The sequence below is a fragment of the Eschrichtius robustus genome, chromosome 5 (assembly GCF_028021215.1).
Source record: "Eschrichtius robustus isolate mEscRob2 chromosome 5, mEscRob2.pri, whole genome shotgun sequence".
Classification (NCBI taxonomy): Eukaryota; Metazoa; Chordata; class Mammalia; order Artiodactyla; family Eschrichtiidae; genus Eschrichtius; species Eschrichtius robustus.
Window position 1 is genome coordinate 60757878 of NC_090828.1, and position 144179 is coordinate 60902056.

General features: G+C 42.5%; 1 protein-coding gene and 1 non-coding gene across 3 annotated transcripts; both read right to left on the minus strand.

Moving 5' to 3' along the window:
* Nucleotides 1–11090: 11090 nt before the first annotated feature.
* On the minus strand, nt 11091–88040 carry ITGA6 (integrin subunit alpha 6). 2 transcript variants are annotated; one of them, XM_068544913.1, is made up of 26 exons: nt 87683–88040; nt 50896–51020; nt 49401–49480; nt 47736–47991; nt 45945–46076; nt 42249–42459; nt 41352–41545; nt 41119–41207; nt 40287–40405; nt 35100–35198; nt 34788–34849; nt 30219–30379; nt 29908–30051; nt 28283–28398; nt 27977–28166; nt 27805–27888; nt 27629–27708; nt 27400–27477; nt 27210–27312; nt 25639–25812; nt 25361–25459; nt 25150–25260; nt 24954–25052; nt 18261–18386; nt 14979–15108; nt 12674–12798 (listed from the first exon to the last, which is right to left on the minus strand). In XM_068544913.1, the coding sequence occupies exons 1-25, from the start codon at nt 87862–87864 to the stop codon at nt 15001–15003; spliced, it is 3222 nt and encodes a 1073-aa protein (XP_068401014.1). In that variant the 5' UTR covers nt 87865–88040; the 3' UTR covers nt 12674–12798; nt 14979–15000. The 2 variants fall into 2 exon arrangements, with proteins under 2 accessions (XP_068401013.1, XP_068401014.1); XM_068544912.1 differs by lacking the exon at nt 14979–15108 and having other exon boundaries at nt 11091–12798.
* A 17227-nt stretch (nt 88041–105267) lies between these two features.
* On the minus strand, nt 105268–105339 carry TRNAE-UUC (transfer RNA glutamic acid (anticodon UUC)). The gene has a single exon. It is a non-coding gene; the product is annotated as a tRNA-Glu (tRNA).
* Between the last annotated feature and the right edge of the window lie 38840 nt (nt 105340–144179).

Consider the following 144179-nt stretch of genomic DNA (forward strand, 5'->3'; position numbering starts at 1 on the left):
GCACAAAGGCCGGGCAGAAAGCTTGAGATTTATCATATCAAGGTTCTTTCACCCAGAAACCAAACCCAACTTTTCTTTTCTCCAATGTATATTCACCAAGCTTCCACCCAATATACAGAGAATGAGTATATAAATATAGATTTAAAATTACATCAACTTTTCACTTCTTGTTCAGAGGCTTAGGGTCCAGAAACTGGAGAGAACATTCGATTTTTTTCAGGTCTCTGTTAACATGACGGTTGTTAAGACTGTAGTAAAAATATTTTAGAGGGAGCAATATGAGCATAAGACTGTAAGATATGGGGTCAAAGGTAGAAAGTGATCAAAGGGTGGTATCTCTTTTATGAACTTTTACCAAAGGGCTATATTATTTAACTATGTACATATAAAGTATAATTGTAATGTAAGGCTCTGTAAAAATCTTTATAGCAGACTTGGGCGGGATTCTCTAAATTCACTGAGATTTTATGATTCTTGTTGGACTGATTTGACTGAAAATCATGGAAACAAGCTGGACTATGTCCACCATGTCTCCTTTACCCTCTGGCTTCATGGGGCTCAGAGGACAAGAGGAAAGTTAAAACTATTTATTCTCCTGCCCCTTCCTGCTGGGCCATTATCTGTGTCCCTCTTAAGTGTGGCCACAGCTCCCTCCCCATGTCCCGTGAGCCCTAGAGGTGGTACCAGTTTCCTTCTCCTGTTAATTGGGGTGCTTCACGAGCCCTGTCTCTTTACTCTGCCCACACCTCTAGAAAGAGTCCCTTCACACACTCTTCAGTTTCCCCTTTGAGTACGCTACCATTTCCTGTCCCAGAACCCTGACTGATACTTTACAAAGGTAACCTTCAAACACAAGATAAAAATCATGACTTTCATGCAACTACAAAGTGAACACATCATCACATTGTGTACTTTTAACATCTTATGATTTTATCAATTATACTTCAATAAAGCTGAAAAAGTAAAATGAACACACCAAAATTTTAATTAACACATTCAGTAAATGAGGGAATCAGAAAAGGTATTGCAACCAGTTCAAAGGAGAAGCCAAAAAATAGGATTACAGAAACGAATTTGTAAAGGGCTGTAAAACTGGCTTTTCCCCTTAGGAGTCCGGAACCCTCCACCTCCACCTCCACCAGACAGAACGTATTTGCATGGATATAGGCAAGAATTATTTGCATTATCAGTTACCTACAATTTACAGAGTTATAAATAGCTCAAAGACAGTGAGTCAGAATCAGACACCCTAAGAAGTTGTGCTCTGAACAATGCATTGTATTTCACTGAGGCATGATTTTCCCCTACCTACATTTGCCTTCTTTCTTTAAGGAGGACCGTCATTCAAGTGGTTACCTGGGCAGTGATGCGGAGGCCATCCTGTTCAGCAGGACTTGTTTTAGGGAAATCCCCGTACTTATCTGGCGTAGGTGTTTGCTATGCTGCTGGAGTAGAGAGGGAGCTCCCCGGGGAACGAGTAACAGAACAGCCCTGCAGGAAGCTAGGAGAGGAATCCACTCCGCAGAGCTCAGGAGGAGGGGAGGTGGCATTTGCAAAGGCTGTTTCACAATGAGCGCGCTCCCTGAACCCTCAGTAAAGTTCACTAGAAAAAGAAAAAAGATGGTTGAGACTGGGTCTTTTGTGCCTTTGTGCAAATTGGTGAAAGGGGTGAATTTTGCATGAGAATTGGGGGCAGCATTTGCACTAGAGGAGCCTAAGCAGTGGTCGGGTTGAAGGGGACTCAGAGGTCGAAAACCCCTGAGAGTTTACAGACCTGACAGAACTCCAGACCTGGACAAACTGGAATTAGCCATTTGAGCTAATTCTGGGGGCAAGAAGTCTGCTGATGTCTGAATTATATATGCCATCAGCACAGTTCAAGTTGTTCTCTTAAAAATTTTGTTGGGGGAGAGGGCGTCCAAATTTCTAGTTTCACCACCAATTTCCCTTTATGTCTTTCATTTCTTTCCTTCTTAGGTTTCTAGCTGCCTACTTCTGGGGTTCACTCATTCTTTAAATGTTTCTTTAGACATGCTGTGTCCTGGGCAGGCACTAGTTTAAGTTCTGGGGATACAGCAGCGAACAAGACATCAGGTCCCTGCTGTCATGGGGCTTCCATGATAAGGGGAAGAGACAGAGAATAAACATATAAGATTATCTCAGAGAGTGCTACAGGCTATAACAATAATAAAGAGTAGTGTGTGTGTGTGTGTGTGTGTGTGTGTCTGTGTGTGTGTGTGTGTGTTGTATGGAGGCTGAGATTAGGACCTTCAGAGGCCCTAAAAAAAAAAAACAAGATGTTAATATGACTCCTCCCACCATGAGCCTCAAAAAACCCAATCATCCCTACTGCAAGAAACAAAACAAAAAATCCCTAAGCTTGTTGGCCTTCATTCATTCATAATTCAGCGAAAAAGTCATTAGGTGAGACTTTGGATTATGATTGCTATGATTCCCTCAAAACACATAGCTGGCTACGGTCATCACCTCAGCTTGCAAATAACCGCGGGCAAGGCACAGAGTTAAGGCTGAGGCGCTAGTCTTTTGCTTCCTGGGCACTGTCCTGTCCGGCCCCCTCCTCCACTCTCAGGAGATCAACTGAAAGGCTTTTTCGAAAGGTCCTTTTCCATTTGTTCTGCCTGTGGAGGTGCCCCCAACTGTCTGTCAGGAAACTATAACTTAAGATTCTGTAAAAAGCTTGGAGCTACAGCCATGTCCTCTTCAGAACAGTGTGAGTTGCCATATTTCACTGATACTTAGAATTTTTTTCTTTCACATTTTAACACTTCACAAATCAATAAGGTGTTACAATTCCTATCAGAACAGGTGTTGACATCGCCTATGTTTTTGATCATCAAAGTTTGCAGACTGGGTATCAGCTGTCTGGAAGAAAATCCTGAAGAGTGAAGCGCTCTCTTAAGAAATGCTGCATCACAATACTATTTTTTGGAAAAGACATTTATTATTCTGAGTTAAAGTTTAATTTGAAAGATTCAAACTGTAACTATAAAGAAGTAAAGTTCTTGGAGAATCTTAACCAATTTATTTCACTTACGTTTTCCTATTGTTATATGCACAAGGAATAAGATGATTAAAATCTGTCTAAATGTATCTAGAGCTCTTAGTAAGATAAAATTTTAAGGGGTAAGAGAGCATTGTCATTGGCGACCTTTTAAAATTCTTACTAGAGGGAATATCGGGAGACAATTCACTGTCTCTAATGCAACTGGTAATTGGAATTGAGATCACCTGGGGAGGGTACAGGAAACCAGAGACAATCCCTCACAGCAAAAATATTTAAGGGATGACAATAGTGGAAGCCAAAGAAAAAGCGCTTTCAAAAATGAGGGAGCATTCGATATTGTTAAATATTCTCCAGCAGTCAAGTAAAATGAGAACTGAGAAGTGTGCTTCAGACTTAATAACCAAAAAGTTGGTGGTGGCTTTGGAACAAGTGGCTTCATGAGAACAGTGATGAGGAAGTAGAGATGATAACTGCAAATAAATACAGTCATTGGGAAGGACCACTGTGGAGTTGGTTTATTTATATATTTTACAATGGGAAAGTCTTGAGTATGTCTAACTGCTGGAGGTGAGGAACTTATGAAGCAAGCTGGATATAAAGAAGAGGGAGAGGTTAAGTGCCTGAATAGGGTCCTGGAAGACTGGAAGCGTTGCCTTAGATGGGAGGAGGGACACATCTTTGATTGGGATGCGTTATCAGTATGTTTAAGAAATGTGTGGAATTGATATGGGCAGACCTGGGCTGGAATCAAGGCTCCACCACTTTCTAAATGTGTAACCTTGGCTAAGTTGCTCACTCTTACTAACGATTACGGCCATTTCTCTTTCTGTGGCATAGGCACTAACCAGTGAAGCAGTTATTTTAACAGAGAATGCTGAGGCTGTATAGCCTAGTGGAGAGAACATTGTGTGTTAAATCAGACCAGGGCTCAAATCTAGTCAGGAAATTGAGAAAATCCTTACACAATAATTTGCATTTTGTGTGTGTGTGAAGCAGGAGGTATAGTGTGCTTGAAGCTAAAGGGAAAGGTGGGAGAAGCTCACTGGATAAACCATCTAAGGAAAGGAAATTCAGAATAACCACGTCTTCTTTTGATAATCCTTCTAGAGATGCGTTGGGGTTGATGGATTTTACTTTATATTAAGCAGGACTCTTGCAGACTCAAGTACAGAAAACCTAGTTCAAACTTCCTTAAATAAAAGACCATTTTTTTCTCAAGTCACTGAAATATTCTTCGAGTGGTACATCCAAAGCATCAGAGTGTGTCCTTCCCTCCTCTTCCTCTTTCTTCCTCCCACATTTCAGCTCTGCTATTCTTGGTGTTGGGGTTTCTTGTGAAGCTTCACAAGCTTCACAAGGCTGACTCCCTGCATTATTTTAGAGATGGACAGAGTAGCAGCAGGCTTTAGTCCCTGATGGGCAAAAGCTCAGTAGTGAGCACCCCTCATTGCTCTAGAAAAACACTAGGATTGACTCTGGCCAGGCTGGGGCCATGTTTCCAGCCCTGGAAACTGGGAGTAGGTGTGGAGAGGTGGTACACACACCCCTATACCTATCCAACATCAGGGACTGAATTAGAAGAAAGGGAAACAGCAGATTCTTTCATCTGAAGGGATGCTGGGCAGGTAAAGAAACAACACATTATTTCCATGTTCTGCAGACTGGTAATGTTTTTTCTTATTAAACACTGGGATTTAATGGAGACATGCAATCCATGAAATGTGACATTCTCTCACAGAATAATGATTTTTTTTCTCTATTTTTATTCTCTTCATTTCCAGATTATTTAGGTCAGATAATGTACATACACATTTCTACCCTCTTTTAGAGGAGATTTAGAAAAAAGAAACAAGATTCACCTTGATGTGACATATATCTTGGAGAATCAGGTTGATCTTAAAAGCAATAAAAGTATTCTGAATCCAGCATTAGCTAGAAGAAGGCAGTTACATCCTCTCTATGTATTTTCTTTTAATTTCCTAGATCTTTTACCATTTTCTTTGGGTGAGCGACCATATCAGTCGGAATTCAGGGCATAAAATAGAAATCACTCTAGATATTGCTGGCATGAAGGGATTTAATTCAGGAAATTAAATGTATACAAAATAGACTAAAGTAGGCTCTAGCCTGGGCCTCTGAGGATAATTTCTAGAACAATGACCCATCTGGGGATTTCTAGAAATTGAGGAGAAGACAAATACTTGTAGCTGCAATCCACGGTCGAAAACAGGAGAAAAGAGACCACCACCAGTCAATCCTTTCTGATACTTAAAGCTAGAAGACACTCAACACTGAACCTCCACAACCGTGTTTGCTTGTAGAAACACCCACTGAGTCCACCTTGCAGATCTCAAATGAAGGAATGTAATTCATAGACTCTAATTCACGTGCAAAATCCCTAGCTGTAAGGGAGTCTGGAAAAGTATTTTTAGCTTTCCAGCCCTTCTAACTAGAAGAAGGGTGGAATAGAGGTTGGGCAAGCCAATCCATAGTTATCTACCACAGTGGTCTTAGGCATCTTATTCATTTGTTTTCTGGCAGGAGTAGTTGGGTTGTTTGTGGTGGCAACAGGCAAAGGGAAACTGAGGAATTGTTGCTGCTTGAGAAAGGAAATGTCAAATTCAAAAACTTAACTCTTAGAGTTAGCCTGACCCTTACTTCAGTCTTTTTGTTTTGTTACTGATTTAGAGACGTCACTATAACCAGACCAACACATCACTGCTTCTGTGGGTCAGCCACCAGAACTGGCAGACTGTTCCCCACTCAGTCGTAATGGGATTCACTGTAATGGGATTTTGCTTCTAGCAGGGCAGGTGTCTTGAAGGCATGCCCCATAAGAGTAGCCTAGGGGCTTCCCTGGTGGCGCAGTGGTTGAGAATCTGCCTGCTAACGCGGGGGACACGGGTTCGAGCCCTGGTCTGGGAAGATCCCACATGCCGTGGAGCAACTAGGCCCGTGAGCCACAATTGCTGAGCCTGCGCGTCTGGAGCCTGTGCTCCGCAACACGAGAGGCCGCGATAGTGAGAGGCCCGCGCACCGCGATGAAGAGTGGCCCCCGCTTGCCACAACTAGACAAAGCCCTCGCACAGAAACGAAGACCCAACACGGCCAAAAATAAATAAATAAACAAATGTGGGGTTAAAAAAAAAAAAAGAGTAGCCTAAAACGAATGTTATCTATCCTGTCAAGACAGTGAAATCTATAGACTCACATATAACAAATACTAAAATGTGTCCTGATTGCTCTTTATCCACAAGTCTGAGGATGTTAGGGGGCTGGAAATTGTATAAAGTGAGTAGATTGGTGTCTATTTCCTAGAGGCCTAGGTTATAATTCTGCTTACTCCATATACCGTTTTATAGATGAGGAAATTAAACCACTAGGGGTAAGTAAACTCGCCCAAGGTCACACAAGTAGGAAGTGGCAGAGAAGTAACCTGCACCTTGAACGAAGATCGACTCCATAGCCCCTTGCTGCCCAACGTGTAATCCGTGGACCAGCAGCATTGCAGCACCTGCAGCTCCTTAGAAATGTTGACTCTCAGGCTCTTTTCCAGGCTGTGTGAAGCAGCACCTGCATCTTAAGATCCCTACGTGATTCTCAGGCATGTTAAAGTGTGATGAGGATGGCTCTTAACCACTTAGTTGATTTAAGACTTCCTAACCAGGGTGGCTTTCTCAGTTTGGTAAGCGCCCTAGAACTTGTTCCATCAGCAATTTGATGCACCATGGAATCAGACCCCCAGTTTTCCTAGGGAAAAGTGCCTTCTTTTTTTTTTTTTTGGACTTTAAGAGGTCTTTCAGTCAATGCATCGTGACATGTGCAAGGGAGAAATGGGAGTTGTTCCAACTGTCCTTCCAATGACAAACTTGGTCTAATGTAAGTGACGTAACTCAAGCACGAGATGGGCTCTGTGAGCACATCCTCTTCTGCACAGCAGTAAAGGTGTAAGCAACAAAGCTACAACATGCCTTCCCATTACAGGAAACCAAAGAATCAATAGTGTGGGTGAAGAACTGAGGAAGGGTTCAAAAAAAATAATCCTTTCTTTTTACACTCTTCCATTTCAGAAAAAAAAAAAAAAATCAAGAAGAATCAGTATATAGCAATTTCAAGATGCCTACAGACTGACTTTGTGCACATGCTCCCACCCCAACCCGCATTCTGGTCATTGTATTAAGGGCTTGAAACAATTGAACACAGAAGTAAGGTCACTCTTGTTGTACAAAATGACCTGTGTTGATAAGCAGTTTAAGAGTTAGGCTCCCAGTATTTTTTAGTTAGTTACGGGTACTTGGACTTGCAGATTGTAGCTGTAACACGTAAGTCCCAGGGTATGATAGACCTTGAAGAGTGAGGAAACGAAAGGTCAGTGACAGTTAAACTATGTTTCCCCATCTGTAAAATGAGGAAGTAGAACTAGATTTCCATGCTTCCTTCCTATTTTAACATTTTATGATTCTACGTAACAAGTGTGATTATAAAAATAGCTAACATTTAGTGAGCACTTTCTGATCTTCTCATTTATTCCTTATAAAAATCCACAAGATAGGTACTAATATCAATCTTACTTTACAGACGGAGAAACTGGGGCACAGACACGTCAGTCACTCACCGGGGTTATATTTCTAAGAGGGGAAGCTAATTCACACCCTGGCAGTCTGACTGCAACCTCACTCTTGTTCAATCGCCTCCTACTTTATGACAAATATGCCTCTAGCTTCCAAGCTCTCATTACTTGGAAGCACCACACACAGAGATAAGGCATTTCCACATAGAGGGCGGACCCCTTGCCATAAATATTCAGGCCGTCCAATGACCTCTATAGCATAGCAGCTCTCAACCTGAGCTACACTTTGAGTCACCTGGGGAGCCTTAAATAGCACTAATGCCTGGGGTCCCACCCTCAGAGATTCTGATAAACTCAATCTGACCTGAGGTCTGGGCACTGGGACTTTTAAAAAATGTTTCTTAGGAATTCAAACAGGCAGCCCAGATTGAGAATGACTACTTCCAATTTTCCAGGAACGGGGTTTGTTCTGGAGGCAAGTTCTACCCACGCAGGACCAGGTACTGACCTTATGTGTCAACCGCTGATACCTTGATGCAAGATTTTTAATCTGCTACTTATGTAAATTTACCTGTGTTCGTCAGTACCACCTGTTATTTTAGATAAGCTTCCAAATAAAAGGTCAGAGCCCATGTCTTATTTGTATGTGTATCCCCAGAGCCTAGTAACATCCTAGAAATTTTATTTCCAATTGGGAAAAAAATGATGAAACCACACCTAACCATCTCCATATTACAATCACAGGATCTGTTACAGTGACAATAACAGAATCTTAAATCTCACTTAAATCTACCTACTGGTTATTGTTGAACTGAATACTTATCTGCTAGGCTTTGAGATAGTAAAAGAAGCACACTCTGTCCCTGTAGTTTGAGATTTCTTGGGGACGTTCTCGAAGGATGAATAGTGTGTGAGAAATTTTATCTAACCTCTGCTAACACGATACGTCTCTGCTTATTTCCATGACCCCGGCACAGGCAGCCTGACAGAGAGATGCTCCAGTGTCAAGGCAAAGAGACTGAGGCACTTAAGCTTTGCTGACTGCTACAAAAATCACACTTGTTTTCCTTCATTCCAGTATAGCCATCGACCGTTACCCGGTTAGCTTTTCCCTTTGTGGTGCCTGGTCTACCTTGCACTGTGCTAGACAAGTTTTCTCACTCTGACTTGTGTTTTACAGTTCACTTACCCATAGAGGATTTAACCAGGAATCCCTTTATAACACTTCCCTCCTAGATGGGTCTGTTGGTAACACCTCTGCAGACCTGGCTTCAGCCACTAGCATACAGCACTCTCACAATCTAACAGCTGGGTCAGAGTCAGCAAAACCTGTTTTTTAAGGTACAAGAGAAGGAAAACTGTTACTCGCCATTCGACCATAATCAGGAACTAGTGGAGGAACAGATGCCCACTAGCTTCTTTGCAATAGCCACTCTTCTGAAATCATTCTTCAGTTCATTTTCTCCATCTCTTTGAAGCTCAATGCACGTGGTTGGACCACGAAAGTCCAACCAAAGGATGGACCACCCATCCTTTGGTCTCGAGGAACTGCCTTTAATCATTTACTTCACGCTACCCAAGCTGATCAAACAACCCTTCTACATTCCTGTTTTCTCAGCTCTGGGGATGTACTTATGTGGAAGCCAGCCACCTACAGCATTTCACTCTTTCCTCCTTTAAAACAAAACAGTCCGTCAGTCCCAAACTGTCTTCCCACACTGTCCTTCTGTGGGTTAGGGTACTAGAGATGAGCTTCTTATTAAGATGTTTTCATTTAGGGTAGAAGGCTAGAACTTATCCTTACTTCCCTGGTCTGGACAACTTAAAGCATTCCCCACCTACATCTACCCCACATTCTAGAATATTCTGAACCACAAGGGCATAACATAAGCCATGACTGTGCATGACGCACTGCGAGGTTGTGGCAATGACACGTCAGTGTTTGCAGACGGGTCCAAGGATCCCCTGTAATAATACCACTATCACTCCTAGGCGTCCCTGTATTTTATGAGAGGGAGAGAAGCGAGTAGAATCACAGGAGTCATATAAAGCACTGCCATGACCTCCAGCCAAGAGCATTTATGCCATAGCCCTAGCCAAACCACAGTTACTGACACTCTTAACAGTTATGTTGATTATACATTATTGCAGTGATTTAAACTGGGTATACCCATAGGACTGTAGCTAATAAAGGGTCACAGCCACTGGCCTATCATTAAAAAGTGCCAATCACTCATTTCTCTGGGTGATAACATCTGTCTGATCTTCCAAGAACTAAGAAAGCTAAGACTTAAAACGTTACACCAAGTACAATGGAAAACTATTACCTAAGAGCCTGGGCATATAATACATTTTAGATTGGAAATTTATTCAGGCCACGCCATGCTATATTGTCTGGGCGCTATATACATACCTTATATTTATTAAATTGTGATAATCCAGCTAGAGAAGTTTCATAAAATTGCTTAAATTTAAACAAAATCCATTGGTGAAGAAAATATTTTCTGACCTGTCAATTCTGCCAAATCAGTCTTTGGTGACCAGTATAACGAGTCATGTCACAGCTGGCCTGCTCTCACATCCAAAGTGTGTTCTAAGAAGAAAGCAACTTAGCCATAAGAACTTTTCTCTTCATGCCATGGTATCATTGCTAAATGACGCCCTATCCTTCACAGGCATCATAAGCCTTTGAAGCAAATGAATCAACACATACAGACATCTCCCAATTTGTAGGTATCTTGAACAAACCACCTTTAAGATCATTCTCTTTTGAAAATATTCTCAACTGAACAGTAGAGCCAAAAGGGGGAAAAAAAAACCCATCAATCACATTTACATTGCATTTTGGGGGGGGGGCACTAATATCTTTGGCTGATGTGAGATTCTTAGTGTCCCATATAAATAAAAACACGAAAAACTTTACAGTTTAGTTTGATGAAATAAAAAGAAAGGCAATTCACATTATTTATAATTTCACATATACAATGCTGTGTTACTAAGCAGTGAACACTTTCATAAAAAAATTTATTTCACACTTTTATACAAATATCCACAGGTATTTTTCTAATCATGAAATAATTTTACAATGCTAGTTAGCATAAAAATGTATCAAATGCAAACAGACCAGTGACTTGACTTGAGATGACATTTTTAACAACTACAAATTTAAACACCACTACATTCTTGCTTCTTTTGTTGTTGAACCACCCTTGTACCCCCCCACCTTTTTAGGACATTCATTTTTATAACAAAGGTCTATAAACACTTTCAAAATATCAGCTTCTGAGCAACCTATAAGCCAGTGCACTAGGTTGCAAGTTACCTAAGCAAGAAACTGAGATTTTAAACACTGTTATGACCTGTTTTAGAGAAATCTTTGTAAACAAAATATCACTTATAAAACTATTTTTGTTTTGAAAATTCCAAAGTACAACTAGTATCTTAAGGGCGTAACATTTCTGAAAAGAAAAAAAAAAAAAATTAAAACTCCAAAGCAACAATGGCACACGTAGCTGTATTTTGTTCTTTTAAAAGATTCTGAGATGCCGCTTACACTACAGCCAAACAAATTAGCACCTGTTTGCTGTTGCGCCCCATATACCTCAACATTTTGAAGTACAGTGATTTTTTAAAATTTAGTTTTCATATCTATTCAATCTCTATTGAATGTATTATATAATAGTATCTTCCTCCTCCCTCCCCTTCATCTTTAAAATTAAACAATTTAAAGTTCTTTTTTAGAGTAGTCAAAGTCTTTTGGGGGATGCAGACAGGAGAGGAAACAAAGCAAAAAACAGAACATCAACTCACTGATTAAATGCTTCCAATAACATTTAAAAACGTCAAAGCCACGATGTTCTGACTTTTGGTATCAGGTATTCAGTAGTCTTAACGCTGGATCGGTTTGGGTCCACCCCAGGCACTCACCGTTTCTTTCAAGTCCTGAATATACAGTATTTTCAGCAGTGACTAAACTGCACTAAAGTCCAACAAACAATCCCATCATTTCCAAGAGTTCCTGAAAGTTATAGCATGAAATTCAGAAATATCACACAGGGCTCTAAACTAAAAAATTATCTGCTGTCTTTAAGAATTAAACATCTTACAGTTAAATCCTATTTCTTAAATGTTTTGGGTCTGGAGGGAGGGGGTGAGGGCTGTCATGAAGGGAGATGTTTTAATAACTTAAACTTATCTGTGAAGTATAACAACTCTGATACATTTATAAAGAATTACTGTTTTCTTTAGGCAGTCAATAATTTAGGTCCAACCAACGACCTCTCATGTTCTAATTCTGATTGCTTAATCCAACCTGAAGGGTAAACTGGAGAATCTTTGGCCTGTTAGTCAATAACAAAATGGTTTGTAAAAAAGAAAAATAAATACCATATACAAATAAGTATAACTAGCATTCAAATCTGTTATGCCTGTGTGTTTTAGTCAAAGGGGAATTAAATCTCTGTGTATTTGGTGTGAGCAGGTATTCACACATCTAGGAAATGGAAAAAGATGGCAGGATGGCAGCATCACTTTCTATTGCACACTTAATTTATGGGAGCACTTTAAATTGAACACAGCTACCCTGACGGCATAGTCTTGTGACGCAGGACAGTTGACTTGCAGGTTCTCTGGTCCTGCGAGAAGAACATTTGCAGAGGTGGTGCCGAGGTCAGGACGGTCACTCTGTTGGCGCAGTGGTTGTGGTGGCTTCTTCCAGCTATACCATCACGAGGATGTGGCAGGTCCTTCCCCAGCACAGGTAAGTCAGTCACACCAAAAACAAAGGCAACCCGGAACATTAAATTAAGGCAGTTAAAGAAAAATCCATTCCAACAGCCTTCAAATTGGCCGTGCAAAACAGGAGCCTCAGGCTACGTAACAATGTCCACAGTTAAAACTGTAGGCTTGTACTGTGTGTAGTCTGTCTGAAATCTATATTCAGGTATTGAACAGGCTTTTCAATCCATTGAAATTTCTGGGTTGGGGAAAAAAAAAAAAAAAAAAAAAGCAGTTTGGGTACTGTGAAGCTTTTTTGGCCCCCCTAGGAGTAGCTTTCATTTTCATTCCACCTTGTGATCCACTGTTTTTTTTCAAGGTTATCATTATATTTTTCATCTGGGATCTCTCGCTCCTCTTTCCGGATCCTTACAGCATGGTATCGGGGAACACTATCGTCGTACCTAGAGCGTTTAAAGAATCCACACTGGAGGCGGGGGAGAAAGACAGAAACAAATTAAATAATTCCAACGAGAGCAAAAGTCCACTAGATGGCAATGTCTAAGCTTTCTGTTCAGCTATGCCTAACTTTGGACTTGGACAAAGAATAAAAGACATGGTTTTCTTTTAAGAAGGAACCAATAGGTCAAAAAGAAATGATAACAGCCGGTGGGGATAAACGGAAGAGAACAGCTGTAAAACTGGAAGAAAAGTCCCTTTTTCCATCTTGTCTTTCAATCTTATAACAATGTTAGTTGCCTCTAACAGTTGAAGAGCTTATGAAACAGTGCTTCCATTTTTTATAATCACAATACTGTACATAAAAGATCTAATTTTCAGATTATTAGAACATCATGTTAGTTTCAAGAACAAATTTTTTTCAAGGCCATACACCAAAGATTATTTCATGCCCTCTTCCACTAACAAAATGGAAATGAGGTCACAAATATTTTATAAATTACTACTTGAAGTGGGTCAATTTAAGAAATCTCTCCTCCAAGGCTCCAGTACTCATCTCTCAATAGCTAGAAGGTAATTTATACTGCCTGGATTTCCAAACAAAGCTTCCAAACTAAGCTGTTTCATTAATAAATCATGTAGTAACTGTGTCCTGCAATAAAATCATTTATGTACTGCAAGGAATTTGAGGAAACTATTACTTGACTGAATTTCAGAGCATCCCCTAATTTCTTTTCTTTTTGGCGAAAAGACAACATTTACATTTAAATTATTAATGAATATATATTTTATTGATCTTTAAAAAGATATTCAATCTGATCCAAAGTAGATTTTTATTGAGAACATATCTGGAAATTTAAAAATCAGATTGAATTTTTTAAGAGAATAAAATATATATGTATTTTTTAAAAAGATGTGTTTTTAATTTAAAAATGCAGATAAAAGGTGGATGAGGAAGATACTTAGAATGGCTGATTAATGTGTTTACTATTGGACATCAACAGGAACAGAACATTTGTTTTGAATGATGTTAAGTTATAAAAATGGCATGGGGCAAAATAAAATTATGTACGAAGTTATCACTGAGTCAATGGGAAAAATGGACCAAGAAGTTTTGTTCTAAGGCCTTTTCTATTTTCTGCAAAAAAGCCAGAACACCTATCTGTTACAATATGTGGCTCTCGCCCCATTTAAACAAAGGAGAAATCAAGGGTGATACATAAAGCTGAAATGGAATTGGGATTCATCGTGACAGTGCCATGGAAAGGGATTATAGGGGTAATTCTACCCTCTCACGCCCACAGAAATGGAAAAAGGAATCTCTGCCATTCCCATTTCCGTGGACTTACAAATAAGAGAAGCCAAATACAAACTTAAAATCAACTGAGACCCAAAGTTGAAAAAAATCTCTAGGAACAAGGAACAAGGTCAAACTCCATTACAACGTTCTGAAATAAACTGTCCAGAGCAGTTTTATGTTAGAATTTTGTATATTGAAGGCCAGGTTGGCAAAGAAGCATCTTCTGAAGTTGACCATAATGTCCATCACGCCAATAGTTAAGAGTTTGTTGCAATGGTCTTTGACCCATAGTAGATATGCAGGGAAAGGAAGTTGCATGCTTAGCTAGCATAAAACAATTTCTGAGCAACAATAAAAGCATTCCAAGCCTTCCCCCATCACTTCATAGCAAGGAGATCAAAAAGATGACAGTGAGAAAGGCTTCTCTTCAAGAGAAACACAATGTTTCCAACATGCAATAGGTTAATGAGGCAGTCAACACAAGCTTCTATCTGTGGGAAACTCCAAAATGGACAAGAAATCTGGGATGATTTCTTATGCATCTTTGAAATTCCAGGTGCTACATACTGGATTAACAACACATGGCAAACTGGGCTACTGTGGAGGTCTAAAGCCTCCTTTTGTGTGTACATAGATTGCCGTTTTCTTCATTGCTGTGGGTAATGTTTAATAACAACAACAACAACACAAAAATTACTCACCTGCAACGAAAGATTCTTCGTGCATTTTTTAAAAAACGGTAAGCTTTCAAGTGAAATAAATGAAATAAATCCAAGCAAGGGAAGCCAGTGTGGACATTTGGAAACATCTGTTAATGGGACACACACAGCAAGCTGTTGCTTTTAAAGTTAGCCACCACAACCACAGCGGGTCCCACAGCTAGCAATTGAAAAACATTGATCAATTACCAATGACAGAAGTAGATCAATACTATGCATCAGAAGTAAGCCTCTCTTTATCAGACGGCTGAGCATGGATCTCAGCCTTGTGATATGTGGCATCATAATGATCTTTCTTATTTCTCTTGAAGAAACCACACTACAAGGAAGCAAGGTATTTAGTCAGTGTTACAGTTTTATGTATAAAAGCTAAACAAAAGAAAATCTCAGATTTTAACCTGTTTTCTACTTACAGCTTGTTTTACAAAGAGACCACTGTGGATCAACCAAAAGGGACCAGCCCCTGCGCTATACTACATGGTGACAGCAATTAACCCAACTCTACTATCATGGGTCTCTGGTCAAATATTTATATGGATGACATTAGCTGATTGATTTTTCTATTTGTAACAAATCCTAAGGACCAAAATCATCCTAAAAGGGAAAATATATACACATCTGATTACAGCTTTGGGTGGTTTCTTCTTGCAGGGAATACGGAGTCTAAAGATAGGCAAAAGATTGACATCTACAGTTTACTGATTCAAAGTTTAAAGAATAAATTCTCTAAGGCTTAGCACAAATCCAAATAAAATAGATTCTGTGAATATTTTTCTGCCCTTCACAGTGAATTTTATGGAATAAATGCCATTTGCTTGGGGCCTTGGTGGGGGTAAATCACAATATAAATTCAAATACACTGTCATGAAACAACGACAGCTGTCATTTCCCCAAATTCTTAACCACCATGTAACACTTAAGTGGTAGGAACCTGTGCTCCTCAGGTTAGGTCACTCTAAATGAGTATAAAGGTATAATTCCACTTCCTACTATAATTTCCTCATTCAACCGTGGAGAACTTTTTCTACTTACTTTTATCTAGTTCATAAGGCCATGGAACTGCCCTTTGATATATAACTTGATTGAAGAATTTCTGCCCTCCTGGAAAATTCTGCAGCCTAGCCTGGCAACTCATGAAGTACAAATCTTGATCTGCTTTGTACAACATGGTAGCTACTAACCACGTGAGGCTATTCAAATTTAAATTAAATTTAAAAGTCAATACCTCCATTGCACTAGCCATATTCCAAGTGCTCAACAGCCACATGTGACTAGCGATTACCATAATGGACAGTGCAGCTTCAGAACATCTCCATTATTACAGAAAGTTTTACTGCACAGCGTTGATCCAGGCTGTTGATCTAGGCTATTTATCTGGATATTTATTTCTGACATTTAATTTATTACACAGTGAGCACACCCAGCCAACTTTCAGTAACACACGCTAGTAAATATGGTGGGAAAAGGAATGAACCACGAACCAAGAGTCCTTGTTATGCCTCTAACTTGGCAACATTCTTAATATCCATGGGCGTGAGCATCTTTGTTTACAAAATGAAGGTGACTGGACCAGGCTGGAGGACTTTTCTCTTATACCCTCAAACAAAACCCTATACAGAATCCCTATGTTCAAAGCAGATAAAGTCACCACGGCTCCGGTTGAAGTGGGGATACTGCCCCTAGCCCCACCTGTGTAGCTTTGTCTTGGCACCTACGTGGATGTGCAAAACCCAATTTAAAGGCCACTGAACCAGAGTCCTCTCTGGTCCTCAAAGTCTATTATTTTAGCACATAAAAGCAAACAGTTCAGTTTCAGAAAGAAAAGCATAAAGTAATAAAAATTATTTTCATGGGGGGGTTGTAGAAGTTGTCTGGTTACTTTAGAGTTCACTTGTGAGTCCGGATACTTTAGAACATAAAAAAAAAAAAAAAAGAGAGAGATCATCTAGTCCAACCCACTTACTAAGCAGCTAAGGCAAACCAGTGCCCCAGGGAGGTGAAATGATTTGTCCAAGGTTATATAGCTTGGGTTTCTTAACTCTCAACTTACCCTCATTAGAGACTGCCAATAAGATCTGTTCTGAAAAAGACTGTTCTTGTGACCTCTTCTGGAGAGCAGCAGAAGGCCATCCTCAAATATCAAACCTTGCATTCAGTTTTTGATATCAAAATAATTTCCAGAGCATCTCCTATATTGGCTGGCTGTGCTCATCAGACAAACCTACTACCTGAAGTAAACATCAGAGGTAGGACTGGCTAACATCCCATGGGAGGATGGCTCTTGGCATAAGCAGATACCAAGCTTCAATCACACAACTGGAGGACACAGGCAAATTATCTCAGAAAATTATCTTGGCAAGAGGAAGTTACTTGGAAAAATAAAGTGAAAAAGAGATGCCCAATATTTGAAAGTGAGACTATCCTGAGCCCTTGGCCATTATACTCTTGGATCCAAGGAAAAGATAAGGATAGTTTGATCCTAGACATTGTCGGTCAGGTTTCATAATCCGTTAACCTCTAGACCAGACAAGTTTGGAAACCCAGAATTTTTGGCATTTTAGAAAAGTAATACACTGCATACATAATGTCACAGTAATCAAAACATTAGTATTTCTGCAGTGAGACTAATGAGTAAAGGATAAAGACCATAAAGAGCCTCTCTTCACATCATGTCAAGTTGTGCTGCCGAATAAGTCATTAAAAACTGAGTTTTTTACAAGTTGTGATTGTTGACAAAGGTTGATAAAGGTCTGTGAACCTCCATTACTCACTGAGAATAATCCAAAATCTATAGGTCACAATCTCTGGCAACAAAAGTATGCAACATCTCATACATTTTTTTGTAATGCAGACTATTTACTGGTAGAAAGCAGGCAGAAGATACTACATTATATTTGCAGGACCAAATTCTAATGAAGAACATCATATTAAACACAGATCTTCCTTATGTTTGATATAGGCTATGATAACTACTTTGGGATTCATTAATTTCATGCTTTCCTATTCCTAATCTAGCTGCAACTGTAACAAGCTCCAACTGCTGCCATGAATGTTTCTTTACAAAAGTTGAAATTAACCGGGATACAGATTCTGATTAATGTGATACCCAACAATTTGGCTTAGATTCAGAATTTGATCTTAGATGAAGAAAAGGTCATAGTGGTAAAATTTTTTAAATTGTTATTTGCCAAACGTGCTAAATTATATGTGAAAAACACCAAAATTTACACACTTAAGAAACTCCTTATAATGTACAAATACTATATACCTTTAAATACAAAATGTTAGACAGATATTCAGATGTTCATTGTATAATTCTCAAGTTTGCTGTATGTTGGAAAAAGTTTCATAGTAAAATGTTGGGAAAAGGAAGCAATGAAAAAAATGTATATACTATCAGTGTTAATTTACTTTTTAAAAAACCTGAAATAAAGTTTGTATCACAAAACTCAAGTGCCAGATATGACTTACCTTCCATAGTAAAAATACTAATAGAGCAAGCATCAAAATCCCAGCAAGAATAGCCACTAGGATGATCCACCAAGGTACTCCTGAATATTGAGCTACAGTCTTTGAGGGAAACACAGTCACACGAACCTATGGGGCATAAAAGAAAGCAATATTATAAACTGAGGTGAGAATTAAACCATGAGTTTATATTACTAATTCTGCTTCCAGACACATTTTGGTCAAATGTAGCCTATGGACGGATGAGATGTCTTTTTGATGTGAGATCCTTTCCTTTAGTAACGGAATACTGCTTTAAGAGACATTTCTTGGAGATCTTTTCCCAGAACCTGGAAAATGCTGGATTGTGGGGTTTTTTTTTTTTTTAAATAAATTTATTTATTCATTTATTTTTATTTTTGGCTGCATTGGGTCTTCGTTGCTGCGTGTGGACTTTCTCTAGTTGCATCCAGCAGGGGCTCCTCTTCGTTTCGGTGCACGGGCTTCTCATTGTGGTGGCTTCTCTTGTTGTGGAGCACAGGCTCTAGGCATGTGGGCTTCAGTAGTTGTGGCTCACGGCCTCAGTAATTGTGGCTCGTGGCTCTAGAGCGCAGGCTCAGTAGTTGTGGTGCACGGGCTTAGCTGCTCTGTGGCATGTGGGATCTTCCCGGACCAGGGCTCGAACCCGTGTCCCCTGCATTTGCAGGCGGATTCTTAACCACTGCGCCACCAGGGAAGTCCTGGATTGTGTTTTGACAAAGTAATTATTTCTTTGCTAACTTATGTTTTAAAAATTTTTGTAATCAACAAAAGTAGAGAAAATTGTATAATGAACCATCATTTATTCATCACCAAGTTTCAACAATTATCAATAGGGACACAACCCCAATCTTGTTACATCTATATAACCTGGTATCATTTTGAGAATGGTCACCTCTCTTAATTAAGCATCCAACAATGGCAACAAAAGGGTCTGTTTATGCACAATAAGCCTACATTCCTCCCTCAGATTTTAAAGACGTTATGAAATATAAAAATAGCGATGGAGCTATTAGATGGTATTAGAGGCATTAGATGGATACCATTCTAATTCTTCCTTAGGGTTGAAACCGAGCAGGACCCTACAGGGCGCCCCCAGCTGACAGCTACTTGGAACCATAGGACTGAGGCGGTCATCTCTGAACATAGAAGATTACCTCCTCTCCAGCACGTAGCCCCTCCTCTTTTCCCTACATAATCTCTGAGCAAAACCTGGGGAGTTGGTTCTTTGGGAAACGAGACCACCTTCTCCCCAGGATTGCCACCTTCCTCAACAAAGCTATCTTTTCTTTTACCTAACACTTCTCTCTCACAACTGGATTCTTGAGCGACAAGAAGCCAAACCTGATTTCAGTAACAGGATAGCAAACTAAAGATCCTCATAAAGAATAAAATTTCCTGAAATGGCTTGGTGTCATCTTCTACAACAATGTGTATAGACGAACTAGACTCTGGATTCATTCAGAGGCAGCTTAGAGCTTTAAGTGGCAGCTGATGAGAAGCTTAAGTTCTAAACATTTGATAGCTGGCAAATACCAATTAAATAGAAATAGTGCTTATTTAGAAATCTAAAAAGTTGCTTATGGCAATTTGCTACAGCTTGGTTACATGGGTTTAGAATTCAAGTGGATTTTTGTAACGCCAGGAGACTTTTTTTTCCCCAGGAGATGATTTTTCAAAGCACATAAAAGACCTGGTGAAAGCTACAAATATGATTTTGTAAACTATACTGATAAAAGATCTACCAGTTTGAAGTTTCTGATATTTCTGAATTTAGAGAATATAAAGTGAAGGGTAAAGAAAACTTAGAGGGAACAATTTAATTTCTGAGAAATGTTTCTATTCATGTATTCTAAATTAATATTGAATTCTGGATGCTGCCTAAAAATGCTTCTATGTCTACACTGTGATTCAATACTACTATACTAGAACTCTTTCTTTAAAAATCTCTTAAAGTACTTCCCTTCCTACTTATCCTAGAAAACAGCTTCTCAACCTCCTTTGGCTTATAGAATATACTTAAAAGCAAGAACTGCTTTCCTTTAAACATTTAATAGGAAAGAATGCACTTTTAGAGTTTTTAGCATAAACACCTTTCTCAGCTACTATGTTTCCTGTTATGCTCTCAATGAGGTTTCACTCAAGCTCCCAGCCCCAGGGAGGGCCTCATGGCTCACTTCTGTTGCCTCCCTTCCCACAACAGGTGTCCTAGCTTTAAGCTAAAACAACCCTTTCTTGAGATTACTGGTTCAAGCAGAGGAGTACCCACGAAGTAGGGAAGAAAGAATGGTGAGACCGGTGAAGAAGTAATATAGTTGATGTGACTGCTAAGCCAGACTATTCTAAAATAAAAAGATTATTTCAATTAGCCTATGCTTTATCTCATTTAAATTTGCTTCCCTAGTATGTAGCATAGGGAAGCCACACAGTGTGTCCCTGGGGCAAGGTGATGACTTGGAAGGGCCATCCTCATGTTTAAGAATAAGCTCTGATGAAAGCGTGAAGTGGAGAGTGGAAACTGGTCCATGGCAAGGGCAAGCAGTCTTATAGTCACACTGCATACCAGAGCCTCTTAAATGGCTGATCATAGGGGGAAACCATGCCCATAAAAGGCTGCAATCCAACAGCATAAGGGCTGAACGAGGTAGTTTGTTTTGCGGGTTGGGGCTGGGGTGGTGTGTAGGGGGAACCCAGCTGAGAGCTCTAAGCCTCAGGTCTGGCTACCATTCAAACCAGATCTTGGAGGCTTTTAAAAACTAAAACAACTCACTGTGCATCAAAGACTGAGGACTGATGCTAGGGGCTGGGCCACACATTTAAAGGCCAGATGTGCTCTGCAAACCCAGTGTGTGCAAGGCCACAGTGCGGTCCAGGAAGGCGAGAGAGGCCAGTCAGCAAGATTTTATTGTTTGTTTCCTTAAATTGTCGTGTGTGTGTGTGTGTGTGTGTGTGTGTGTGTGTGTGTGTGTGTGTGTGTGTGTGTGACAGTCATTCTCCAGCTGGGACTGAGAATGGGGGTTGTTGTGGAGCTGGCCTTAGAATCGGGTGAGGGGAGACCAACTGTGAGCTGCAACTCCCAGAGCTCGGGAAGCCTTGTCTCATCTTGTCACAGCAACTGTTACTGATGGACAATGACAGGTTCAGGCCAGCAGAAATTACTCCAACTCCAAAAACAAAAAAATTTTTTTTGGTTTCATTAAAATCTAGGCATTTCCATAGGGATGACCTGTGCATGTGAACCTCATCCATCATGTGCCCGTAAGGGGAAAAAGGGCTTAACTCTGCTGATGCATTAAATTCCATCACCAGTGAGCAGTGCTGAGACCACATTAGCTTGCCCCCAGCCAAACTGTTTCCCTAAATCACTCTGTAATGTAATATCCTATGCTCTTATTGAACATCAGTGTAAGAAACCACCCGATGAAGGGATTTTCCTATCTTTTACAAAACTCCCTATTAAAGACACCATCCCCTTAGTGAGTGTTCTTCTTATCAGAAATCCATCTTATAAAAGGATCCATATCTCAAGTTCTTCTCTGAATTTAGAACCAAAAAAAGAAAAGCTCCTCCCCCTGAAAAATGATGTGCCTACTTTCACCTATCACATTCTTTCTCATCTTTGGCAGCCAGGAAGCTTAGACACTCTCTTCCTACTTCCTTAGGAATGAAATGGGGGTATATAAGTACAACCCATAAGTAATCTCCTTCTTCCTTGGCTTACTTCAACAATTCTCTCCTGGTTCGCGATCTCCTAGACCCTGAAATTCTTCACAATTGATACTATCTTGTTCAACTTTGCTTCTCTAGCATTTTTGCAGGGAAGGCACACAGGGTGTCCATGGCTAACTGGATTGTTAATTGGATCAATTTAACTGATACTAAAATTTTAGTAACCATCTTAGCTGTTTCAGTTAGGTGACCAGCTCTCTCTGACTTTGTTGTAACAATATCTTGAAAGTGTTTTATTAAGAAATGAACACAAAACTCTTGAAATTAGTTGGGTTATAAGGAAACAAAGGTTTTTTTTTTTCATCTTTTTAAAGCCAGGATTAGAGTAAAAGCAATGGGAAGATGTTTCAATATTAACACCAAAAGACAAGACTGAATTACTCAACCTCCTTTGCTTCTATCTCCAAAGAAAAATGATCTAGACACTGGAAAAGAGAGAGGAACCAAGATATAAATGAAATTGAAACCCTCAGTAAGTGAGGGAATAAAAAATGAAGGCAACCTGACACTTGAATTAAGCTTGAATCTTTAGGCCTCCCAAAACTGCACCTTAAAAATCTAAAGAAACGTGTAGATATGATATCTGAGCTACTATTGTATCTCAGAAATCAGTAAATAGAAGAGGTAACAGAAGACTAGAGATGAAAAAAAAGACTCGGTTTTCAAAAGAAATGGGTTCTAGACATGAGACTAATAACCCGTTTTCAAATCTACCAATTATTAAACAAATCAAGTAGGATTACAGCAAAGATTCCAATTCCCGTTGGTAGGCATGGGCTCTCAAGCCCGAAGAACATGAAATGCCCAGGAGAACCTCATCTGCATTTGTGACCCAGCCATTAGACTGGACACGAGGGGACTTAGTTCCATTATCTTCGAGAAAACAAGAGCACCTGATGAGGACCTTTGAGCCCGAGGTCTGGTCTTAACTCCACATGCTGGTCCTGTGACCCTGAGGGAGAGACAGCCTTCCTTGGACTCAAGTTTTCTCATCTAAACTTGAGATTTGGGGACTTAATGGGGAGCAAATATCACAGAGTCAAAGAACAGGAGCCCTGAAGTCAGACAGCTACAGATTTCAATCCAGGACCCCAAATGACATCCCCTCTCTGTGCCTGCTTCCTTTTTTGTAAAGTGGGTACAATGTCTACCTTGGTATTCTTCTGCAGTCTAAATGACAGCATATCGGTAAAGCATCTAGTAGATGGTAGACATTTAATTAACGTTTTATTAATGTTAGTCCCTTCCCCCTAAAGCGTTCTTTCTCTTTGCAGCTCTAAAAACTCAGTGATTCTCAGGGTTGCTGACTAAAAGTCACAGAAAGTTATAGCAACTGCCTTCAGTCGGAGAGGGAGTTAAAGGATTCTCAGGGAGGGTGTAGTTTAGCCGACAGTCCTTATGATGCCTTATTAATAAGAAATAGAAAGGTGGGCTGGAGTAACCTGCAAAGATAATGTAAGGCCAGGGTGAGGGTACATCCTGGGGAGCCTGGGACAGTCCTGGCTTGCACCAGGTGCCCCAGCATCCTGCCCAGATAAACGTGTCCTGGTTTGGATGGTAAATTTTAACAACTAAGGGCCACTATATCCCAGAAACCAAGGTGATCAGGGAGACTCACTGGATTTTCAGCTGGTGAAAGGACTGAAGCCAGGACACTGTCATAAGTACATCAGTAGATCAGCTTCAGGACAGTAATTCACAATCTTTCCTTCTCCATTCATTCTCTTTTGCAAAACATTCCCAACTGTAACCTGCAGGCATTTACTTTGAGAGCTTGATACAAAGCCCCTGTGGGTGCCAGACCCCCACAAGGAACCTCTGACTAGTGGTACACAAGCTCCTAGTCTTGTTCAATAGTTTTCTTAATTACCTGGAGGAGGACACAGTAGGCATGCTTCTTGGTTTTAAAAAAGGATAAAGCTTGCAGGGTTAGAAAGTTAACAGAGAGCAAATGACTGAGAGACTCAAAATTATGTTGTAAACCCAAACAACGGACCAAAAGTAAATCACATAAAATGCGAGGATACACTTAAAGGCATGCATTTAGATTTTTTAAATTTGCTCAAGGGTGGGATATGGGAAATACAGCTTGACAGCACATTCTGATGAAAACACCTGGAAGTTTCAGCAGAACACGAACGTAAAAACGGTAGCTGCTAGAAATGCAAACAATCCTCAGCAACCATTTAAAAACCAAATTTTCGGCTGAACTAACAGAAGCTTGGGTCTGAGACACTGGGAGGCAGGTTAGGGTAAGCTGAAGGAGGCAGACCACACATCCGCTCAGCCCTGCCTGGGGCCGGCCCAGGAAGGGCAGAGGCCTGGAACCAGTTCAGCTGCCGCCAGGCAGGACGGAAAACTGAAGAGCTGGGTGCTTAGCTCTGAAGAGACCTGTCCGAGGAGGCATGACAGTTTCCTTCAATTATTTCAAAGGCTGCTACGTGGCTGAGAGAGAGGACTTATTCTGGGGTTGTTCCAGGGGGCCATAACCAGAGACTGATTTTATAAGATTCAACTCTGGATTCCTATATAGAGATCGTTTCTAGTAACTGCTGCTGGCCACACACGCCACGAGCTACCCCATGATGCAGTGAGGCTACCGTCACTGGGGGCACGCCGACAACGGTGACAAGCACCAGGGGCGGTACAAGACGTGGGGTCTTTATAGACTTGGGAGGTGCACCCATTCTCTCCTTGAGCCAAGAGCTCTCAAATCTACCCCATGCACCACAGATCGAGATGACCCGGGAATCACTTCTTTCTGCAATGATTCTATTGAAACACTGCTTGGGGTGGGCGGCACCTTAAAGACACCATCTGCTTTCTCCTTAAAGGGGGTAACAGTGCCGCGAGGGAAGTGAGTTCCAGAGCAGCACATCCTCAGGCCACGGGCATGGGGTGGAGGAGAGAGATCTGCTCTGAGCTGAATGAAGCCCGGGGACCCCTCACCTGAGTGCCTGCATTGGGCAGCTTAATATTCTCGGTGGCAGCAGTTACATCAATGGAAGCCCGCACGAGAATGTCCAGGTAGTTCATCTTGGAGTACTCCTGTCGGAGACAAAGTGAGTGAAAGCATTAGTGAAGAGGGAAATGTCCTGGGAGGTGGCAGACAACTAGAGGGGCACAGCCCAGCAGCGGAGCCCACCTCCAGAAACGTGCTGTTCCAGAGCCTCGAGCGCAGAACCACGGAGGCCTTGCTATCCAGCCCTCGGAGCGGGCACCCGATGTTCACACAGTTCACGTTCACGCTGCAGTTCTGGGGGGAAAAGGAAGAGCAGGTGTTACAGCGCAGTGGTCTGGGGAAGGCCTTCCTGCCACCTCCTGTCAAACGCTCACAGCTCTTGAAAAATACTTACGAGGGTCTGGTATTTTCTTTCGGCAAATAAAGAAAATTTTCTACCATCGTCTGTCTGTCTTTCAGCAATTTCTCGTTTCTTTCTTGAGTTGTGAGCCTCCTGAAAAGAATTATATCCAAAATAGTTCCACCTAAGGTAATTTTTTGGCACTACTGTACAAACCTCTTGAGCACTCCCTCCCAAATAATGCCAAATCCACATGATTGACAATTAATCTTCACCCATCTCCCATCGCCAAAGGCGCGGAAATAATTTAAGTGTAAAATCCATCAACCTACCTTTAGTTTCAGGAAGTTTATTTCTTTTTGTGGCTGACAAGCTATCTTTTCCAATCCTTTGGATTCTACTTTCACCAAATAAAGCAACCATTTGCCATTGCTAATTTCTTTTGGCCACTGGATATTCAAGGTTGCTGTGCCGAGGTTTTTAAGAGGTTTGCCCAAGTTAATCACCTGTTAGAAAATAATACGTATTATCTCAGTGTAATTCCCTCAACATAAAATTAAGTAAGCAGTTCCTATTGCCAAGAGAAAAAAGCCAAAATACCTGGCATAATACTACAATAAAAGCACAGTTTCCAAAAATGGAGTATGGATAGGGCATTCAAAATAGAGATTTGTGCTTAAAGATTCCTGTCAATAAAAACAGAAAGAAAAAAAGAGATCAAAGAGAAATAATTGTCCATTCAATCCAGGAATAACTTTTGTTGTAACAGAATCTGCAGTGTAGATATGCCAGGCTCTCAACAGACCCAGGAAAAAGTCACATGTGTGTTTGTGTATCACTCTGTAACCACACTGCCTGGCAGATGACAAAGCCTGTGTGGTGGCAGTGCGCCCACAACCTGCTTCTGGGAAGCCCCACCTGCTGCAAAAATGAAGCTGCCCCCGTCCTTACTATGCAGGGGAGGCTTGGGATGACAACTGAGAGACCCGGAGTAGGACCCTTCTGGCAGCCAGGAACCCATGAGTCCAAGCTGGGGGCGGGCAGGGAGCAACTCCCTGCAGCAGAAATCGAAAGAGTTTGTGTGGAGGACTGCTCCGGAACCCACAGACTTCTCTTCAGCCACATCTGCCTAGGTGCCATGACCACCACCCACTACCTGTCCCATGCATGTCTGCAGAGCTAAGAGATGCTTTCAGAGGAGAATTCTGCCTCTTCACCCTGTTGCAGTCACCGGTGGGCCCATTCTTGCTATTTCAGACTTTCACCTCCACAACGGTCACTGTGTTTTCAGGAACATGATTGGAGCCACACAGACCTAAACCTGCCTATGACTTAGGAACCACCTCCGTACCATGAGATTATGTTCATTCAACTGGACTAAGAGCCACTGTGATTGCCTACTTTGAAATGGGTCAGAGCAACCACTAGTCTTCCTTACTGGCATACGCCAAACCCACATTCACCATCACAAAACTGGGCTCGGGAAAGGTCGTGAACGTTAACCACAAGCAATAAGAGAGATGACCTTATAATAGCGAAAGAAATAAATCATAACACATTCTAAAGCCAGATAGAAATTATCTTTGAGATTTTTGTTTTATAGACAGACTCTGGAGGGGAAAAAAATCGATTCTTCCTTTCTCTCTACACCACATGTACATTAAAACTCTCTAGGACCAAACTGAACTGGATTCTGAACAGAATCTTATGTTGAATGACAGTTGTGGTTCTCCATTCTGGAAAACATGACTTTTACACTAAGCCAGTATGGTGTTTAAAAGTTGGCAAACTCACTTTATCATGTTTATTTATTATTATTTATTAAAATTACATACTCAAGACCATATACAGCACATGTTAGCTTTCAGTACATAGAACAGAAGGGCCAACGGCAGCCACTTACCCTGAACTCATACTCAATTAAACTTCCCACTTCCTCTTCAGATTTCATAGCTTGCTCACCAATGACTGAACCTCCAAAATACACCTGGGAAGGTTTAGCAACTCTGTTAAATTAAAAAACACCAGTTTTAGTGAGGATTGTAAATGGTTCTTTCAAACACTGATTTGTTGTGCTCAACACAAACACTTACCCGGAGACCGATAAAAGCAGTTCAATAACCACTCTTGCCGTAGCTGTAATTGAAGCCAAATTATCTTGATTGCTTGTTCTGAAAATGAAAAGGAAACAATAGGGTTTTATTCTAACAGTCAGTTTTCTCATTAAATTACACTTCTTTTATGATTTAGATAAAGGCCAATTCATTGACTGGCTGTGTTTTCATGAAATAACTCTGACTGGAAGGTTGAAAGAACTCTTACGTTTCCAACTTCAGATTAACATCCAGATCTGTGGTGTCAAAGGTGATCTCAGTTGTACTTAAAATTAAATAAAAGGTAACCTAAAAAACAGAAATAGCTGTTAACACAGACTGAGCGTATCGACACTGTAATGTTATTTAAAACATTAAAATACAGTACGTAAAGGCATCACCTACACTGGAATTTCTTTTAAAAGGATTCCCAAGCTCGCAGTCTGCTTGTGAGCCGTTCTGGTTTGCGACACAACTCAACTGTTTCTCCTGTAACAGAAGAACATACCAGATCACAACACATTCACTTGCCACACAATGTTTTTTTCCGTCCAACATGGTCTCCAGAAATACTTACAGGGAAAGCCCTCAGTTCTCTATATGCAGAATAAGTCAAGGTGTCCGGAAAAGTAGCGATGAGTTTAGCTTCATAAGCGTCATCACCATCTTTGGTGGGATTCTTTGGGTTGGAAGGGCTGTTCGTCACCGTTATTTCTAAAGCAATGTCCTTCTGATCTTTTAGAACTAGTTCTGGTACACCTTTTTGACTATTGAAAAAAAAAAAGGAAAATGACAAAGTTCTCAATACATTTTCAATAACCCTTCACAAAAAGTCACTGCAAAGCCAGAGTCATTTTTGCTATTGCTGTGGAGCAATTCTTACATTGGTAAATAAGAAAATTTGTCTTGATTTCCTTCTCGGGTACAAAATTTATATTCTAGCTTAAGGTTGCTGTTACATACGTTGTCGTCTCCACATCCCTCTTTTAAGAAGTGCACCTGTAGGAAAACAAAATCGTTGTAACTGACATCACTTAGGACTCTAAATAGGTGACTGTTTCCATACAGTTCATTTCCCTGTGTGACAATTACCACAGCAGAATCCAAGCTACAAACATACTTTGCATCAAACGCCCACTCTGTCCTTTAATGAAACTGTGTTTTCAGAACACTCTGGCCAGGGCACTGAGGTACTGTAGGGTAGTAAAGAGTAAACCTGGCTCTGCTGCTCACTCAGTTGCATGGCTTTGGGCAAGTCACTTAACCTTTCAGAGTCTAAGTTTCATCACAGGTGACATGGGATACCACCTTCCTACTATACAGGGTTACTGTAAGAATTACTAATAATAATGACAGTGCTACCTAACACATGATTACATTTTTTTTTTAACATCTTTATTGGTGTATAATTGCTTTACAATGGTGTATTAGTTTCTGCTTTATAACAAAGTGAATCAGCTATACATATACATATGTTCCCTGATTACATATTTTAACTCATGTAATCCTCACAAGGGACCTATGAGACATATACTATTCAGAGTCCCACTGCACAGATGGGGAAACAGAGTTCAAGGTCAGGAAAGCAAAGGGCAGAGTCTCTTGCACTGTGCTAAGGGGTTCTCAATAATCACACTGATAAATAATTAGGAAAACGGTCTCCTTGCTTGTCATGTTTAATGTGACTATGGAGCTGGGAATATACACACGAAATATTAATGTGACTATGACATTGAGAGTATATTGAAAAGTATACAAGGAACTATGCTTGATGACAATAAACACTACAATGTGCAGATTTAGGCATCAGCCCCCAAGCCTAACTCACTCGTGAAAACCTTCGTCAGTGAGCCATTAGAACCAGGTGCCTCAGAGTGGACACTCCAGTATGAACTAGATTTTGACAAGTACAAAACGCCAAATCAAGATGTCACCACTCCCCAGCCTAAGCAGGCATCTCAGCCATCCTAAACCCTAGCAAACAGACCACACCTCATAAGAGGTATACAGCAAGCCATCCAATATAAATTTTTCTTCCTAAGATTACATAGGCTACATTAGGCACTAAATGACTATTTCACTGTTAATACATTTTTGCCTTGCTGAATTTTGATACTCCTTGATTTTAACGTTCAGACTAACAACAGTTTGTTTTCTACATTTTAATGTTCTCAGTGGTAAAATGCAATGCATTTTTCTTCCTACAAAAAGCTACAGGAGAAACTTGATGTGAGAATAATAAGTTCTGTCAATTATAGTCTCAATAAGTTGCCGTGGGCAAAAATTATTAAGAAAAATACTATCTGGCTCCAAACTGTATCCTGTATGTTCACTGCTAATTTGGGAAACATTTTCTGCAACAAACTTTGCATATATTAAAAAGCTTATTTACTACAAAGCAATGGCCTTTAGAGCAAATCAATCACTAGTTCTATTGCCTTCAGAGATGTTTGATTTAGCATAATAACATGGCAAACAATTGGCAAAATGAAAGTCAGAAAGACTTACATCTGTATGAACAGACTTGGGTTCGTTTGAGTTCAGAATTGGAAGAACTTCTGGAAGCGAATTCACTCGCCTCCGAGTGCTTGGCTCTTGGATCTCTACGGAAGCTGTTATGGGGATGGGACGCAGTTTATCTCTGATATTTTCCTGGAAAGTATGCAGAGATACAGTTAAGCATGATATACATGCTACTGGGGAACTCCGAAACAATGCTTTCCTTTGTACTGGAAAATGGGTTGCTAGTATAAATGTCAGAAATCTCCACATGTCACCACGGACCCCCTTTAAAGAACTGATCTGTCTGCAGCCCTCACCTGGAGCCAGAGGGTTTCCTCCATGCACACCTTCTGCTTCTGCCTGCTCAGAGTGAGCTCTTGTGTATACTTGGGCTCAGAACCTTGGTTTCGAAACTGAACTCTTGATGACAGCCCAGATTTTCTTCTTTCCTTTTCAGCCTCCAGTGTGCCCGCAATAGCTAGGTGAAATCAACAAAATCATGGCAACTTAAAAGTGCATTCATACACAAGGCAGCTATAAGTACGGTGAGTTCCTTTTTGATATACTTTAATCCCTCCTAGAACACTTTTTCCCACTGCCATTGTTTTCCTTCATATTTCCTGGTAATGTACATTCTGACTGAATTATGATGTTTCAAATCAAGCTGTTCTTTCCTACCCATTGCTGTGAACAATGTTTTAAAGCTACGTTTCCATTGCGCCACCTGGGGGAGCTCGAGAATAAGTCAAAACCTCAGAGCAGCAACTAAGAATCAGTTTCTGACTGTGTTTCTAGAACTCAGAGTACCTCAGACAACAGGACGGCAGCCAACACTCCCTAAGCGCCTAAACTGACTCCCCCTTCAACAGTCCGATGCTTAAATTCAAAAAAGTTCTCTAGATCAGCAGCAGCAGCAGGGGCTTCTCCTGGGTTGTGTCAGGAATGCAGAACCTTGGGCCCCAGCCAGACCTACTTAACCCGAATCTGCATTTTAACAAGATCGTCAGGTGGTTCTTATACACATTAAAGTTTAAGAAGCTTTGATAAAGGATAGTCGTCTAAAAGAGAAACAATATATATATTAGAGATGGAGATGTCTTTTGACAACAGGATGAGACTTTTCACTTAAAAAAGAAAAAGAATTAAAAGGTAAAATATACTTCCTTTCAGGGGCTAGAGGGCCCGTTTGTCAGCTAATAAAACTCCGACAACCAAAGTTTCCAGTTCCAAAGCCCCAGAAGGCACATCCTGCTTGTGATTACCTACACTAACAGAGCTTGGAGACGAGCTAGGATTTGGATGATCAAAATCTCATTTCTCGACTTCAGAATGCATTCTTTGCCAGTTCGCTATATGTAACTGCTAACTCTAACTATGTTTCTTTATTATGGGCCAATACTTAAATGACTTACATTTATTAATCACTCACTAACCATCAGAAGAGGAAGTGAACCAGTATGTACAGGGCCAGAGCAGGTAGCCTCAAGGAAAAAAATCTGCTCCAGAAAATACAGAAAATGAATAACCCATGTTCTAATATTCACATTAGAGTTTGGAAGAGACCTTTTTAAGAGCATCTATTTTAATTCCCTCTTCTTACAGATGAAGAACTGGAGGCCCACAGAGCTAGGTGGCTGGCCCAGGGTCCTACAGTGAGGGATGGAGGCAACTCCTAAAGTCTCTGTCACAAACACAAAAGACGACTGCCTTACAAAGCCTCTTAGACATGCAGGTTCCCACTTCCCCTAGGCCTCTGCACAAGTCACTCTCCCCTTCTGCCGGCTGGACCACCCCCCACTTTCTGACTCCCCGTCACTGGCTGACTAACCCTACTCCTCCTCCAGATCTCAGCGTGGACATCACTTCCTCTAGGAAGCGTCTCCTCGCCCCTCCTGGGGGTCCAACCGTATTCCTCTCATAACCACACTTAGCCTGCTGGGCTGTGGGCCTGACCATCTTCCCAGGCAAAGCCGTGCCAGGGACCTCCTTGGTCGGTTCACCACTGTACTCCCCAGCAACAGCACAACACCTGACATAAATATAACTGGCAGAACAGATGAACAGAAGCATACACGCCAACATACACCCAATGCACATTTGCGCACACACAATGTGACATTATCCTTATGCTGACACAATAGCTGCTCCAATATGGAAGACCAAAATTTAGAAATGACAGTTTCAATAGTAATTTCTGTGTCCATCTAAAGAATTCTTAAATGTCACGGCTGCCAAATGGAATGTGCCTCCATTTTAGGCCCTCTGTGAACCCTGACATCATCCATTTATCAGTGACCTGCTAACTTCACAATGAACCAGACGAAGGCGCACATGTTGAGTGCCCCTCACAGCAAAAGCAGGGGAGGGTGTGGGTGCATTAAAACCGTTTATCTACCAAACCCACTCTAACCTTTTCTGACCCTCCAGACAGTTCACATCATCTTAAAATCCTTGCCGGCCACCTTTGCTGACCTTTTGAGGGGCAAGCCAAGTAGAATAGTCATTAAGGCTCAATTATAAATATCTGTACGTATGGAACACCACATCTGAGGACTGCTGAGTTAAAACAGCCTAGTCAGACAATAAGCTCACACTCTGACACTGGGAACAGATTTTAGATGTATTAACTTCTGCAGCTTTGTGCAAGTTCTGCTTTATTTGATTCAGAATTTCCCAATACCGTGGAAGCAAAGGCAATGAAAACAGGATTTCTCTCAATGTCTTCAGAAAAAAAAGTTCTATCTATAGTAGGCCATCCATAAACACTTGGTTAATGGAGTAGTTATATAATATAAAATTAATTTACATGGCATCAAGCACAGCATTAAAGCTAGAAGAGGGCTTCCCTGGTGGCGCAGTGGTTGAGAATCTGCCTGCCAATGCAGGTCACACGGGTTCGAGCCCTGGTCTGGGAAGATCCCACATGCCGCGGAGCAGCTGGGCCCGTGAGCCACAACTACTGAGCCTGCGCGTCTGGAGCCTGTGCTCCGCAACGAGAGGCCGCGATAGTGAGAGGCCCGCGCACCGTGATGAAGAGCGGCCCCCGCTCGCCGCAACTAGAGAAAGCCCTCGTACAGAAACAAAGACCCAACACAGCCAAAATTAAATAAATAAAAATAAAAAATAAAAAAAGCTAGAAAAAAGTTTGTAATTTATTTTGTATAAATGATTGATCTGGGGGAAGACAAGGAGTGTTCTGGTGAAATTTCACATCTATAGGCAAACAGAGTGGTTTGAGAACATGACCAGTAGAATAAAAACGCGTCTCCGTTTCCTCTCCTTGCCCAGTCAAAGAATCACTGTTTCTCCTGGTCTCTCTAGGCTACTTCCAAACACAATGGTAAAAGGCCTGTCACCCAAGCCGGCAAGTGTAAGGCACTGTATTTGGGTAAAAACAACACAAACTACACTGAGAGGATGACAGATTGTGAGAAATCATAAAATATGTCTGTCACTGAAAGCCACACAAAAAACTATTTTCTGTACTCAGTAAAATACCGGCTACATCAAAAGTAAAGTGAAAGGCCACAGCTCCTCTGGTGTAGGAAGTCCTAATACACGCATACTGTGCACACTGCATGCAAGGTCCACAGATCCTGTGGGGAGACCGTACAGCAGGAGGTGGCCCAGAAGAAGGGGCCTAAAACGGTCAAGGAGATGAAGAAACCACCTGAGGACAGTTTAAAATCTGGTAAGATGAAGGCCAAGTGGCCTATGACAGCATGGGTTGGGTGAAGGCAGACTTAGTTGTCAAATTCTGGGGTGTTATAAAGGGACATTTTTTAATAAAGAAAAGAAAGTAATACTTTAGATAACATGGACAAACCCTGAGAGAACTCAATCCATCTCAAGGTGGAGTAAAAACTGAAAGCCATGAAAATAGACTACCCTGTCCTTCCAGAAAGCTTCTCTTGGGGGCATTGCTGCACTAGGATACCAAGCTGCTGGGACCACGGCCGACCCAGGAAGGAAATCACCCTCACTCTGTACTTCCTCTTCGGGGAAAAGATCTTCTTTAAATTCATAGGCCCCCAACTTCACTCTGGCTTACTCCTGAAGAGGTACAGCTGCTACTAAAACATACCAGACAAGGCCTTGGTGATCATCACTACCGTGAGAGTATCATTAAAAATTTGTCAAACTTTGTGGCAAAACTCCTATTCGGGTTATAAAGAAAGGAAGCGGACTAGACCTTATAAATGACAACCTGCTTTCCCCACCTTATCTCATTTGCTCTCCACCACAATCCTATGTAGCAATTCCTATCAGAAGCATTTTTTTTTTTTAACTGATAGGAAAATAAAAACTCAAACGTTAAGGGACTTACTCTGTGTTGAAGGGTCAGTCAGCATCGGTGTGGGAACCAGGAGCAGAGCCCAAGTCTCTGAGTTCTCAAGGCCAGCCTTCAGGTCCCCCAGGGCCCACCCTCGGGGACACAGCTTGGGTGTTCTGGGCCACGGAGGCCTCTGGGAGGGGACCGGGCAGCCAAGAGACTATAAACTGGCAATTATTAGAGAAGGACGCGGGCTCCTGCGGTCACTCTTCTACAGCTACCACCCGCCACCTCACAAGCACAAAACCAATTTTCCACACTGCTTTTCAAAGACAGAAATGGAGGAAACGGTAGTGGAAGCAAGTGAGTACTTTTCCAAGGCATTCATTCTGTCCTACACCATCTGCTCTGGAAACTTCAAATGGGGACCAAATGCAGTTTTCCCCTTGTGTTTCACCCTCCTGATTAAAGAGGAGACAACAGATAGACTTAGTTCTTTAAACCAGAATTTATGGACCCATTCCGGCCATTACAGTTTTATTCTTCTATTATTTATGCAACTTTCAACCTGGCAGACAGAAAAGATATAATTTTAAAAGTACCAGATACTTACTTATTGAAGGATTGTAACCAGTGGGTTTGGCAGTATATTCAAAACAGGCCTTAACCTTCAGGCTGTATAAAATCAAACACATATTTCTTAAGAGATGCATTATTGCCCTAGAAAAAAATCCCAACACGTTCCCCAACCCTGAAATCCCCCCAGTGAGGACTGATGAGTAAAATGTTATATATTCACTTGACAGATTCCTCTTCCCTTTGCCCATTTCTCTTAAATCTTCCCTGTGGCTCCTCAGGGCAGCAGGGCCATCACCAAGCAGAGACGTGACACTGGGGGAAGAGTGGACACAGCGCAAACGCTCACCATATCCCGCTAGGCGCCCCACAGGGCATTTTCTGATGGAGATCAATTCTGTTAGGTGTAACTGTGATGGTTTGCTGAATATTAATCACAGGGCGGGATCTGAAGACAAAGGAGGGAAAAAACAAGCTCAGCCTTTTGCTACTTGGAGGTGAGATGAACTCATGTACTAGATAGGCATCCTCAGATGTGGCATCTTAAAAACCACAGGAAAAAAAATGTTCCCCAATGTGATTTCTGCTCCCACACTGCTAAAGAAAACAACTGTTAACAGAGATAATTTAAAATGTGTTTACACGGTATTTATAAAAATGTTTAAATATGATTTATTTAAATTACAGATTGTTTTAATGATTTTAATATTAGAGTTTTTTAAACTGAAATAATAATATGGGCAACATGTAAAAGTTCCAGAGTTTTCAGGCAAGTATGTCTCGTCCCCACCTAAACCCCTAAGGAGACTTGCATGTCCTTCCAGACATATCAGTCTGTTTCAGTTAAAAATATTATCTAAAATTAAATATAATAACATGCATCTATTTTTTAAGTGGGAGCTTTTCATGCTTATCGCTCTGCATGTTACTTTTTCTCATGCACTAACATTTCAGAGGTCTTCTCATATCTATACACACAAACCTAGTTGTTTTTCACAGCTGGTGGTGTTGCATGTGTCAACATAACATCATTTATTTAACCAGCCCTTAATCAGTAGACATTGATAATTTTTTTTAGGCTTTCTGCTCTGACAAGCATCCTTGCATATACATCCATGCACATGTATGCGTCCTAAATACATACATCTATTTATCTGTAGGATAAACTCCCAGGCAGAATTTCTGAGTCAGAGAACACATGCATTTTTAATTCTGAGTAATCTTGCCAAAAAAGGATTACACCAACATACACCTAACACCTGGGGTGCTCACTGCCAGGATTTCTACACACATGTGAATTTTAGTAATCCAGGCGAATCCTGAACTTACGGGTCCCCATCTTACAAACATCTGCCCTTCCTATCCTCCCTCGGAATCTCCCACCCCCAACCTTAAGCCTCTGTCCACCTGCTGCCAGTACTGACTACAACTTTTCTACCCGCACAATATCTCTATAAGCAAAACCTTGAATCCTTTATCCTTTCCCCTCTCTGCTCTGCCTAACCCAACCTCACAAGCACACAAGAAGCTGAGTCCCACAACTTTAGCCCTTCTCACCATGTAAAAACATCATCTTTCTCCCTTACATATTCTTCCCTACTTCCCACAGCCAAGGGGTCACCAAGGGCCTATGGCTTAGCCCCTGCCCCAGAGGCAGGGAAGTACAAGTGTATGGTGGCTGGGGAGACAGCGCACCTCTCTGCTCCGTCGCCCTCCAGCACGGACTCAGAGCAGGTTCTATGGTTCCACTACCACAGGGATTCAGTCACCCTGACTTTAGTGGGTTTGTGGTAAGCCCAGCCATTCTGGAGAATAGTGTTTCGACAAGAAAATGAATCCAAATTCCAAACAGCTACCTTGAACTTCTGGAATCCATCTATCAGTAGGCCACAGAGGTTTTGAGTACCCTCCTGGGGAAGCCAGGAGCCAATTAAAGGGCAAATGCTGCCTACATTTTGTTTCATTTCCCTTTATCTTAACTGTTTACCTTTCTATTGTTATTTTACATTTAGACAGCTACTAGTTTCTAAGATCCTAACTACAAGCATACTTCGGAGATACTACAGGTTTGGTTCCAGACCATGGCAACAAAGCAAGGATTGCAATAAAGGAGACACTTGAATTTTTTGGTTTCCAAGTGCATATAAAAGTTATGTTTACACTATACTGTAGTCTATTAATGGCATGATGTCTTAAAAAAAATGTACATGCCTTAATTAAAAAATACTTTATTAGCAGAGCAGCTCCCTCGCTGCGATCTATTGAAAGTCACCCCTCGACACAAGGGTGTGTAGAAAAAGAAAGAAAAAGAGAAAAAAAAAACCCAAAAAACTTTATTGCTAAAAAAAAAAAAATGCTAACCAGCATCTGGGTCTTCAGGAAGTCGTAGCAATAATATCAAAGATCAACCATAATGAAAATAATAATAATAATAATGAAAAAGTTTAAAATGTTCCAAGAATTACCAAAATGTGACACAGAGACATGAAGTGAACAAATGATATTAGAAAAATGGCACCTCACCACAAACCTTCAATTTGTTAAAAAAAAAAAAAAAAACGAGAACACAGTATCTGTGAAGCGCAATAAAGTAAAGTACGATAAAACGAAGTACACCTGTAGATATGTTCTTAAAGTTTTGAGAGCATATTTAAAAGGCAAAAATTCACAAATATTTTAAAACCAGTTGCTACAGATGCTAGAGTGTTTTACATATAATAGTATTAAGGCTTTAGTGTGGCATAAATTTCAAAAGGAAATATTTTAACATACACTTCTGCCCAAATCCTATTTTTATTTCTGTTTTTAAACACACAACATACACACACAATTTTGAGTGCACATTATATATGAATCATAAAAAATGTCTTAACACATAAAGCAAATCTTATGGCTCAGCTGTCTCATGTTTAATTAGCATTTATTTATTAAGTACCCTGAAGTACTAGTATAATTTAGTGGGGAGAAATGCCCAGGGACAGAAGTTGGGAAGATTTAGGTACCACACCCTGTTCTCACAGGATCCAGCCTTAAAAGCTCAAGCAAGTCCTGGGCCTCCATTTTCCTTGTCTGTAAAATAAGGGAGTTATCTTATTTTCTTATTATCTTATTATCAAAGGCTTTTGAAATTTACTTTCATACTATCTATGAGGAATGAAGGAACACATTTACAGGGTTCATAGTCAACCTACTTAAGAGGACAGGAAAGTAAGGATATTAAAATATCAATTACATACAGAGGCAAATATTTAATTGGCTAAAGTCAGGTTACCTGCTGGGAAAGACGTCGTAACCAAATTTTGTTACAGGAATTCAAGTCTTCTTGACACCTGAGGTCTATACCTCAAACTAGAACTAAAAGTTCAAATTGCTTTTTGATGGAAACTTGCTAAAATACTTGAATGTTATGCTATACTCTTCCACCTTTTAAAAATGTTGACTATTTTAAGGTTAATACCTAACACTTATATGTACAGAGAGAAACAGGCATATAAAGGTAGTAACACATATTCATTCAGTTAACTAAATTTTTTTTTTTTTTTTTACTTCTTCCTTTGGCCTAATATCCCAGATAAATTTTTCTCCACTTATTTTCACATCTCCTACTTTTGCCATCTGTAACATCTCTTGTGGTTCTTAGTTTTCATATAAAATGGCTTTCATAGATCTTGCCATTTAACTAGAAAACTATTTTTCTAGAGTATTCTATACTACATTATATAAATGTACAGTATATTCTAGTTTTTTTAAATAGTATTCTCTTCAGAAGTGTCCTGGTGTTGTTTTCTTATCCCCAGCGGTCTTGCTTAGGATTCTATTTAGACATAGAGTCCACATCTACACTTGGCACCCTTCTGGAAGAACAAAGGGCAATGATGGCACCAAGTGTACATATGGCACAGATTTTTTTCTTTTAGGGTTTCATTGTACATCACTGCCCATTTCTTTAAAGAGATTCTTCAGATTAAAATGACTATAAAGCCAAATAGTTTAAAAAAACAAACCCAAATGGTTCACGCTCACCAATGAGCAAAGAAATGCAAATTCAATCAAAAGATGAGATCACATATCACATTGGCAAAAATCAAATAGATTCATCCTGTTCAATGTTGGTAAGGGTGTGAGAAAGTGGGCCCTCTAGTAGGTTGTTATCGTGAGCATAAATTGCTACAACTTTTCTGTGGGTATATGTATTAATACAAAAATGTGCTAACCTTTATCCCAGCAATTCTATTTCTAGGAATTTTTCTTTAAAAAAATCCATTACACAGAGATACATACAATATACTATATAGCACACTGTTTATAATAGCTAAAAGTCAAAGACTGTCCAAAAATTCCATCAACTGAGGATTCATTAAATGCATATTATGGAATAACATTAAGTTGTTAGAAAGAGTAAGATTTATGTATCTGCATTAACAAGGAGAGATAACTGAAGAGATTAATTTTTAAAAACCAGAATAGAGAACAGCAGTTATAGTATGGGCTTTTGATGATACCCTAGAACTGGAGACTCAAAACTATTAAAAGCTGTTTCGTGGAAGAAGAGAATATTGGGGAACTTGCACTTAACTGCAATTCTGTATTAACCTTTTTTTTTTTTTTTTTAAAGAACGTGCTACTTTTTAAATAATAAAAAAATTTTTTTTAACAATTTTTCCTGGTGATTTCCAGCAGTGATGGAATTGCTGGGATAAGGGGACTCAGACACAGCTGATGGGCACATTGTTGCAGCCTGTCTGGAGGTCATTTTGGTGAACCTGAATCACAAGTCCTAAAACACACATGGCCCTTCAACTTAGCAACTCACTTTTAGGAATTTATCATAAGGAAATAATCCAGGACACAAAGAAAATTAAGGATGTTTACCACAGCTTTGTGCATCATAATAGAAGCAAACAACCAAACCTGGAAAGCAACATAAATGTCCAATGACAGTATGGCAGTAAACTATGATCCGGCCATGGGATATCTCAGACAACCATTAACTTCATTTCAGAAAAGTACTCAATGACAGGGAGATAGCCCACTATGCATTATAAACTCACTCATGGAAAAAGGCCACTATACATTACAAACCAACAAAAGTAGGTTACAAAACAATATGTACATTATGATCTCAATTTTGTTAAACATATGTGTATATTCACAGAAAATTAAAAACTAGAAGGATATAAACCAAAATTTTGGAGTTTCATAATGGATGGTGAAATATAGGACATTTATTTCCTTCTTTATACTGTCAAATTTTCTGTTTCAGTTTTTATGAAAATAAAGGTTTTTGAAATATGTTCAAAAGTAAAAATTTTCCACCAATTCCAACCTTTTTAAAAAAATTAGTTCAAAATTACAGCAAGACTTTACAAAATAGGTTTTTATTACATCATTACACTACTCTGAAGAGAAAAAGAATATTAAAAATTCATACAAGCCTTTGCCTTTGAAGTATAGTCGTTACAAATTTCAATTCAAAAGGTAAAAAATTCTAGTGTAAGCGGATTACCAAACATGCTTTAGGTCAGAGATTACACACCTGAAAATAGTTACTGAATCTGAGAGGGAACCAACAGCAACATCGGGGTAGGAATTTCTATCAAGGTCCATGTTTCCGGCAATTGAATATCCAAAAAAAGGTGATTTACCCTCGAGAATCTGAAAGGAACAGGGCATCAGAATGGACACTGGGCCACCAAAATGAGCCTCTTATCCATGCTTTGAAAAAGGCACATAGTCTCTTTTGAACTGAAGATTAAGAGGTTACTTATAAATTACATTAAATCAAAACTAAATCATAAATAAGCACACATATGATCTAACACTTCATACATTTTATTTCATAAAAGTTATCTGATTTATGTTGTACCTCAAAAGACAAAAGAGACAATTTTTGATGAGCTTGTGTACTATATTAAGTCGATCAGTGCATTTCAAACCAAACCTCTCTACCTGCCCTCCAAATGTCTTGTTTTTCTCGAAAGCAATTTTTAGTTTTTGGTATCTGAATTCTATGCAATTACAATCATCTCTTATGTTCGTCCAGTTTCATCTCTATTTAGTATGCTACTAAAAGGAATATATCACATTTCCATCTATTTATGCTGTCAGGGTAGAATAGTCTTTTCCTTTGGCTTACTTTGATTCCTAATTCACCAAAGAAATTTTACAATTTAAAACAACCAGGTCATTGCATTTATGTCTATTTACAAGCTATCTTCTAATAATACATTTTTTATAAAAACAAAATTCATACTATTGTAGACTTGTAAATAAAACATGATTAGTGTGAAAATTCACATAAACCTAAACATTCCATTAGAAAGCAAACTGTTGAGGCCTTATTGTAGAAATCCAGGTTATCTGGTTACCTGTGTTGGTTTGGTATTTATTCCGTTCGCAGATCCATGATAGATAAAAACCTTCCCCTTACCATCGTAAGGTGCTCCAACTGCAATATCTGTTGACAACGCCACATTTTAACAAACATTAAATTTTAAAAGCATTCCAATACAATGTTTTAAAATAAGATGCCATGAGCACTCACTATTTTAGACAATCAAATAATCTATAAATCATGACCAATTCACAATCTATTGTCTACCTGGGTAGCCATCTTGATTAATATCGCCGATATTTTTGACCGCAATGCCAAACATAGAATCTTTGGTTCCATTAAGACGAATTGGCTTGACATTATTCCATCTGCCTTGCTGGTTAATGTAGACATACGCTGCACCTCCAACTTCTCCACTTCTATCAAAATACTGTGGGGCTCCAATAACTATATCTTGCCACCTGAAAACATAATGAGGGGAAGAACTGTGAACCATTGGCTAAAATACCAGCGAGCTTAGGGAGAATCCCACATGCCCAGGTATTAAGGACACAAAGAGATATGATAAAAGGACCTCAAATCTGGAATTTATAGATCATCAATTAAAGTATTTTTTTAAAACCAAGGTAGCCTCTAATAAACACCCAAAGAAAAATATCAAGGGTAAGAACTTGAAGCCAGTTCCCAAGTTACATCTATAGTGCGGAGAGACTCCCAGTAAAGATTCCACTCCCCTCCACCTTCAACTCTCTACGAGACCCAAACTGGCACCACCAGCCATAGAGACCTTTGTATTGACTTTGTCACCAATCCCTACTTTCAACAGGACATTCTGGACGCTCCAACAGCTCCTTAAGAAACCACAGAACAGAACCTCGTAGGTGTCACTTTTTTTTTTTTTTAGTTAAAGTTTAATTCTCACAGACCCATGATCCCAGGACATAGTAAAACTGAAAACTGAAAATGTAATCCTACTCGCTGGGGAGGGTAATGGATGTCTACTGTCAAAATATAAGTGATAAAGAGTGATGGAATGGTAAAAATCTGGCAGCAGAAGTATTTTTTCCATCAACTAATCTGAAAGGATATTTCTTCTCAAGACCTACAGAAGCCAGAGCAGCAATGAATTCTTTGCAAATATAAAATAACCTAAGAGGCTCTTACCCATCTTTGTTAAGGTCCACCACAGCCACGTCATAGCCAAATGAAGAAGCCAGCCCTTCCCCATCAAATATGTGCTCAGGGAGAAGGTGTGCAGACTTCAAGTCTCTTTTAAGCAAAACCACAGCTCCACTGTGATTGGCTCTAGGAGCACCAGATACAAAAGTGATCTCATCTTTGGAAACAATACCCTTCCCTGAGTCCAAAGAAAACCCTAGAAAAACAAAACAGTACATATCAACTCTGTTTTTCAGGAGGTATATAACACTGGTTACTCCCACCACTCTCCTTCTGACCCTCCCCACCAGCTATCACATCTACGATAAGAAAGAGTTACAGAGCCAAGAGATTGGACACAAGTACAAAGTAGTAGGCTACTTCATTGCTTTCTATGGGAATGTATTAAGACTTTTAAAGAAAAGCAGCTATGCTATTTGGCATCTGTGTAACTTGAATCATGAAGCATTCATGCATCTTAAGAATCAGTTCGAACCCCATTTTAATACTGAAACTGCTGTAAAAGGAGATCAAGTTAGATACTAAATTATCATGGGAAAGTTACATACTATATACTGAGATACAACCTGACATAGTGTAATTGAGTGCATGTTATAGGGTTTTGCTATAATGTAGTAGTTAGTAACTTCTGTATTCAATCTCCTTGGTTGTCAGGCAAGAATAAGAATGCTAACAACATTAATATACCACAGACAGCGTTTCACTATTTGGGGTCAACTCAGTTCTCAGACACAAACATGCAAACAAAACCATGATTGATGAGCTAGAGTGTTTGAGAACCTGGTATAAACGATAGAGGTGAGCAAGTTGTCATCTGTATCAATTACATACTTGTTCAGAGGGCAGAAAAACAGTAGAACACCTACCTCACCATAAAGCATCAGGTAGGATGTCAGATTACCAATATTGAGGTTAAATGGCAAGCAAACACAAACGCCCATACCAAAATCATTCAAATTAAGCCAATCGTCCTATGTAAAGGTGAGGCAGATGCAGAATACTATAAGCTCACCCTTTTTATTGGGTTTTATTTACAAAAAGCTTCACCACTACTGTTGCAGTTCTCAAATTATGAAGTGAGTCAAAAAATAGGATGAGCTACAAGTTTAGAAGAGGGCGATACAATTGAATCCAGCTCTGGAAGCCATCTGTCTGCAGCGCCTCAACCACGGCATGCTTTTTAAGTGTGTTTCACTTGAAATGAAATAGAAAATAAAAAGATTTATGCTCTGTATGGATCAAAAAAAAATTCTTAAATGACCATGACCAAGACAATTTATTTGTCATCTCAGAGGTCACAAACCTAGGTAGCTATTCATCATCACATCAGGGGATGTGTCGGGCTGCTCCCTGGGAGGCTGTGTTTTATAAACAAACTGATCGGGATCTGTATAGGAAATGCTGGTCAAAAACAGCAGGCCTGTACACATGCATGGGACGGAAGAGATTGAAGAAAAAGCAATTATGCTCGGTAAGAGGCACGCCAGCTACTGCCGTGCTCGCTGGATGATGAGGCCACCACTGCATCTGGCAAGCCACCCTCTCTGCCAGCTTCCAAACCTCATGCAGATCATTTTATTCCGAAAACCTACTGATTTTTTTTGAAATGACAGATGCACAGACAGCATGGACAACCAAAATGTTAACAGTACAAACTTGACACTTTTTCCCCCCAGGCAACCGATTTTGAGGAAATCCATTCCAAAAGTGGCAAATGCGTTCAATAAAAAATGTTTAATATTTTCAAATGTTCCAATAGAAACTAAGTTTATAAAATTCATGGGCATCTATCTTACAGACCAAAGTGTTGGTTTCTTGACCAGAGCCATTAAATTGAAATACCATAAACTAACTCCTAAATAACCCATTTGAAGAGAGGTTGTCTGTTAAAATTTATTCAAATAAAATATTGGTTTGTTGATAATATTTACCTTGGAAAGGATTTTACCCTGAAAAAGCCTGTTTAATAATTGAGGCTGCAAACCACTCGGCCTTGTGTTCCCTTCCTGTCCTGCAAAGCCACTAACAACATTCACACACCCCGCTGCTTCCCACCCTGCCCCAGTCATTTTCATAAGAATTTCTTCCCTTGGCTAGGGGATTATTAATTGTGTGACCTTGGACTAGGAAATTAATGTCCCTAAGGCACAAGTTTTTTTTTGCCCATCAGCAACAGAGGGACAATAATACTTATTTTATATTGTTGGGAAGATCAAATAAGACCTATAAAGTAGTAAGTATAGTGTGTGATTTATAGCACATGGTAGGTGCTTAACAAGTGATAAGTATAACTTTTCTCCCTTCTATGCCTTCATACCAAGTTTTTTTTTGAAATTTTGTACCAAATTTACTAATTTGAAGCTACTTTCTTTTTTTTAAAATTAATTAATTTATTTATTTATTTTTGGTTGTGTTGGGTCTTCGTTTCTGTGCGAGGGCCTTCTCTAGTTGTGGCAAGCGGGGGCCACTCTTCATCACGGTGCGCGGGCCTCTCATTATCGCGGCCTCTCCTGTTGCGGAGCACAGGCTCCAGACGTGCAGGCTCAGTAGTTGTGGCTCACGGGCCTAGTCACTCCGCGGCATGTGGGATCCTCCCAGACCAGGGCTCGAACCCGTGTCCCTGCATCGGCAGGCAGACTCTCAACCACTGCGCCACCAGGGAAGCCCTCATACCAAGTTTTTAATCTGGGGGTGGGGAAGTTTCTGAAGAGTGTTTTTTTTAATTAACAGTATTGTTCATACATATCTACATAATTACAACAATTTTTGAAGAATACATTTACTAATACCTTGTTTAGAATTATTTTTAGACCTACACCTACTTTTTCTCTTTTTTTAACCTTCCATTGTTCTAGTAATATCTCTAGCATATGGGTACGTCTCTATTTTTTAAAAAGAATAGGTTACTATTTAGGTTTAGGAGATTTTTTACATTTTTTCCAAGAATTGCACAGTAATTATTCTTTATGTCAACTCATACCAAGAATTAAAGCTTTTAAAAGCCTTTGTGTAATTACCATAATGCACATGAATAATTTAGAACACCCATTAGTAATGCAAACAAGCCTTAGGAGTTAAGGAATTGGCACTTAGACACAATCCGGGTGTCCTCAAGAGCTGCCTTAGCAGTCCTGCTTAGGCTCAGCTGTAAAGCCCCCGTGCCACCCGCCAGGGGCTTTGTGACAAGAGGGCCCCAATCCAGGAGCAAGGCCAACCCGTGGAGAACAGCAATCACAGAGGACGGACCTGGAGGTCTTGACCTGCCACTTAAGAGTAACTTCATAAATGCAGCTCTTAAAGAGTCTCTCTCCAAAAGGAGGCACTGAAGGGAGAGGGAAGGCAGCTCAGCCTCCTGCTAACATACATGCATGAACAGCCTGCCTCAGGTTACAGAGGCCGCCACTAGCTCAGGAAACAGACCTCCACACAGGAGGACAGAAGATTTTAGGAGATAGTAGTAGGTTTCCTCCCGCTTTGAGCAAGCTCAAAGTCAGATGGGAAGGATCCCAAGCATCAGTCAGGTTACCTTGGGATCACCAAGGCTTAAATTCCAGTAAATGCAGCCACAGTCCCCTGGCTCCAACCTGGCCTCTTCTCAGCCTAGCAGTCCAGGGTCCTGTGACAGCCGTGTCACACAGAGGCATCTGAAGAGGCAGGCATGCTGTCTACTCTCGTTCCTACCTAAATAACTGTTAGCAGGAACAGGAACTAGACTTTCATCACGGTCAGTCTCTCCACCAACTTCATAAGGCCCATCTTCAAAGATGTTCATGTCAAAAAAAGTGTTATTCTTTTGCTCTACGCGAACAATCCCTAAAAGAATGAAATGGTTAAAAAAAATGAAGATGAAACAAAATAAAATAGATGGTTCCTAATAAACATTCCTCGTGTTATCATTAAGCACAGAAAGAAAAGTTTGGAGGAAGAAAAGGAGAAGAAAGATGACTTTCGAGGTTATTAAAGTCAAAAAATCATGTTCGTGTAGATTTTTACATCAAACAAATTTGTTCTAGTAATAAAAAAAAAATGCCCATGCATTTTCATGAATTATCTTTATAATGCCATGAAACTAGATGGAAAATGGAATGTTTACTTAGTTAACTAAACCTACAGAAAACTTTTAAATTATATGAACCTGATATATTTTACATTTTCTATAATCCTAAATCAATTTATCTTTTTACTATACTGTGAAAGTAAGATTAGTATTTTGATCTTTTCTTCCAATCACTTTAACCAAAGATTTAAAAGCTTTAAAAAATTTTCACAGCTAATAATTGAAAAGAGAAGATCTCACATAGCCCACTATATGATTTTTTTAAAAACAGTAACATTTTAAGTCAGAATTTATAAAGCAGACAAAACATGTTTCCCATAAATTAAACCATACATAATTGATGGGTGTTTTTATTGTTTTGTTTTACTATGTATGGCCTCTCTTCTTGCTAAAACAATTTCTAAATTCATGTGTTATTTCAATTAGGTCAAGATAACCTGACAAATGCTGTTATATGGAAGATCTGGTTGGGGCCGAGGAGGCCAAAGGAAATTACTCCCAAAGGTTGCTATCGAGCAAGGTGTTCTCAAGGATCATTTCTAACAGGAATGAAAACTAGGAAATTTCTGAATGGAATAAGGGAAATTTTCCTAAGTTTTTCCTGACTAGTGAAAATGTTATAGTACAGGATTTATTTTAATAATTTCTCAAAAAAAAGTCTTATTTCCAAATCAGATGCATTTCTCTTCACTACGGATTACAGTCAGGTTAATTGTCCTTTATAACACAGTGGTTTTTCTACACCTGCTTAATTTCTTCAGAGAAGTTGAACTTTTACTACAGGAGCACTGACCATGTTCATCTAGGCAAAAAATACAAGCCATTCTTCTCCCTCCCTCCCTCCCTCCCGGTGTCTCCTTTTACCTATATCACGAAATTATTTAAACAATACCATTAAACAATCTTTCCAGAAGTTATCCAAAATCATCTCAAAATTCCCTAATTTGACATCTACGCTTCTAACTATACTGCTTTATTAGCAAAACACGGCCTTTTAAGATAATACATAATGAAAAAATGTCTGTATTAATACAATGTTATTTGTACGTGACACCACTCAATTATTTTCAGTTTTCAGATCCCTACCTTAAAATTAAAACTTTCAGCTTCATGAAACAGGCAAATACAAAACAGCAAAAACTAATGTTAATTATATTCTTACAGAAGAACATTAATTACTTATATTAATGTAAACTGCTGGCAGAGGGAAAAAAATCTCTTAAAACATACATCTTGAACATTATTTGTTTTTAAAAATCAGAATTTAGATATTTTGCTATCCTACCCTACTTCCACAACATAAAAGTGTCTTATAACACACTTTGTTTTCATTTAAAATGTACTAAATCATGGTGCATATAATAGCAATTATGTAATAATTCTAATCTCTATTTCTATAAATATACACGTCATACCTTTCCAGTTGTAAGTGCCTGGGGCTCCAAACGCAATGTAATGAAAGTCTTTAGTAAAAGTAGCTGCTACACCTTGCTGGCAAGAACCAAATTTTTCATGACCTCTTAATCGGCCATCACAAAAACTCCAGTCTCCTCCATCCATATCATCTTCAATCCTGAGATTCTGACTTAGGACGTAACACCTTCCAAAAATGTCTCGGGATTCCTGTTTTGTATTAACATGCTGCCTTTTTTCGTATCGATGAGCACATGTCTGCAAACAGATGGAATAAAGTAGCCCATACAGGTCGGCAAACCTTACGTTTTTCATTACAAATTGATGAAATTGTCAATAATCAAGAGGTTAATTCTAAGTGGGATGTTAAATGTGGCCTCCTCCTGAGATTGGATCTGAAAACCAGCAAATCTTCCTCCCCAAAGTTGCAAGAAGGAGACCATTATCTAGCACAGGACTTCTGTCTTGCCCTCAGCCTGAGAATAATGCTCCAATCCAAATACTGAATGCCAATCTGTAATCCACAGGCAAATTTATTTATAAATTTACCTGTCACATAAACAGTGGGAAACACCTTATTTCATCTTCTCAGTTTAATTGGTTTTTAGTGGCTATATAAACCTTCACATCAGTAATGTTTGTGAAAATAAGTACTCATATTCCGGAGGAGAGAAATCATGGACATATTTTCACAGGGATCGGGCTAAAACTACTAAAACAAAAACATTTTCCTTTTACCTATACTATTTCCTTATAATCAATCCTAACTAACTTATCCTCTAAACTCTGAGATTAAGTTTATTTTAAAAGGCAGAGACAATTACACTGCTGGGAGAGATGAAATAATCTCTAATTTTACAGGGTATTCATGGCCACCCTCCATATAACAGGCTGAAAACACTTTACAATGTCCAGGTCAATTTCCCATAATACATCCCCTTAGATATAAAAATTCAGTGTTTGGTAAAATTCTCACTTTTCTCAAAATTCTACATAAATTTGTTACAGCAACCAGATTTTGAAAGAGACAGAAAGATCATCATAATCCAGCTTGGCACCTCCAAGGCCACCTTGCACAATCCATCTAACAAACCCTTTTTTCTTTGCTACCACTTCTATGTGAAGAAGCTCAGAATATATAATAAAAGAGTTTAAAATTATCTGATCCTTACTGTCCATGACCATTCCCATATTTTTTTTATAACTAATCTATAATAGCTACATAGTTCCTGAGACAAAAAGCATGCCTAGTTTTTTTTTGTTTGTTTGTTTTTAACATCTTTATTGGAGTATAATTGCTTTGCAATGTTGTGTTAGTTTCTGCTGTACGACAAAGTGAAGCATGTCTAGTTTTGCTTTGCTTCTTGTTTTAAGACCACCTAGAGTTTTAGGGACATTGGTAAAGGTTTTTAAATAAGTTCTTTGAATCTGAAAGTTCTAAAGAAAAGCAGATTGTAGAGCTGTTTCAAAGTAGATCAGGAATCACAGGAAAAATAATGCTTTCGTTTCTTCTTGACATCAATTCCTGCTTTCAAGCAGTCAGTTTTCTAGAATGTACACTCTATGCAGGCAGAAGCTCTGCCTGTTTTGTTCAATACTGTAAGCCCAGCAGTGGCACACAACAGGCACTCAGACATTGTGGAATGGACACACTTCTCTACGCTTACCACAACTTTGCCCCCTGGACCTTGGCTCTGGACAGTGACCCCCATCCACTGATCTTCCTTGCTTTCCGATGAAGGGTCAGCTGTGGAGAAAGCAGCACAGGTTACACACACACAGTTAGGACTTCAAAGCCATTGCAACAGGAAATGAACCAATAAATGAACAAAAATATAAGAAACAGCTTCTAAATTGCCTTGACTCCAAGTCTAACCACTTAGTAAATTTAGTTACTCAATCCAGAAAAATTACTTCTCATCGTAAGAAAACGGGTGAGTGATTATTGGTATGAATGTTTCATAAAATTCTTTACATAAAATACATACCTCTACCTGGTAGCCCTTCACTTTCTCTGACAACCAGGGTCCGGAGTACAGAAACTACCATCCAAACTAACAAAAAGTGGCTACTTCTCCACATACTCCCAAATTTGTTACATAATAGCATGAACTCTTCTTTACTGCAGATGGGAAGACAAGGTCTCAGACTCACTTTATATCTTCCTATCAATGCAGAAAAGGAAAGTGATATATTTATTTTTACCTCCTTCCTCCAAAAAGGAGAGAGAGAGGGAAACCACAAATCTCACCATGTGCTCATTTCAGTATCAATCTGAGCCTACTGTTTGACCCTACATCCAAATTTTTGCCTTCCTCAATGAGAAGGCAGGCATGATTTCCAATCCTGAATCATTACAAAACTATGAAACCTACCAACTTTAGGTAGACAGAAGGAAAAAATGCCAAAATGTTAAGTAAAGAGCAATTATGCCTACATTATCAGTGGGTCTGGGTTTTTTCCTTACATTTCAAAGTCATTTACAAGTTTCCCACAATTAACATGTATTATTTTCTAATCAGTAAAAAAAAAAAAACCCAAAAAACAAATACTGTTGCTAAAAAGATGATAAAGCAAGAGAAGAACATAAACATGAATCTGCAAATATGCTTAGACCAAGAACGTCAAACTAGGTTTGGTTGCAGCTTCTCAGGACACTAATTGCTCTGCCTACCACACAGAGTCTGTGCAAAACAAGCCTCTAACTGAGATAGTACGGCAAAATTTATCCATGTTGCCCAGCTTTCATTTTAGAGAGATCTGATGTTTAAACAGTCTTTCTCCCAAATATTTTAGCAGCAAATGAAAACTTTTGGCTGCTGAGTACAAAATACACATTCAATTTTCTTCGCGGCTGTGAATACAGTTTCTCTCCCGTAGAACCTCAACACATCACTAGGTGGCGACATCGATACACCATATCAGTTTAGAAAGCAGAGTTGGTGGGGGGGGGTGGGGGGGGAGCAACTACACTGCAGCCCAGTGACTTAAAACGTACATGTTCTCAGGGCAAGCAAGAAACAGACGAGGCTGATGCAATTAAGAGAGGCCCTCTCTCCAAGAATAAATGCTTGTCCCCCCCTTTCCTTCCGCCTGGAAAGGGCAAGTGGGATACAAGGCAAGTTGGTCAAGGGAACCCTGAGCGAGTGCAGAAGAACTCACCGTCGTTATCAAATTCAATCCGTGGGCACGGCCCCCGGGAGGTGATGTCGCAGCTGTACAAGCCTCCTGTTCTGTTGGCCTTCTGCAGCGGAAGGGCCACTGCCCGTGGGGCCCCCACGAGCAACCTGTTGACAAAACAGAGAATATGCAGATTTGAGTTGAATATGCATTTAACGTTTCAGTCAGAACCAGGAGATATCGGGGTTATTCTTTATCAAGGAGTCCCCTAATTCTCTGCCAGTTTAGGTGGTGAGGGAGAACAAAAGCAGAGCCCTGTGACACACACACACACACACAAAACGATACAAGTCAAGCGCAAGAAGGGTTGTTGAAACAAGGTGAAGGATACGCGCGCCTCTCATAGTATCAGCAGCTCTCTGCAGAGCACGATTCTGGTGTTTTAGAAGCCACGCTTTGCACAGAGCTTGCCCCCTACACCTAAGCCAAGGACATTATAAGGAACCCAGACACAACAAACACTCCCACACTGGAGAACAAAAATGGTCACAGTAAACTTAACAAGTGATGATTCGTCCATTTCCAACATTGTGCCTTCCTGGGGGTGGTTTTCAAAGGTAATTTTGAATGTCCCCCAGATTTTCAGTTTTTATACTGTTATTAATTAAACCAGGAGGCCATTAGACTGAGGTGGTTCTAACGCTGTGGCAGCCTACGGAAGCAAACCAAAATCTCGGCCTGTAAACGCCTCAAGGTTACAAAACCAAACCCTAAGGGCAACCCATCACAAACAGCCACCTGGGCTGTAAGCTATAGCCCATCAAATCATTTCCTTGCTTTGCTTCCTTCCTTTCTCTGCGTCTTTCCCCGCTCCTGCTGGTGGAGCACCGCTAACCACTTAAGGCTTGACGCTGCCAGGTTCGCATTGATTTCTGCTCAAACTCGTCAAGTTTTTAATATGTCTCAGTTTACCTTTTAACAACACAGATTTGGAACCAAACCTTTGCCCAAGACACAACTCGACTGAATTACTCTTTTGCAGCCTCTTTCTGCATCAATTCTTACTTCCCGATATTTGGTCATCTCGACAAGCTCCTCCTTTATCATCCAATTAATCCCCACCAAGGAGTCAGGGATACCACTTATGTACTAGGCATCATAATATTCCCTCTCCCCTCCCACCTCAGGGTTCTTGCCACCTCCAGTAAGAGGGACTCCTAAGCCAAACCCACAATCCTTAAAATCTGTTTCCCAGCCAGAGGGATCTTTAGAGACCCACTACCTTTCTGCTGTGTTCCTCTTACTTAATGCCCTTTACTCACCATCAGTTTTACAATCTTTGGGGTCTGGCTGACTGACAATGAGGAGAAGAAACAAAGAGAAAGAACATACACCTGACTGGACAGAGAAACAGAGCTGAAAGAGAAACCAGGCTGGAGTTGGGGAAAAGGGCTGGGAACACAAATGTGAACCAACTTCCAAAACAGAAAAGCCACTCCTGGCCTTCAAGAAACTCACAAATCTCAGATGCCAAAAACAAAAAACAAAACAAAAGAACAAACAAATAAACAACCCACCCCCACACAACAGTCCTTACCACTTTTGTCTTTGCTGTGATCCCAATAAAGGATTTAACTTTTTTTTTTTTTAAACCAACACAACGCAGTGGGTACAATGGAAGGGAAATGCACTCAGAAAACAGAGACAGGAGCCAGACTCTGCCCAGGGAGAGCCAGTGAGGCGGGTCTTACAGAACAATGGCTGGCTCATGTGGGAACATGCATACCTAGCACCATCCTTCCTCCCAGACCCTTGGGTGGCAGCACCGTCAGCCTCCACCTCCAATCCGTCCAACATTTAAGGGATGAAATAGCACACACCAAGGTACGGAACTGCAACAGAGACTCATCAGGACCAAGGTGGGGTCCTCGGTGCCTGGAACTTCTGGGCAGAGGCAAGGCCAAGGGCTGTCCCACACCTGTTCCGCTAATGTCATTCTTGATCCCAGGAGCTCTGACAAAGAGCTGAGAGGTGAACTAGCCTACGCTGTGAGTGAACAAGCTCAATTATCCAGCAGGTGTGGAGATGGAACCCTGTCTAGGTACTTCGAGGGATAAGCAAAGTGCTGGGGTCAGAAGCACAAAATCACAGGATGTGGGCATTGGAAGCACCGGAAAATGCATCCAGCCCTCTAACTTCACAGATGAGGAAACAGAGGCTTTGGGGAGGAGGTAAGTACCCTGTCCCTAAGACCTCACAGCTAGTTGGGAGCCAGGAAAAAAAACTACTTTGGAGCAATGTTTTCTCCATTCCTCTAAATTGCTTCCTAGGAAAATAAAACCCAGGATTTTAAGGTGTTTATAATTTAAATGAAAGGGCAAAACCTACACAAATGAAACATTGAAACAAGAACTGTTCCATTTACTGACTAAGACTAATTCACAAAGGGTGAGGGAAGGCGGAGGCAAAGCATTACTGCAGCTGGGTGGGGTGAAGGTCACGAGGAGATTTCCTGTAAAGGTAACGACTCCAACAGGGAAGGCTATAAAGAGCAGAGCAGGCCAGGAGTTCCAAGGTTGTTACAGTGTATCTTCTCTGACCACTTCCTCTCCTCATACCCGCCCAAGGAGCCTGGCAAGCTACCCTACCATAGGCAGGTACTGGGCTTGTTATTTCCCGTTGACCATCCTCGCTCATTTGTTCACTTATTCATTCCACAAACATTCAAGAGCCTCCTAGGATGAGTAAGAATTGTCCCCCTCCCTGCCAATCCCTGGGTCTTTAAACCACAGGGAGATAGAAGCAATGGGAGGGCGGGGCAGAGTGCTGCGCCCAGTCCAGAGGGCGCTAAACCTGCCCTGGAGCGAGTGTCACGTAGAGATGACAGGAGCTGGAGGTGGCCTAGTGAGGGGCACAGCATGTGCAGAGGCTGAGAGGGAAGGAGCCGGAGGAAATGGAGGAGTAGGAGTCGGCGATGCAACAAGACGGGATTGGGGATGGGCAGCGTGGTCCGCGGAGCTCCGCGTTCCGGTGCAAAAGGCCACAGATGCGCACCTGCGCAGCGCCTCAGAGCCCCTGACCGTTTGTCCCCAGCAGGGGACAGGTGCTTCCGGGTTTCCTGTTGTTGAAAAAGCTGCGGAGATTGTTCCATTTACATGGACAGTCCTTCAGAGCAAGCCGCTCCCTCCAGCCCCTTTTCCCCTGGCTGCGTGGGAGGGTTTCTCCCTCTTCGGTACCTGCAGATTCCACTGCTTCCCAGGCCCTCAAAGGGCGGGCCTCTACCACGCAGGAGCCCTTTCACTCCAGTTGGCTGGCTAGTTATAGGGCTGTAGCGACAAAACTTCCCGGATGCTACGAATGCCAAGCTCTTGCAGAAGTTCCCCCGCATTCTTTGTGGTGGCTACTGCATCTGAAAGCTGACCACAGAGAAGGATGGAAGCAGCTGGAAGATTTGGGCGTGGGAGGGGCGGGGGGGGGGTGGAGAGGGGACAACACATAGGAAAAGGGAACTTGACAAAATAAGAGAAATGTACCTCTGGAGAATAATGTTAGCTGTCACACTGCCTTGTGTTCCCAGCACTATCCTTCCTCCCAGGTCCCTGGGCAGTTGGCACAGTGAGCCCCGCTTCAGAATCTGTCCCAGCTCAGACGGAAGGGGGCAGGGTGCTCTGGGGCCTCAGGCCACACGCAGCCAGAGGGGGAAGAGCAGACACCCATCAGTGGGGGGGTGCCCCTGCTCTAGCCACACCCCGTTCCCTGGGACCACACTTACAGGAAGACAATGATGGGGAGGGCAGGTAGAGCTAAGTCAGATAAAATCAGTCATAGAAAAGGCAAGGAAGCACCTTGATGCAAGAACACAGTACCCCCAACCAAAGTCAACAACTGGCAGGTGTCTTAATCCTCAAGGTAAAGTCACCGTCTCTTGTTCAGGAAATAAGCAAACTCTGATTTCTGCTTAGAACCAGCCTTAATCACAGGAGGTCACAGCCCATTAGCTGAGGCTATGTCTGGCAAGGACAAAGAATTGAAAATAGAGCTGTATCCAGTCAATGACACCATCCCCGGTGCAACCCATCTCCTTCCTCATTAAGTCCTTTAGGACCTGGGCACTGGCCTAAGCCATTCGGAACCCAGCCAGCTCCTGGGATAGCACAGCGAGCGCAGCTCTAGGAGGGACAGTCTGCATCTGGGGGGAAGACTCAGGCCACACCAAAATCCAGTTTCTGCTCAAATCGCACTTTTTTCCCTTTGAGGCTGGGTTTAGTGTGAGCACCAGGCACTCTGGGCACTGCAGGGGTGGATGCCCACAGCAGCTCCTAGGGCCCGGGCAGCAGCTGCCAGGCTGTTCATTTTCGTTTAAGAAGCAGCAGCAGCAGCTGCTTTTTCCTGACCCGCCCAGTACCACTGGAGGAGTTCAGAACCACAGTAACAACTCACGTTCAGAGTGACAGGGACCAAGGAACATGAAGTTATGGCTCTTGAAGGGAAGTGGTGGAAATGAACAGAACAGGGTCTTAGAAACCTATTCCCATATCAGGTCAAAAGAAAAACTGTAATCAAGGAAGGGCAAGCATCTGGATTTGAACTAAGATTGTTTTAGACACCAAAAGGAACAGGAAAAATTACTTCCCAAATTGCTTTCCACAGGGCCATTGGACAATCACCTCCACTGTTTCAAGCTGTACTGACATAAAAACTGCCCTGGGATTCCAACATATTGGAAACTTACCTTTAAAATACAAAACTCAAAATGTGTAAAACCACATCATCTTTAAAGATGAGAAATGAAACTTGAAACAGTAAAATACAATGTAAAAGGCAAATTGCACAAGTGTGGCAGTGACTGAGGACATGATATAAATTCAGGTCTTTGGAGTCTAGATCAAAATTCTTGGCACGAAGATGCAGGACCCTTATCATGCTATTAACCACAAGGTTATTTCACACTTCAAGCAAGCCATACTCCTATTTCCTATAGTCAAGTTCTCCCCCAAGCAGAGCCAGTATACTTTTGCATAACTACATCAACCAAAAGTTCTAAACACTGGGGTACTTTTAAAACTCTACAGACAATAGCAGCTTTGCTTCATTGTTTTTGGCAATAATTCATTTCCTCAAGGATTAAAGATTCTGCCTCTAGCTATGCAACTTTGTCCCAGGAAATGTGAAATATTGCTTCATTAGAACAAGGACACTATTATTGCTTAATTTAAAACACAGCCTTCTTAGTTTGTCCAAATTAAACCTTCATTAGAAGATGGCATTAATAATTCAACTGTGTCACCCCTACATTTAACCCATCTTTGAGCTCAGTCTTTAACAGTAATAAATACGGATGGCAAGAAATCAAAAACAACTTACAGTGGAAAGCCACAGATTCTACACTCATCCCAAGTCCCACTCTCTGGGCAGAACTCCTTTTAAATTCTGGATTTACTTCTCTAGAATGCTAGATATTGATATTATGCTAATACATTTATTTCTTGACTTACCAGCTTTAGGCAATTAACTGTTGACACCACAATATGAAAAGGGGAGAGCTTAAACTACTTGCTACTTTCCCTCCTATGTTTAATAACTATATTACTTTAGTTCTGCTATTTGCTACGCTTTAAGTTTTAAGTAATATATTTTAATTTCTATTTTCTCTTCATCAATTTCTGACAAAATCTCTCCATTCCCCAGCTGGGGAGATGATGCTATCAGCACTCTGTCTCCCCAACTTTCCTCTTGGTGCCTCCAAGTCCTACCATCCATTGGCTATACTTTTACACTATTACCAGAGCTATTACCATTTACAGTTTGTCTTGTAACCACATTTTGGTCACCTGTTCTTTTATACAACCAGGTAAACATTATTCAGTGCTGAACCAAACAGCACTGAAATTATCCTCTATCTGGGACCAGTATCAGAAGCTCTTGCCCTCCAAGGATACTGTTCCTAGCATCAAGGTCAAACAGACTTGCTTTCCTTCCATTCTATCAATTGTTTGGTGTACTTCACATTTGGACCACGACTTTTGCTTTTCTTGGCGTTTCTCATTACCATTTTTTCTCCCTTACATTGTTTGCTTTTATTCCAGCCTCAATTGTTTCTAAGCTCCCAATCGTACCTAGTATGAAATCAGGATCTCTTCTTTGCTCGGATGTCCTCCTCAGAGCCCTTGGACCTCCTGGTACCACACAGACTGACTGTTCTTCTAGGTCTGCTGTACAGAGTCAGGGTCATCTGGGTCCGCTGTACGTGGTCCTCCTAGCACTTCCCTTTACTGCCCCCTCCTGGATTGGTCTCCTTTGACCTAGGATCTCATGTTTTCCTCTTATTTGGTTTTCTTAAACGTCATCCTAAAGAACAGTACATGATAGGTAAACTGAGTCCCTGCATATACAAAAATGGCATTCTGCTCTCACTCTTGACTGATAGTTTGGGTGTAGGATCTAGGTTGGAAAACACTTTCTTCAGAACTGCTCTAATTTATTCTAGTATCCAGTGCTGCCAATGAAACTTCTGACGTTAAGTCCTATTTTCGTTTCTTTAAAGGCGACTTTTAGGCTCTGCACGTTAACCCAGGCGTTCTGAACAGCACGACAGTACCTGTGCGTGAGCCTTTTCTCACTCACTGTGCACTGTGTGGCCTCTTTCAATCTGGAGACTTAGGACATCAACTTCCAGGAGACTCTTACGGTGCATCGGTCATTTTACTCATTCCATTTTCTGTTCTTTCTGGAATCTCTGTTAGCTAGTCAAGTGTGGGACCTCCTGGATTAATCTTCTCACTTTTTCCTTCCCTCTCTATGGTTCTGAGACTTGACTTGATTTTCTAGTATTTCTAATGAAATTTAAGTTTCAGCAATTATATTTGTAATCTCCAAAAGCTCTTTGTTTGGATTGTGCCTTTCACATAACAATGCACCCTATTCTTATTTTGTGGATTAACATATTCTCAAATGCTCATATTCTAAGCATTTTACCTAGAAGTTCTTTTGGTTTTGTTTTTCCTTTGTTCTCCTTCTGTTCCTGGATTTTCTGTTTCTTCCAATTTTTCTTCTGGTTTACTTCAGCCATTCCCTTTCATGCTGCTAGCTCTCATCATGTGCCTGATAATCCTTGGTTCTCTTGTTTCGCTGTTGCCTAAAAAGGTCCATTTTTGGCTCGGTCTCACCCCGATCAGGAATTCTGAAAGGGAGTCCTGGGTGGGGCCTGCTGACAGAGGAGTCACTTTAGGCTGAGTGAGTAGGGAGCTGCTGTCAAGACTGAAAACCAGTCTTCAAATGCTAGAGGAGGAAGGCTTAATTCTTGGGCCGCCGGCGTTCACACTAGAAGCCCCAGCTTTCCCTAGCTGTTTTTTAAATACTATAACTGCCTTGCTTACCTCTACAAGAATCCATTCTTGAGTTGTGATCATTTAAGCTTTGTAAAACATGCACCTGTCAACATCCCCACCCCTTTCCCCCCCAAAAGAAAGTACTATATTTTTTTTTTGTATTTGCCAGAGTGTTAAATTCCAGCGTCCTATACTCTGTACAGAGAGATGGGGAATGAAGGAGTCATCTGGCATCTGTGGTCCAGCATATAGGCCTTTACTTCCAGATCCACACCTGATTCCCAGAGCCTGCCTCACCTGACGATTCTCAGGGTGGGCACAAGGCAGACCACCTGCCCCCTTTTTCCCAGTCCCTGCATGATATACTCCTGAGTATGGCTCCCTCCCTCGTTAAGGCCATAAGCCAGATCCCATCTGCTTTCTGCCTTTTAGTAATAATCTCTCAGCCATCACAGAGCCCTGAGGAGCCTGCAGGGAAACCTGTATATCTAGTCAGCCATCTGGAACCATAAGTCAAAATCCAGTCATTTCTTGAAGGAATCAGATTTTCACCCCAGCCTGGATTCCTTGCAGTTTGAAGGTGAATGACCTTTTCCCAGCTGTTACAACATCTCTATCATTACAATCACCCCATATATACCAGGGATTCCTCATAAGACTCCGCGCATGGGGAAAAAAAAATCCAAGAAAGGGTTTTTTGGCCAATTTGTATATGTAAGCCTTTATGAATGTAGATGAACGAGTCCACTGACATTTGATTATTTATGCAAACATTTTGAATAACATCTTATTAAAAATTTATCTAATAGTTTTATGCTTATTTCACAAAGCAATTGTATTCAAACTCCATATGCTGCTTTGACATTACTTTCTGAAAAGCAATGTCTAACCCAGTTTTCCAGGGCATTTCTAGGACATTTTAAAGTTTATAACCACACCTAAGACTTGCAATTATCGTGTCAAATGCTGAAAAATTATTACTAAATGTGAGCTAAATTTCTTTGCTTTCTTTTTGAAATCATTTTAAAATATTTTAAAACAAATTTAACCTCTGTCAGCACCCACAGTTATAACTGATTGAGGTCCCTTTAGGCTAATGTGTTTATAGCGAACAAAACTTTGTTGCTCAAGTAAAGTAATCACGAGGGCAGCTCTCCGAGGAGAATGACTTTATAAGGGCTCAAATATAAGGTGGGATAATTTGGGGATAAAAAATAGATCTTGTCTTATATTTAAAGGTGTGTGGAAAACAGCTCTAAAGCCTCCAAGTTGGAAAGCTCTCTGTGCTGTGAACAGGAATCTTAAGAAAGGCCCCTGGGTCACGCCTTCTCCTCCTCTGGAAGGTCTAGGCCCTTCCACACAAAGGCCACGTTGTACTGAGTCATTTTTGGTCAGACTGTCCACAAAGTGGTTAAAGCTTCCAACACTTCGCTGGGCTGACCATAGGTCCAGGTTTCCCCAGGACACTCCTGATTCACACCTATTGTCCCGGGCCCCCTTTCATCCTCAAAAATGTCCCAGTTCGGTAGATAAACTATACAGTCATCCCAGCCTCAGGTATAAAGCTAGCAATGTAACCTGACTGAGGCAACAACTTGAATTTAATAACGCTATCCTTGACAGTCCAACTGTGTGCTTGGATATGGCACTGTTTCCCAGGTACCGGGGAGTTATTCGGGCCCGGGAGGCCCTGCAGTCAATTTCCACATGACCAGGCTCGCCGAGGGCAGCTTGTCTGGTCGTCGAAGCTCCACTGGCCCTCTGAGAGCCCCTCTCCACCGCAGCCAGGCTGACTCTCCAGGTGTCCACCGGCAGAAGCACTGTCCCTCCTCTGGCTGGAGGGGGAGGTGCCTGCTTTCCAAGGACCAGTGGTCAACAGGGAATGTCCACACCCCACCTACCACCCCCCAGCCACCATCAGCAAACCTGGTAACCTGCCAGATTGCTAAGGAGTTTTGTCCTTTCCTCCCCTTCCTTCTTTACCTGGTGAAGAGAAGAACAGGCATTACAGCTTGCTTGTGCTTTAACCTAAACCCCGCATCTCTGCCTCTGAGTCAAATGGCTTCATAGGAAGAGCCTGCTTCTCTCTCCTTTGGAACCAGAAAATCGGTCAATCATCAGACTAACTCCCACGTTAGACCTTCCAAACAAAGTACATACATTATTAAAGTTATAAAACTGAAAAAGACTATTCTTATTTTGATGACTGGTTATTTGAAGATCTAAAAATATACGAGGGAACTCTGCACTCAAGGACTGATATCCAGGGGCTTCCCTGGTGGCGCAGTGGTTAAGAATCCACCTGCCAGTGCAGGGGACACGGGTTTGAGCCCTGGTCCAGGAAGATCCCACATGCCACGGAGCAACTAAGCCCGTGCGCCACAACTACTGAGCCTGCGCTCTAGAGCCCGTGAGCCACAACTACTGAAACCCGCGCGCCTAGAGCCCGTGCTCTGCAACAAAAGAAGCCACCGCAATGAGAAGCCTGCGCACCGCAACGAAGAGTAGCCCCCGCTCGCTGCAACTAGAGAAAGCCTGTGCGCAGCAACGAAGACCCAATGCAGCCAAAAAATAAATAAAATAAATTTATTTAAAAAAAAATGATATCCAGCAGCAGTGAGCTGTGCATTAACAAATATTATCGTATTTAATGTGTGCTGTTAGTCCTGAAGAATCATTTCCAAACAACCCAAAAACTAAGTATAGATATGTTGGATAAAACTCTAGTTTTCCTATAAGTAGTCAAGATAGGAAACAGACTTGTCTTTTTCAGGGAAAGTCACTGCTATTCACAACCACATAGCAGTGCCCGGGTGCCTGGCTGAGTGTCTGGACATGAACTCGCTGCCCTCGCCGGCCCTCTGCATAGGTCAGGGCTATGAGGCATCTAGAATGTAGCTCCACGAAGGCACACATCTTGCTGTTTTTAACCCACGAACCTATCCCAAGCTCCTGCAGCTGGTGCCAGCACATGGTGATGCCCAAGTATTCACTGAAGAATGACCACAGCCCAACCACCTCGAGGTAGGATGTGTAAGAGCCATTCTCCACTGCCCTGAACAGCAAAGAAAGTATCAGAGGTCGTTACTACCAAGTGACTTGGTGGCAACAGCCATCTACGCAATGAGACCTTGAGTTGGGCAGGTGTGTTAGTTTTCTGTGGCTGCTATAACAAGTTACCACCAACTTAGTGGCTTGAAACACAGATTTCTTATCTTACAGTCCTGTGGTTCAGGAGTCTCGAATGGGTCTCACTAGACTAGAAAACCAAGGGGTCGGCAGCTCCTTTCTGAAGGTTAGAGGAGAGTGCTTCCTTGCCCCTGCCAGCTTCTAAAGCTGCCTGCATTCCTTGACACGCAGCCCCTTCTTCCATCTGAAACATCAGCAGCAAAGCATGTTCAGATCTCTCTTTTGCCTCCCTCTTCCACATGTATAAGGATCCCTGTGACCACACGGGGCCCACCCGGATAATCCAGGACAATCTCGCTAATCTTAAAGTCAGCTGATGAGCAACCTTAATCCATCTGCAACTTTAATTCCCCTTTGCCGCTTAACCTAATACATTCACAGGTTTGGGGGGTTAGGACATAGACCCTTTGTAAGCATTATTCTGCCTATTACAGCAGGAAATCTAAACAGTCTCTTTCTTATCAAATTGTATGCAGACACCAAGAACTTGAATTTGGAATGATAACCTAAAATACTTTTGCCGAAGCTAAGTATATGTCAAGAGCACATTCTGGGTTGACCTTCTCCCTCACTTTCGAGGCTTTAGACTGGGCTGCTTTGAAACTCCCTGACTACCATGCTCTCTCCTGGCTCAGAGCCTCTGCACAAGCTCTTTTCTCCCCCCGGAATCCTCCTACTCTCCCTCTTCAGGCCTCTGCTTAAAACCCTTCGGGTACCTTCCAAGCTAGGCCGGGCCCCACCTCTTATAAGTCCTCATCTACCTTCCCTTCCTAGCACGACCAAGGTCAGTAATCATGATATGTGCGAGGAACTGCGTACTGGCCACCTCCCTCAGCAGAAGGTCAGCTCCATGGGGGCAGGGCCATGTCTGTCCTGTTCACTGCTGTGTCCCCCAGTGTCCAGCTCAGGGTGAGCACTGAACTCAACAGGCATTTTTAATGAACCAAATTCATCATAGTAATTTACACAGCTAAAAGGTGAAGTTCACTTTTAATGATTTCAACACAGCAGATTTAAACTAAACTGAGAAACCTTCTACTATTTCTACAAGTGGCCCTGTAAAGACAGAGGAAAACGGGGGACAGCACTGCCTGCTGCCCCCCCCCATCCCTTGGCCTATTTCCAACAAGTCAGACATTCCTTTGAGGGCTCCAGTTGGTCTTCAAAATATGTCGGTATTCTGTTTTGTACGGTGATTTTTAAACTGTATGTAAAAGCTAGATTATAATGCATAATGTAGCCTTGTTTCAGAACAGTTATGCCAACAAATCTGAGTAAATGATGGTGAAATGCTGGCAGCCAGTCTGAGAGCACAACCTTTCAATCATCCCCCTGTTCACTCCTTCATTCCTTCAGCAAATATCTCCCAAGCTTCCTGCTGCAGGAAGCGCTCTGCCCACGCTGTGACCGGGCTGCCTCCCCGCCTCAGCTGGACCTGTTGGAGCAGTCAGTGGTTCCGATTTCCAGGATTCCTACCAATTAATGCCTTCCCAAGAGACACAAAGGAAACTGGTCTTAGCAACACCTTACACAGACAGCAGTTTGCCTTCGCGGCCCACACTGCATCTGGGAACCACACAGGAGGGGCTGGGAGGTTTCAAAGGTAGCTTTAACATCAGTGCTCTTACCCATGACCCAGCTGCAACAACACACACCAAAATGAGCCCATAGGATGGGTTTTGGGAGAAAGCTTTAAAACATCAACTTGTCAAATGAAGCTTGAACTTTGTTTCTGGTTTTAAGCATGCAGAACCCATAAGCCCTAATGCTTTTGAATGTCTTTACTCAACCCACTTGGATTCTCCACAGGGCTACTTACAGATGAGAAAATACAGGAGAACTGCCCTGTTCCTGTATGTGGGGTCACCATGTGGCTCTGGTCCTATGACACTGCTACCTTGTTACCACCATCACTTCCCCTCCCCGCCCCACCGAGACTCCAACCGACCGACCATCTGAATTCATCCTTTCCACCAGGCTCTTCGTTCATGCTTCCACACTGCGCAGATGCTGTCCACTCCCCGCAGAATGTCTGCTGCATCCCCAACTCTTCCCTAGACCTCCACTCAACTCCAGCATCACCTCCACCAGTGAAGCCCAGCCCTCTCTGCCTCCTCAGGTGTTGGTTGCCATGTGGACCGTAGCTGAGCCCTGGTATCCCTGTGGGCAGACCCAATGCCCACCAACCCCCACCAGGCCCTGGTTTCCTGGAGGAGCTCATGGAGCCCAGCTTGATCTCATCTGAGCCCCTGATTTTAGGGAGACAAGAATAAAGGTTCAAAGAGGACCTGCCCAGGTCCTGTGGTCAATTACGCAGCCTGCATTTAAGACCTTAATAGTCAAAACAGTTAACCACCCGGAAAGAAGAGCTAGAAAATGGAGAGAAACTGGACAAGGAAACTTACTACATTCCACCTCTTTCTGAATCAAATTCTAAAACCATATTTCATTCACTGTTTGAGAGGAATCCCCAGAATATCAAATTCCTCCACAATCTCAGCAGTAAGATTAAGCACCAGGGGCTCCTCTTCACTGTTAGAACTTGCCATGATAATTCTAGGAGGGCACCATGCAGAGCGCTTTGAACCGTGGGCTCACGTCCCTTATTTAAGAGGAGAAGGACCCAAGAGTCTCTGTGGCTTCCCAAGTCTAGTTTCATGTTGATCTTCTAGTCCCGTCCAATTAGGGACTAGACTGGGCAGCTGGAGGAAAAGGCAGCAAGGCCTATGATACGAGCCCATCAATACTTGCCGGATTTATCCTCCCCCTTGCTGGCGGCTCCCCTTCCAATAGATCTTGGAGGCTCTCCTTGTCTCTGGCTATACTCTTGTCCTGGGGCTGGAAACACCTTCATTTAACAGGTGACTCTCAGAACATCTTTTCAGCCCAGACCTCTCCGCTAAGCTCCACGCTCCGACACCCAGCTGTCTACTAGATGTCAGCACTTAGCATCTCACATTTAATGTGTTCAACACAGAACTCAGCTTTCCCCCAGCCACGCTCACCACAAGCCTTCCCTCTCTCGGTAAATGTACACTATCCACCCATGTGTCTGTTCAGGCTAGAGACCTAGGAGTCATCCTTGATTCCTCGCTTTCCCTCACCTTCCACATCCGAGGCATCAGTACATTCTCTTGGCTCTGCCTCCACATTTCACTCTGACCCACTTCTCGGTGGCTCCTTTGCTGTAAGGATGGTCCAAGCCTCCATCTGGTCACACCTGGACAACTGTAATATCCTTCTGACCGGTCCACCTGCTTCCACTCTCGTCCCGCCCCAGCCCATCTCCTCAGAGCAACCACTGCTCTTTCTACGTCTTAAGTCACATCACATCACCCCCCTCTGCTTACAGCCCTCACTGGGTTCCCATGGCCACTGGCATGAAATGCAACCTCCCGCCATGCTGCACAAGGCCCTACGTGAACTGCCCTTTACCTGCCGCTCTAGCCTCACTCACCTCGGGTGTGCACTCCTGCCACACTGGCCTGGCTTCTGGCATTTGAACACACCAACCTGGTTTCCATTTCAGGGTCTCTGTAGTCACTTCCTTTGGCTGAGACCATTCCTGCCTCAGATCTTTGTGGGATGCACCCTTCACATCCCTCAGGGCTCAACTCAAAAGTCACCTCCTCAGAGAGGCCCTCCTTACTCATCCTACCTAGAGCTCTCCCTAAGTCACTGTCTACAGATTCTCCCTATGTAATGATCTTCACAGCCCTCATCAGTACCTGAAATGATGATGTTTGGCACTTTGTGTCAACTGCCCATCTTCCCTGCACTAGAATGCTACTGGCTCCAAGGGTGCGGGGGCTCTTCTTTTGCACCCTGAACACACACCTAGAGCAGTACCTGGCAGATAGATACTGCTCATGCATCCCAAGCTCTGCCTTAGCAAAGGAGATTGCTCCCTACTCTGGTGTGCTAACTACTCACATTTGTACGGCACTCTATAATTACAAAGTCCTTAACATACGCTTTTATTCAGCTATGTCTCAGCAATTGGGAGGTAGGTATCTGCGTCTCAGAGATGAAGAAACCGAGGCTCAGACACCACCTGGCATGGGTAGGGCTTCCCACGTGCCATACTCTTCCCACTGCAATGGCAGCCACCCCCTGCTGTCTGTCCCCACACTAGCCATCCATCCTAGCTGCCCCTATGCCCCTCACCTGCCAAGCACACAAAGGTCTTGGTGCCTTGGCTCACGCCACCCTGCCCCCAGCTCCACCAAATCCTCCTCAACAACAACTTCCAAACTCCACCTCTAGGCTTTATATATCAAGACCCTGTCTCAAGTTTCACCTCTCCAAAGTAAACTTCCCTGGACCAGGATTTCTCCCAACTTCACTTAATTAGACTACAAACTCCTTGAGGGCAGGAATCTGGTCCCTTTTTTTTTTTTTTTTAAATAACCTCAAGGGGTGTTTGGCCCAGAAAAACCAAAACCCTATTTAACTATACTAACTGGCTGATCCAGTAGGGCAAGCCTGAGCAAAAATTCACAGTGGAACAAATCTGTTCACCTCCTAGCCTTGGGTTTTCACATTTACACAGAAAGGTAAATTTTCTCTATGAACTACAATCTCACTTTCAAAAGACTAGATTTCTAATAACCTTCCAAGAAATCACATGAGAAATACATACCCTAACCTGCAAATCAGGGCAAATAAGCAATTATTATTAATACACTGGAGCTATCATCTCCCATGCTCTTACAATGTATTAGGCACTCTGCTATGAGTTCTTTAAGAAGTAGACACTGTTACTACCACCCATTTTACAAATGTGGATGCAGGTTCAGAGAGGACAAGTAACTTGTCCAATGTCACACAGCTGGTAATTGATGAAATAGGGGTTCTGCCCAACACTCCCTAATCTTGCTCTACATCACTACACCCAAATTTTTCTTTCTGCTTCATTGGAAAACACCACCAAAGTACTTTAATCTATCCACCTTTTTTAAAAAGTATTTATTTTACAAGAGTTATAATTAAGATCTATAAAGCGCTTTAAGATCCATGCCACAGGGGCCCAAAGGATACTTGCGGCCTTTATGTGGATCACAAGACCAGTCATCTTGTCCTGGCCTTCCCAACATTTCTTGAGACTTTTTTCCTGTCTCCTTGATGAAACATGCTGGAACTAAATTCAATCTCCAGTGACTATGAAACTCCTGTGATGTCTGAGCCTGAGAGTTCTAGTTCTTACTTGACTCAGTACATTTTACTACAGGTGTGTCTCTGACTAAGAACAAGGGAGCTCATACAATAAAAGAACACCCAAAGCAGAACATGTTTTTATTATCCACAACATGCAACTCCTCTTCCGGCTCAGAACCTCAACCATCAACTGGGGGAAAAATGTGAAATCACGGAATCAATTTCAACTATTTAACTGGAATGCCAACAAGGGCGGTCAGATCAGCAACACGGAGAAGCGGGTGGGGAAGGAATTCTGGTTCCAGCCCTGGCATCAATTTTTGGAATGACCTTGGTTCAACACTTGCTTCTAACCTCCCAACAATAGAGATTTAAATAATCTCAAGGAAAAAGAATATAGTTAGCACCCAACAAGACAAAATCACAATAGATACTGGCCTATATTCAGAATGGCCAAGAATTCCACTTCAATTCAACAAAAAATGATAAAATATAAATATATAACCAGGGACTTCCCTGGCAGCCCAGTGATTAAGACTCTGTGCTTCTAGTGCAGGGGAGGCAGGTTTGATCCCTGGTCGAGGAATTAAGATCCCACATGCCGCTCAGCCAAAAAAAATTAAATAAATAAATAAATAAATATATAACTAGCTCATTTTAAAAAATAAAATCATGAGCTGAAAAGGGCTTTTCAGCTGACCAAGCAACTCATTACCAGTAAGACATCACTCAAGGAGTTATAATAGAAATGCTTTTATCCCGTAATTCAAAAAGACACATGCACCCCAATGGTCACTGCAGCACTAGTTACAATAGCCAGGTCATGGAAGCAACCTAAATGCCCATCGACAGACGAATGGATAAAGAAGATGTAGTACATATATACAATGGAATATTACTCAGCCATAAAAAGGAACGAAATTGGGTCATTTGTAGAGACATGGATGGATCCAGAGACTGTCATACAGAGTGAAGTAAGCCAGAAAGAGAAAAACAAATATCGTATATTAACGCATGTATGTGGAACCTAGAAAAATGGTACAGATGAACCGGCTTGCAGGGCAGAAATAGAGACACAGATGTAGAGAACAAATGTATGGATGCCAAGGGGGGAAGAGGGGGTTGGGATGAATTGGGAGATTGGGATTGACATATATACACTAATATGTATAAAATGGATAACTAATAAGAACCTGCTGTATAAAAAATAAATAAAATTCAAAAACCAAAATGCTTTTATCTACTGCAGTAAGAAAAGGAAGAATGAAAATCTGCAAGCAATCCTGTTCTTTCAGTTTTACAAAGCAGCTGTTTGTCCAGTGTGGCACTGGATCACTCCCTGTGCTTCTGAATTATCAGATACCTGACTTTCCAGTTGCCAAATCAAATCACATTTGTCCTTCTAGTGAGCCGTCCTTTTAAGAAACCTGTCTGAACTGGACTGTGAACCCACCCTCCCATCCTTGACCTTCACACAGTGCTTGGTACACAGGCATTTAGTAAATTTCTGGTAAATGAAATTTTATAATTATCATTGCGTTTCATAATTTTAAATTCAAGTGTGTTGTTACCATACGGTTTTTCTACGCCAAGTGGACTGAGCATATCGTCAGTGCTAACTCAAAAAAAAAAAAAAAAAAAGACTCATTTCTTAAAGGCTGTTATCAAATAGCTCATTTGCAAAGGGAAAAGTGACTTTTCAATTTCCATCATGTTTCAGTCAAATACTTTTAATAAAAGCCAAGAGAAAAAGTATATTTAAAAAGCACATAACCTGGTAGGTCACTGTATCCATTTGACAATTCCAACAGCTTAGGAAATCCAGATTTTTCAATGTTTTGAAAAGGAAATTAATATGATCACATAGTTTATTTTCTAAATGAGATAACTGAAGCAACGGGCTTAGTAGCTGGGCCAGAGACTGCTGGCTGGCACCCAGTGCCGGTTTCCCCCTTTTTCCATAGTAAAAGAACTTTTAGCTGGGCATAGGGCCACCCTGAATAAAGACTACTCATCACAGCCTCCCTTTCCAGCTGGCCATGCCATATAACTCGGACCTGCTGACTGGGACTCATGACCAAGTGTCACATGGCTGCTTCCAGGAATCTTCTGGGCCTTCGGCTCTATTCTTCTCTGTCCCTTTGTTCATCCTGCCTAGAGTGTAGATGCTGCCATCGTGCCCTGTGAGCTTGAGGCCTGGTGGGGCAGCAAGGAGAATGACTTCTGGGTCCCTGACACCTCAGACCAGCTACCCGGACTTTTATATACAGGAGTAACAACAAAAACTATGCAAAAAGCAAAACCAAAGAGATTTTTCAAGTGAAAAAAAAAAGATTTAGAAATAGGATGCTGTGAACAACAACAAAAACATCGTTAAAAGTGTGCGTATATAAATATATAAATATTTATAGAAGTTACATTGCTAAACATTTACATCGTTTGCCACCCTACTCTTGCATTTAAAAATGGTATTTAAAAATATTGAGCAAGGGACTTGCCTGGTGGCACAGTGGTTAAGAATCCACCTGTCAATGCAGGGGACACAGCTTCGAGCCCTGGTCCGGGAAGATCCCACGTGCCGCGGAGCAACTAAGCCTGTGTGCCACAACTACTGAGCCTGAGCTCTACAGCCCATGAGCCACAACTACTGAGCCCGCGTGCCACAACTACTGAAGCCCATGCACCTAGAGCCCATGCTCCACAACAAGAGAAGCTACCACAGTGAGAAGCCCGCGCACCGCAACGAAGAGTAGCCCACGCTCACCGCAACTAGAGAAAGCCCGCGCACAGCTATGAAGACCCAATGCAGCCGAATTAATTAATTTTAAAAAAATATTGAGCAATCAATACGACTTGGAAACCAATTAATCAGCACAGATGGTGGTGTAGTATTGGAGCTACATCCCAGAGCGCCCTGTTGTATTAGGACATTTCCCCATTAGTTGCTGGATTGTGGCAATATACGGGAGGGGGAGTGTCCTATGGGAAGAGTGGCCAGGGCAGTGTCGAAGGACACTCGGGAGATGGGGGAAACCTCTTACCAACCAGAAGTATTTTGACAGTTTAACAACTAGCACTACTTTATTGGTATACACTGGCTAAACATCCGTCCTACTTGGACCTGTCATTATCGGGATAATATGGTACATGCTTATCACAGCTACCACCTCCAGCTAGCCCACGCCTTCTTACCTGCCTGGTAACAGACTGGTAAGTCAAAACCGTAATCAGAAATGTGAGGGAGTTCCACGAAGACCTGGTGGGTTCAAGTCCTGGCTGTACCACCTATTAGCTGGGTGTCATCTGTATGGATTATCTGTGAAATGCTCCTATCTAAGTTTTCTCATAATGTGTTGCAAGGATCAAATGAAACGTCAAATAACCCTGTTAACTCCAAGGCAGGGATGAAGCACTACATGTGCTCTTATCAGTATCCGGTTAACACACATTCCAACAAGCCATTCTAATTTTAACAAGTACATTTTAACAAGCATAGGTCCAGGTGGGGCACAAATGCTGAAGCCATGAGGAATCCAACAGCTTGGGCTTAAGACTGTCAACTCTAGCTGTTGAAAAGATTCCAGCAGCTCTGCCAGCTGAGTAGACTATATAATAATATCAGATGGTAGGATATAGCTTGTGATAGAAAGTCATGAAGAGCAGCCAGACACACCTCTGGAATCAGCCACGATCATTAAAACAATGCTGGGCAAGCCACTGCACCAGGAAGTGACTGACCCTCTACCTAAGGTGAAAGGAGGAAGGTATAAAATTCTTCACTGCAGCACTGCTTTTAACAGCAAAAGATTAGAAAATACCTGAATATCCAGACTGGTTTTCAGTGAATCATGGTTCATGCTTAAAAATGAACACTATGCACACATTAAAAATACTAAAGAAGCTCTTTATTTACATCAAACAAGCTCTAAAGTATGCCGAGAAAAAAAGAAAAAAAAAAAAAGCAAGGTTCAGAAGAATACACATGGCATGCTATCATGTGTAAAAAAAAAAAAATGTAAATCCTTTCACAGGTGTCTGCAAATTTATAAGCAAATATAAACATATACAACCAACTAGTAAAACAACTGTTGTCTCCAGGAAGAATAGGACGACTAGAGACCAGAAGTGCAAGGGTAATCTTTTTTTAGTTTTTATATTTGTACCATGTGAGTATATTACCTATTCAAAGGTAAATTTAAAATGTAATTTTAAAAATGATGTTGGTTGATGGACACTGGCTTATTAAAAGCCTTGCAAAAAAAATGACAGAGATAGATGGTCATGGAGGTTAAAAATCAGTGCCCAAATCCCACTCCTGGGCATATACCCTGAGAAAACCATAATCCAAAAAGTCATGTACCACAATGTTCATTGCAGCTCTATTTACAATAGCCAGGACATGGAAGCAACCTAAGTGTCCACTGACTGATGAATAGATAAAGAAGATGTGGCACATATATACAATGGAATATTACTCAGCCATAAAATGGAATGAAACTGAGTTATTTATAGTGAGGTGGATGGTCCTAGAGTCTATCATACAGAGTGAAGTAAGTCAGAAAGAGAAAAACAAATACCGTATGCTAACACATATATATGGAATCTAAAAAAAAAAAAAAAAAAAATGGTTCTGATGAACCTAGGGGCAGGACAGGAATAAAGACGGAGATGTAAAGAATGGACTTGAGGACACGGGGAGGGGGAAGGGTAAGCTGGGATGAAGTGAGAGAGTGGCATGGACATATATACGCTACCAAATGTTAAATAGATAGCTAGTGGGAAGCAGCCGCATAGCACAAGGAGATCAGCTCGGTGCTTTGTGACCACCTAGAGGGGTGGGACAGGGAGGGTGGGAGGGAGACGCAAGAGGGAGGAGATATGGGGATATATGTATATGTATAGCTGATTCACTTTGTTATAAAGCAGAAACTAACACACCACTGTAAAGCAATTATACTCCAATAAAGATGTTAAAAAAAAAAAAATCAGTGCCCAGAAATCACGAAAAGGCAAACCTCATAATTGTGTAGGACAAGCTCACACGTGCTTTCTGTAGGCAGCTGCAGGCAGGCAAGAGTTAGAGACTGAGTTTCACAGCCCACTCCAGAGGTGTGACGACACACCAATAAAGAGGCACATAAACCCGTACCTACTGTGTACCAGGCACTGGCCGGCCATCTGGGTGTTACAATCAAGTGCAAATGTACTGTAATGGACAGAGGCTGAAATACACTGAGGAGGGACACAAAGTTTTTCAAGGCTGGAGCCCGCTGTGTCCCCCTTCGCCTGGCAAACTAATAAAGGCTACTCCTTTCTACTCTTCCAAAAAAAAATTTTTATACACACACACACACAGTGAGGAGAGGAAATCCAACCAGCTGAGAGGGTGGACAAGCTTTCCACCACAGTCAAGTGAGGTGCAGAATAAAATGCAATGACATCAGAAAGAGGAACTGTCACTTGGCTATAAAAGTCCACGAAACTGACAGCATTCAGGGGAACATCTCAGCTATGGAGAAACAACACAAAATGCTCACCCCTCACATCTTCCTTTAGAAGGGAATGAATGTGCCCAGTTCAGGAGCATCTCGATATGCAGGGTTTAAGTGCGGTAAGTACCTTTGATAAATAGCTGCAGGGTTCAATAAATGCCTTTGTCTTAGATGCTGTGGACACTGTCCAACCCAGCCCGAAGCAGCCACCTGCCACAGGGAAGAGCAGGAGTGAGTCACTGCCTGAGGCAGTACCTCACCTTACATCTAATCTAAAGCATGAATGAGAGGTGTGGAGGGAGCCTGGGTGGCTTGTTCAGAAACAGAGGGGGTAGGGATTCCCCATGGGGAACCCACAACTGCTTCTGCGTGCTCAACCGCAATCCCAGGCCTGGTTCCTCATGGAGAAACGGTTATCTCAGGAACTCAGGATGGCAACTCTTTTTTTTTTTTTTTTAATTTATTTAATTAATTTATTTTTTGGCTGCATTGGGTCTTCATTGCTGCGCACGGGCTTTATCTAGTTGCGGTGAGAGGGGACTACTCTTCGTTGAGGTGCGCGGGCTTCTCATTGCAGTGGCTTCTTTTGTAGAGGACAGGCTTCTAGGCGTGCAGGCTTCAGTAGTTGTGGTTCACGGGCTCTAGAGCACAGGCTGAGTAGTTGTGGCGCACGGGCTTAGTTGCTCCGCGGCATGTGGGATCTTCCCGGGGCCAAGGCTCGAACCCGTGCCCCCTGCATTGGCAGGCGGATTCTTAACCACTGCACCACCAGGGAAGCCAGGCAACTCGTTTTGATGAGCACAGATTTTCAAAAAAACTTGGTGGAACTTGAACAGATCTGCTTAAGCTTCCAGTGACATTTTATAAAAACAGACACATTGGCTAGATTGACCCCTGCAAGGGTGGGCAGGGGAGGTCGAAGACAGGGAGGGGCTTAAGTGTGGAGAGAGCTCTGGACACTAGGGGGAGGAGGGGAGGAGGGGTGGAGGGGCAGCTCTGCCAGTAGCTGGCTGCATGACCGACAACAAATCCTAGGCCTCCAGTTCTTTTTTTTTTTTTTTTTTAATTTATTTATTTATTTATTTTTTTGGCTGTGTTGGGTCTTCGTTACTGTGCCAGGGCTCTCTCCAGTCGTGGCAAGCGGGGGCCACTCTTCATCACGGTGCGCGGGCCTCACTATCGCGGCCTCTCTTGTTGCGGAGCACAGGCTCCAGACGCGCAGGCTCAGCAATTGTGGCTCACGGGCCCAGTTGCTCCGCGGCATGTGGGATCCTCCCAGACCAGGGCTCGAACCCGTGTGCCCTGCATCAGCAGGCAGATTCCCAACCACTGCGCCACCAGGGAAGCCCCGGCCTCCAGTTCTTGATCTATAACATGAGAGAGACGGACTACCTTTCTAGATCATTCCCTGGGTTCCTTCCTAACTTCTGCAGCCGGTAAGTAGTTTTGGATATAAAGCAATCCACAAAAGCATTATTGGGTAATATGACTACTCTTTGTGCACGTGTGGGGGTCAGATTTCTTTTAAAGCACGTGTCCGTTTTATTTGTGAAGAATGACGCACGTCAGGCTCCACGTTTAAGCAAACACAGATAAATCAGTCCCAACCTCTTGCCTTCAGAGGGCCCACAATTCAGAACCACCAGTAAGCTTTATTTTGACAGCTCCCAAATAGCTTACTAGAAATTTCATACTGAAAACATCAATAAGAACAAAGAAAGCCTATTAAACTCAACAGATTCTGGGCAATACAGAAATTAGTCATTAGAAATCCAAAGAGACAAGGAACAGAGGAAAAAGATGATCGAATACCTGGGAGCAACTTTAACAGGGCTCTAAAGAAAGCAGGGGGTGGGTGGGTGGGGAGGGTGGTATGAACAAAGTATTTGCAAGACAAGCTAAAGCCGGCCTTACCAACAGGGACAGCTGTCAGTCTAATCTGATGCTCCCCAACACACACTTCCCTCCTGAACATCAACCCATGAATGTGCCCCTGTCACATCAAACCTCAGCTGCACCTGCACTCAGTGTGCCACTGAAATCGGTTTCATTTCAAAGCTACTAAGAGGTAGGTAGGAAGAGTAGCAAGATAAAAGAAACAAACGGCCAGTTTCTTTTAATCTGTTGCCATTTCCTCATAACTTACCAAAAAACTTAAAACAAATTACTTCGGTTTCTCAGAGAATATGCGTGAGGAGCCCTAGGGTTCCACAAATGGAGCCAGGGGCACAGCTGCTGAAATCAACCAGGAGCCGTCCTTTACCAGATTGGAAAGCACATACTAAGCTAGGAGACGGAATTTTTTTTTTTTTTTATAACATCTTTATTGGAGTATAATTGCTTTACAATGGTATGTTAGTTTCTGCTGTATAACAAAGTGAATCAGTTATATGTACACATGTATCCCCATATCCCCTCCCTCTTGCATCTCCCTCCCACCCTCCCTATCCCATCCCTCTAGGGGGACACAAAGCACGGAGCTGATCGAGGAGATGGAATTTTTAACATCATAGGTTTGTTAAAATTTTAATTCCATTGCCACTAATCTATGTTAGAATATCATATCAGATGATATGATTTAGCACAATTCTATGTTTAGGTATTTAGGTTTGGTTTATCAATATTTTATGGCCTCATAATGGGGCCATCCTGATTTCAGGGCACTCCAGAAGTTTAAGGAGTACAGGGGTGTTCACAGCCATGTGGATGCTTAACACTACTGAACTGTATACTTTAAAATGGCTAAGATGATCAATCTTATGTGTATTTCACCACAGTTCTTTTTTTAAAAAGTAGTAGTCCTAATATCAGGGCATAAAGGATCATTCTAAAGAAATGGTCATCCCACTTCCTATTTTCTACAAGACTTCAGCGTATTTGGGAAATTAACTCAAAGAGCTTAACAAATGCCTTTTGGGTACCCATTTCTGTCTATTAGATTGGAACCAAAAATGGACAAGCCATCAGCCTTGCTCTTAAGAAGCTCACAAACCAGCAGGAATAATGTCCATCAGGGAGACGTTTAGAGAGTGCCCTCCATATGCAGGGGATTTGGCCAGGCCAAGAGGGCAAACAGATGCTGTCTTACGTGCAAGCACCTATACATACATCAGCAGAGGCTAACTAATGCTGACCTGGAGAATTCTGAGACTCAGCTGGAAGAAGTGCTACGGTCATCTGGAGTGCCCCCACTTGGCAGGGGGGAAAGGGCAACAGTGGCTGTGTATTCGCTATCGCTATACCAGGCCATTATGGGGGAAAGACATTTAAAAATGTAAGATACTGTTCTATTAAGAGCAAGACCACAGGGTACAGGTTCAATTACAGGAATCGCCTACCAAGATGCAGATGTGTATGGCATAGCACCTGGTGGACCGGGCATCGGGCAGCTGGGTTCCAGGACTCACGCCGCTACTACCTAGCTGTCGCTCGACGTTCCTGGGTGTCAGTCACCCCTCTGCAGAGAAAGGGCTGCACCAGTCAGCGGTTCAGCCATTTTCTCAGAAGCCCTGACTGACAGGGGAGATGAACAAGTATGGGGGCATAGCCCAAGATGACCACCAAAAGCTTGAACTGCCTTTAAAGCCTTGTGCTTTGTATTAAAAACGTACTCATATTTCATTCTGCACTATACTGAGACAACTTTTTTGTTTTTTAATAACTCACCACCATGCCACCTCTGAAAGACGTTCCTTAATGAATCTGTGGTACACCCCAGGGTGAGGGTGGTAAGGTCCTGATGAGCCACACTTGTGTAACTGCAGAGATATTCTATATCCTTTTGGATTCAGATTTACCTCAAGCTACCTCTTTAGCCAATAACACTTATCTTGAAAGAAGAGCCTGAAAACTGCCAGTATTTTAGAAGCCACGGTGCCATTTAGTCTCGTTTTCTACCTCCCTGACAACTCAACAAGGCCATACGTCATTTTTGTTCAATGCACGCAGTGAAATGCTGCATACGTTGACCATGATCACAAAGACAATCAATCGGGCCAGGGAACAGGAAGCCGGGCCTCGGCACCCCTGCGTGTTGCCCGCTCACTCTCACCCAGCATGGTACCCACCCACCTGCCAATGCCCCACCCCCACCATGTCCACCCAGCCTGCAGGACACACGGATGCTGTGCTGTCGAGATAAAAGCAGATTCCGGAGCTGCAGACACTCCTACATGGGAAACGTCCACCCAACACATAAAGTGAGCCTTGTAAGAATTTAACAAAATAAGAAGCTGTGCTTCTCTGTAGCTCAAATATAGCATAAGAAACTGGAAATCCTTAAAGGGTTTTGCCTTGTTTCCATCTTCTCTTCCTTCCTCCAAGTCCCGTATTTCCCCTTCCTCTCTTCAAGGCAATGTCATAGTTCCCATCTATCTGTGAACCTCCCCCCGGACTCTGGGGGCAATTTCACCTTTGACCTGACCCCCAAAGGGTAACCTCTGCTGTCTGCCAGACAGTAAAGATAAGGTAGCTACAAAACTCCCCCATGTGAGGGGATTATAGTACGATTTTAGTCTAAGGCAGCCACAACAGGAAAGGCTAGTGTTACTGGACGTGACGGGCATGATGCTAAGGGCTTCACACTCACTACATTCCATCTTCACAACTCTATGGGGTGGTTATCATTAGTGCCTCCATTTTACTGATGAGCACAAAGCAACTCGCCCAAGGTCAAGTCAACAGAATGTGAAGCCTCTGGGATTCAGACCCCACACTCCTTTGCCTCTAGAATGGAGTTCTTACTCCTACAAGGCAAACTTCTATGCAGATGTTGAGTAAATTAGGGTTAATGATCTATTACTATTCACTGAGAAATTAGAAGCAACCAGAAAAACCTCACAGTCTCCCACCAAGACCTGCATCCAGGCCCCTTTATTCTGTGATGTGATGAGAGCTACCTGTGCTCCAGTAACCAGGCTAACTTCTCCACTGGTGTATCCCTCTCACCTACTCACAGACATCACACCAGACGTTCTCCCCACTCCTGCATTCACTTTTCCCTTTCTACTGAATTATCCTCACCAATAGACCAGCTCACGGTCACTTCCTCCCCTCTTAAAAAAAAATACGATTCCCTCTTGACCCCAGTTTCCCCTCCAGCTCTTGCTCTGCCCCCTTCTTCAGCAAAACTCAGAGCTCCTATTCTTTGCCTCCAATTCCTCTTCTAGTCTCTCACCAACCCACTCCAACCAGGCATTGCTCCCACTCCACTCCACAAGGGTTCTGATAAGGTCACCAATGGCCTCCATATTGCTAGGCCGGGGATCAATTCTCAGTGTCATCTGACACGACTGATTGATCACTCCCCTCTCTGAAACACCTGCATCATGTGGCTTCCAGGATTGCACATCACCTAGCTCCCCACCTTACTGGCCATCCCTCTCCGTGCCTGGTGCTGGGCCCCCCATCTCCCTAACCTCTACGTGGGAGCGCCTTGCAACTGTGTCCTTAGTCTCTATCTTCACTTCCTTGGTGAACTCATTCATTCAGCGCACCATTCTAAATACAACCTAGAAGCCCGGGGCTCCACTATTTGTATCTCCAATCCAAACCTTTCCACCTAAACTTCAGACTCATTTTCAACTGCCTTCTCAACAACTCCACTTGATGTCTAGACATCTCAAGCCTAGGATCTCCAAAATTAAACTGCTCTTCACCCCAAATCCATTTCTTCTATAGTCCACCCTAAACCATTGTATGACAACAGTTTTCTCTTTCAGCTTTTCTCTCTCTCATGTCTAGTCCATAGGAAATCCTGTTGACTCTACTTTCAAAATATATCCAGAATCCAACCACTTCTCACTATCGTCACTGCTACTATCCACTATCATCTCTTACCTATTATTAAAAGGACCCTCCTCATTAAGATCACTACACCTATATACTTGAGTCTATTCTCAATAATGTAGCAGCTAGAGAAATCCATTTAAAATCTAAGTCAGAATATGTCATACTCTTCTCAGCTCCCCATCTCATTCGAGAGTAAAAACCAGTCTTTCAAAGACCTATAAGGCTCTACACAATTTGGCTCCAAGGAGACTATAGGCTTCCTTGCTGTTCCTGAACATGCTAGGCATGCTTCTGCCTCAGGGCCTTTGCAATTGTTCTCACCACCAGGGATACTTTCCCCCCAATACTGACATGGCTTGCACCTTCTCAGTGAAGTCTTCCCTGGCTGCCTGATGGCCAGTCACTCCCTACCCCACTCCCACTCTTTGGTCCCTCTCTCCACTTCATTTTCCCCTGTATCACTATTACCATCTAACATAATACCCCTATTTATTTTGTTTGTCTCTTCTATCAGAACCTAAGTAGGAATTTTATCTATTTTGTTTGCTGCTGTATCTCTAGCCCTAGAACGGTGCCTGAGCTTTATTAGCAACTTTTATATGGGAAAAAGAAGAAGCTGGTTATGGTTTTTCTAGCTAGTCCAGAGCACACTCCCCTCCAAGTTTTTACTTGGTCCTCATGTTCAAGTAGGGATAAAAATCCCTATATCTTTTAGGTTGAAATATACAATATACATGCACATACATAGAAATAAACGAGCTTACAAAAGACCAATTTCTTATCCTATGTAGTGAAAAACCTTCTCTTTTGGCTTCTGGTTGGTGGTGTGGCTAAGCTGAGGGGATCATCCTCTGAGGGTCCCCAGGATGCTTCTCCACACTCCCACACCCTTTCTCAGTTCATCTCTGTAGCAGCCTTGGGCCCTTTCTGAACACACGGCTTAGAAAGTACTTTTCTTTCTAAACTGGCTGGTCTGATATGGAATGTGAAAAGACTTTACCAAGTGCTGTGCATTAAAACACTTCTCCAGCTGGCCCCCCAAAGTCTTCCCTTGAGGTCTGGACCATCTAATTCAGTGGGTCTCTCCTTCAGTCTTCCCCAGGACCCTATCCTTGATCCTCTAGAAGGCCCAACAAAGTCCAGAGCCATCTCCTTTTGCACTTGCGGGTTCGTGCAGAGACTCTTCATCACCCAGATCTGAAAGCCAGATCTCAACTTTTTCTGAGTATTGTCCTAAGTTGGCCCATGGGCCTACTCTCACTAGCAGCCATGAGGCCTCAGTGGCAAAGCCATTTTCCTAGAATCATGTCTGCATATCCACTTGAGCACATCTAAACCTTATCTTTAACCTTTTCCTTCTTTAAAAACTCTTAGGTTTATTTGTGTCCCAGCAAAGTTGAATTCCATACGCCCAATCAATAGTTTTTCAACAACCTCACATTCACTCCAGGCATTTTAAATATCTTTTCCTACCTATCTCCAATCTCTCCAGAGCCTTGTAGAATTCTAAACATTTCCATTCCATTACTTCAAAATACCTTTGTTCTCAAGGGACAGATGAAACTACATTGCCAGGAGGAGGGGGGTCAGGCCATCACCTGACAGGACGTATCAGTGGGAAGGGGACCCAGGAACAATTTTTTTACTCTCCTCAGCAAAGAGAGGGAGGACAGAACTTCAAACTCGCAGTGCTGCCGAATGGGCCATTCACACCAAGGAGCTACCATTTCACACCTACACTATGGCTCACTCTAATGGGATCCTCTAGTTAACTTTATATCATGTTGCTTTATCGGGACCACAGAAGACTGACCACTTGATCAATGGCAGTAAACCCTGAAGACAAGGACTCTGATTCTGCAAAAACAAAAGGTTAATTGGCTCAGGAGACCTACAGTTCAGTGACATCCTATGCTCTGGGTCTGAAACAATTTATTATCATGTGTACCTCTCTCTCTCTCTCTCTCTCTCTCTCACACACACACACACGATTAAAATAACTTCAGTACAAATGAATGTCCTTTTCAAAATGAAGAAACTGTAGCAACATTGATATCACCGAGCAAAGCAAGCAGAGACCACAGGTAAATAGGCATTACCCTGTGCTTTGTTTATTCTTCATATCACTAACCAATGTGCCCCTTGCATAGTATACCAAAGTTTATTTTTATTTCTCTACTCCCAGGCTTATATAGCCAATTTCTCTAAAAGGTTTTTCTTATATCTGAAATGGCTTTTCAAAAAAAGTAATCTTTGTATTGTATAACATGTAAAACATATCCAGCTGGTTGGCAAATAAACATGCGAGCAGACAACCAATGGCTCCATGTCACTTGTTTTTGCCTTCTGCACTTTCTTTTGTGGCACTTTCCCCATTCCCCCTAATTCGGAACAGTCATCTTTACCATTTAATTGGTTTTTGAGACTTGAAGTTTTCTAAAGCCTTTTTGCCAATTTGGGATTAGATGAAGTGACAGCAGTACCCAACACTGGAATCCAGTACTGTGGCCGTGTGGGAAAGGTGGGCTGCTACACTGTGGCCTATGAAGGTGTCATTCTGCAAACACACCAACCACGGATCAGGTGAACTGATTTAGAATTGTCTTCCCCTGTTTATCGAAACGGAAAAGCCAGACAGCAGTGGTTTAGATGGTGATCATTCTACCCTGTTACTAGGCTAATAAGGACCAACACTGGTGAAGAGCCAATTGACCTGTGCCAGTTCACAACTAATTAACAATTAGCCTCAATTTAGTTCCAAGAGATCTCTGTATGCAATTCTAAATGCCAGTTTAACAAACTAAAATCTGCTAGAACATGACTTCCACACTTTGCCCGTGCATCTTTCAACTTTAGGCAGACTTCATCATCAACAAATCAGATCCAGCTTTGCACAAGCTCCTTCCTACCATACGTTAATGCCAAACAAAAGACTAAGAAAAATACATCGTCATCAGTCCTGCCCTGGGTGGAGTGCACATTACCCAGCCTACCAGGAATAAGGTGGGTAGCTGAGACTTTCAAAGTCACAGAGGTCTGAGAAGATCTGGAAACCAGACAGCATGAATCACTCCACCCTGTAACAGCACGATCCACCCTCCGTGGGTACCCTATGCCCGAAGTCCCTGCCGTCCAGAACCGCATCATCCCCGCACCAGTCTGCCCATTCATCTCCTCTGCTTACTGAAACCCTGCTGGTGTTTTATCTACCACGTGGCAGCTACCTTTAAAAGGCCACAAGGCGTGGTTTTTCTGAGGTGTACTTTCCAAATGTGTAACTGTAGAATGGATGCGAAGGGAGGATGGACACTTGAACATTATCAAAATCAAACCCCAAAGGAGAAAGCACACCCTGCACAGGCCAGGAAGCATGGAAGATGTGGACTGAGAACCAACTTGCCCAACATGTCATGGCCACTTCACCTCTCACAGCCTTGGTTTCCACATTTATTTAACACACACACAAAGTGCTTACTTGAGTCAGGACTAGTCTAAGGTACAATTATCCTCACTTTACAGCTGAGGAAAGAGACCCAGAGAGATGAGGTATTGTGACTTACAATAACATATATTTGGTTTTCCTTCCACTGTTCCTCCCACAGGGCTCCTAAAACCCTTGGAATTTCCTAAGTGAGGAGATGTCTTTTGTTATGTTAATGAGGTGGCTATCGGACTGCGCCTAGGGAGGGGGGCTGGTTGCCAGGAGAACCAGGAACTTGATTAGAGGGTTGGAACTTTCAGTCCCACCTTCCCGACCTACGGGGAGGGAAGAAGGGCTGGAGGTTGAGTTCAATCAGCAATGGCTAATGATTTAATCAACTGTGCCTATGTATCGAAGCCTCCGTAAAAACCCAAAAGGATGGAGTTTGGAGAATTTCGGGGTTGGTGACCACGTGGAGATTTGGGGAGAGGGGCATGCTAGGAGAGAGCATGGAAACTCTACTTTCCCCATACCTTGCCCTATGCATCTCTTCCACCTGGCTGTTCTTGAGTTATGTCTTTTTATAATAATCTGGTAATCTAGTAAATAAAATGTTTCTCTGAGTTCTGAGAGCCACTCTAACAAATTAATCAAACCCAAGAAGGGGGTCATGGGAACCTCCAATTTATAGCCAGTCCGTCAGCACAGGTGACAACCTGGACTTGACATGGGCATCTGAAGTGGGGGAGAGGCAGTCTTGCAGGACTGAACCCTTAATCTGTGGGATCTGATGCCATCTCCAGGTACAGAGTGTCAGAACTGAGTTGATCAGTATCTGAGAATGGCTTGGCGGTGTATGTGGAAAACCCCTACACGCTGGAATGTGGAGCAGAATTATAGGTATCCTGCACTGTCACAGCTAGTAAATGGCAGAGCAGGATTTGATCCCATCTAGCTCTAGACTCTAGTTGGGGTCTAGACTCTAGCTCTAGAGTCTGCTCTTATCCACTACACTATTTTTGCCTTCTGTGTGAAAAAGGAAAGCTCATCTAGCGCTTAGAAAACTTTATGAACAGATTCTTAGATCACATCTATGGAAACTAGTACAATAGATCTGAACTGAGTCTAGAATTATATTTTTTATAAAGAGATTCCCCAAGTTACCTTGACGACCAGCCAGATTTGAGAACCCTTAAGGTTCCTTGCCAATATAGTTATTTGATTCTAAACTTGTGCCCAAAAACACAAGGGTAAGATGAGCAGTAAAGCTCCCAGGGCCCTTTACTGCAGGGCTCAACCTTGACCACCCTCCCAAAAGGCCATTAGCTCTCGGTTCAGACACGTGGTCCACTCGGTTCACCACTCTACAGCTCTCACTGGAGGGGGTCAGCAGCTTCCCCAGCATTGCACTTAAGAGTTACATGTATCCAAGATTCCCTTACTAACCATGAATAAGTAAAGCTTTAGCCATCAATGCACAAGTGCCCTCACATTCTTACTTCCATCTGACCCCCACACCCTTGTCAAGTAGCTTCCAGGATCTTACGCTACGGCCATCCTTCTCTGTCTAGTCTCGTTTTAACAACCAGCAGATCCTGAGTACGCACTGCAGTGCAGGTCAGCCTGTATTTCTGGGGTTAAGTTCTAAAGTCTGCCTTTAAGGCAACAGTCAAGTGTAATTAAACATCACCCATGAAAAAAAAAAAAATCACTCATGAAAATCCCTTAGCTGGGACCTGGGCCCTTGAAAACTCAAAAACCAAGAATTAAGGTCTTGTGGAGTCTTTGCGTTACCACCATAGCTTCTCTTTCCCTGGGGGCAGCAGAGACCAATGCCTACGGTGAGCAGGGAAGGACAGAGGGTTAAATAAAGGGATTTCTCCGTCTCTACCCTGAGCTGGAAAAATTGATTTCACAAGTTAAATTGAGTGTATGATATGACTCCATTGTACTTGCAAGGCATATGCTACGTGCTATCAGGCAAAGAAATGAACGTTAAGACCCCTGCCCTCACATAACCTATAATCCAGCTGGGGGAGATTAGATCATCCTCTGAAAATGGCAGATAACCGTTAAACACAAAACCATCAGAACATGATACAAAGGGCTACGGACACTCAAAGGAAGAAGTGCTGTAGTATGGGTTGGGCTCAAAAGGCTTTCATGGAGAAATTTAAACTGGTTCTTACAACATGATTATGTTCTTCAAGGTGGGCTGACTCGGAACCAACCAGGGTTCCAGGTAAAACTGACCCTGTCACTTAAGCAAAGGATAGTATTTTCTATTATGTCTCCACTGTCTATCTTGAAAGTGCCAGATAATTCACCTGCTACTCTGTCCACAGCAATATGTTAATAAGTCAAGGTTCTTAGGGGAACCAGGCACCATAGTTCCAGTACTATTTGGTTACAAAGCTTAAATTAAATCTTGATATTATTGTTATGTTAAAATAGAGAATTATACAACTAAGAACACAGTACCTGCTTCTTTACAATAGTGTAAAACTGTATTACATGAGCATTTCATCTGACTTTCCCGACATATTATTCATGCCACAAAAATACTTTTCTTTTTTGACCCTAAGTCATTACTTGGATGGGCTCACACCAGCCTGTGTTCCAATTAAACTTGTCCATTTCTGCTTTCTTGCAGAGTCCTAAGATCTCCTCCAAGTCTCCCTGCCCATTTTGGCTCTTTCTCCACTCTGAGGACTCAAGGTGACCGAGACAGTCCCTGGACGATGGCCCTGGGCCACATGGCACTCTGAATGAATGCAAGGAAGCAAGTACTTAAGTACACATCCTGGACACTGTTCTGATCCTGGGCTGGCTCCAGTCACCCCTCACTGGGCTTTTCAGAAGGGGAAGGAGTGACAGGCCAAGAAGGACCCGGAAGCTGACCCAAGGCCAGTTGGAATAAGGGTCAATAGGAAGAGAGTCCAGGCACAGATATTTAAATAGACAGCCTGACCCACATGGGGAGCAATTTAATAAATCAACCTCACATAGCACATTTCCAAAATTCAGATGCTGGCCAATTTCTCCAGGTCTGAAGGACGCTTCTGACTTTTCCTTTTAGAGGTGGAATGAGCATGAGTCAGAAATACCAAGTTCACATCCAGATTTTGTTAAGATTCTGCTTAAGCACTCATGAGACTTTAGACATTTCCTAACTTTCAGCTTCAGTTTCTTCATCTATAAAGGGAGCTAGTCGGACTAGATGATCTCTAGTTCAGTAAACACGATTTTAAGAGCGGAAGCATCACAAGTCTGAGAAAAACCAAGAGCAAATGTTAAAGAGTCAGAACAGAAGCGACAGTGGGCCTGGAGAGCCTTAGGAAGACAGCAGTGATCAGAGAGTTCCCCAAAATAAGAAAATGGCAATTGGATTAGACCCAGGATTGCTCCCTGAGGATATCACTTATCTCTTCCTTCCAGATTCTGCCCTGCAGTCATACACAGATCCATCTCTTCCCAGAAGAGCTAAGAGGGATGATTCACAGGATGGACATACCCATAGATGCCACCCCCTACTTTCTATCTAGGCAGGGTGACTCAACCTTAACTACCTAAGAGAAATGAAAGATTCCAAGGTCCTCAGACCTCAGTAACTCAGCCAACCATCTAATAACCTTTTGGAGTCTGAAACTTCTTTAATACACAGCCGAGGAAAGTTTTACAGTCTCTATTTCAGTTTTACAGTCCACAAAGTTTTAGGAACACCCAGCATGTTTTAAGGCTCTCAGATACAATATTATTCTGTTATAAAATGTTAAGTAGAGTTTAAGATGTTATTAAATATTTAAATGGCATCGTAGAAAGTTTAACCCACAAAAATCTATGGTTTGTTCCCATAATGCTGCATTCATCTGCTATGCCCACACATCTTTGATATTTTACTTCTCCTGCCTCAGTAAAGTCCCCTGTTCAAGAAATTAACTTTTGTTGTAAGTCTAAGATGGATTAAAGTTAAATTGCTTTGAAGATGGGTTTCATAAATGTGACTAAGCTTAAATTACCCAACCTACAATAACCTTCGACTTTACTCTTTGGCAGAGTGAGAATCACAGGATGTTTAACACCTGTGGAGTAGCAGGGCACACAGTAGGAATTCAGTTACTGCTTCTAAATGCATCACCATTTAGTCAGCAAATACCCATGCCAGGCAGGAATCAGGCACTTTGCATGTTATCTCTTAAGCCTCAGGACAACGCTATTAAGCAGTAATATCTCCGTTTTACAGATAAAGACACTAAGGCTCAAAGTAACAGCTGCTAAACGCCGAGAAGGAATTTTGAGCTCAGGTCTCTCTCACCAGTTCCCTGAAATACTCCCACTGAGCTTTTCCATCAAGTACAGGGTTTAGGAAGCTGGCCCAGAAGTTGTGAGGTCTCAACCTCACCGGCTGTTATTTACACACACATCCTTTACTGACAAAGGTTACAGCTGATGTGGATATGGCCTGTGTGTGCTGGTTCTCCTGGTCGGGCCAATGTTGCTGGAACACTTTACCAAAAGAAGCAATTGGGGGGGGGGAGGGGCGCAGGGGGGAGCAGCATTTGACATAAACCACAGCCCTCTAGAGTGTGGTTACTGCCACACTCTGAGCTCTAAGGAAAGATACAGCCCCCTTAGAGTGGGCCGCTCCTCTCCTTCAGTCCCTAAGAAGAGCATTTCTAGAAGGCATCAGACCCCAAACACAGGCTTCTTCTTACTCACTTGCAGCAGCTCTAATAGAGAAGCCCACCAGAGAGAACAAGTTTTAGCAAGCATGCTGCTAACCTCAGGGACAACAGAGATCCTGGCTGAAGTCACGTTTTGCAAATCTCCACCCCCAAGACACTTTCTTGCCCCAGTACCTCCCCTTCACAACCTTTGCTTGAACAAGTATTTCAAGGAAACCACCAGCTTCAGTAGGCATCTGGCGCAGAGAATGCTGAGAATGTATTCATTCCCTCTGCGGGACCACAGTCATTTCTGCACTAACAAGTTCATTCTCCATATGGGTAGATGCACATCTATCTACACGCTCAAGTATTTAGAGACACTAAATGTCATCCATTCACTGAGTTACCAGAAACCACCTTCCATTTCAAATTTACAGCATAACAATTATTTCTACTGAGAGAAAGCAGAGTATAAGCAGCTGGCCAGGCCTGCAGACCACCTCCAACTAATTTCTTTGCTTCACTAGCAGGTGTTACCAGAAAAATCTGACTTTAAGATTCAGGGACCCGCAACATTCACCAATTCCAAAGTTCTCAATTGCTGAAATCAAGAGGTTTCCTCCAGCCCTAAAATCCCATTCCCCTCTCATAAACACAAAGTCCTCTTTCCTGGAGCTGCACTTTGCTTTCTTCGCTCTGTTGGTCCTGGAAGGACCTCAGTTCAACTAAAGGCCTGGGGGGAGGGGGGACCTTTTGTGAGTTTATTTTTCGGTAGCACAGATGAAGAATGTAGCCCACAGCGATTACGGAGACTAAGCTCCCAAATACCCTCTCCAGCCTAAAGAGTTTGATCATGTGGGAACCAAACACTGTCTCCAAAGAAAAGGAGAGGCTAAGAGTGCCGGTCTCCACTTTCTCCAGGGAAGAGCACCGCTCTGCCACGGTGCGGGGCTGTCACTTCCAAACCTTGTTTGCAAAGCACCAGCCCAGATCGGACATTTTGCTTTCACCCCTCGGCAGGGCCTGCCCAGTGCAGGGGCCCAGAGGGTCTCGGGTGGCGCCGGACGCTTTGGGGCTTGGGCGACGGGTCGGCCACACCACTAAGAGGGTCTTGTTTTCTCAGCTGATCTAGCCTGCGAACAGGTGCGTGGTTAGTTCCATCTTTTTAAAAAGGGGGAAGGCATGTAAGAGTCTCCCCTGCTGGGGCACCCGCCCTTCGGGGAAAGCCTCGCAGGACGTGAGGAAAGGTGGCTTTCCAACTTCTGCGGGGCGCGCGCGTCTGCGGGGGGACGCGGTGCTCTCTGTGAGTTTGAGAAAGGCCTGGATCTCCCTGAACGACCCTCCCAGTCACCTCACCGCAGCGTACAGCGACCCTCCACCCCACGTCACCCCCGCCTAGCACACACGTGAAGCTCAGCAAAGCGTGCCACCTGCCGGGTTCCCAGCAAACACGCCCAGAGGGAAGGACCACCGGAGAGCACTTTGTTTAAAAAAAAAGTAAACTCTCCCGGGGCCGAGGACAGCCCCGCCTGGCACCGGGGCCGCGGTCCGCAGGGGTCGGCCCCCGGGTTCTCCTCCTTCCGGGGCTGAATGGGGGGAGGCGCGGCGCCGGGCGGGGCCGGAGGCGAGCGCGCGGGGCGTCGGGCCCCGCTCCCCCCGGGGGCCGGCGGAGTCCCGGGCGGGGCGGGGCGGGGCAGGGTCGGCCGGCGGGAACGCGGCGCGCCCTCGCCCCGGTTCGCGCGCGGGCCAGCGCCCCGATGGGGTGGGCAGAATCGGGGAACTCACAGCCGCTTGTCCTCGGGCTGCAGCTGCCAGTGCATGGCCAGCGAGAAGCCGAAGAGGCTCCCGGAGTCCCCGGTTTTCTCGATCACATTGTCCTCGCGGGTGTCCAAGTTGAAGGCGGCGCCGAGCCGCGGCAGGAGCCCCGCCGACAGGTAGAGCAGCCACAGCCGCCCCGCGGCCGCCATGGGCCGGCGCACCGGGAGGGGAGCGGGAAGCTGCGCGGCCGCCCTGCGCTCCGGGCTGGGTTCGAGGCTGCCGCGCCGCTGCCGCCGCGGCCACCTCGGTCTCCTCTCGCCGCCGCGCCCGGCCCCACCCCCGGGACGAGTCGCGCTCTCCGCCCGGCCGCTCCCCCTCGCGGGCAGCTCCCGACCACTGAATGAGCCCGTTGTTCTCTGGAGACTCGCAGGCGTTTTATCAAGTGACGAGGACGCCGGCCCCGCCCCGGCCCTCCCCACCCCCTGGCCCCTCCTCGCACGCCCGCCGCCGGCACCTTCCCTGCCTGCCCGGCTGCGGTGCGGTGCGGCGCGGCGCTGCCCCTCCCTGCCGCCCCGCACCTGGCCCGGAAGCCGTGGCGGAGAGACCCGGAGGCGAGCTGCGGGCCGGGCAGCCCCAGCTCGTGTGTCCTCCTGGAGAGAAGCACTTGAATTGTGGTTGCCATTCGGCGCAGAGCCGGAAAGGCGTTTACTACCTGTTAGTAAAGACAAGTGCTGGTGATGCGCCGGCCCTAATGGCCCGGAGCCCTGGGCGCTCGCCGACCGAGGCCCACGTGCAAATGCAGGCTTCCTTCATTCATTCCACAAGTGTTTATGGAGCGATTAACGCGGGCCAGGTACTTGGGGAATGGAGCTGCATAGATTGTCCTCGGCCCTCAAAGACCTAACCGTCAAAAAGGATAACAGCACAAATAGGGCTGTGCAATTGACAACGCGCAGCTATTATCTCATTTCATGCTCCTAACAATCCTATGAGGTGGGTGTTTTCTTTTTGCAGATGAGAAAACTGAAGCTCAGCCTTGCCCCAGAGCATCCACGGATCTGCGTCCAGGTGGAAAAGAGAGTTTGTGGGAGAAGTCACACTGGTGTAGGCAACTTCAAACTTGGTTTCCAGGTGTTCTCAGACCTAGAAGGTCCTCAACAGTGAAGGATGAGTTATTTAAAGTGGCACCCACGAGCTCAGGAGCCCTTCTCTCCTGCCCCCAAATTCCCAGAATTAGTTGGGAGGAGTACTTCCCTGCCAAGAGACCGCTCTGAGTTCGGTGTGGGTGGCCTAAAGGCTCCAGCCTCCAGCACAAGGGGTGGGGCCTCCAGTGAGGTGTTGACCCCTGGGGTAACTTTATCCTGCAGCAGGGGTTGTTAACCCGGGGAGAGAGAATTCAGGTTACTGTGAATTTGGATGGCAAAAAAAAAATGACATTTTTATTTTCACTAATCCTTTAACTGACATTTAGCATTTCTTTCCATTATGAAGGTAGGCAGCACACCACGGTGGCAGTAAGAATCCATGACTTAGTCTCCAGTAGAACCCATAGGTTTTTCACATCACATCACAGTTGTTGCAAATATCTTAAATTACAGTAGTTATCAGATAGACCCTCAGCTAGATCTTGTTATGTAATATGTCAATTAAAATGTATATAATAGTGCTATAACACAATTTTTTAAAAATATTGTGTTAACTGTATTTCAATATAATTGGTATCCTTTGTAATCCCATGTATTTTATTTTATTTTATGGATTTAAAAACCTTGTTCTGGGCCTTCCCTGGCGGTCCAGTGGTTAAGACTTCGTGCTTCCAATGCAGGGGACTCAGGTTCCATCCCTGGTCGGGGGAACTAAGATCCCACATGGCGCGCGGCATGGCCAAAAGATTAAAAAAAAAATAATAAAAACCTTGTTCTGAAAAGGGGTCCATGGTCTTCAGCAGTCTGCCAAAAATGCTAGCCCAAAGGCTCCTGGAATGTCTTGGGGAGCCTGCCTTGAAATCTGACATAGAAAGAGAAGCAGAGTGCAGTCCCAGGGAAGAGCTGGAGCTCTGAGTGTGCATGTGGTGATGGGGGGTAGGGGTCATGTGCCATCTCGCCTCAAGGGGTATTTACACCAAGGGAGCAGCCTGTGCCACACCGAAAAGCCACCTGAACATCATCAAGGGTCCACAGGTGGTAACAGCTGCCAGGAGTGGGGTATGTCCCACTTCTCTCCCAATCGATATCTCCAGTCAAATATAGTCCAAAGTGGGGTACAGTGAGTTCAAGTTCAGTAGACAACCTTGAAGATCACACTGTTTTAACCAGTATGTGATAACCTTGGTAAGGTTGAGAAACCGTTGGAGACTATAATCAAGTAAGCTAAGAAACATCTGCAATATGATTTTTCATGCAAGTTAGCCTTTCTTCTTCATGTTAAACACATACTATTCCAGAGGGACGGGTCCCAGCTATTACAGTTAGAGCACGACGAACCTCACTGCAGGCTGGTACTCAGCAGGAGCCACTGATGGGGCTGTAATGGTTGCTGAAATACTTCTGAACTAGTAGCTAAAAGCTATGTCCTGAGCTCCCCAAGTTCAACTGGCCCCACCCTGGCCACTTTCCTAGGACCCGCCAACTTCCCCACAATTCAGCAGCTAAAAGGTTTGAGCCCTTAAGCCCTGCCTGGCACTACAAGGGCTTCTTCTGATTGGGTGTGCTCATGTCATACCAACTATTAACTATACCGAATATCACCCCTTGCTTCCAAGAGTAATTCTTGCTTCCTCCCAAAGATATGTTTAGTAGATGACGTTTTAATAGCCAGAGTTAGCTCCTTGATCCCAAATACCAATTATGCTCAAATTGAAATTTTACATAATGTTAAATTTAAATATAATGCTACCGAATTGAGTAATACTTGTGTGGGAGAAGGAGGGGATAAAAACAAGGATGAGAGACTTGTTCTGGAGTGTGCCAAGTGCCCATCACAGACGACCCACGCTCCTGCCTTCCAGCTATCTCTGGCTACGAGGCCAAACATACTTGAAGTTGAGTCAAACCCAGGCTCTTAATAATAATCTCTTTGAAGATTGGCAGCGCTTCCTGATTAACTGTAACAATCAAGGTTTGTGAATTGTCATTTCTGTGGTAAATAGTTAAGGCTGACATAAGAAGTGTCTTAGAAAAAGGAGGTTTAGAGGTCCTTCAGGATCTGCTGAGGACAATGTCAGTCTATAGGGTCAAAGGAATGAAAGAATCAAGACATCTAAAAATTATGAAGTAAAGACCTGAGGAGGGAGGTACATAGTTATAATGAAAAAAATTCTGGAACAAAAAGACACTTGTCTGGAACCAAAGTGAGAGAGATAGCTTGATGATAAAGGTGTGCTGACCATTAGATGGCATGGGTGTGTGTGTGTGTGTGTGTGTATAAAAAAACCAAAGGGCTGTACAAATCCAGTTATGACAAAATTGTGTCATGTTCCCAAAAAGCCTCATTAGAAAACAAACAAAATGGAATACCTAAGAAAATGATACAATAATCACAGAAGAAATTTTACAAACTGAAAATTTTAAATAAAAAGGCAGTGAAAGCAATGGATAGAAGCATTTGCTCAGTTGACAGCTTTTGAATTCTTGCATTTTACCGATTCACTTTTCAAAAGAAATTTTTTTGTTCTATATTCCACCTTTGGTAGAGGAGCTTGTAAATAATTTTAAACTATGGGTCACCCATGCAAAGGTCTGAGGAACTCATGTATTGCCTGATATATTTTCCATTTCCTGGGACCTACTTTAATCATTTTTGCTCTCAGGTTCCCTGTTCTATTGACTTTGTCATCACCAACAGCAGAGGATATCATATTTGCTGCTTTTAGGCAACGTAGAAACTATTAAAACATCTCTTTATTCTTCTGTGGTTGCGTTACATCGCCATATCAACAGTTTCACATGTTCCCTGCAGCCCTTTAATGAAGGCCATTTGTCAGAGTGGTTAGCACATGGTCCGTGGAACCCAAGTCACTTCAAATCCCATCTCTGCTCCACACTGGCCAGGTGACCTTAAACAAGTCATTGAATCTCTCTCCACCTCAGTTTCCCCAGCTATGAAGTAGGGATAATAGCATCCACCCTCAAAGAGTCGCCTTGCCTTGAGGATGAATAAAGTTAGCGTGAGCTGAAGCACTTAGAATGTTGTGTCAGAACTTCCACCCGTGTACAGGCTTTCACAATTTGGCTTTTACAAGTTATGCACTGACCCATGGTATACCTACAGTTTTATAAACTAGGTGTATATAGCAAACTGTTCCAAACTGGGATTCAGACTGTTCAGTGGCAGATTATTTTGTGTTTCAGAAAAAGAAATAGAGTTTTTCCCCAATTGCTTTTTTCATCTCTGTATACACGTTCAGGGGTTTTCCTTCCACACTGAACCTTAATGCTTTTTGTTTGGATATTTTATTTGCTGTAAGTCACAGCACATTTTCTAGGGGCAAATCTGCCTTTGGTTTGGATCAGGATAATCCAAATTGCCAGCTCTACCTTATTTTAACACTCAAATCTATTTTATTTATTTATTTTTCCAGTTTTATTAAGATACAATTGATATAGAACGTTGTATAAGTTTAAGGTATACAATATAATGATTGGATATATGTCTATATTATGAAATGATCACCACAATAAGTTTAGATAACATCCATCACCTCACAGAGTTACAGTTATTTTCCTTGTGATGAGAACTTTTAAGATTTATTATCTTAGCAACTTTCAAATATACAATACAGTGTTGTTAACTATAGTCACCATGCTGTGCATTACAACCTCACAACATATTTATCTTATTAACTAGAAGTTTGTTTCTTTTGACCACCTTCACCCATTTCCCCCACCACCCGCCTCTGGTAATCACCCATCTGTTCTTTGTTTCTATGAGTTTTTTTTTTTTTTTTCAGATTCCACATATAAGTGAGATCATACAATATTTGTCTTTCTCTGACTAATTTCACTTAGGATAATGCCCTCAAGGTCCATCCATGTTGTCACAAACGGCAGGATTTCTTTCTTTTTTATGACTGAATAATATTCCATTGTGTAATATATATGTGAAAATGTGATATATATATATTTTTTCTTTATCCATTTTCTTTATCCATTCAGCCATCAATAGACCCTTAGGTTGTTCACCAGATCTTTTTTTTTTTTAAAAAGATGCTTTTTTAAAAATTTATTTTATTTTTGGCTGCGTTGGGTCTTTGTTGCTGCACGCGGGCTTTCTCTAGTTGTGGCGAGCGGGGTCTGCTCTTCGTTGTGGTGCTCAGGCTTCTCGTTGTGGTGGCTTCTCTTGTTGCGGAGCGTGGGCTCTAGGCATGCAGGCTTCAGTAGTTGTGGCATGAGGGCTCAGTAGTTGTGGCTTGTTGGCTCTAGAGCGCAGGCTCAGTAGCTCAGTAGTTGTGGCGCACGGGCTTAGTTGCTCCGCGGCATGTGGGATCTTCCTGGAACAGGGCTTGAATTCGTGTCCCCTGCCTTGGCAGGCGGATTCTTAACCACTGAGCCACCAGGGAAGCCCCACCAGATCTATTTTAAAGTAAATTTAAGTTGAATGTTTCTAATTTGCTTGTTACGAACGCATTAAATGTTGTACAGTATTTCATGTTGCCATTTTAGGTGGGATTCTTCTTTTCAAATTTGTTTTGAGGGAAATTTTCTAAGCCAAGAAGGCACATTTTGCCAGCCAGCCAGAAATAAGCTCAAACTTTAAATGAATCAAGTTAAATTTAAGACTGAGCTCCCAAGGCTGAGGTGAAATCCCCACTGGAAAATTTGGTTTTCCATCCCCACCATCATCAGAAACAAACGTGAATCTCTGTGTATCTCATGCCGCACAAATGCAGTCTTGACAGGCCAAACTTGGAGGAGACGTTTTTTAAATTTTTTCTTGCTTCCTATAAAAATATCTTAACTGGAAAAAAAAAAAAAAGACAAGCTGATTCTGGAGTGATCTCTGGAGTGTATCAACTCAGTGATCTCTGGAGCGAAAACCCAGTGACCTCTGGAGTGTATCAACTCAGGTCAAAGCAAGCACTCAAGGAAGGCAGCTTAGCCTCACCCACTTCCCAGCTGAGGGACTGGAGCAAGTTCCTCTACTTCTCCAGGACTCAATTTTCAAATCTATAAAATGGCCAGAAATCTTACTTCACCAGGTTGTTGTAAGGATTAAATGAGATTATATATGTGAGATACAGAGCACAGTGTCTGCTGTTAAATATGTGCTGAATAAAATAGTAGCTGTGAAAATGAAGGAGAAGAAAATATACTAGAATATAGAACAAAGGAGGGCTTCAGATCAGGGACACACAGGGAGAGGAAGCATGTGAATGAGGTCACCTGCGCCCCACATTCACCTGATGTAAGTGGTCAGGGTAAACCATTCCTTCCCATCATAGCTTGGCAAATAATCTCTGTCATATCATAACTTCTCAGTGCTTGAGGTTTGGATGGAAGCAAGTTTGTGCTTCACCCTGGCTCTGGACCACTTCTATCTCCTGCCAGTCTTTGCAGAAGCAACAATGGGTTCCAAACTCAGTATCATAAGTTTGGAAGAGAAAAAGTTCAGAGGACTCGCCAGCCAGGAGGCCTGGTAGGAGAAAGAGATGAAAGGTGGACATATGTGTCCAAACACATCCTTATCTTCCTCTTTCCACGATCTGATCAGCCAGGGGAAAAGTAAGTGCTAAAGATTATCAAAAATCATGGCCAACTTAAAAATCATTGTTATTTTGTTTGAAGCTTTATCTTAATTGAATACATCTTACTGCTAATATTAAAGCAGCTTCTACTACTTAAAATGAATCGTCAGGGTAATTAGGAGAACATGACACTTCACAGGGAAATCAGATCCTGAACTTCAAAATTTCCTCAAAATTTTTGAATCTGGAAAGCAAGCCATTTGCACACAAATAATTAAGTACTCAGTATATTTAACAAGTTGATTCTCCTGTCACATTAACAACACATTTGAAGGCAATGTAATACATTCTGCCCTGTGAACACACCACTATAAAGAACAAAAAGCAAAGAAAGGAGAAAAAGAATGCAGAAATTTGGACCACCTAGCAGCCAAGAATGTTCCTGTAACAATGGCTTTGCTGTCCCAGATCACGTGATCCAAAGTGAGGGGCTGAATGGTTCTGCATTGTACAAGGTGCTTCTGGACGCTCCCTGGTGAAAAGGATACTTACACCACATTTCATTTGCAAAAACCTTTAGAAAATCAGTGCATCTCCACAAGGCAAAAGGTATTGTCCTATTTTATGTCTGGAGACGTCGAAGCAGGGACTTTTCGTAAGAGAGATTGTCAGGGCCTCCAACCAAATTAAGACTCAGGATATCCTGACTTCTGATTTCATAACCAACACCATACGTTCATAACCTTTTTCAGCCTTGGCTGACAAGTAGTCCACCAAGACCAAATTTCCTGACTCCCAAACAAGGAATTGTAGCAGCTCACAAAATGTAATCTTGATCAAAGCTGTTCTCTGGCAGGAAAAAAAAGCCAGCAGTCACATTTTATCAGTTAGGCTGGGGTGTCCGTACATGAACACATGTTGCTTGTTCCTGCAGCTCACAGGAGGATGGAAAGCGTAGAAAGGCTAACCAGGGGGGTTTGTGCCCTACCACGTCCAATGAACCAGGGTGAATTTTTTCAGCCTTGGACCCTACTAGGAAATAGAAGCTCCACCCCATTGCTCCAGAAGTTTACTTTCCCCAAGTAGCCAACTCATCCCCGGTTGCTGTTGGTTACAGACATGGTTGGGTAAATGCTGTACTGGTTGAAAAGGAGGTAAGAGAGTATGGGAGACAGTCAGCTCTTTGATTTTGAAGGGCTATTAGAATTTCCCAATTTACACTCTGTAAATAACCAAAATACGTACATCTATTTCTCTGAGACTTTCTTTTTGTGTTGACTGCAGTCATCTAGCGATGTCTTTAGGGGTTATAAACAGTTTTTAAACTGTATTTTTTAAATAATTCAAATGCAGGAAAAATAGTTTGAGAGTTATGTGTATTTTTAAAACATATTCCAAAGTTGAAATATTTTCAAATGTTAATTATATATTAAATGTTTTATATATATATATATATATATATATATATATATATATATATATATATATATATATATATATATATATATTCCAGCCATCAGCCACTTAGAATAAATATTCAAAGAAGAGAGAGTAGCATTAAGTAGACACCATATCCATCTGCCCAGGCACTCCCTTTTCACACTCCATCAACACTTTGCATACACCTCTCTCCTACTTCATATTGAATAATACTGTTATTTATATGCTTATATAACTGTCTGCTAAACTGTTAGTTCCTTCAAAGTAGGGGCCATGCTTTACTCATCTTTGTATCCCCAGTACCAATAATTAGGCCTAGAACATGGAAGCTACTAAAAAAATGACTGACTAGGGTACCTCAGGGTTTTCATCAATCATCACTTTTATGCCAGAAGACTTCTTTGAAGTTGGAGAGGTTTTTTAGAAAGTGTGTCACCCTTGCATTACGTGCTTAAAACTGAGCATACCCAATAGTGCACATTATTCAAAGGGCACATCCTCCCCACCCAGATTCCTCTAAATATCAGTAATTCTCATGGAAATGGAAAACCCCTGCAACAAGTCAGCCAATTAACAAGGCGCCATTTTATCCTGCCAACAATTCAAAGACAGCTAGAAAAAGTGAAAGTGGACTGCCTAACCTGGAGTGGAAATTCTTAGCAAAGGATTTTGGGGAGATTGGAGGGAGAGTGGAGAGGAGGAGGGTGGACTGGAGAGGGGGGCATGATGGCTGCAAATCCAGAACTCCTTTGAACAAAGAAAGCAGCCACGTCCTCAGAAGGCTAGGCTCCTGAAATTGGAAAACACATTTGTTTCACTCTTTGGTCTACTGTCCCAAAGTGCTAACAATGTTATCACCTTCAGTCTATCTTGTCCTTTAGTCACCAAAGAAAGAAAAGACATGGTGACATGAAGTAGGAAGGGTTCAGGCGGTAGATTTCCCTGACCTCCCACTCCACCACCCAATCCACCCAATAGTATATAATAGTACATAACTACGTCAGCTCTGCACCCTGCCCTCTTCCCGTTCCAACTGCACATGCCTACGTGGGAGGATGCTTAAGGCCAGCTAGACATTCTCAGGAAAAGATTTCTGAGAGAAAGCATGCATTGCGTATCCAGCAGACACAGCTGAGGCTTATGAGCTTGAAGCAATACTACAGATGTGATTTTTTTTTTTTATTGCAATGAAAAAACACTGCAGGAATAGGCTTCTGTTTGCATCTGTAAAGATGATTTAATGTGGTTCCAAGGCACAATTATAGTTTACATAGAATCCTGGAGACATGGGCAGTGTGTGAAGGAGTATGGTTGTAGCAATAGAAGACTACAAGGTGAACAATAGGAAAAGGCATCCGATGTGTGAGTCCCAGAGTTTAATACATACAGATTATATTGTTTTATATAAACATCAATGTTCTCTGTGATTTATTCAAGGTTGATAGTAAAATTGTCAGCCAAGTGTTATCTACTTGAAACCTGTGCAATTACTCTCAATCATATATTTCATTGAACTGATCTCCCAATTGTTAACTAAATATTCATATTATTAAGCACTCAATGCATATCAGGGTTTACTAAATATTATTAAGCATTCAGTGCATACTCAGTGTGTGCATAAGGGTTTCTCAAGAGTTTTCCTTTACTTTTTCCCCATTTTTGGATAAGGGATTTGAGAAATGATTTATAATACTGAATTCTTTCTATAAGGTCACAAGAAAGTGTTTGAGGCAAACTTGAGATGGCCACAGATTTTTTTGACATTCCTCTCATTGAGAGGTGGGGTCTACTTCTCTTACCCTTGAATCTTAACTGGCCTCAGTTACTTTCTTGACCAATAAAAATTGGTCAAGAAAGCAGATATGACATTCTGGGACTCCCCAGGCTAAAGCATAAGGAGCCTTATAGCTCATTCCTGGGACTCTTGAAACACTCATTCCTGGACTCTGAGCCACTATGTAAGAAGTCCACCTTCCATGGTGAAGCAGCCATGAGACCATATGGAGAGGGAGGGGGCTGACTGAGCCCAGCTTTTTAGCTGTCCATGCCAAAGTGCCATGTATGGGAGTGAAGCTATCTTGGAGCCTACAAACTATCCAGCCACCATCTGGATACCACCAAGTAATCCCTGCTGACACTTTATGAAGCAGAAGAATCACCCATCCAAGCCCTACCTGACTTCCAGACCCACAGATATGAATAAAGCGACGGTTGTTTCAGGCCACTAAGTTTCAGGGTTGTTTGTGATGAAGCGATAGATAACCAAAACAGATGTAGTATAAAGTTCCTGTGTGGGACTCCTCCAAAGGTAAGCATTAGCTTCTACTCAGCTGACCCATCCGCTGCCATCTTTCTCAGCGGGAGCAAGTCCGCAGTGCCAGGATGTGGTTGACTAAGCTACTGAGTCATGCTCCTGGAGAAATGAGATCAGTTATACTTGCTTAGAAGTTGATTAGAAAGAGTTTTGGGGGAGATGATTTCATGGCTCCATGACTAATTCCCAATCACTCAATAAGAGGTCCAAAGCATGAGCAAATACGGTAGGCTTTATACATTTTCTCCCAGCCTCTAGCATGGGGATAGGGGAAGAACAAAAAGCAGCTCTGTCACTGTGTGGTTGGTGGATGGCTTCCACTGATCCATATGGTGCTCCCTGACCCATTGCATCTTTAAGAGTCTTTTATAGTCCCTAGTTCCCATTAGCATTACACATATCCATCATCACAACGAATTTGAAAATGGCGCTAAAGACTTTCTGTTAAGCAGGAGGACAAATCCCAGAGTATCATTCCAACACTGAGCAGGAGAAACTCAGCACAAGGGAGGCTTCCTAGAAACTTAAAAGATCCCCCACCAAAGTCTCTCAGCCTCCCTCTTCATTAAAGGTTTTGTTTTTTCTCTCTCCAACTCTAGTTTCATTTTGTGAAAAGGTTCACCGCCTTATGTGCCATGAGCAGACAAGCTTATCGAATGAACTGTAAATCTAATCAGTTTGGCATAGGGGTTTCATGGGAGCCATGTAAACAATAGCTGGAGTTGTGTTAAGCTTCAGTGACTCCAACTGATTCCCAGTTTGGTTCATTTGTGCAGAACAGTTGGAGATACAAAGCCAAGCCCATTAATTTCAAGAGAGTGGTTCTAACAGAGGAACAAGCTGTCAGTCCTCGGGAGGGTTTCAATCCGAGCTCTAACTACAGGATTTTATTTATGGCATAAGGTATGTCTTTGAGTTACTCAGTTTCTTTCCAGTTCCTCAATATTCTGTATTTCTAAGAAGATCCTGGCAATTCTTGTTGAAATTGGAATCCTGTGGAAAAATGAGCAAAGAACGTCTCCAAGTTCCTCTGGTCCCTCATAATAGTGATCAAAGCGGGGTCCTGAATCCCCACCCAAGAGTTTTCTTAACATGGCGGTGCCCCAGGTTACCTCTGAAAAATGGACTTAATTAGTTTCAGCAACCAATTCAGTTCTATATCTCATCTGTATACTTTTACAGCAACACATTTATTTTCTTAATGTGCATTACACTCTCAAGATTGTAAAGTTTATGTAGTTACAGTACTGAAGTCACACCAGTTTTCAATCTGCTAAATCGCATGTGCTTAAGTTTCCAGATGGAAAAATGAATATTCACCACAGCTCCATCAGGAATGCCAATTTCCCATCACTCCCTAGCATTGGGCAATGCATTTTAAGTATTGTGTTCATTTAAGACATTTTCTGGTCCTCCAAGACTTGTATTTACATACTAGCTGAAACTGCAAGTGGAAATGAATGGAGGATGATGATATTTGCCTTATCTCAATTTTTCTGTGAGAAGGAGAAAAGCACTTATGCTTGAAATAAGCAGATGTGAAAACACTTCTCACTAATCAAAATGTTTACCACTAGTTTAGGAGAGGCTGCCTGTTTAGAGGCAGTAAACCTGATACATATACTTAGCAAGACGAGTGTATTTAGTGTGACAGAACCTTGAAGCAGAACTTTTTCAGCTTAGCTCAAGATTAACATGAGCAATACCACATTTCTTTGCTTATTAGGCTTTTCACAGTTCATGAACTTGGATTTGAGAGTGACTCGTGTCTATTTCAGCGTAGACTCTCTCACACCAATATATTCTCAGCTTCAAGTCACTATAACCAAAAGTAATACAGGGGGAAAAATGCAAAGAACAATGTCACTACAAGATTCAAAGAATTAGCTTTGTAAAATATTTTATATTAAGGAAACTTTAATTGGTATAAATTAAATATCTACTATTCTGGAAGACAACAAAAATCATGCAATTGCTCTCAATTTGATCCCAGGCATTTGATAATATTCATAACAGAAAATTAATGAAATAATATATATGAAGATGACGGAAATTTACCAGCATGATTCTGTAAAAAGCTTTGCATAACAAACCACTCTGATTTCTTTCTATAATAAAATTATGGCCACATAAACTGGTAGAAAGTGACAAGAAGTCCACCTGCATTTTCTTGATTAAGACCATTGTGGTTGTAAAATTCACAGGCTCCCACCTGAAACTAGCTTAAGCTATACAATTAAAATTCAACAAAATTTATGGAACTAATTATAACAATAATAACTAACATTTATGGGATATTTGCTCTGTAGTAGGTACTGTTCCCAGCACACATTTTCATTGATTCATTCATTTAGTCTTTGCAATAACCCATATCATTAACATTCTTAGTAATCCCATTTTATACATAAGAGAAGTCAGGAGCAGCAGGGTCACATAAGTCCCCCAAGTTACATAAATCAGAAGTGGAGCCAGATTTTGATTCCAGGTGGGCTGGCTCCAAAGCCAGTATGCATGACCCACACACCCAACCAATTACGTGACTCTTTATCAATCAGGAAAAAGTGTTATCTTCTGGTTTTATTTTGGTCCGAGTTAGAGTTGGGGCTTACGGATTAAACTCAGAAGGTAGTAGTGTTCAATGGAACAGGTCCACCTGTGATGTTCTAAGGAGAGTCTCATGGGGTTCATTCTTAGACTCTATCTCATTCAATATCAGTATTTATTAGGTAGAAAAACGAGTTAGAATATATGCCCTCAATTTTTACATGATAATGACTTTAGTGAAATTGTTAATATCACGGAAGGCAATAGAAATTCAAACTAACACTCAGCAAATGGGGAAAATAGTTCTATAAAAACTACTCAATTTAGAGTTATTTGTAGTGAGTTGGATGGACCTAGAGTCTGTCATACAGAGTGAAGTAAGTCAGAAAGAGAAAAACAAATACCGTATGCTAACACATATATATGGAATCTAAAAAAAAAAAAAAATGGTTTTGAAGAACCTGGGGGCAGGACAGGAATAAAGATGCAGACGTAGAGAATGGACTTGAGGACACAGGAAGGGGGAAGGATAAGTTGGAACAAAGTGAGAGAGTGGCATGGACATATATACACTACCAAATGTAAAATAGATAGCTAGTGGGAAGCAGCTGCATAGCACAGGGAGATCAGCTTGGTGCTTTGTGACCACCTAGAGGGGTGGGATAGGGAGGGTGGGAGGGAGACGCAAGAGGGAGGGGATATGGGGATATATGTATACGTATAGCTGATTCACTTTGTTATACAGCAGAAACTAACACAACACTGTAAAGCAATTATACTCCAATAAAGATGTTAAAAAAAAAGTCCTAAACAAAATAAAAAAAACCACTCAATTTAGATGTGCCAGATGTGCCAAGATGTTTTTTAATCACAGTGCCAAATCAGCCACTCCCCGCTGCGTGCTCTTTGTTTTTCTGCTGGTTTTTTTTTGTTTGTTTTTTGGTTTGCTTTTTATTTATGTTTTTGGCTGCGTTGGGTCTTCGTTGCTGTGTGTGGGCTTCCTCTAGTTGAGGCGAGCGGGGGCTACTCTTAGTTGCGGTGCGTGGGCTTCTCATTGCGGTGGCTTCTCTTGTTGCGGAGCATGGGCTCTAGGCACACAGGCTTCAGTAGTTGTGGCACGTGGGCTCAGTAGTTGCAGCACACAGGCTCTAGGGCACACAGGCTTCAGTAGTTGTGGCTCAAGGTCTCTAGGACGTGGGCTCAGTAGTTGTGGCGCATGGGCTTAGTTGCTCCATGGCATGTGGGATCTTCCCGGACCAGGGATTGAACCCCTGTCCCCTGCACTGGCAGGTGGATTCTTAACCACTGCGCCACCAGGGAAGTGCCCTCTGCATGTTCTTTGAATGACCACCTCCCATGCCCAGCACAGATGATGGCACATGGGTGAACACCTGACCTAGGGGTGTCGGATCACCCTTGGGTCACAGTCAGTCCACAGGCTGGAATGAAAAGATGAGCTGGGCCTATCAGATCCCCACTCTTGGGAATTTGTTTTGGAAAACAGTGACCCAGTTGGCAACAGTAACTTAAGGTGAAAAGTTGTGATGTAGGAAAGGAAAGAAGAGGCCATTGTGGCCATGTCATGGGCAAGCCAAAGCTAAAAGGGAGCAGAAGCTTTGAGTGAGCAGACAGAGCAAGGTAGTCAGTTTAGAGGGGAGAATGAGGCAGAAATAAAGTCACAGAAAGGTTTCAAGTGTAGGAAAGCTCTGTTTTATACTACATGGTGTCTTATTTATCACTCATTAGGAATCTACTTGACACAATCTCTCTGGTATTCTATGTTCTTTGGTGATTTCTTTTGGTTATAAGAGTAACTATGGCTAGGGTGATGTTCCCCTGATATTTGGGGAGGGGTTTATAACTTGGTCTGATTTGAAAGAACATTCTCTCCAGTCTCACTATGACTAAGGCAAGTCCGCGCCCAAATACCTGAGGGTTGTGCCCATACACGCTGCAATTGAGATAATGTAAACTCAGGTGCTATTTATCTGAAGGGCTCCCAAGCTGCTGAGCTCCTGGCAGCTGTTCAAGAAGAAGGAACACCCGTACTTGGGAAGGAATAGTAGCTCCCGCGGTGAGCACAAGACCTATAAGTAGAAGCCATAACACCTTGCAAGCTGACTGCCAGCTCTCATGGTCTCAGATAAGCGATTAGCTTTTACTCAGTCCCTTGTAGCTGAATAGGACACAGGGGGTGAGGCACAGGGAGTGTGTATTTAGCACAAGGGCTTGATGAGGCCCTGTGCATTGTGGTGCAAGATACCAGTGAGTCCTGCCTAGGCAGAAGGAGACAGGTACAGTCTAAATGATGGTCAAAGCCCTCCAAAGGCTGAGCAATTTGTGTGATTACCCTTCACTTCTCCTCTCAATTGGATATAACTCTGACCTCTAATCTAAATTTCACCACAGCGTTCTCTGGAGTGCTGTTCGCTGCCTTGATTTCTTCACCTGCAGAATAGGCTTCTCAGTGCCTGTCTCCAAAGGAGAATCAGTTGGTTCAAGCCCGAGATAGGTGTTGAAAATATCGATCAACGGTCACAAAATCTCATTATGACAATCACAAAAGGTTGCCCAATGCCTTCTGTTATCCTGGAATATTTTTTTTTAAAATCAATTACAACTTGAAATAAGCTTGGGTAATGTTTCTCAAACTGAGATTCACAAGTTCTGAAAGAATTTTTTGATTTGGGGTTTTCCTTAAGACTATGATCTAAGAAAAGTAATATAAGAGTGTTCTGGACCATTGGGATGACCACCTTGTAACCAAACGCTGTCCAGAATTCAGCATCTGCATTTGTGTCTCCAAGAGACCCTGTGCTAAACCCTCAGTGTCATATATTATACAACACTGCACACACATTGTATACAAGGCAAAGTACTAAATTGATTGGACAACCAATATAATGGATCAATGGATAGAAACCCAACCGTAAAAGCTAAAAATAACAGCAGTGACCACAGTGAAGTGTCAAATAATGACCCATCATATTCAAGATGGAAAGAATCAAGTCAACTAGTGAAATGTAAAACAACTAAACACATATGTTATTAAACCCAACATCAGCAATTTTGTTTCCATAACATACCATCTGTTGTTCATTTAAATTTTACTTATTTTATAAATATGGATGTTTAATTGATAAATGTCCTTTGGTGCTATGTTTGTTTAAGGGTCATAAACCTAAGAAGTATATACCTAGTTTTGTGTGTGTCTATATTTAAGTAATGTTACTTAAAAGTAATAGTAATTTGAGTCATCACTTGGGCTACCAGGAACTTTTTCCATGAAAAGCCGTCCGTACGTTAGTTTGAAAAACACTGAATTAAGGAATTAGCTGGGTTTTGTATATTAAATAGAAAATCTCATTCTAATGTTAGCTATTATAAAGGAGTTTTGTCAGTAACTTTCAAGCAGAGATTTAAAGCTGGTGGATCTTCCTAATGTTATTCAAATGCACATTAATTCATTTCAATGCACATTAATTCATACAGTCACTCATTCATTCATCGAACATTGAATATCTACTATTAACAGGCACTGTGCGGGAATGAGAATGAGTAATATGGTAGTATTTTTACCTTCAGGCTTCACAGCATAGTTGATAAACCTAAGAAATGCCCAGTAGAAATCTGTTTGCCCAGTAGAAATCTGTTTGCCTGGAAATCAGTAGACACCTCTTTGGGGAGAAAAACTCTAACGATACGTGTTCACCTCTGAGTGTGTCTACCCTATTAGTGGAATGACCAAACATGTTATTTAATCCTGTCCTATTCACCTGTTCCTATGATAGCACCATACTGTTCTAATCAAAAAAAGTTTATGATATATTTTTAAACGTGGGCAAGTCCTACATCATTATTCCACTTTTTCAGGATTTTCCTAGATACTCCTACATGTTTTTTCTTTTTCAGGTGAACATTAGAACATTTTTGTCAAGTTCTCCCTAAAATCTCATTGGCATTTTTCATTAGGAATGTGTTAATAATCAGAGCTTAATTGAGGAGATTGCCTTATTAATATTGTGTCTTCAGTGGTAGAAATATAGAAAATGTTTCTCCATGTATTCAAATCCTCCTTTCCATGTCTCAGAAAGAAACTGTTTTTTTCTAAATATAAGTCTAGCACATTTCTATTCCCATGTATTTTATGTTTTGTGTGTAAGTATGTCTTGTGAATTGGATCTCAATTTTTATTACATTTTCCATTAATTGCTTGCATATAGAACAGTACTGATCTGCATAATTATTTTGTAACTGATCCCCCTAAATGTTTATTAGTTCTGATAACTGAGTAATCCCAAGTCTTTTCACCTGAATGCCCCAAATGGCAGATGCCATTTTAATTGATGTAATTAACTCAATTTCTTTAAATCTCTTATTTTGCCATTCTTTTTTTTTTTTTAATTTTGCCATTCTTGCATTTGATTCCTTAATATGGTATTTGTTGTAATATAAACAAATTTGGAGAAACAATTTTATTAATAAAATCGATTCTCTAGGATGACGTGTCATGCTTATTTCCCAGTATGTTCATTCCAATTTGACAAACAGTTTTTCACTTGCTTCCCTTGGTTTAGACAGTCTTGTTTTGTTTTTCTGGGGGGCTGTGCAGCGCAGCTTGTGGGATCTTAGTTCCCCAACCAGGGATTGAACCTGGGCCACAGCAGTGAAAGTGCCGAGTCCTAACCACTGGACCACCAGGGAACTCCTAAAACAGTTTTCTAATTTTTAAATTAGGATTATTTCATCTCCTTTTAAATATGTAAATCTCATAAAATATTTTATTATAAAACAGCAATGTAACAGTTTCTAAAATATTTATGCTACACTTTATTTAGTCAGATGCCTTACATTAACTTTTAATTTAGTGATAATATTGAATAATAACACACTGTTTCAGATTTCCAAACAGTGACAGGTCAAAAGCGAAACTCTGGTTGCTAATCGGCTGCCCTTGTGCCATGTCAAACTCTGGTTTCGAGCAGCAGAATTTGGCATTTTCGTTCTGCTTGCTCACTGCCCTGGCCCAAGGAAATGAGTTGGATGAGTGCCCTTCTTTTTTTATTCGGAGATGCCATAGATTAATTGTAAAGACTTCCTTTCATCTACATAACAGAATGGGTTCAGATAGCCTTTTAAGCTATTATCTGCAGTTTGGAACTTTGTGCTGGAAAGTCATAGCATTTATACAAAAGAGGTCTGTTAGAAACAGTGAACAATGAGAGTTTGACATTTTTCTCCTTCTGCCTCCAGAAAGAAACCAAAGCAACTATTTGATTACATTTATGTATTCCATAAAAGAATGTGGGGTTATATTCAAATGCCAGCAAACCTCATGGAAATGACAAAACTGTGCAGCTTGTTTAAGTGGACATTCTCATTAATACCTCACTCCCATTGAGCTGATGGAAGGAGAGTGGCAGCAAATTATTCCACGTGCTCTATTAATCACTCAAACTGTGTACTTGTTTAAATGTAAGAAAAATAAGAAGCCATGCCCAATCTAGGATGAAACTCAGCCTCATTTTGTAAGGGGGGGGGCAGCAAGGAAGGGGGAGAATAGTAAATAGTGTGCAACACATTTAGGATTTTGGCTGAAATAAGGCAATGTGTGCAAATACTTTAAACAGAAATTAAATCCAAAAAAATTTCTTTTGCCCTTCCTTGTAAGTACTTCTTGATTACATCAGTTTTTTTTCTCTTGACTTCATTGATTTTGTGTGAGCCTGCATGTGTGCACATTCTTTGAATATAAATTGCTTTAATTAAAAACCACCTGAGCCAGAGCATTCAGTTCTCAGTTTAACAGGGTGAAGATTTAGCAGAAGGGCTTTCACATCCCAAGTTGTCCTTCCAAAGGAGCTGTGATTTTCCAGGACAATCTTTTCTTTGAACCCAACATGAAAACACATTAGAGCTCTTTTTGGAACAGAGAAATATACATAGGAAATAAAGACATTGTTTTATCAAATCCTCATCTTCTACTCTGACGTAAGCTGGCTAGGAAAGAAAGCGTCTCCTTCCCAAGAGGAAAGTGGATCGAGTCTGTTTTCTCCATACCTAATCCTGCTCCACCTGATTGGTATTATAAAAACGTAGAAGCGAGTTTTCCCATTTTCTCTTCCCCGGAGTTTCATCCCCGTCTCCCCTCATTTATCCAGCACAGGCTGTGAGCCCACGGCCATTGAGCCAGTGTGAATCATGGCCTGGGTAACCAGGGTTGGGTCTGAGCTCCTTTATCTGGACTCTTCTGACATATTATTAATCATATTTATTTAAGCTGATTTGGCCTCATTCTAGGATGAGGAAGAGCTTTTGCTGTCCGAGTCTGGGCTGCTCAGAACACAGAGGAGAGCAAAAACCCCATGTTTCCTCCACCACATCACGCCCCAAAGGCCACCTGGCTAAGACCAATTCAGGGTACACTCATCCAGCGTGTTCTGTCTACATTGTGTCCTCTGACACACATGGTGTGTTTGTGGTGGCCCTCAAGCTCGCCACTGCATAAACCAAGAATCCAACTTCTTCCGCCTCTTTCAGAGCTCACCCATTGCCCCAAATAATCCCTCTCCACCCACAGACCCAACTGTAGGTTTGCAGCAACGAGGTCCTTGCTGCATCCCATTGCCTCTGAAGTCTTTCCAGTACCTCCTTTCAGGGGTCTCTCTAGCTTCTTCGCCCTCTGGATTCTCTACATGCAATCCAGTTCTTGTTCTCCCTCTACCTGTGTGGACTTGATGTCAACCCTACCTTCAGTTTTGGACACAAACTCTAGCCCATTCACTTCCAGAGGCTTGGGCCCCGTCTGCCAGATGCCTAATAAAGACACGCTTCAGGACGTAAGTAAGACGATGGGATGCACAGAATGCCCAGATTGTGCTCACTGTCTCAGAGTTTGTTCTCATCCTAATATCAAGAGTAACAGAAGTCTACTCATGCTACTTAACAGCCTGGTATCTGAGGACATCTAAGGAATATCCAAACCAAGTGTTGACAAAAATCACACGGTTCAGTTTTTATGAAACTAGCCAGGCACTTCAGTAGATTTAAAAAAAAAGGTATATAATACACTGCCACTTTGAAACTTTTAAATTAGAGTTTAAAATATTTTTCCACACTTATTTAGCACCTACTCTATATGCCAGGTGGTGGCCTAGGCATCAGATAACAAAAGTGAGTGAAGACACAGTTGGTTAGCCCAGGAACTTTACAATGTCACAGGGGAAATGAGACATAAACAAATAGCAGCGGTGCTCTAATAGATGTGAGCCCTGAGGACAGCGGGGACCCATGGCAGAGCTTCAGAGATCCTGAGTGGAGGGGTTAGGTCATTCAAAGATTTATCAAAGGCCTAGTTTGTTCCCAACACTAGGAATAGAGTTAAAAGACAGTCCTGGTTTTCAAGTTGCTCACCATCTACTAGGAGAGCAAGACAAATAGATGAATACAGAACAATGTGATACAGGGTAAAATAGGGATATATATGGGATACAGTGGAACTCAGAGAAGGAGGTCCAACCATAGCGATTCAAGATATGTAACTGACCAATCAGAATTGACTCCAGCCATGAACGATTGGCTCCATAAGTGGCTATACCAGCTGATTAGGAAAGAACCCTGTCCCTAGCCCAGTTTGGATGGCCAGGGGCCTTCCTGAAAATCAGGAAGTGATGCTTGATTAGACACTTGAAGGACAAGTAGAAATTGGCCAGGCAAGGTCATTTCAGACAGAGATGACAGCACAGATGCTTGGTGGGGTGAGAGCACAGTGCATAACCAGGAGAATCAGCATGCCTTTACCCAACACCCCCAGTGAGCACCCCGTGGGGCTTATCAGAATCAGGCCCTGTGAAGTGAGACAGCCTGCTTGTTGAAACCATCTAGAAGCCATCAGAAGTGACATTTGAAGATAGTCAGGACTGGAAACCACACACACACACACATGACACTGCCGTTTATAACCAGAGAAGCCCAAGATAGGTCCTGGATGATGAAGACTAACCCTGAGCCAAGCACTAAAAGGGAGAGACTGGTAAATAAAGGAAAGCAGACGGAGGATGGAGAGTGGGAAACAAGAAAACAGGCTACCTCAGGAAAGGCCTGAAAACATCTCCCAAAGGAAAAAAAAAGAGAAAAAAGGTAAAGATCGAACCATAAAACTGCTCCAATGATAATCTATTTCAGGGACTTCCCTGGTGGCTCCGTGGTTAAGAATCCACCTGCCAATGCAGGGGACACGGGTTCGAGCCCTGGTCTGGGAAGATCTCACATGCCGCGGAGCAACTAAGCCTGTGCGCCACAACTACTGAGCCTGCGCTCTAGAGCCCATGAGCCACAATTACTGAAGCCCACGTGCTTAGAGCCCTTGCTCCAAAACAACAGAAGCCACCGCAATGAGAAACCCTTGCACTGCAACAAAGAGTAGCTCCCACTCGCCACAACTAGAGAAAGCCTGCGTGCAGCAACGAAGACCCAATGCAGCCAAGAATAAATGAATAAACAAACAAATAAATAACTAAAATAAAATAAATAATCTATTTCACAACTTAACTAAAGATAAGATAATAAGACTGAATGCAAAAATGGAAAAATAAATGGAAAATGAGTAAATCCAGTGTAACAAGTATAGCAGGCATCTGTTGCTTCTGCCTGCCCTGACCCACCCCCATTCTTCTGTAACGGAGCCTCCCAGGCCATGTGATTCAGGTGGACCTGACCGCCTGGTCCTCCCTTTGCCACGGGTGTGGAAATATGACCCAGGCCTGTGAAGGTAGCCCATTCTCTCAGGCCCCAGGGATGGGTTCACAGGTGAGCAAGTGATCTAGGCTCAGCCCGGCAGTCTCTGCCAGCACTTTCCTGATGGAGTTCAAAGGAAGGAGCTCTTCCTCATTGAGAGCTGGAGGCAGGTTGCATGTGAACCTTGAGATGCTGAAAACCACCTTCACCAGTGAGAGATGGGGTCTAGATTACATCATTTCAGCCTCTCCATCCCTGGGCCTCTGTGTTATTTGAGCTAATTCCCATTTTTGCTTGAGCCAATTTAAGTTGGAGTCTGTTGTTTGCAACTGAAAAGTTCCTGATTAATTCAAGTAAACTTTCAGGCACTAAAATAATGGTTTTAAGTGACAGGCATTCTGGCCAGTTCCTAAGAACTTCCCTAAATGGCTAGATCTTACATTGAACTCTCACAGTTGGAAATATTGGAAGTGAAAGCCAGAGAGCATTCACAGAAAGCACTTGGTTCTGATTTATTACAGAATTCCTGGTACCAAAAATTTATGCCAACAAAAAGCACTGCACTAAAGTATCTCCCAAAAATATTTTGTGAGTCAGAAAATCTGCCTAATGGATTCCTTCACTTCAGAAACACTTATTGAGCAGGTCCGGGGCCAGGCACTGTGCTTGATGTTGGGAGGAAACAGAAGGCATCCTCGCATAGAAAGATGCACAGTCTGGGGAGACAGACATGTGAAAGTGAGCAGAGTAAGAGCTGTCATCCAGGAGAAACAAAGTGCTGTGGGAGCCCAAAGGCAGAAGCAAATAGCTTCCTCCCCTCCGAAGTAAAAACAACCCTTCCTTTTCAGTGGAGAATAGGTCGCAGACAGGCTCACCTACCACATTCACTTGAAACGTGTCAGTTATGGTGGAGAAGATCCCCTCTAGCTTTGACATGCTTTCACACTCAATTAAAAGAAAGGGAAGCTGTACTTGCTGAGTTCCCACCCTGCACAGGGCATGGTTAGCTGTCTGTGTTAACTCAGAGGACAAGGTGCTCCGTGACATGACAGAAGTGCCAGGGCCTCCATGTGCTCTGAGACCTTCAAGGAAACAGTTCAACAGCTAAATACTCTGACAGTCCTGGTGATTAAAATACTGCTGACTCAGTCAAAGTGTAAGGGGGGTGGGGGGCAAAGAAGTCAGTAACCAAGGCAATTGTAATTTTAATGCAAAAAAATCCAGAGTAAACAAAATATCCAGATTTTAAATAAAGACGGGATCAGACCCTGCACTTGCGTGACCCAGCCTCACTCACCTCCCTCTAACTCCAGCCTTGCTCCGGAGATGGGGGTTCTGTGCATCTCGTAAGCTTTGTCATCTCCTGTCTGTCTTCCTGTCCCAAACAGCAAAACAGTCCTCCAAATGGGCATGACTCATGTGCCCATATTTGGGGACAACAGGATAACGTGAAGCCAGAAACTGTGCCTACAAACTTTGCTTCCTATGGAGAGAGGGAGAGAGGAAGGGAGATGCACCCTCCTCCTACGGACGCTTGCGGAGAGGAGGGAAGCTGGTGTGGAGCCTGGAACCCAGTCTCGCTACTGAGATAGGGAGAGGGCTTGGGTAGGGGGTGAGGAGACTGTGTGTCCTATGAGAAGGCCTCACTCACCAGGGTTATTAAAAACAGCATCAGACCCTCTTGAACAGTGATGACCTGATGGAATTAACCAAATCCTCCCAGGAATTTTGAGGACACCAGTAAGTAATGAAATTCCCCAATTTCCCCCATTTTCCCTCTCTCCTCAATCCTTTACTCCAGCCCCATTTTCTGGGAGCCTTTGGGGCCAAGTACGCCAGGTATAGGATTGTCCTCACCAGGCTCCATGCAAAGCAAAGGGAATGAGCCAGAAGTAAAACGGAAAAAACTAATGGGCTACCAACTCAGAGGTCGCTGAAGACAGATTGGGACCTGAGATCTAGCCAAATTCTGCTCCGAACCCATCCATTTTTTTCATCTACAAATTGAAGATGTATTTCTTGCTTTGCTATATCGAGGCATTCCCAAAGAAAAAAAGACTACAAAACAAAAAGGGCTTCGGATACAAGAAATTATTCTTTATATTTAGCTATAGAATTTTCCAAAAATTATTTTTAATTTGCTTTTAATATAACATAAGGGTGGGGAAGTTCTTGGCATTAGCTGTGATTTGTACTGAATGGAGAAGAATGCCACTTCACTACCCACATTAAAATAACCAAGATAGCTGACATTTATGTGCCACACATCATACCAGGTTTATATATATTATCTCATTTAAAGGTAGAGTTTTGTTTTTTTTTTAAATAATGGAGTTCAAAGAAAATTAAAGGGAATTTACATATCTTCTGTTTATTAAGAGACATTTTTTCATTCATTTGACAAAGACTTATGAATGGATGAATGAAGATACAGGATTTTTACTTCTATATATTTAAGGCCTCATAGGATTTCATGTTATCTTAGGAGATTTTGGAGTCATTCATAAGACAGAAAACCGATTTAGCCAATAATCATATTATACTGACGTCAAAAGTTATCTCAGGCTCTGAACTCGCAGTCAAATATATTTCCCCTACTGATACCTTAAAGCCATGCAGTTTTTTATATTTTGACTTTTGATGGTCTCCTCTCATCCTGGAAATCACCAAAATGCCCTCATGTAGTTCATGCAAAGCAGCCATTCAAAAAACATTTAGTTACCACCTACTGTGTTCTAAGACCCATGTGTTGTTAGTTGCAGGATCTACGAGAATAAATACGGTCTAGCTCTCACCCATGAAGAGATCATTGTTAAATGAAGACATACACAAATAATTACAATATATCCCGATATGTGGCAACAGAGCGGAACACAGAAAGTGGGCATGAAGGATCCAAACCGCGTATTCTTGATCTTTCACATTCTAGGAACAAAAAAGTACAACATCCACTTCATAACATTGAATGATGTTTTCAGATGATCAAGAGAAAATCTACAACCAAGTGAGAAAAAAACTGGGAAGCTGGTGTTTAGAAACCTTATCGGGAAGTGTGGATTATCACACTCTTGAGAGATGTGCCTTTTACCCCAGCGTGTAAGCCTTTCGGAGTCAGATGGTGAAATCAATCATTGAGGCATCGGATTTCAGAGCCAGCTGGGAAGAACTGGCTGGATTCCAGCTCTATGGAATGGCCTGGGAGGGGCAACCCCCTGGAATAGGCATCCTGCACTGTTTGCTTAAAGCCCTTCTAGCATGTGCTGTAAGCAGCAGCTGACTGGTCTAGGACATCCCCCGCCCCCGTGCCTTTCCCAGGTGTTCTGGTAAAAAGCACCCCTGAAAGTCACTGAGGCTGAGGAAAGGAGAAGGGAGGAACAGAGCACAGCAGAAATTCTCAAATGAGTTAAACAAATGAATGCTCCATCGCACTAAGCCAAAGAGGATCCATGTAACACACTAAGGCTACAAGGGAGCTACAACTCCTCCCCAGTTAGCCCTTTATTTTGGCCATGGCTCCACAAAATAAAGAATTGACACCCAAACGATTCAAGTCACTTGGGAATAGCCCCTTCCTATTCTTGCCAATAACTGTAATTATTTTCCCACACGTTCTTTGAAGACTATTGACCGTCCATGCCTTGCCCAATGAATAACTTGTCCAATTGTGAAAATGTTGTTGCCGGAACAACTAGACATCCAGACATGAGAAATCTGAGGCCCAGACCAACTAGCTGAATTGTCAGGTAGTTGGTGGCAGAAAAAAGCCTAGAAGACCCCAACGGAGCTCTGGACTCCTCACCGAGGGCTTTGGTCAAAAAGTGTCTTGTATATGTTATGTCTCTCACTCAGACAATGATACTGAAGGAGAAAGAATGATAGAATTTACATTTGTGAAAGGTTTTCTATATATTAACAAGCTTCCGTGTACTTTTTTTTTTTTTTTTTGGCAAGGCTGGTGTCTCTTCCTAGCTATTAGCTCACTTCCTTAACTGTGCTTCAGATTCTTTGATTCTGGGAGAACAGCCTTAAGGCTCCACCTGAGAACCCTGCACGCACTCCCCAGTCTCCTCACCTCCACTATGGAAGGTCCACTTGGAAGCCGCCCAGGCCAAGTCCTCCCCAAGGAAGGGAGAGGATCCCACCCAAAGAGCTCCGGGAGCTCCCGCCACCTCCAGTGTGCATGTGCCCCCAGCCCCTAGCAGAGACCACCGCTGGAATTTAGCAAGAAGCCTGCAGAATAATTACTATTGCTGACAGCTGTTAAGGGCCCATTAGGGAGTGTCAGTTTTCCACAGGCAGCTGCATTTCTGAGAAAAGGGCCTGACCTTGGGGAAAAAAAACAACAAAAAACCCCCACAAAACTAGCAGCTCTTTCTATTTCAAGAGAACAAGTTGTTGAACCTGAAGTGGCAAGAGAGTTCGCAAACCCCTTGATCCCTCGCTTCTGGCACGTTCCATCCACTCTGGGCTAAGATGTGGGTCTGGACTATAACATAAGCACTTCCCCTCCCTACCTTCAAAACACAGTCTGAGAACATGGCGAACAGCCTTAGGAATTCTTCACAATCAAGGAGGAAGCTGGGGAGACTTGGGTTTGAAAGATGAGGCCAACCATGGCACATGCTTGGATATCCATTTATCACCTCATGTTTGGGAATGTTAGTAAGTGCATGTACAGTGGTTGGTGCTTTGGAAGAAATGAAGGAGGCATCAGATGCCATCCCTGCCCTGGAGGAGCATACAATCTGGAACGGGAGCTAACACTTGGAAACAATTAAAAACCAAAACAAGACTAAGTACTACACATAATTCAGGGATGGTATCCCATGGCACTCATGGAGCTTAAGGAGCAGAGAGGTCACCAAAGGCCAGAGTGTGGTCCTCAACCTCCCTTTCTTCAGGCCCTCTGTAGATGCTGTCCTCCCAGGAGTCTGTCCCAGCCTTCTTGCTCAGTGGTTCCTAAGAACCCACTCTAGGACTCTCTCAGGTGCTGCTGACACGTACCCAACTTGAATGAGGATTAAGAGAGTGGATCTCATAGAGAACAGACTTGTGGTTGCCAAAGGGGAGGGAGGGGGAGGGAGGGATGGAGTGGGAGTTTGGGGTTAACAGATCCATACCATTATATACAGAATGGATAACAACAAAGTCCTACTGTATAGCACAGGGAACTATATTCAATATCCTATGATAAACCATACTGGAAAAGAATATATTTTAAAAAGGATGTATATATATGTATAGCTGAATCACTTTGCTGCACAGCAGAAATTAATACAACATTATACATCAACTATACTTCAATTAAAAAAAAAAAAAGACAGTGGGTCTCCATCCTGGCAGCACATTAGAATCACTCAGGGACATTTAGAAATGACCTATGCCCAAATTCTGTCCCAGACCGATTGAATCATAATCCCCAGATGAGGGGCCCCAGCATCAGATTCCAGTGGGTACAAGGTGGAGAACCACCGGTTTAAGCAATAGAAGGTAATTTGCAGGCTCACCAAGGAAACCACAGGAAGGGCCAGGTGGAGCTACCTTAGGGACAACTGGAACCAGAACATTGAACACAGATCTTCTCTGTTCCCCTGCTCACTTTCACACCCCTCTGCTGCATCTTCTCAGACCACTTCCTCTGTGAGGTGGGATTCATTGCCAGTAGCAGCTCCCACTCACACTTTAGCAACTAGAAAGGAGAGGGCTTCCTTTCCTTGGGTCTATATTGAACCCTCGACCTTCAGTTTTTAAAAAAGGCAAAACTCTGACTGGCCTATGTGCCACCCCTTGACCTGTGTTGAGATATTATCATTGGTCTAGCTTGGTTCATGTTCATGTTGCTACCTCTGAGGAGTGTTGGGAGACTAAAATAAAGCCTTGCTGTTCAAAGTGTGGTTCATGGACCAGCCGTGTAGACATCACCCAGGAGCTTGTTACACATGGAAATTCTCAGGCCCCATCTCAGACCTGCTGATTCAGAACCTGCCTTCTAGCAAGATCCCCAGGTGATTTGTATGCACGTGAAAGCTTGAGAAGGACTGCTCTATGCTCTGGTATCACTTTCTCAGTTGGTGAGAGTATAGGTATTCCTTTCTCTTGGTTTTGTTTCAAAGCCGCAGAAAACAGATGCCACCATTCCCCCTCTGCCACTCCCGCCAGCAGCAGTACCAACACCTGGTCTCGCCTGGTTGGCAAGAAACCCAATCAAGCTCCTCGTGCTATTTCTCTTTGCCCTTCTTAAAAGCTAGCTCTGAGGACTTCCCTGGTGGTGCAGAGGTTAAGAATCCGCCTGCCAATGCAGGGGACACAAGTTCGATCCCTGGTCCAGGAAGATCCCACATGCCGTGGAGCAACTAAGCCCGCGAGCCACAACCGCTGAGCCCTCGTGCCACAACTACTGAAGCCCGCCTGCCCTAGAGCCCGCATGCCTCAACTGTTGAGCCCACACACCGCAACTACTGAAGCCTGTGCGCTCTAGGGGCCCACGTGCCACAACTACTGACCCCGCATGCTGCAACTACTGAAGCCTCACGACTAGAGACTGTGCTCCGCAACAAGAGAAGCCCACGCACCGCAAACGAAGAGTAGCCCCTGCTCGCCACAACTAGAGAAAGCCCACGCGCAGCAACGAAGACCCAACGCAGCCAAAAATAAATAAAACTTTAAAAAAATAAAAATAAAAGCTGGCTCTGATCAGCAGACTGGGGTCTGTGGTTTTGCTGCGGTAGCTGATATGGAAGGGGATGTGGTGCTCTGGGCCAAGTAGGGTCCAGCAGCTGGTGCTTATCAGCCCCACCCTGAGATACACACAGATGTGTCCACGGTGACCTTCCTGGCTGAGGACATGTGGGAACTCAGAGCTTCCCATGGGAATGGATGATGGAGCAAGGAAGCGAGAAGGTTGATGTAGGTGTGATGGCATCCTGCCAATTGCCTCTGAATGCAGAGCCCTGGCGTCTCTGCCAGCCAGAGAGGGGGATTTGCCTCTGAAACCCAGAAGCATGTGGGAAGCACAAACGTACAGTTTAGGCATTTGGTCACTCTGTTTGCTCAGTGATGCTCTAGGTCCCCCCAGAGGATACCATTCTTATGTTCAGTGCACTCCCGAGGCCCCAAGCCCACCTTCTGTGCCCAGATGTCAGCCAGTTTTTTTATCCTTACCTTTCCCTCCCCCTGTCCATTTCCTTTCCCACTCCATGAGGAAAGGGTAAAAATTAGTGGGCATTCAGTAAATATTAGTTGAAGAAATAAATAGATGAATAAATAAACAAATGAAATTTTTCATATTTTTGAAGGAAAGAGAGTTGACTTTGGCTTTCATCTGCTTTGATGGATAAATAGCTCCACTTCTGGGGAACTACATGGAATGACCATTTAAAAAAATCATCACTTCATTTTTGTTTATATCTTTCCTACATCTCCACCCTCTACAAACAAGAAATCCGCTATATATTTGTACTCCAGAGCCTCAAATTTTTATTCTCCCAAATATGAGCTACAGGAAAAGCCTTTGGTCTCAATGGCTTCTTACCAGCAGCTCCCCTAAAGGATGAAGATCATTTCCCCCCAACTATTTGAGTACTTTCATACCAGGAAAAAATATATTTCTATCCCCTTATTCCAGAGCAGAATTAGAAATGAGCTGGCCTAACTACTTCATCTTATAGAGAAGGGAACTGAACTCCAAGGAAGGGACTAGATTAGTAAGGGCAAATTGTGAGTCTCCTTAGTTCTGATCTAGTTTTTTTTTTCATACCACAGTGTAGTCCATTGACTGCCCTGCTATTTGCCCTTAACTCAGGGGCAATGGCATGGCCACTTTCCTGTGATAAGAAGCAGCCTAGGAAAGGGCCCCACCAAGTGTTCAGTCCAGCAGCCCCACCTCTAATGGGGGGCTGGGGGAGGATGGACCATGCAGAATTCCTGCAGCCAATTCCACACCAGCCCCAAAGTTACTGACCTGATTTTCCAAAAGCCCACTTTTTTCTGTCTCCCTTACCCAGCCCAAGCAGCAATGGAGAGAATTTTACTCAAACTTTCCAAGATAACTTCCCTTTAGGCTGAGACCAAGCATGTGTAGCTTCAGGCCAAAGGAATATTGGGAAGTTTACGAGCCACTAAAAATAGACAGTTACAACAGAAACTCCCTCCTACTTCTGCCATTTTCCCTGTTGACTGCACAAATACGGAGGCAGACTCCAACCATGAAAGGGAAAAGAAAGCATCACTGTAGCTCCAAGCTATGGTGTAATCTGAGGGGAAATAAGTTTTAGAAAGAACTGCGATTTCAGGAATGACAAATACCACGCGTGGAAAGTAGAGGACCCATTGGAGCGTTGTCTGGTGCTGAACCCTTCCTCCCAGAGCTAAGGGAGGGCAGGGCAAGAAGGAATGGCAGGGCGAACCCACAGCCAGAGAGGCAAACCCACCATAGGCCACTGCTCATTTGCAGGCTCTCATTTCTTTCGGGAATGAAAGCCAAGTTTAATCATGGTGTGGGTTCAAGAACATTTCAGAAGAACTCCAATAGGATAATTGGTTTCTTCGAAGAATGTTTGCGCCAGTGATGCAGACTGTCCCTTGCTTTCTGCCTGGACTAGGTCTCTACCTGGTTGCTTTAAAGATTCTGTTTCATTTTATTCACTTTACAGAGCCTGGAAAATAGCCAAGTTAAGTACGGTCTTTAGGTCCCAATGTACCTCGTTTCCTGCCAGCCACATATCAGGAATCCCTGAAATATACTCCATGGAGGTGAGGGCTGTAACTTAGTGGCTTGGGTTAATCCAGTGTCCACTAGGCCTGTACGGCACTCCACGTGGCATTGGGATGAAAATAGAGAATCCCACAAAGAATGAGGATCAACCCAAGTGCTTAAGAGAAACCAGGTGCATGCTTGGCTGGTCCTGAAGCAAATGACGTTCATGGTCCTCAGGCTGTATAGGTGTGAAACACCTGAAGTTATACAAAGTAAGGAACAAAGAATAACAGAAACAAGGCTGTAGAAGAGAAAGCATATCTTTTCCATCCACTTCGTCCAGAAGGTAAGTGGGGCCCTGACGTAGTTCTCCAGATTCTGGTTCTCCCCCAAAGGAATAATTTAAAGTTGTGCATGTTCCAAGCATCACCTGGGCACTTCTTGTACTTGAACTCTGTTTGGATCCTCTGCACTGACCATTGACCCACTGTAAGATGGCTCTGTTCTTTCTATTTTTAAAGACTCCCAGAGGAGGAGAACCAGAACCTTCTTTCACTGGCCATTTTAGTCTTTTAACAGCCCTTTAGAGAAAATAAAAGCATCCTTATTTCTCACCTAAATCCCTCATGCTGCAACTTAAATCCATTCCTTCTTGTTTGGCTCTTGGTAAATATAGGAAACACCTGGAGCCCCTCCTGTGTTCACTGCACAATTATCTCAGGTTTCCCATTTTATTCGTTTTTTACCTTCTTATCCATCTCTTCCGAGTCCTCTCCAAATTCTTCATTCCCCTGTCTCATTATGGAGTCTAGAAGCAGTCACAATAATAAGTAGTGCCCATAATATGAAAGATACAAAATGTAAATAACATTATATAATACAATTATATGCATTAGCTCATTTGAACCTTAAAACCACCATTCCGTGTGATGAGTGACCCGCTATTATTATTTCTATTTTGCAGGTTAGAAAACTCAGGGAGTTGAAGTGAATTGTTCAGAATCACAAATCTAGTAAGTAGCTGGATGAGGAGCCAGACCCAAGTCTTCTAATTCCCGGCACAGGACCCTTTCATGACAGCCTCTTGTCTGTCTTCCGTGGGAAATCCTGCATCGAGTAGGACTGTGAAGACCAGCCCCCTGTCTAGACCCAACCCCTCCCTCCATTGATCCTCTGCACTCTGTTGACACTTGAGTCAGAGCAGGTCACACACTGCCGTTGCACTTGCTTTTTACTCCTGGAGGGCAAAGACCCTGTCCTACTCATTTTAGGTCCTTGCACCTTGCTGAGTAGCTTGGCAACTGTAGGTGCTCAACAGGTGTTAAGTAGAATGAATGAATAATGAATGATTTAAGTAGAGTGAATGAATGAATGACAAAAGCATCATAGGGAGGCATAGAGGAGGGTGTAGATGCAATCAATTCTACTACTTGCGAGGCAAATAGGCTTAATAAAATAAAAGGTACAATTACACAACTACTTTAGAGCATTAAATGAAGCTTCCGCCTTGAAAACTTTCATGAAATAGGCTTTACTGGTCAGAGCATATTATCCAATATTATACTATTCAAATTATAAACAGGTATTGCCATGGTTATAAAACAGTAAAAATATATAAAATACTAATGTTAAATATTAAATCAATTGTTTTGAGTGATTTCAAATCCTGGAAATTCTTTTCACATGTTAATGGATAGTCATATTCTCCATTATAAAATGACTTCTACTTTTTTTTCCAGAACATTTCCAAATAGTAAATGTCTAACCTATCACTAAGTACATGGCAAATATTTATTGTGCACATTGATGGGTCATATTTTCATTCCTGACATCCCCAGAAAGCGACATAGGATAAGCCAGCTTAACATTTGTGGAGCTTTGCCAACACTTTTCTTCCCACAAAAGATAACAGTATATTGGAAAGCCCAGCCTCTGTTTAGAGAGTGAGCTGGCTTTTAACTTCTTTATGGCTTGGGAGAAGTTAAAATTTAGATAGTTAAAACTAAACATTGGGGCTTCCCTGGTGGCTCAGTGGTTGAGAGTCTGCCTGCCAATGCAGGGGACACGAGTTTGAGCCCTGGTCTGGGAAGATCCCACGTGCCGCGGAGCAGCTGGGCCCGTGAGCCACAACTACTGAGCCTGCGCGTCTGGAGCCTGTGCTCCGCAACAGAGGCCGCGATAGTGAGAGGCCCGCGCACCGCGATGAAGAGTGGACCCCGCTCGCCGCAACTGGAGAAAGCCCTCGCACAGAAACGAAGACCCAACACAGCCAAAAATAAATAAATAAATAAATAAATAAATAAATAAATAAATAAATAAATAAAAACTAAACATTGGTGCTATGGTTCACATCTAAAAGCATAATTTTAATCTAAACACTTCATATACTGGGAAATTTATGTCCCCTGTGGCATACTGTAAAAATGGTCTTATTCCCTGCTTAGGGAGAACTTGCATTCAGTTGTGTAGTCATGCCTGGTTAGCAAATTAGGAGCCAGCAATGCATCAATAAGAGTATCCTCTCACAGCTAACAAAAGTCTTAAAAACCAAGTACTTATAATATTTAAATTCTATTCCTATTTTTATTCACTCTGAAAACTGAAGAGGAAGAGTGGTGTTTGATGTTATTGCTAAAGTACCATTATAGGATTAAAAGAAAAAAAGGTAAAGGCTGAGTAATTGTTTATCTAATTATTTATGGCTTCTTATCTAAGATCAAATTTTTTTTTAGGTTCTCCAAGGGGAGAAGGGAAGTGGTTACTTCCTGTACACAAAACTTGCTTTGTCACAATCAACAATTTGGAGACCATAATAAGCAGTGTAGGACCTGATGGTTTCTTCACTAGAAAGTGTTCCTTAAAGACTTTGAACTGAGCTCTTTGATTTTGACAAACCCAAAGTTCCCTTGCTGGCACCCACCCGGTGCTCAACTCTGCACAAGGGGAAGAAATTGCTGGCATTTTCAATTCTCACAACCTGGAGATCCCCTTTGACTGAGAGAAGTTCAATGTGAAGAAAAGAGGATAGAACATTTCCCACAAATGAAAGACTTGATTTTAACCTAAAATGTCATAGGCTGGACTACAATTTGGTACTAAAGACATCTTAGCAAACTGGAGGGAGAGTACCATATTTGTTGAGGGTTGGCTAGACTTCAGGAAACCAAAGGCTGGCTTCCTAAAGGGGCTTCCCCTTCTTGCTGTAGGGTGTAGAGCATTCAGAAGATCACTGTATTATTTATTCCATTGCAACATTCTTATCCAAAGACTCAACTAAGAAACCAAATGAGAGTCAGAAAACTAGGTCATGGCCAGTGGAAATTCAGCACTTGGTTTAGACAAATCAAGTGCCAGGCTTGATAGGGCTCAGGAATCTGGAAAGTTGATGGGTATATGCAGACTTCAAAAAAAGCAAATGTACAGGTGAGCTAACTGGATTCAGTGTCTGGTCTTTCAGACTGAGTCACGTGGGAAGCAGGTTCTGAGAATGTGCTTGGGTTGAAGTTCTGCAGTGCTGAGAAGACAGGGAGGAACAGACGGTGCCCTCACTAGGCTTGAAGTTCAAGAGTTTGGGAGGCACTGCCCGGGTCCAGAGCATTGGTTGAAGGATGTGAAACTACCAAGGTGGAATAGGCAGGCAGGCAGATCTTCAGTCTCATCTTAAACCAAACGCTCCAGCCATATTGAACAGCTTGCACCTTTTCTGAAGAAGTTAAACTCTCTTTGCCTTCCTTCTGGGACTTCACATGTGTTGCTACCTCTGCCTAGAAGATGCATAATCGCCCTACCCCACCCTACACACACGCAGGAATCACTTTTTATGGAAAGCTTTCCCTAATCCATGCCTCACCCCAAGACTGGATTAGGTGCCCTTCCCCATACACCCCCCACGGCCTCCATAGAAATACCACCAGAGTATTGGGATTGTATGTCTCAAAGGGTTTCAGCCTTATTTCTAATTTCTTCAAAAGAAATCTTAACTCAGAACTACCACCAGAGTATTGGGATTGTATGTCTCAAAGGGTTTCAGCCTTATTTCTAATTTCTTCAAAAGAAATCTTAACTCAGAACCTAATGCAAAACCTCAGAGCAGGTGAAGTGCGGGCAGGAGAAGGAAGGAGACCCAAGGCCTGCCTGCCTGGCCCCATTGCTTACGAAGGAGGTCACCCTGAGAAATTTCTAAGGAAAGGTTAATGGGGCTCAGAAAATGCTTTTAAAATCTCAGACCTAATATATGTGATTGATTATACATAAAATACAGGCATTCTTCATTCAAAACTATCCCATGAAGTACTTATTTATATTAACACTATTAATCATTGAAATGGTTCCAATCTGTATGGCATGGACACCAGCTAATCAGAAATATACCAGCTATTAACCAACAGTGTAGGTGTCCCAGAGCATACCAGATGAATGTAAGCGTTGAACACCTACAAAATTTATCCACTAGAAATCCTCCATTCGTGTGTATTTTCTCCAGGCTCTAAGTCACTAGCACTCAGCTACACTCCCCTGAGTTAAACAATCACTTTTTAACCTGATGTGGCCTTTCTTCCTGCCCACCATTCTACGTGACAGTGAATACCCATCACGGGCAATAAAGTGTGAAGTGATGGAGCTGGGCCTCCCAAGAGGCAATGGAAATGACTCACACAGGATTTGGAATGCAAGTTTTAGGGTGCCTCATGTCACCTCCAAAGAAGTGGCTGAGGAAACAGTGAAGTATCCAGATCAGCAGAATTGGCACACATCACAGATATTACAGTAGCCTGGGAGGATTAACCCACAGTTGTAGGAATGAGAGTTGAAAAGAATGAAAGTGTGTTTGCCAGTGTACCAGGAGTGGGACATAGCCCCAAGGGACCCTGCTGGAGTGACTCTGTATACTTACTTCTTCAGCCAGAGTCCCCAGGTCCAGAAGGCATCCACCTTATGCCCACCCCACCCAGACACCTGGGTGTGCACATATCCCTGGAAGGATTTCAACAACTTGGTTGAAGTTAGTGGGGCAGAAAACTGGGGCTCTGCACAGCAGGAGTGGGCATGAAATATTTCATTGTAATTCTTTCATATGATGTGACTTTTATATGTCCACATATAAAATCACTGGCCTTTTTATTTGTCTGCCTGGTCCATTAACTATAAGTCCCTTGAGGGCAGAAACCACGTTCTATTCATCTTAGTATCCCCTGCACCAAATACAGCACCTGGTATGTAGTAGGAAGGTAATAAATGGATAGATGGATGGATAGATGGGTAGGTGTCTGGGTAGATGGGCAGATGGATAAACTCATAGGTATCAGCAGACCAGCAGTTTTAGCATCAAAGAGGTCTGACAGCAGGGACCAAGGGCAAAGGGAAGGAAGATCTCCATAGAACCAAAGAAGTGAGGCTTAAAATGTAACTGCAGAGGGTAGGGCAGCAGGTGCAGAAGGGTGTGATGGCAAGGCTGACCCCTGCTAGAGGAGGTCTCCTTGCCCAGTGTTAGAGCCGGGCGCCATCCAGGGCGCAGGCTCCTTCCAGAGGCTGGGAGTAAATGCAACTCCACCGTGCACAGTAAGACTTCCAGGAAAGTCAACAGAAGGACATTCGAAGGCTGATGCTCACGGCTTGGAAGATACTTATCTGTCTCTGACTTGAGTGGCTTTCCCAGCCCCTAGAAAGAAAATGAGCATTATGAAAGGACCTTAACTGGCCTGGACAGTGCCAATAGTAACATAAGTTACCACGGTAGCAAATGCACACACTTCCTTCTCAATAAATAATACCTCCTTATCTGCTTTCTAAACAAAGTATGAGTAAACAAAGAAAAAAAGAAAGCAAAGCTACACCTCCTGCAAAAGATGCCTATTTCCTTCTGCTTTTACTTTTCCAGATTCTAGCTCTTGCCTGAGAAGCTGCCTCGTGATTATTTGGATCTCAAAGAGCAAACAACTGTTACTTCATAACAGATGCGGTAAAGCTGTGCAAGGGCACATTTTGCTCAATTTGACGGTTGTAAGGTGGAGGGCCTGTTGAGGCACTGAAGAGAATCTGGAGAATTATTCAGAGTCCACTCATGATGACATTTGCAGTAATTATGGAAGAAGAAATGAAGAAAAAGAACGGCTGTTTGAAATGAATTCTCTCTTCAAAGTGGAAAGGATGATCTTACAGTATTTTAGGATGACATGATGCGTGGACGCTTTTAAAAATTCTTTGGTGGAGACAGTCTGGAATCAAAACTCAACTGAAGATTAAAGGGCTTGGGGGTGGGAGGGGGTATGAACTTACTTCTTTGTTTCATTGGTTCAGCTCCACTCTTTCTCCTTCATAGAAACCAGACACAGGAAAAAAAACTTCTGAGGTCATCTTATGGATGCCCTGCAGGGTCAGCGCCAGTCTATTCTCCTTAGGTCTGAGTGAAGTGTCTTATTCAGGCAATTTTGAAAGGATTTAAGTAATGCAGTTCCCACCAACTTCCTTTGGCAAATTTTAGTATTCACAGCCTTGAGCGAAGGTTTCGGGGTGGGGGGGAGCGGGGGGGGGTTTGTTTGGTTTTTTGTTTTTTGCTTTTACAAAACGGCAGGCAGATAATGGCCTGACCGCTGCTTTCAGGCCAGCAACCCGCACGCTCTGCTGTTGGTAGAAATGCCATATGTGTTCTAAGGACCCTACTAAGAGCATCCTCCCGAGATGCCCCAGCATCAGGGGTACTTTCGGGATGTTGTGGAATCAGAGAAAATTTCCTTTTCTTCCTTGTCATATTTTATCCTACATTGCGGAGGGAACTATCAAGTGCTGCAAGCCACAGTCTTCCACTGGGGAACCCCACGCCCTCCCGACCCCCATCCCCCGCCGGGCTAGGGGACAGGACTAGGCAGGCAGGCCACAGACGGGTGGGTGACCCAGCATGGAAGCCTCTGCCCGGAGGATTGTTGGTGACACACCCGGGCCAGTCAGATTCTGTCTCGGAGCATCTTGACGATGAGATACAAGAGCACTGATTGGCAGGTAAGCAGGGAGAGTCCACAAGTGAACCAGAGTTAGGGGTTAACAGAGGTCATGAGTGCCCCTGAGCTGGGGCCAGCAGAAGTCCCTGAGGCAGAAAAAAAGATGTACAGGAACACGATGCAGGTGGCAGGTAGATGCTGGGAGAATCCGAGGAAAGACAAGAAGAGCTCGGCAACTGTGATTCTTTGTGGATTCGAAATGTCGCCCCGAGGGAGCAACAGAACAGGCCCCAGAGACAGCTTAGATCCTTCCGGTTCCGGAACTCGACTCCCTCTTCCATGAGGACCTCCGTCCTCTAGTCCGGGCCCTTGTGGGATCCCCATCTCTGTATCGATGTCTGTCCTTACAACAGTCCCATTACCTGAGGCGGCCAGAGAGGATCTCCAAAGCAGGAAGAGACTCTGTCCCACATGGGGCACCTTGTGGCCCTCAGAGATGGACTCTGGCACAATCTGCCACACGACTCTGAATGGAAGGGCGCTGGGACAGGCAGGTGGAGTCATAGGTCTGCCCAGCCCTTGTCACCTCTTCCCCTTGGGCGGCAAGGCTGAGAAGCCACAGGAGCCAGCGTTACACAGCTCCAGGGTGAATGGGGCCCCTGGAGTCGCACAAGGCAGCCCTGCCTGGCAGCCCTTTAGGAGGCCCAGCGACGGGAAGGCATGTTCCCACAGCATCTGCAGACCCCGAGCCTGCCCCTCCCCACCCCCCATACCTCCAACCTGTGCCATCTCACTGGGCTTCCAAGAGAGAGCGCCACCTTGGTCACTTCCAAACGCCAAAGTCACTTGGCACAGCCCCCCTCTCCCTGCCCCCATGACAACCCCTCGTACTGTGACTTGAGGGACCCAGAGCATGAGCTGACTGTGACTTTTAGCCGCTAACAAATGGCAACTCTTCCTCCCGCTGCGTAAGGAGCATGTGATGGGCGACCTCCTCGGGAGCGGGCGCGGGCAGCTTCTCAGGCGCTCCTCTCCTACGTGGGTACCTAGTCTGCTCTTTGATCAAAAGAAGCCAGGGTGCTAAGGAGGGAAGATCAGTACAGAGCAAGCACATCTACCATTAAATTTCTTTGCAGCGACTCATTACCAAAATAAATTGTAAAGAGAAAGAAATAGGGTAACTTGAAAAGGAAAAATGCACCTTATTAGCGTATTTGATTTTGTGCAGTCACAAAGGAGGGAAAGGTGATTGGTTTGCTGGTTTTGGTTTTACGTTCCAGATCTAGTGCTTGTAAGTGCACTCATTTATGAGAAAGTGGCCAGCAAAGGGAATTAGACTTTTTTTTTTCTGATTGACTTTTTAAATAAGCAATTCCAGAAGTTTTCTGGAATTTGTCGCCCAAAAAGGTAGGTGGGGACAAAGCAGCACTCCCTCTCCCATAGCATCGTTGGTCTTTTACCTGAATGCTGAACTCCTTAAATCTCTACGTACAGTTTTTGTTCCCAAAACATACTTGTAAGTTCAGGATGGTCCATTGTCCAGATCCTACATGTCCCGACCTCTCTGTTGGCTATGGACTACCGTAGAGTCCTGGATCTAGCAGGCAACATGTCACAGGCCACCGTGCAAGCTGGCGGAGGGTGCCTGTCTGGAAGGCCACTCACAGGCAGGATACAGACATGGAAAGAACTGGAATAGATGCAGGCACACGCAGGCCTGCTTCCTCAAGAAATGCATCCCCTGGGAGATTGTATTTAATGGACACACCCTGCTTCCCACTCTCAAAGCCTGGGTGTGTCCATCAAAACGAGGGAAATGTCTACAAGATGTGGGGAGATCCTCTGGCTCCAAAAGATAGGGCTGGAGAAAGGCATTGAGTCTTGAGAGAATAAGTAATGGGAACCACAGATGGGGAGAGAAGGAATTCTTGCTTCCATTCAAAATTTTTAAGTGCTTTCACCTGCTAGAATGGAGTTGGAATGGAGTTGGAATGATGGCTGTGTGCTATTTTTTCAGTTAAGAGCTCTCCCCAGAGCGGAGCTTATTGTAGTAGGGCTTTGCAACGCATGACTTTCTGTCTTGATGGCTCCATTCCATGCTTCTGGCTTTCTGAAATTCTTTTGCAGAGCAGTGCCTCAAATCTCTCGCTCACGAGTTTATCAAGATTCTATGTGAGATTATCATGCTAAGTGAAGTAAGTCAGACAGAGAAAGACAAATATATGATATCACTTATATGTGGAATCTAAAAAAAAATGATGCAAATGAACTTATTTACTAAACAGAAACAGACTCAGACATAGAAAACAAACTTATGGTTACCAAAGGGGAAAGTGGGGTGGGGAGGGATAAATTAGGAAATTGGGGGTAACATATACACACTACTAATAGATAAACAACAGGGACCTACTGTAGAGTGCAGGGAACTATAGTCAAAATTTTGTAATAAACTACATGGGAAAATAATCTGAAAAAGTATATATATCTATATCTATATTTATCTATCTATCTATCTATCTATCTATAGATATATATCTATATATATATCTGAATCACTTTGCTGTACACCTGAAACTAACACAACACTGTTAATCAACTATACTCCAATATAAATAAATAAATAAATACATTTAAAAATGCAATGGTAAAGAAAAAAAAAAAAAAGATTCTCTGTGAGGATTTAGAACAAGGCTCAGCATTCACTGGAACGGCCCAGCCTTCTTTTCTCTCCTGTGATTGCTATGTTAATGAACCTGTTCAACGGTCGATCTATGGGATTCTAGTAGAGGGAGCGCCCAGCCTCTGAACTCAGTCTGTCGCACTTGGAAAGGAACAGAGGCCCTGGCCAGGCAGAGGGGGCCGGGGAGTTTAGGAAGCCTTCCAAGACTCAGACCATTGTGTGGAGATGTAAAAGATCACAGCTCTCCTGGTTATTACCAGTGATGAATGGCTGGGCGGGCAGTTCTGCACCACAAGAATTGCTGAAATTGAGGAAGCCTCCTGGAATGAACGGCAATTGAGGAGGAAGCGAGAGATCTATGGCAGAGTGACCTTAGTGGCAGAAAAGCCATGTGTCACATTGCTGTAATAATTTATGACAAACATTCCTCTGTCTGGGATTTGCCTTTAAATAGAAATCGCAGATGACGCAAGCTCAGGGGCATCACCTCCAGGCACAAAATCCACCAGCAGGGAAAACTGCACGCAAGGCTTTCACAGCTTTGGGGGACTGTGGCATGAAAGAGCCCAGCTATTTGAGTTTCATCTGTTAGTTTTTAAAGGCCAGTGGATATGGGAAAGTTGTAGCTGGGAATGGGCAGCCTTTACCTCGTAGGCTGTTAACAAACTTAGGGGTCTCCGCTCATTGCCGTGTCTAAATTCTCCTAAAGGGCTCAGCCCCTGGGGCCTGTCTCTTAGGGGCCCAGCCATTTGGACTTCAGGACTATCTCAGGCCTCAGGGGAGGGGTAGTGGTGTCTGTTAGTCTAGACAAAGGCGCTCATAGCTATGGAGACCCTCTGGCACCGTGTCAGACACACACATTTCCTAGCTTCATCTCCATTACTTCAGAAACAAGGCTGTAAAGTGTGAAAAATGATGGGGTTCGGGTTACCTCTTCAAGGCAGGTAAGGAAATGCTCAAGGCTGTAGGCAACTGGGCAGCCATTCCAGAAGCAGGACTTCTAGGGATTCAACGATGGTGGCATCGCAGGGCACTGGTCATAAGAAGTACTTGATCTAGGAGTGGACATCAAGTAGTGTCACTCGTCTCCCCAGCTGGTGAAAGGAGCAGTCACATCCACTGGCTCCCACCCAAGGACCCCTGGTCTCGGGCCCAACTCCTTCAAACTGCAGTTCTGTCTGTCCCTCCCTAGCATTTGCGGTTCATGAACTTGCCTCCTCTTCCTCTGGATCTCACTGAAAATTTCTACCCCTGCATTTTCTCACAGAGAATTGTCTCTTAGTTTGAGCTGAGGGAAGGACTTGACTCCATCATCACAGCTTAAGTACCATATTCTTCTTGTGTCTGCTCCCCATCCTCCTAGGCAAATAGGGCGACTCTGATGCTTATCAGGCAGCCTGTGAGAGCAAGGCATTCCACTCTCTAGGGCTCAAAGTGAGTCAACAAGGAAACAGAATTTACTCTATTGTAAAGTAAACGTTATCTTTATGGGTATTGGACCCAAACAAGTTCTGTGACACAGAACAAACTGATGGAATTTAAAATGTAGAATATGTAAAACTTAATGCCAAGGATCAGTGGCTCAAAATAAACATGGAGGTGAAAGATTACAGAACTTAGGTCACAATTCAAAAGCATAATACAGTGTTCTGCAAGCAGAGATCCAGGGAAATAGCTGTTAAAAGCAAAACATGGTCAGAAACACGCTGATATCAGGACTTACACATATATACACACAAGTGTAGGTTTGTGTGTGCATGTGTATTTGCATACACATATGTGTGTATGTATGTACATGCATACATATGTATACATACACATACATATATATGTATAAAGAGAGAGAGAGGTGGAGATGGGGAAAGCTCTCGCCACCATTCTCTCTTCTACTTCCTAATTCTAAGAAGCAAACAAATGGTCCTCAAGACTAAAATTTTAGGTTAGAGGAAACCTCTGGGACGTTAGAGACAGGGCATAAGAACAGCTAATGGGAATTCTTTTTACCATCATATGATACCATGTGATTTGCCTTACACAGGGCCCTGGTTACCAGCCCCCTTTCACTCCTGTGCCTTCACTCACTCCCTTCCTCTCGCCTTCATGTTCCTGATCTCAGACATAGTATGGACTATCTCAGGGAATTATCTGCAAGGAATCCTGTCTGCCTGGTTTATTGTACTGGACAGCAGGTAGATGAATTCTTTTCTGGTTAACAGGCTGGAGAGAACAGTGGTGAGCCTGGATGCAAAGCTATGTTTGCCCAGGCAGCTGTTCCCACCTGTCTTCCCAGGCAAAGAGCAAATGGGAGTGACTGATGTAGGCTGTCACCAGCACTGAAAATCTCATGTTGAACTGGAACCAGGATCTTGGAGCAGTGGTTCTAGATAGGATCTAAGGCAGCAGGACGTCATGCTTGTGGGCACCTCACCAGAATTCTGCTTCACTGACCATGGGGATCCCCATCATTAGGAGCTAAGCACTTTCTTCTTCAGGGAACAGATAATCTTTGGCCTCAATGCTGCCTTTTAGTTATCAGATGTAGGAAAATCTTTAGCGTGTCAGAGTTAGAATGCTTGACCTTTGCCGTTCTAAGATATTTACTGCTTCAGGGCCTCCAACATTCTTCCAGAAAGTTCACAGAACAATATAGAAACCAAAAAAAAAAAAAAAAAAGGAAAATCCTGGGGCTCAGGGAAGACTGAGATGAGGGAATTCATCCTTCCATCCACTCTCTTTATGAGTGCTGTTACTAAGAATACGCTAAAGTTGTTGTGTATTCTTCAGGCATTTGGCCAAAGCGCCAAGCCATTTTAAGTTTGAGTGGAAGGAGACTTATTCCTTCAAAATCACTACCTTGATAAATGTTTTTTATTTTATCCCCTGGATGGATTTAATTCAAAGTCATTTGCTTATTGCATTGAGAGATTCAAGCTCAAAGATATTTCATTATGCCTAACCTTTATCCCATCAAGTAGATTAAAAGTCTAAAGCATTAGCTGGCCTCCTGTATAGCTGGTCTGTTAGATATGTATGTTCAATTGCAGCTTGCAAAAGAGCAATAAATTACATCAGCCTTAAAACAGTACTTATTCAGGACTTGGCTCTATTTTGAGGTTACGCTTGGCTTAATTGTACAAAGCAAGGAAATAATAGGACAGCGAAACTACTGAATTCATAAATACATTTCTGTTAGCAAGAAAGGCCAAAAATGTCATCCAGTGTAAATTTATCCTTGGCTACTGAGTGATTACACTTTCAAGGACTTGGGAAATTGGCAAGACTTCTGGCTCTGTGCCAGCAGTGTTCTTAAATGTGGTCTTATAATAGAAAAAAAATGCCATATTTAAGAGAGTAGATGCAGGTATCTTGTTTTGATGAGGCCCCTCTCACTGTGGAATCCCTAAAAGGGAGTTCAGGGAGAAATCTAAGCACTGTGATGTCTAGTAATTTTTCTCTACTTGCCCCAATAAGCAGGCAGATACATAACGTGGTAAGAAACTTCAGTTGTGAACGACGCATATACCACAATATCTTGATGAATAACAAGGTTTTCCTTGATATGTGGTACTGAGACATATAGTAAAGGAGATGATATCTGTGCTAAAAAGAATATGGAAAGCCCACACAGGGGTAGGGGTTGTGTGTGTGTGTGTGTGTGTGTGTGTGCACGTGCCTGTGTGTGTGTGCATTGGTATGCTGGTAAATATTTCACAACCAACCCTCTGAAACAAAAATAAAAAGCCCTGGTGTTAGCATTTGCCAGTTTCCATGATGTAAATACTCCCACCACAGCTGATTTCAAGCTCCCAATGAGACTTCACTGAACAGAGGTGGGAAGAGATGCACAGTAGCATACTATTATATAGTATTCCCAGCACATGGATATCATAGGCATAAAAAAACAGGAAGTGACAGAGTTTGAGTGTTTATTATCTTTGCTTTTAAAGTAATTTATTTAATTATTAAGTTTATATAAATTTTAATAATGGCTGTGTTTAGTTATGGCTTGCAAATTTCCTAAAATGTTAACAATTTGCTCTCAGGAACTGGCTCCAGCACACCGTGTGTGTGTGTGTGTGTGTGTGTGTACACACATGCACACATGTGCACATGGAATGTAACTGACAAAGTATAAACCTGGACAAAGTATAAACCTATCTATGGGCCAAGGAGTGTGCCAATACTAGAGCCCTTCTCTTTGAGTTTAAAAAGATTTCCAGAGTGAAGCAGAATGCTTAGTGGACAAAACAAAAATTGGCCAGGATCAGGAATCCAGAGTGACCCCAGAAACCAGAGTATGCATTCAAGACTCCCCAAGAGTTTGAATGACATTAATGCCAGGCTGCAAATGAAAAGATGCGTCCACCTTGGCTGGTCCCACCTCACAGCACAGGATTTTAGTACAATCTTTTCAGCCGTTACTCAGAGAACACTGTTTTTGTTTGTTTGTTTGGGTGGTTTTGTTTTTTATGGGATCTGAATTTTTAGCTAAGAGAATGTATTTTTGTAGCCTGAAAATATCCTTGATTGTGGATCGAAGAGCATAATAGAAGGGGCTGCTATCATTCTCATTGACCAACTATTTCATAGTGAACTGTGGTCACATATTTTTCTTTTGGTCCAAAACCTTCACACACACCCTTGTTTTGGTAACTGGTCCAGTCTTCCTGACCACAGAAGTGGGTTTCTGACCCAGGTTTGCCAACCTCCTTCTTAGTTATGCTAGTTGGTTTCTGTCACTTGCAACCAAGAATGCTAACTAATAAAGGGATTGGAACAGGTCAAGAAACCTTAAAATTATTGGGATGGATGGATGGATGGATGGAAGGAAGGGAGGGAAGGAGGGAAGGAGGGAGAAAAAGGGAGGAAGGAAGGGCGGGAGGAAGGAAGGGCAGGAGGAAGAAACTAAGGAAAAAACAACAAGAAGAATAAACAAGGGAGGACCAAATTTAAGTAAAAATTTCATGTGTGGGAGGTAGTTAGGAGATCTGCCTAACAGATGGGTGGTTATTTGAGGATAAATCTTTATAAATCATTACCCTCCAAAAATCACTTCAAATATTCTTCTGAAACACTCAACACTTTTCAGGGTTTTTTTCATGAACCCTTTCTTAACACAAGTTTTGCATGTAAGGCATCGGGAGCAGCAGAAGTGGTTTGTTCATAGTGATGTAATGTGGAGACTGGACAAGAGCACACCATCCAAATATCTCTTAACTCTGCCCTCCTCTCCTTTCCATCGTCTGCCATGGCCCTGAGTTGACTTCTCTTTCTTTCTTGTCTGGACTGTGACCATAGTCTTCTCTTTGTTCTTCTGGGTTCTAATATCTCCATTACTCATCCAGTTTTTATATTACTATATGAATTCTCTTCCTAAATGGAAATCTGATCATGCAAAATAAAGTCTAAATGCCTTGATATGGCCCATGGCATCCTTGCCTCATTGCCCACCATGCCCACCCTGCACTCCAGCCAAATTTTCTGTTGTTTCCCAAACAAACTGGGCTTTTCCTCATTGTTTTTCTCCTGTTCATGATGTTCCTTCCCTCCAGGATCACTTTTCCTCTTTGCTCTTCTTGAAAAAAATACTCAGTTTAAATGTCACCATGAAACCTTCCTGAAATTTTCCATGGAAATAGCTCTCTTTCTGCACATTAATATCACTTGAGTTAATGTTATTATTGCAATTATTACAACAAAGAAGAATAATTTATATATTTGTTTCCCTACTAAGCTGTGAGCTCCTTCAGGAAAGTGACAGTTTCCTGTATTACCATTACCTTGCACGTTATTTGGTATATTTTGGATGCTTGGCATATTATTTGAATGAATGATTGCATGAATGATTACATGAATGATCAAATTAATGGTAGCAGATTTTCTCTAAGCACTAACCCCATGAAGTAGATACTACTGCTGCAATTTACCCCTGAGGAAATGAAGGCTTAGAGGTTTGAGTCACCCAAAGGTCACCCAGAAAAGGATGGTGGAGCCAGAATTCACCCCAGGAAATCTGACTCCTGCTCCTACTTCTATACTAAACTGCCTCCCTAGACTGAAAAATCTCCTTTTTTGTTCCAGATATTCGGCCACTCCTTTTTTTGTCATCTAGAATTGGAGATCTACACAGCCAGCTCATATTCTGGAAGCCATTGGATATCCCATGAAAATTCAATCCACAATCCTTGTTACACTCTTACTTGAGCTTGGAAGGTTGATCTGCCTAAGCCAATCTCTGAGACATCTGGGTGTAGGGCAGAAAAGTGCTTTCCCAAAGGGCTCTGCCCTGAGGGATAAGTAATCCTTTTCTGCCCTTTAAGGGTGGGGCTTTAAGATTTAAAGAGCTAGTCTTAATTAGAGCACTTACTGGCTGAGTAAATATTAAACTTAAGTTCAGCTACGCCTTAGGTTAGCAAGTCAGGGCTTGAGACTTCACCTTCCATGATTCCTCCCAAGCTCTTCATGGGGGAGGGGAGTAGTGGGAAGGCAAGGAGAGAACGTAGTCTAGGGAACAGGGAGACCTCAGGAGCGCTGACGAGGCAGAGACCTAGTCAACCTGCACGGCAGATCTGTTACTAAACCCTGTACACACAGTTACCTACCGTTCCAACTGGTTAAATATTAATCTGTGGCCCTGTTCCTGCCATTGGGCATTAATTAGACTTTGTTTAAATAAGTAATTCTGAGAGTCACCTGCCAGGGAGGCTACCTTAGGCAAAGCAAGGGTTTCTCTAATTCTAAGAAGCCAGATACTTGGCAGTCACAAATGAAGAACTCAAAAGTTTTAAGGGGCAATGGGAATGTCACTGGACTTAGTCCCAGTTTTCTTATTTTAACTGGAACACTGGCCAGAGGACCAAAATGAAGAGTGCTGCACCTGGAAACCACACTAGCCCATCACCCTGAGCTCACAGGACCGTGTCAGACCTTCCAATGACCTGTACATGCTAAGAACTGGGGACTGAGGGCAGGACAGGCTGACCAGGCACTTTATTAGAACTGCTATTATTGCAGGAGCTATTGTGTGAACTGATTTGGATCTTTTAGCAAGTGTGGGCTCTAACATAGAAAGGGTAGAGGCTGCGAAAAGTAGAGAGTAGTGGACTGAACCCAAGGGCACACCCCCAGGCATCGCTGGTCAAGGAGGTTGGAGTCTAGAGTGAGTAGCAGACAGTAAGACTCCTAACCTGCGTCCATCCACTCTTCTGGCAATAGTACCCTATTTTACCCTAGTGAACTACCTTCTCTCCTGGATCGGGACCATCACTCAGGGCACCTTGCTCACCCCCAGCCAATGACCCAAGCCAGACGATTTAGATGCTTTCTCTCAGGAATCTGACTTTTGAACAAAGTGACAAAATGACTGGTGGAGTTGATTCCTCCTACTAAGATAGCACCCATCAATTCTGCTGCTGAGAACACACTTCCGCTTCTGCTCAAACTTCACAATTCCTGCTTGCTCTAAGTCTACTTATTTAACTTTCCTTTCGATTCTGTGAGTTGCTCCACAGTCGTCACATAAATGTCCTTTCTGTTTGTTAGTCAGTAGTCGTTTCTCTTGCTTGACACCTAAGAATCCTAATTGACGTACCGTGCAAATATATTTGATTATATTTACTTATATGCTGTGTTTCTAGCTGTGTGTTTAAACATCTTCCTCCTTCTGCACACTGAATATTTTTTTCACTTCTCTCTGTTTCAGACCACCCACTGGACATAGTTTAGAGATGATTTTTTTTAATGCAGACATGGAGGATAGAGGAGTATAGGGATGATCAAACACAGGCTGGTGCCAATCAGTTCAATCCGATTGCTTTCCAGCTGCCAAGAGGGAATGAGAGTTTTGTTGGGCAAAAAAGAATGAGGTAATTGAGATGCTTGGGGGTCCAAGGAGAAATTGAGTAAGCCTGGGAAGGATCCTTACAAAGCAGCTTGAGAGCCTTGCTGCCTAGGAGGGGGGCTCCAGGAAGTGAAAGACGTGAAGAAAGTAAGGTCTGCAGCAAATGCCTTCTTTCTCCTTCTTCTCGCCTTGATCCCTGGGTCCCAGCTGCCAGGTTAGTGTTATCAGGATAAGAGGGTGGCGTCTTGTCAGCTGCACAGGTGTTTGTGGGAAGGCCTGGGACTCTAATGGTCTCTTTAATGATGTTTTTATGGCAACATGTTTTTTTCTAGTATCAAGGAACTAACACATTTTCTGGACCCATCATTCTTACTGTTCCACGCTCCTGTACCTCCTCTCATTGCTTCTGGCATCACTAGTCTACTTGGGAGACTTGCATTATTACTGCCATTTGTTGTCTTCTCAAACATTAATATGAACTATTTACATATCAATATTCCTAGTATGCTTGGATTACCCATGTCCTGACCAAACTTGATTTTGGATCAAGTTGAATAAATTCCAAATCCTTCTAGCTAATGGGTGTTTTAATATACAAAAATACACTCTAATTACTACACAATGATCTCCAGTAGGTAAAAGAAGCTATAATATCAGTTGTCACAGATGAGCAAAAAATACATTTAAATTTGGCCACAAAGAGATTTCTGGGCCCTTTTACATTCAAATTAACATAGACTCCTGTTTATATATCATCGCAGCCTGTAGCTGTGGCTTTATTTTAGTCCTAGTATATTGATAATAGTCATAGGTCAATTTATGAGTTTTTTAAAGAAATTGTTTCCCAGACCAGGCAACACAGATTCCTCTGTCACAGCCCTTATTCATTGGTCATCCAAATGAAGATGAAAACAATGGAGTCAGGACCAGGCCTGTCCAGTTAATTAAGTTTCCGGAATTGCCTTACAGGGTGAGTTTCCCAGCAGAGCTCTAGGCCATGTAACCTGGGGATAGGAGAACAGAAATTCCATTCCCCACTGAGTCACTCACTGCAACACCCTGGGTAACTTACTCAACCACCTAGGGCTTTACTTACCTGAGTGGTACAATGAGGATGAGGAAATAAGAATACCAAGTACATACATAATTTGGAGGAATGAAGGAGAAATTAGTCACAATATCTGCAAAGGATGAGAAGAAGCCACAAATAACCTCTTCTGGCAGGATTATTCACAATCAGAAATGTAAATATGCTTAATATGTGTATTCTTCCTTTCTACAAACTTTACTCTCCACAGAGACAATTGAGACGTTCATTACTCAAAAGACAGAAGATTGAGATTTTAACAACCACATATCATCAGTTCAAAGACACCTGTTCATCCACATTTTACCATTTCTGAAATCTAGATGTGTCTTACAATTCTTATTTTCACATCACTGAACTAAGTATGGTCTTACAATTCATGGCATCTTAAATTTAATGACACGTGGCATTTCTTTTTTCGCTTATACAAATGGATTTACACAGACTTACCTCCTTTTTGCTTCTTTCCAATAGAATACATTTGATCACATTTTTTTTTATACAGCAGGTTCTTATTAGTCATCAATTTTATACACATCAGTGTATACATGTCAATCCCAATCGCTCAATTCATCACACCATCATCACCACCCCCCCGCCACTTTCCCCCCTTGGTGTCCATACATTTGTCCTCTACATGTGTGCCTCTATTTCTGCCCTGCAAGCCGGTTCATCTGTACCATTTTTCTAGGTTCCACATACATGCATTAATATAGAATATTTGTTTTTCTCATTCTGACTTACTTCATTCTGTATGACAGTCTCTAGATCCATCCACGTCTCAACAAATGTCCCAATTTCGTTCCTTTTCATGGCTGAGTAATATTCCATTGTATACATGTACCACATCTTCTTTATCCATTCGTCTGTCGATGGGCATTTAGGTTGCTTCCATGACCTGGAACCCTGAACTTTTGTGAGAGGTTGACATTCAGAGATAACCAGAAGCACCTCTAACCCACTAGGACAGATTCATTTAGAACACAGCTTGATTGGTGAATGCTTTGACAGGGGGACACACAGAATTCTATGAGACCAGCCAGCCAGATGTGGGTTGGAGGAAGGTTGTCAGGAAGACTTCCTGGAAGAAGTGATGTCTTAGCTGAGAATTAAAGAAAGGGTCGGAAAAAAAAGAAACAAAGAAAGGGTCGGAGTTACCCAGAACAAAGTTATTCAAAGTGTCCACTAAGTCTATTTGTTAACAGTCTTCCCTGGGTAAGTACAGAAATTGAGAGTAAACATTTAGAAACTTTTATAACATTTGGGCAAAGTAATTTTATGTCTGTTGAATCTAATTATAGAAAATTGGGGAATGTACTCTACGTATCTGTTCTTAAAACTTTAGTTTCTGTGGTAATTAATTTTATTGTAAATTTTTATAAAAAAATGAGTCAGGACAGATTGGAAATTGAAAAAAACAAAGCCAAAAACCAACTGGCTCTTCCTCACAGATCTTTGGAGAAACACTGAGTTAGAGGAAGTGATGAGGAAGGACTTAAGAGAGATAAGCAGCATTTGTGAGGTCCTGGGAAAGAGAGAGAGAGGGAGAGAGATTGAGATTAAGAGAGGGAGGTGGGCACAAGTGATGACCATTTGTATAAAATTTCACATGGGAATTAAGAGACTGGAAAAATACTGACCAAAATGTTACAAGTTGATTATCTCTGGATGGTAGCATTTTGAAGAATTTTCATGTCCTTAATTTTAAGCTTCTTCACCACTATAGTGAATCCTGTAGTGGACATGTTTTGGTTTTGCCTACACAGCATCCATTCTCCTTCCAGGGGAAGATGTCTGCCCGATTTCCTTCTGGGAAATCTCTGCTCCCCAAATGTGTGTGGTCTTGGAGGGACCATCCACTGAGTCAACGAATGGGTATGGGACTCAGGCTAGACCAGTGGGCCTCTCTCCCTGGGATCTGCAAGAACAGAAGCATATATAAAGGCTCCTTCACCCCACTGCGGCAGTGTCTATTTGGTCCAGATAGACCGAATCATCTGTTTTGTCCAAGAGCTCCGAGCTACTCTGGCTTCAATGAGGCACAAGTCTGAGTCTTAGGTGTTTTCTTACATTCCCTGAGCTACCTCATTCCCTTCGAACAAATTCCCTTTGGTTCAAGTTAGTAGAATCAGTTTCTTTACTTGCAATCAAAGAATGTTGTCTGTTAACATGTATGTAGTACCTCTGCAATAGGAAAAAATTGTGAAACGAGCCTCCAGGGACTGACTGATAGCTTGTGGAATGGTGAAAAGCATGGGTTCCAGAGTCAGAAAGCAAGCCTCAAATCCTCCTCCAGGCATTTATCAACTGTGTGGTTTTAGGCAAATTCCTAATCCTAATCTGTGTCTCAGTTTCTTCCTTGTAAAGAGAGAGTGACAAAAGCATTGACCTCAGGATCATTGTGAGGATTTAAAGACGTAATACATGTGAAGTGCTCAGAAAGGCGCCTGGCACACAAGTGCTGTAGGGGCGTTTGCTATTCTTGTTTTGCGAATACAGCCCTGTACCGGAATACAGTGCAGCTCTGGACACCAGATTATCTTTGTCGGTTCAATCTTGTAAATTCTTTGGTTCCTATTCCAGGACTCCCGCAGCTCTGAGATGCATCCACTCACTCCGTCTCCACTTCTCAGATTTGTTCACTTACCCAGAGCCTTACTCTCTGGCTATGCTTTATATTCAAATCCTGAGAGAAAAAGGCTTTGATTGGTCTGGCTTGTCTCCACCTCTGGATCTCTTGGGTAAACGCTGTTGCGTATAGAGTAGCCCTAAGGGCGGGGCCTCTCCTAGTCCAATCAGCTCCCACCTGCCGCCGAGCTGATGGGTGATGGACAGGGAACCGCCTTGGGCTGTCTCCGTCGTCAACGCGGCGTGGCTGCTGGGCAATTAGCACAGGACACAGAAGGTCTAGTGTTCCCATTGCAGCAACATCAGCACCCAAGAAGCCCACCCGCTTTGTTATGGTTCCGCAGGAGCTGCAGAATTGTCAGAGGGAGCCAACTGGTAATGCTGTCTGAAAGCTGGGTTCTGAGAGTTTCTTCCAAACACTTAGCGAATGCACCGAGAGCGAGGATTTTCCCTATCTTCTCTTCCTGACATAGCTGCCAGGCACATTATGTCAGGGGGGAACTTTTAAGAAAATTCACAGGAAGAGTGAGCTTTCATGTAGAAAATAATGTGCTTATAAGGAGTTTTATTTTTCCCCGTTTACTTAATTTGGCTGGCTTAGTGTACTGAAGGTTGGGCAGTTTTATAAGATTTTGAGAAGATGAGTTCAGGAATCCCGAGTGAAGATCGTATCCGGACTTCTTGCTGATGGTTGCAGAGGTTAAGACATCTGCGATTTATCAGACCCTAAGTGAAGCAGATACATCACAGCACCTGCCTGATAGAATTCTCTCAGCGTGGAGGCATCTGGGGCTGGATTCTGCTGATACCACATAAATTTCATCTCCCTATAAAGCTCTCCCCCCTGAAGAACACTTAAAAGGAATAAAAATCAGGAAGCCTCATAAAATGGGGACTCCGGCTTCTGTTAGCCAGGCCTGGGAGAGGGAGCAAGCAGAGGGAGTCCAAAACAGAGAAAGCCCATTATAATGGACTTACCAGGAGACAGGACTATTACCTGGGTAATAGACTAAAGTGTTAGTCCATCCAGCTATTTGGGACACGATTCCCATACAATGAGTCCCAGGTAACAGGCTGCAATACAATATGTTTCTACTGTTCAAGAATTAAGGTGTTGAAAATGACAAGCTTCATTTCTTGGTTTAGGGACAATCTTTCAGCTTCATTTAGTTTCTGCATCACAGTCAGGAGCTACAGAGGTGGGGAGAAAGATCTATCTGCTTCCCAGATAGCATCTGGAAATGGGAAGTCTGAACTGGGAATACAGAGGTTTGGAAAAGGTGTATTGTGGTTCCCTGAAGCTACAGGGGGTGAGGATGATGTCAGAGTCATGGGGGTGCCCACGTGGGAGCACATATCCACCTCCCCAGTTCCTCGGGGGAAAATCAGGATGGAGAAAGTGCACACCGTTAAATCTTGTAAATTGTAAAACTGAGGGCTCTGTTCTAATTTGTTCTGTAACAGTGTAAGAATCATAAAGATCTATCAGGATAGAAAATAAAATCGTCATCGTTCATTGAAGGACTGCTAAATGATTGAATGAGTTTCCTATATTTTTTGTTACGAGTTTCCTATATTTTTTGTTACTTTCATCCAGAAAAGAAATATGTTTTAAAAGCACTGCCTGGCGTGGTTACAGAAATAAGTAAAGTACCTTACAGGCCCTAGATGATAACCTCCTTAAAATGTGCTGATGATAGGAAGATATGTCCTTCCTACCAAGGAAAGGAGCTTTAGGAGGACATTCATTCATTTATCTAGTCATTGTACAAATGCTTATTTAGTGTATACTGTATGTCAGGCAACAATTAGGTGATGAGGATATGGCAGTGAACAAAAAAGGCAAAACTCCCTGCCCTCAGGGAGCCTATATTCTATGTGAGAAAGAGATATAATAAACAAATAAGTAAAAGATAACGCAGAGCAAAGGGAGGTGCCAGGCAATAACAACTGTTGGTGAGGATATGGAGAAAAGGAAACCCTCGTACACTTTTGGTGGGAATGTAAATTGGTGCAGCCACTGTGGAAAACAGTATGGAGGTTTCTCAAAAAAACTAAAAATAGAACAACCATATGACCCAGTAATTCCACTCCTGGGTGTACACCCGAAAAAATAAACAAACAAGCCTAATTTGAAAAGATGCATGTACCCCAATGTTCACAGTAGCATTATTTACAATAGCCAAGGTATGGAAGCAACCTAAGTGTCCATCAACAAATGAATGGATAAAGAAGATGTGGTATATATATACATGGAATAATATTCAGCCATAAAAAAGAATGAAATTTTGCCATTTGTGGCAACATGGATGGACTTGGAAGACATGCTAAGTGAACCAAGTCAGACAGAGAAAGACAAATACTATATGACATCATTTATATGTGGAATCTAAAAAATACAATAAACTAGTGAATATAACATAAAAGAAACAGACTCACAGATATAGAGAACAAACTAGAGGTTACCAGTGGGGAGAAGGAGGGGGAAGGGGCAATATAGGGATAAGGGGAAATATAGGGGTAAGGGGAAAAAAGGGTTATTATGGGATTAAATGAAACCATGTGTGTGAAACTGTTGAAAACTGTAAAGCACTATAGAATTTAAAGAATCTTTCATTAAAAAAAAAAAAAATCCACCATCTAGGTGTTGCTGTTAAAATCTTCTCTGCACCTAGAGAACATTATGCTTAGTGAAAGAAGTCAGAGAAAGACAAATTCTGTATAGTATCACTTATATGCAGAATCTAAAAAAATAATACAAATGAATGTATATGCAAAACTGAAACAGAGAAACAGACTCTAGACATAGAAAACAAGCTCGTGGTTATCAAAAGGGAAAGGGAATGGGGGAGAAGGAAAATTAGGGTTATGGGATTAAGAGGTACAAACTACTATGTGTAAAATACACAAGCAACAAGGATATACTGTACAGCACAAGGAATTATAGCCATTATCTTATAATAACTTTTAATGGAGTACAGTCTGTAAAAATACTAGAACACAATGCTGTACACCTGAAACTAATATAATATTGTAAATCAACTACACTTCAATTTTTTTTAAAAAAATGGAGGTGCCAAGGAGTTGGGAGGGATGGAACTCTCTGTGGTGATGACATTTGAACAAAGACCTAAGGACATGATGGAGCAAATATATAGCATCTGGGAGAGAGCTTCTACAAAGAATGATTCTGGAAAATCAACATCAATATTTAACCAATATCAAGTCCAAGATGGCCCTTTAGGTGTGATTCCCAGGAGCTTCACGACAGGCATTCTTGTCTCTTCTCCATCACTCAGAGGTGGATGGCCCTGGAAGGGAGAGACGGGAATGTGTGGGGTGGACCCCACCCTGACTCCCTCTAGGTCCGTATCAGCCACACACACGTGCCTTCACTTAAGTTCCAAGCCCACGTGCCTCTCTCTGCCCCAACCTTGCTCCCACCTCAATCCTCTTTTTTTTTAAGTGGCAAGGACAGATTTTCATTGGTAATACACTATCGCAACAAGGAAAGGAGTCCTATGTGAACTGAACTGAACTTTGTACAGAGGTGATTGGTTGTTTTGTTTTGTTTTTTTCTATTGAGATATAATTCCTCTTTCTTTTTAAAGAAAAGCCATAGCCTTATTTTAATTGCTGCTTTTTTTGGTGACAATGTGATATTGTGGATCAGGAGAGAAAAAGTTTCAAACAGAATGCACAAAATTGAGAGCTTCTGAACATACTGTCTTAAAGCAACCTCTTGAGACCTATTAACTGAGTAGAAAGGAAGGAAATTAGGGTTGGGAAGGTGGGGTTGGATGCAGCTTCCCATGTCTTTTTATATATTCTAGATGGAATAGTTTGGCTAGTAAAAGTCAAATGTTGTAAGGTTATTGCCTTTCGAGCCAATCCTATAAAAACATTGTCAGAACTGGAGCGTTCCAGATGTGGTAGACATCAGAGCAGACGAGGAATCTGGGGAAGGGCAGACTCCATTTTCTGGGTTCTGACCTGTCTGTAATCTGTTGTTACGGGTTCTTCAGATTTGAACGAGTCTCTGGGCTCAGCACTCTGAATCATAGGTTTCTAGGTTCCCCAAAAGGAAACAGCCTTATTTCTTGTGATGTATTTGCCTAGTAATTTATAATTTTATTTTTTCTAGTAAGCAGCTGACGTTCAGCACATTTTTATTCATTTTGTACAATAGGCACTAAACGATTCTGAATGCCAGGCACCTAATCAGATTAAGAAAACCTTCATGTTGGCCAAAGGTTTCTGCTTTTGTGCTACAGTGAACTTCCCCATGATCAAATCTAAATAAGAAAGTCAGTTCTTTCTTCTCTAACTCATCTCAAGGAAGGAGGTGAAGCAGCCCAAGGTTTTCAGCGAGGATCCTTCCTCGTACAAAGCCTTATCAGATAGCCCCACCAACTTGGTCGTTTACAATATATTGGAGCTGAGGGTGGGGAGAAAAGGCGCAATTACACAGGATTAAAATGAAAATTCAATTTAGAGATCAGCTGACTCATTTCACGGTCAAATTTTTTTTTCTTTGGCAGCAAACTTATATCTTGATAAGCCAAAATTGGGCTTAGTTTTCAAGCAGGCTGGATGCAGGTTGTGGCAGAATCACCATCTATACCGACTCTACTGAGATGCTAAACCTTTAGTCACCTTCCAGAGGAAAGTCAGATTCTAACTCAAAGCAGTTGAACCCAGGTAACCAGACCATCTGGGACTGGCTTCAGCAGCCTCAGCTCTTGCCCTGATCATACCGTGAGGTTGCACTTAACAATCTGTCATGTCGGAAAAAAATAATAGATCTAGGGCCACAAACACTAGTGACGTCAATTTCAATGACGATTTCACAGGAAGACAGAAAAGATTTCCATCTTACACCACACACTGAAACCTTCATAAAAGTCTTTTTTAAACAACTGTAATTTCTCTCAAAAATTTTC

What these genes read in the sequence shown, in the direction of transcription:
- ITGA6 (XM_068544912.1), bottom strand. Translation starts at nt 87,864, where the DNA reads ATGGCGGCCGCGGGGCGGCTGTGGCTGCTCTACCTGTCGGCGGGGCTC. An exon ending in TCCTGCTAACAGTTATTTAG is followed by an intron (nt 42,460 to 45,944) that starts GTAGGAACGAGA and finishes TTGTTTTTCTAG; the next exon opens with GGTTTTCTTTGGACTCAGGG. An exon ending in TAATTGAGTATGAGTTCAGG is followed by an intron (nt 25,813 to 27,209) that starts GTAAGTGGCTGC and finishes ATTTTCTAACAG; the next exon opens with GTGATTAACTTGGGCAAACC.